This window comes from Pagrus major, chromosome 12, assembly GCF_040436345.1.
Source record: "Pagrus major chromosome 12, Pma_NU_1.0".
In the NCBI taxonomy this organism is placed as follows: Eukaryota; Metazoa; Chordata; class Actinopteri; order Spariformes; family Sparidae; genus Pagrus; species Pagrus major.
In genome coordinates, this window is record NC_133226.1 from 11,542,081 (window position 1) to 11,663,976 (window position 121,896).

At 41.2% G+C, this 121,896-nt stretch overlaps 2 protein-coding genes across 2 annotated transcripts in view; both read right to left on the reverse strand.

Annotated features, from left to right (window-relative positions):
* LOC141006451 (putative cytochrome P450 120) overlaps positions 1 to 7,336 on the reverse strand; it is a 23,226-nt gene extending 15,890 nt beyond the window's left edge. Inside the window, exons 1-8 of the mRNA XM_073478661.1 lie at positions 6,874 to 7,336; positions 5,338 to 5,415; positions 5,122 to 5,206; positions 4,591 to 4,626; positions 3,740 to 3,879; positions 3,346 to 3,469; positions 1,907 to 2,051; positions 1,681 to 1,785 (exon numbers count right to left, since the gene is read on the reverse strand). Coding sequence (XP_073334762.1) covers positions 1,681 to 1,785; positions 1,907 to 2,051; positions 3,346 to 3,469; positions 3,740 to 3,879; positions 4,591 to 4,626; positions 5,122 to 5,206; positions 5,338 to 5,415; positions 6,874 to 7,063 — 903 coding nt within the window. The 5' untranslated portion in view covers positions 7,064 to 7,336. The remainder of the gene's footprint in view (positions 1 to 1,680; positions 1,786 to 1,906; positions 2,052 to 3,345; positions 3,470 to 3,739; positions 3,880 to 4,590; positions 4,627 to 5,121; positions 5,207 to 5,337; positions 5,416 to 6,873) is intronic.
* A 17,833-nt stretch (positions 7,337 to 25,169) lies between these two features.
* tnksa (tankyrase, TRF1-interacting ankyrin-related ADP-ribose polymerase a) lies at positions 25,170 to 121,424 on the reverse strand. The gene is made up of 29 exons (XM_073477891.1): positions 120,914 to 121,424; positions 119,528 to 119,643; positions 117,009 to 117,117; positions 108,677 to 108,772; positions 86,142 to 86,178; positions 81,644 to 81,719; positions 64,438 to 64,532; positions 63,592 to 63,658; positions 63,080 to 63,266; positions 58,452 to 58,573; positions 58,264 to 58,355; positions 57,324 to 57,402; positions 56,801 to 56,972; positions 54,967 to 55,046; positions 49,807 to 49,952; positions 49,531 to 49,696; positions 43,200 to 43,419; positions 40,164 to 40,273; positions 38,345 to 38,533; positions 37,458 to 37,538; positions 37,158 to 37,344; positions 36,994 to 37,073; positions 34,150 to 34,270; positions 33,118 to 33,215; positions 32,172 to 32,246; positions 31,284 to 31,389; positions 30,368 to 30,554; positions 29,915 to 30,071; positions 25,170 to 29,749 (listed from the first exon to the last, which is right to left on the reverse strand). Exons 1-29 carry the CDS (start codon positions 121,422 to 121,424, stop codon positions 29,663 to 29,665), a joined length of 3,849 nt encoding a protein of 1,282 aa, XP_073333992.1. The 3' UTR covers positions 25,170 to 29,662.
* Between the last annotated feature and the right edge of the window lie 472 nt (positions 121,425 to 121,896).

The window sequence follows — 121,896 nt, forward strand, 5'->3', positions numbered from 1 at the left end:
ACTTGAGTCAGCATCATTATTGTAGTACTCTTTCCACCCACGATAACAAATCCATCTTGCTTTCTTTTCGTTTTTATTGTTTTATATCCTGACCTTTGTGGACTACATGACTTCAAAAATGAAATGCACCTTTTCTTTGAGTTCTTTCGTCTGTAAAACTCTCTGAAACCACACACGTCATGAACCCGGTCCCACTGAGGCCGACAGGAATCAAAGTGTGCCAGTGCGTTTCCAAGAAGTGACAAATGACTTTCCGCTCGGCTTCACAGTGTCACCAGCACACATCGCTCCCACCACCACCAGCCCACCCCACATCCCTTCCTTCCGGGGAAGCGGAGCCGATCAATCACAGAGACGGATCAATGCCTCTGATTGGGCTGTTGCGTAAGGCTGTTTGATGAGGTCACAATGATCAAAGACAGCTGGTTGCGGGAGGAGGTGGAGATGCTGCGAGCAGCCCGTCCTAGGAGTAAGCAGCTGGCCAATCAAGAAGGACGAAAGGTGGGATTCTATTGGCTGACAGTGATGATGTCAAACCAGAAAGCAATCCTTACAATGAATGAAAATCGATGTTGTAACAAATACAGAAGAACTACAGGATGTAAGACAACAAAACAGGTTATAGGAAGGAATATAATAAACCTTCATGGATAATAATGCACCTGTAAACAGAGCGCATGGAAAAATTGGCTGCATTGAACAACTTGTAATAAACAAGAGGTGTACAAAATAACAGAAACACTGGTCCTACAGTACCAGCTCAGTGAGTTTCAGCTGAATGCCTCTGTGCAGTAATTGGTCCAATAACGTTTCATGTGTCATGTCGCGTTACAACACATACACTGCTGAAATACTGATACCTCTGTTAAAGCCGACAGGCAAAGCTTGTAGTAATGTAGCTATCTTTGTTTTACTGTAACTCCTGTCTCACCTGCAACACTGCAAATTATTTTAATTCTGCAAAAGAGAGAAAGTCTAAAAATGTAAGGGGTTGTTACAGGATGCCCACCAACAGAAGTCAAAAAACACTTCATACAAATAAACAAGCCTCAAACCGACCGATCAACAAAACTAAACATTATAAGACCAAAATGGTATTTAGAGCAGCGCTGATATATAGTAACTCTCAGTACTGTGCAGTACACACAGGAGAGAGGCCCCTTCAGTGTAAGACACTTTCAGCTACAGTTATATGTTGCCATCTAGAGGAGAAAAGTGCAATACAGAAAACAGCAAACAAAATCCTGGCTAGTTTTAAGGTATAATAATGACCATCACACATTCTGTACAGGAACGGGAGACATTTCATAAAACTTAATTATGAAAACAACAAAAAGAGCAAAAATAAGAGCAAATTAAAGTAAGTAAAACCCATCTTATAAAGTATGTTGGTTGTATCTTTTATGAAGCTGAGGATGCAAGTCTTTTTCTTTGGGTGTTTTATCAAAGCTTTTAAATAGACAAACTATAGCTAACATACACTACATCAGCACAAAGTCTGTTATCATGATAAAACTAAATGGTCTTGTATTTTAGATCATAATATGGCATAAGTGTGATATCTACATTACATTGTTTTAATATTTTGTGAAAGTAACATCTACAACAAAGTAGCCATCACTACAATATTGTTGGTATTTGGTCAAAAAAAAGAAGAAGTGATATTGCAAACAATCCTACCTGATCAGCTAGTCTGCGTCCACCAATGAAAGGAGGCCAAAGTCTCTGAACCTCCAGCAGTACCCCGCGCAGGTATTCAGGGTCTTCTATCGCTCGCCGACGCATCTTCTCATGAACACGGAGGAAGATTTTTGTTTGTTAATTTCGTGTCAAGCACAAAAAAAAGGAGAAGGAAGAAAAATAGAAAGAAAAAAGAAAAATAAGTTACAAAGCAAAATTTGCGTACCTGTTCATTTCCACTGAGTGCCAGTGTGAAGGAGGTGAGCAGCGATGCCAGAGCTTTCGGGATCAGAGCCGAGATGAACAGCAGCAGATGCTGGGAGGCAGAGCTGGAGTCGGGCAGTGGCAAAGAGCGAAGAGAGCCAACAAAACTAGAGAGAATTGTGGAGACAGAGAGGAGTCAAAATGTTCAAAAAATAATTAGCAAGCATGCATGGTTACAGTAAACAAATATGCACATGTTGTCACAACAGATCAACAGCCTTTACTAGCTTCTGATTTACAGCACAGAAGGAGAGAGATAGTCACTGTCTATGCAATGTTGCATTGAGCCATCACAATTTTCAGCAGGGTAATGTCGCTGTATTTCAAGGTATTTCAATAACCCTGAACTGACCAACCGGACAAAATGCATTTTCAATTTGGTACATAAAAGAGGCTGAAAAACACAAAATGCAGTGCTTGACTGAGGCTGAAATGTTAGCATATCGAGAAAGAGAAGAGGCATTTTTTCTTGATGTTGTGGTAACCACTTCTGCTTCTTCTGGTGGGTACAAAGGGTTTATGTCGTGCTGCCACTTACCATTACATGTCTCTTCTATATAATCATATATATTCACATAAAAACTTGTGCAACATGTTTGTGGAAACAAAACTACTGGCAATCTACAGGAAGCAGAAACAAAAATGAGAAGCCAAATATAATGTAAATGTATTTCTGTGCTGGCTGGCTAAAAACCCAGTTGTGCTCCTGCTTCTACTGTAATTCAATCAGCAGTGACTTTGAGAGCAATCTTTGTGTGTGTGTGTGTGTTTCTATATGCAAGAGAAAGACATAAAGACAGAGACAAGTTAGAAAGAAAGAAGGATGATGCAAGAGACTGAGAGGGGAAGAAGAGATGCAGTGGGGCGGTGTGTGTGTGTGTGTGTGTGTGTGCGTGCGCCTGTCTGTGTAATTTCACATGGTACAAATAATGGTTGTATCAAGTGTTTTAAAAAGTGTCCAAAAGTCATTACTTTGTTAAGTAAGTATCTGATATTTAATGTACTGAAGTATCAAAGTAATTTCCTGGCAATACATCTACTAAAGTATCAAAAGAACAATTATAAGTAAATCATACATATATTAACATGTATACATGTATGTATGTACTGTATATTATGGGTGTACTGATTATAGGGATCTGATATTTAGCAGTTTTTTGATTATTACCCTCTAAGTTGTACTTAAGTACAGTGCTTGGGTAAATGTACTTTCATCACTGGATGCATCTGTGTCATGAAGTGAGATGTCATTAATAATCTGTTGATTGGTATATATCCTGTCTCCCCAGTATGCTGTTCTACATGTGTCCCCAAAGTACTTCTCCTAAGTGTGTATGTGTGTGTCTGTGCTGGGCTGTTAGTGTTTATGAGACAGAGGTACAGAGACATATGAGGTCTCACCCCTGTGTGTCATTTTCCAGTTTGTCTTTGATGATGGCCATCAGTTTGTCTCTGGCGTCCAGAGCGGTGGAGAAACCCGACGACCACAGAGGAACCTTCACGTTCACCGGAGCAGAGATGAGACCTGCGGGGGCAAAGGAGGAGGTGTTCAGCAAACACACAGACACAGTCAAAACCACATGGGAAAAGTCATGTTTACTGAACTGAAATAAAAGGGGAAGAGGTGGATTTTGCAATAGTATATTGCAGAATGACAAGGTCCAAGGTTCGTCTATTTATCATTCAACAACACAGGCTTGTAAAACAAAATGTTTGGCTTACTGGATATGTCTGAAAGGGAATGAGCTGTGTTTTTTTATGTGTATGTGTATATAGTTTGTCTTTGTGTCCCTACCGTGCCAATGCTGGGTGCAGAGCTGCACGATTTCCTCGTAAAGTTCAGGCTGCTCCTCTGCTCGCACGTTCAGAAAGAGGCCCAACACCAACTCTGTCCCAAGACGCTTAAAGGCAGAGTACGCACACTCTGGATTGCCACTGCACACACACACACACACACACACACACACACACACACACACACACACACACACACACACACACACACACACACAGATCACACATTGATCTGATGAATATATTACCTTTACCATGCCAAAACAGTTCAATCTAAGTTGTAATATGAAGTGACTGGAATGAAATACGACTATGAATCCATACTGGACCGAAAATAAAAATATCCACACATCATGAAACTCTATGTACAGATAAGAAAACAGGGGAACTTAAAACAAAGACAAAGAAAAATAAGACCAAAAGCAAACAGAAACACAAGGAAATATGTTGATAGTAATTATTTCCATATAATTTTAAGCAACCTAACTGTTATGCGTTATGTTATGTCTGGTTGTTGTGTACTTTTACTGCATATAGAGCTTTGCAAGTGGGCAACGGAAACAGCTTATGTTGATAAGTCTCTGTACTTTTGTTTTTAGTTATTTAATCCTTTTTTTATGAGACCTGTGTGATGTTGTATTGCATGGATATAAATTAACAAAATGTTCAGTCTGGTTGTTTTCCACATTCAGAATCATTAACACTTCAGCAGTTAGCATTGTCGTTAGCAGGTAGCTCGCATCGTCAATGCCCCCTCAAAATCTATATTAAAATAACTAATAATCATAAATGTATCAAGAATAGATGAGCAATTGCTGTGAGTGCTTAGTGGAGGTGAAGGTTAAGTGTTACCTAAGAGAGAGGTCCTTCATACAGCGCTCACATACACTGTGGAGAGAAAGAGGTAGAAACATAAATAGACACACATACTTTAGTCTCAGGCAAGAGGTTTTTTTTAAAAACATGTCCTGGCAGTGCATTTTGCTAAATTCTGTTCATCATAACAATAACATAAGCTACATTTGCTTGTTTTTCCAGCTTTTTATCACCATATTACATTATTATTGTAGTTATTTTTGGCTGTGACAAGCATTCAGTTCTTGCTCAAGAAACCTTTGACAAGGGTGGACAAATTATCCGACCACTGTTGCAACAATAAAGGCATTGTGTAAATATTCTGGTTGTCATTTCTGGTGTCATCATGGACATTCATTGAGCAAGAGCCTGAAAATAGACAGTAAAAATTTTAACTAATGAAACCCAAGACAGTCCGAGTGGAACCACAGTCATAAAATACAAATCAACACAAACTTCAGTCCACAACAACAACATATGATATGAGTTCATGCTGAAACACTATTCCAGCAACATTAGTTCTCCCACCTGGTGATATAATCACTTGATGACGCCAAACACCCTCCTGTGAACAGGCTGGTGAGAGACAGGCGGAGAAGACACGCCTCCTCACCTACAACACACAAATACAAGTAAGTCATATTTATATTTGTAACAGCTGAATTTAAGCTAATTGTTACAGTAACAGCTTTGTATTACACAAGTGTAGGGAATATATTGATGTTTGTGTTGACATGTGTTTACCATTAGTGGTGACAACAGTGTCACCATACATGTTGGTCATCAAGTCAGTGGGATCCTTCAGAAACAAGTTGGACTTCTCTGAAACACACAACATGAACGTTATTACAATACACACATGTCCTGTAAACAGTGATCACACACCCAGTACATAGTCAAACACACAATGCCTGCTGTATGTGAGTGTGCTAACAGGAGGGAATGAGATGTTGATGATGATAGAAAGTGTAACAAAGTATTTATACTTTCTTTTTTATAGCACCTACACAGTGCTATAACACGGTGGGCAGAGCCTTTTCAGGCCTGTGAGAGCTGACCAATCAGAGCAGACTGGGCTTTTCGAGTGAGAGGGGCCTTAAAGAGACGGGCACTAAATGGAGCATTCAGGCAGTGGGTGAACAACAGTGTTGCAGTGATGGACACTATGAGATAAATAATGTGCTTTTGAACATGAAATCATGTCAAAATTTTCAAGTAGACACACAAAATAAAAGCATGAACCTGAAAATGAGCATAACATGGGACCTTTGAACATAAGTTTTATTCCCTTTAAAGTCTAATTAACATCTTCTATATGTTTGTTTTTTTAAAATCTAATTATATTGTTACACTATTTATTTTATTTGGGTATGACATTAAGTTATATGTGTGGATATTAAGATTTTGGGGTTCACAGATTTTATTAATTTAAAAAATAATGCATTGAGAGGTTTGACATATGTTATGTGAAGTGAAAAAAACTGTCTACAATCCTCACCATGGTACAAAAAGTATGGGCACTAGTATCTTAAGTTTTAATTTCAGGTAACATCCTTCTTTTAAACTGTATCTGAAAAGAAGTTTATAGCAAGTTTATTTCTGTGTATTATCACGTTTATTCTCTTACTCCTAGATTTTCTTCTATAGCTCTCCTATAGCCTCTTAAAATCTATGTCTTATGTTGACATTACAATTAGGATAATAATTGCTCTATCATATAGTTACTATATTTCATAAATGTTAACAGTGCAATTACATTAGCTGTGGTGGCAGTCTATAAAAACCTAATCTGAGTAATATCCTCCTTTCCCCCCCCTCCAGCATCATCACGAGTCTGTCCCATGACAGGTCACACTAATCCCGGGGTGAATTTGACTCCATACTGAGGAAGTTTTCCCCTTTGTTCCCCTACATGAGAGCACAATCTGACTAATTGGCCTGAGTCAAAGAGGTCACTATGAGCTCACTAGAAACTACAAATACACAATTTCCCTGTGATTATACAACCTATGATGCAGATAATTAAAACAATAAAGGTGAAACATCTTATAGAGTAGCCAATAATTCCCTTATTAATATAACATGTGTGAATCATCATTAAAAATGAATGACCATGTCTGTTCTCTCCTTGCTTACAAACACGTAGGTCTACTTTGAGCTGAACTCTGAGGTGCAGCTGCTCACCTGTCACACACAAACACACACACACACACAGAGGGAGAGAGAGAGAGAGAGAGAGAGATAGATAGAGAGAGGGGGAGACAAATAGAGATAACACACCACACAGCAGCTCTCTCATCCCCTGTACGGAGCAGATGAAGGCAGTAGGTCTGTTCAGCAGCCGGCACTGAAACACTCTGCTCCGGTGTTTCTCGATCCTCTGCCGGCAGAAGCTCACCGGATCCCGGTAAAACTCCAGCGACTTGTCACCGAGCACCGACACACCTGCATTTCCTGGTAGTTTAGACATCAAGGGCCGACGTCGGAGCCGGAATTTCGCGGAGTTTCGGAAAGGTGGATTCAGCCGGGATGTTGACCACGCTTTGTTCAAACAGCAGAGACTCTGAACTTTATTAAGACTCGGTCCATGTTCACAATAAATCCTGCTGTCATCGCCCGTAAATCCTTCCAATCAGCGTGGCTCTGCCGCAGCTACCTGTGTGCCAAATTACTGCTCTGTCATTGTTGCAATATCTCGTCTGAGGTACCCTGCTGCACCGGAGAGTGGCGCGTTCAGGCGCTATCCGGAATGTAGGATTACCTGTTACTGATGCGTTTGTGTTGGTCCGTTCTTTGTCCTTTCTACCACGCTACTGGCATACTTCTGCTGCTACCTCTGTTACTGGACTACAACTGCTGTATGCCACATAACTAACGTGGCTGGACTGCCTCCTCAACAGGGCCTCCAAGTGTTTAGGGCAATCTTAAAGGGCCCGGACAGTTTGGTTATTGGTGTGTAACCCCATTTGACCTTTTTTCTTTTACTTATTCTTAGTCAGCCTTGATACGCCAATCAACAGTTATGACTCATTTTATGCAGATATTTTGGGTTTTTTTTACATTTTGTTATGTGTACACATGAAAACGCAAGGTGTGTAATGCAAATAAAATAAAAATGTATTTACAGGATTGATTTTTTTAGTGTTAAAAAATACATTCTGAAATAAATGGGCATGAGAATACATCAAGACAAAACATAAAGCACATAATTCCTAAAATAATCCATATCTCTCACATTCTGATCATTATCATGAGATGTTATTTTATCCTGCTTCTTCTCACAAAACGATTTTATTTCATGTCGTTTTTTTATTTGATCTCAATATGACCTTTGAGAAATGTCCTTGAAAGGCTTGCCCCATTTAAACCCCATTTAGATATTGATTCATTTTCCATTTAGAATTGGAAACTGTTCTCTTTCTAGTTGAACTGCATGCTTGACAGTGGCCATATTTTACATCTCACATTTTCAGCTGAATAAAATACTGTTGTTTACATTTTAAAATAAGTCCCTGTTTACGTGTTTAGGAGGATGTTGCAAGGCAGTTTTGCTGAAACTGAATAAATTTTCATTTTTGGGTGAACTTGGGTCCCCAACACTTTCACCTCTTAGTTTCAGCTAGCCTACATACTAAACCGAGCAAGCCAGCTGCTAGCATGTTAACCACACAGGCATCAAAGTGGTATTGGATGGTTAGCCCACTTTAATGCTACAAGAGGCGCTCTACAGTGCTGTAGGGAAGATGCATTTTTGTAGGCCAACCTGGAAGTTTGCATCACACTGCCTGACTGACTTGCCTGGCTAGCTCCAGGTTCGGAGCTGCCAGGGCTGCTGACATTGGGGCTGGGGTCTGTCTGGACCTGATCTGTGCCTGATTTGTGCTTCTTAAAGAAAAAAAGCCTGAAATATCTCCCTTCCTCTTCATTGTTATCTGTCCCTATACAAAATAAGACACCTCAAGATTGTGTTAGGCAGAATCTTAAACTATTTGTCCCCATTCTCGTGCTGAAGCTTAGTTTTAAATCAACTACCAGCCTAGTCACTATACAATGAAATTGGATCATGTAGGCTAGTCAGCGCTAAGTAACTTGGCTATAATTTAGATCTTCACAATAGCAAACAAGCTACATGGACATTGAGATAATCTCTGAGCATTCATTACAGTTTATTTTGAGCTCTAGTATGAAATTCTTGCGAACTGAGTTGATTTAAAGTCCCTAAATACCCTTACTGAAAAACTAACTATGACGTGGTTTCCCCACATTATCCTAATCGAGTGCTACATAGCTTGAGGCTAACGTTACGTTAGCCGCTAACGTTAGGTTATAGCCTTTCATAACGTTAGCGCATATAGCGTATTTAGCGTCATAACCTCTACTGTACAGTTATTGGGGACAAAATGTCTTCTCTAAATGTGCAGTCAAAGTGTCAATAGTTTAAAACAATTACTCATCAGGAAACCACTTTATAACTTTCTTCAGAATGATGTATTTAAAGTAGGTCCTCTCCATCCATTTGTGTTTTGAAAGACGTTTCTGCCTCCCGCGTTTGCCTTTCCGTAATGCGCTTCTTCCAATGAGACGTGCAGTGACCTGTCAATCAACTGGGGTGGCACCTGAGGTGTCCAATCAGGTTCCAGAGCTTCCCCGGCCATCCCTGTAACTCCGCCCCTTTATTAATTCTCATGAAGTATTACTTCATGAGAATTCTTTTTAGGCCATCTCAGCCTCATAAAAATGATAATAATTTGAGAAATAAAGCAATTTCAAATGTGAAAACTGTGTGGTGAGTGAGTATTAGTTGTGGCTGTATATCAGGCATCATAATTGGCAAAAAAATTATTCAAGTTGTCACCATGAGTGATGCAGGACGACGCTAGAGGTCTTTAAATACGTCTGGAACTCCTAAGGCTTATTGTAGCGAGTGATTCCGATCAAACCGTCTCGTCGTACATACAGTCCCGGCCAAGAGCGCCCCGCTGAGGGGCAGCAGACCCATGCAGGCATGCGGAGGCATCAATAGGGACGCCTCAGCTGCAGGCAGTCAGCTGGAGCCGGTGGTTCAATATGGAGTAGACCAGGCGGGCGGGATCATTCACAGCTGAGTGGTCGGGAAGTCTGTAACCTTTCCTGTTCCTACAGAGAGTACCGACCAACCAGCTACCTACATCTGTCCGTGTCATTTCTTTTGAAGACACATCCATCTCAACATCTGAGACTGCCTCTGCAGCAATCAATTATCAGTATTTCATTTTTATTTTGATTGACTTCTGTTGCTCTCTCCCACATCCTGACCTTGAAATAATGCTAAACCATTCATTCCTTGAGGTGAAAAAGAGCACAAGTGTTGCTCTTTAAGACCTGTTGTCTTCACTTTATGTGTAAACGGTTCAGAGGGGCGAATAACTTTTGGGACATTAGAAAAAATGATGCATCTGGACTGGAGGGAGAAGGCGATGCTAGATCCTCCGCCCCTGAAATTAGAGCCTGCAGGTCGTAAGGGTCGCGTAAGTCTACCTTGATTTGTGGTAATTGTGGTGATTAACATGTTTCGTGCTTAGTCTTGTGCCATAATTGTAATTGCCATGATGGGTTCAAACTTATCAGGAGCCTATGGTAAGAACACGGATCATTAATACGGACTGGTATCATTATTAATTTTTACTCTATTTGTTTATTTTTTACCAAATGTAATAAATGGGGGAGACCGTCGGAGTTTGGAGGACGTGGCCATGGGATTGTTCGGTGAATCTCCACAGGAGAAATCCAACCGAAACCAAAAAAGGATTAAACTGCGTGCCCGCGATCCGGTTGCGAAACGGTTCGGGTGAGCTTTGCGTGTGTAATACTCTGATAAATATCAGTGGTATTTATTTTATTATTTTCATGGGAATAAGTTAAGGATAAAATGCCAGTTCATGGTGAAGTTAAAATTCACATAAATAATTATTTGATATAAATAAGATATTAAAATGTTTAAATAATTTGTTTAAAATGAGTGACCTTAAAAATAATATGTCATGGTGTGTGAATGCCTTTAAAAAAGTTAAAAGTAATTCTATTACGTTATATTACGTGCGTGAGTTCATGACCTTAGAAATGTTTTACACTTCCGGGTAGAGACCTGAGTAAGAAGAAGAAGAAGAAGGATCAGCGTGTTAATGGCGCAGAGCAGAGACTCCGGGACTGTGTGTGTGTATCGTCTCTGTATCGTGATTTAACCCTGAAGAACTGAACTTTTTTGTCGGAAATCACGCTGTGAGTGTGTAAGTAAAACTCCCCAGCGCAGTGGAGTGTTTTATTAGAGACGAAGAAAGTTCAGCCGAGTTAGCTAGTCAGAGCTAGTGCTAAGCTAACTACGCAGTCACCATCGTCGGGAGGAGACGGTGGAAAAGAGAACGCTCGCACGGACGGCACGAGGACCGCCGAGTCGTCACGGACGGGGATTGCCGGGTCGCGGAGCAGTGTCGCCGGGTCGTCATGGACGAGGATCGCCGAGCTGCCGCGGAGGAGTGTCGCCGAGGACGGACGGACGGACGGGCAGGCGGGCGGGAAAAGTGGTTCGGCACCTGCAGCTTGGTTCAGCTGATTTCTCAAACACAGTCACTACAGAAAACCATCATGAGCTCCAACTAAGCGCGCCAACGAAACAAAGTAAGAGTGCACTCAACAATTAAGACTAAACCAGAACATATTTACCCCGGGGTTTTCTCTTTTTTTTTCTTCCTATTCTCTCTTTTCAAAACCAGAGGTTTGAATGTGTTTTTTTTCCTGCATTCCTTTTATTATTTAAATTAATGAGTAAATATAACTTACAGGTCAGAGTTATTCCCCAGCCTCTACATAAGTATCATACAGTGAGTGAGATATACATACATTACCCTAGACATTTATTATTTTTGAGATGTTTCTTTTACCACAAGATATTGAATGAGGTTAAGGCTTCATCTTAAAGCATAAGGTGGGTTTTAATACACGAGCCAGTAGTAAAAGGGTTACACGTGGGTTCGCTTCGTTTTTGCAGTAAAGGTGTGTTCACACCGGACCTTTTTATTTTTGTTGCTGGTGACAAGTTTACATATTAAGTCAATGCAAACGAGCGACTGAGCGATTAATCGCTCAGGCGAAAAATCGCTGGGGCTCCGAGCGACAGCGACCGAGCAAAAAAGCGCTCAATCGCTCTGTCGCTCGAGATGAGAAATCCCAAGTCTCTGGCCGTCAGTTGCTTGTCGCTCAGCGCTGATAGGCTGCCGTAATCTATGTGTAACTATGACAACTACTAAAACCATGGAAACGTAATACAACTCCACCGGTCCGGAAGTGCAAAGCCGGCTTAACGTTGACACACACACACACACACACACACACACACACACACACACACACACAGCCACTCGCCGGAGACAAATGGCCAGGCGCTCCTCAGCTGGGATGGAGCGCCTGTAGTTGGTGTCCAACCGGGCAATCCTGCCTCCGATTCTCACCAACAGCTCGTCAAACTGGGCAGTTGTCAGCCGCGTATACCATTGAAAATGGTTGGCGTCCAGACACAGCTCCTGGAATAGCCGGTGGTATTCACCGAGATCAGTGCGCATCTTGAGTATGTTGTGGACCCAAAACCGACGACGCTTGGTTGTACGGCGCTTGTGGGACTTCCACAACAGATAAACGGCGGCAACAGGTACAATGTCAGCCATGCTGGACCAATACAATCGGGAAGAAATAAGCGCCTCCGAGCGACGTGAAATTCACTGGAATCGCTTGAATGACGTCATCAGAGCGATCTGTTGAATTGTGCCGACGAGCGACTGCAGCTGAGCGACAGAACGTTTTTTTTGGAGCGACACGAGCGACAGCGACAAAAATAAAAAGTCCAGTGTGAACGCACCTTAAGACTTACGGCGGCTCGCCACGTTTCCACCTGCCAAAGGTAGTTTTATATTGATACTTTTCTTTCAGGACTAATTCTGTCATGGACACTTTACGTTGGGATTTGGACGTTTGAACTGTGGGGTTTTTCAGTTCGGTAAAGTTGGAAAGATATTCACAGATTCGGACTTCCGGTGTAGTGCCGAGAAGAGACTGCTTGCCGAAAAACGACTGCCCCCGACGGGAACGCGCATCAGTTCAGAGGAAGTGGGCGTAGGTCTACTACGGGTCAGCTGGCAGACGCAGCACCGAGAGAAATGTTTTTTTTACTGTGCAGTCCTGTAGCCCAAGTGAAGAGGCTACGGAAAAAGAACGGCGCAGATAAAAAAAAGTAACCTGATGTTTCCATAATGTAGGCTAGTTGTCAACAATTGATGAGGGTAGATGCTTTACCTTGCCACTTTTGTTGTTATCGTTGTTGCAATGTGATTTTACACCGCTTTGATCTATAAATAAAGTCATAATTCAATATCCCTGTTTCAGTGATTTTATAACGAGGATTAGGAAATCAATGCAGAAAAGAATGCAGGAGTGTTTCCACGTCACATTAGATAGCAATCATATAACACATACTGAGAAATTAGTAAGTGCTATCAGAGGTGGGTAATAACGATTTACATTTACTTCATTACATTTACTTAAGTAACTTTTTGGATAACTTGTACTTTTAAGAGCATAATTATGAATACAATAATGCAACTGTAGGCTAACTGTAACGGATTGCCTTTACATTCTGCATAACATTCTCTGTGTTTGCCAGGTGCATGTACAGTGAATTTGGTCAATATCACTGTGTCACTGTGCAGTCACTTTTCGGCAGGGCAGGGCCTGCCGAAAAGTGACTGCACCCTGTAAGTCCTTATTGCAAGGAGTGCTATTGACCAAATTCTCTGTACACGCACCTGGTTTCCTCTACTATTAATGCTGAAAAGACAGAGAATGTAACCCCTCCCAATCCAGAGTTACAGGGTGCAGTCACTTTTCGGCAGGGCCTGCCGAAAAGTGACTGCACCCTGTAAGTCCTTATTGCAAGGAGTGATATTGACCAAATTCACTGTACATGCACCTGGTTTCCTCTACTATTAATGCTGAAAAGACAGAGAATGTAACCCCTCCCAATCAAGAGTTATAGGGTGCAGTCACTTTTCGGCAGGGCCTGCCGAAAAGTGACTGCACCCTGTAAGTCCTTATTGCAAGGAGTGATATTGACCAAATTCACTGTACATGCACCTGGTTTCCTTTACTATTAATGCTGAAAAGACAGAGAATGTAACCCCTCCCAATCAAGAGTTATAGGGTGCAGTCACTTTTCGGCAGGCCCTGCCGAAAAGTGACTGCACCCTGTAACTCTGGATTGCAAGGAGTGATATTGACCAAATTCACTGTACATGCACCTGGTTTCCTCTACTATTAATGCTGAAAAGACAGAGAATGTAACCCCTCCCAATCAAGAGTTATAGGGTGCAGTCACTTTTCGGCAGGGCCTGCCGAAAAGTGACTGCACCCTGTAAGTCCTTATTGCAAGGAGTGATATTGACCAAATTCACTGTACATGCACCTGGTTTCCTTTACTATTAATGCTGAAAAGACAGAGAATGTAACCCCTCCCAATCAAGAGTTATAGGGTGCAGTCACTTTTCGGCAGGCCCTGCCGAAAAGTGACTGCACCCTGTAACTCTGGATTGCAAGGAGTGATATTGACCAAATTCACTGTACATGCACCTGGTTTCCTCTACTATTAATGCTGAAAAGACAGAGAATGTAACCCCTCCCAATCAAGAGTTATAGGGTGCAGTCACTTTTCGGCAGGCCCTGCCGAAAAGTGACTGCACCCTGTAACTCTGGATTGCAAGGAGTGATATTGACCAAATTCACTGTACATGCACCTGGTTTCCTCTACTATTAATGCTGAAAAGACAGAGAATGTAACCCCTCCCAATCAAGAGTTACAGGGTGCAGTCACTTTTCGGCAGGGCCTGCCGAAAAGTGACTGCACCCTGTAAGTCCTTATTGCAAGGAGTGATATTGACCAAATTCACTGTACATGCACCTGGTTTCCTCTACTATTAATGCTGAAAAGACAGAGAATGTAACCCCTCCCAATCCAGAGTTACAGGGTGCAGTCACTTTTCGGCAGGGCCTGCCGAAAAGTGACTGCACCCTGTAACTCTGGATTGCGAGGAGTGATATTGACCAAATTCACTGTACATGCACCTGGTTTCCTCTACTATTAATGCTGAAAAGACAGAGAATGTAACCCCTCCCAATCCAGAGTTACAGGCTGCACTTTTCGGCAGGCCACATTTAGAACTGTAGAACAACAAAAACTATAGTTAAGCCTTTTGGCTAGCTTTTCGGCAGGCCCTGCCGAAAAGTGACTGCACCCTGTAACTCTGGATTGCAAGGAGTGATATTGACCAAATTCACTGTACATGCACCTGGTTTCCTCTACTATTAATGCTAAAAAGACAGAGAATGTAACCCCTCCCAATCCAGAGTTACAGGGTGCAGTCACTTTTCGGCAGGGCCTGCCGAAAAGTGACTGCACCCTGTAACTCTGGATTGCAAGGAGTGATATTGACCAAATTCACTGTACATGCACCTGGTTTCCTCTACTATTAATGCTGAAAAGACAGAGAATGTAACCCCTCCCAATCCAGAGTTACAGGGTGCAGTCACACTGCACCCTGTAAGTCCTTATTGCAAGGAGTGATATTGACCAAATTCACTGTACATGCACCTGGTTTCCTTGACTATTAATGCTGAAAAGACAGAGAATGTAACCCCTCCCAATCCAGAGTTACAGGCTGCACTTTTCGGCAGGCCACATTTAGAACTGTAGAACAACAAAAACTATAGTTAAGCCTTTTGGCTAGCTTTTCGGCAGGCCCTGCCGAAAAGTGACTGCACAGTGACAGTGATATTGACCAAATTCACTGTACATGCACCTGGCAAACACAGAGAATGTTATGCAGAATGTAAAGGCAATCCGTTACAGTTAGCCTACAGTTCTACATATACTGCATTATTGTATTCATAATTATGCTCTTAAAAGTACGTTATCCAAAAAGTTACTTAAGTAAATGTAATGAAGTAAATGTAAATCGTTATTACCCACCTCTGATAGCACTTACTAATTTCTCAGTATGTGTTATATGATTGCTATCTAATGTGACGTGGAAACACTCCTGCATTCTTTTCTGCATTGATTTCCTAATCCTCGTTATAAAATCACTGAAACAGGGATATTGAATTATGACTTTATTTATAGATCAAAGCGGTGTAAAATCACATTGCAACAACGATAACAACAAAAGTGGCAAGGTAAAGCATCTACCCTCATCAATTGTTGACAACTAGCCTACATTATGGAAACATCAGGTTACTTTTTTTATCTGCGCCGTTCTTTTTCCGTAGCCTCTTCACTTGGGCTACAGGACTGCACAGTAAAAAAAACATTTCTCTCGGTGCTGCGTCTGCCAGCTGACCCGTAGTAGACCTACGCCCACTTCCTCTGAACTGATGCGCGTTCCCGTCGGGGGCAGTCGTTTTTCGGCAAGCAGTCTCTTCTCGGCACTACACCGGGATCAATAAGTAAGAGGCGAAATGTTGTTCAAACACAAATGATGCCTCTTTCACATCGTAACAGCATGGACTACGAGCTACAAGAACCAAAAACCCGTTTTGTACAAACGCAAGCCGTCCTCCGACCCGGACGCATAGCATTGATCTCTACGTGCAGCCAGCGGCCTGAACAGTGCGCAGGGACCGTCTGCAAATTTCAATTCCAAGAGAGACGCTGCAAACAAAAATCAATAACTCCACTGTTATACAGTCTGGAGACTCCAAAATCAATCCACACATCAACAGTCTCGTCGTGGTCATACTACAACAGTTGTTTTGGAAAAATATTATTTTTTAACATTTTGGTGAATTTTTATTGCAAATAATAATCAATAACTCCACTGTTATACTGTATGGAGACTCCAAAATCACTCCACACATCAACAGTCTCCTTGTGGTCATACTACAACAGTTGTTTTGGACAACACAGACTGAAAAATAGGAACAAACCCAAAAGCACGACACCAGAGACGGGCAATTGGATGTTGCAGGAATGTATTTAATTTAACAGAAACAGAAAGACAACTCAGATTGATGTCAGACAATAAAGTTAAATCAAAGATCAAAAGAGCTTGGTCAGATCAAGCAACAAGCAAATCAATCATTAGAAGTAAAAATTTAGAACTGTAGAACAACAAAAACTATAGTTAAGCCTTTTGGCTAGCTCTAAGACTGAGATTTCTTCTTTTTTTCCCCTTGTTTCTATGTTTTTTAGCAATATGTTTACATGTTTATATCTCTGGTAAGCGCTAACCAGATGCACCTCCAATCTCTTTAATTTGAGGTGTTACATAGGTCACAATACCATGTGGTGTCTTCACTGGGTATTGCATCTGTGGTCATCCCCAGACAATCTGTATGGAACCATCTCTTGCATGTTCCACACTGAATCTACATAGAAATAAATATGTGAACAAAGTGTTAGCTGTAAAGAATTGCACATGTAATACTGAGTTTTTGTAATCATTAGAATTTCTTTCCTAATTGTCCACGATTGAGAGTATTAGTACTAATGTTTTATAACAATTAAACATCACTCTTACCCAAATAGGATTAGCAGCAGCGTTGGGCTGGTTGTCACTTCCACAGAAGAAGGCTCATACAAAAACAAATCATTACAGCTGTACTTACATTTTTCAATCCTTGCCTGGCCATCTGCTCTCTTGTTCCATGTAAAATTACACCAATGGTGTAATGGTTCAACAGGAACAGACGCCCAGCAGTATCCTCTGAGTTGAGGATGGCCCTGATGTAACACTCTATTGCCTATAGGGGAAATTGAAGGGATCACTCAGCAGAGTTTATGAACTTAAAATAGACTCGGACATCCTTTTAATGCAGCACAACTCATTACATTTTAACATCAAGTGTTTCATATTTATTATTATTTATTTTAATTGGGGACAACGCATATTAATTGACATTATAAAAATGTTACTATGCCAAATTATAACCATGCCTAGTTGTTAGGCAGGTTGTTGTAGTATTAAAAAAGACACATGAGAAAAACACATATACGAACCATAGAAGACCAATACAAGGATGGGACGGATGCATCAACAGATTGATGATTTTCAGATAATTCTGGAAAACAACATTTTGTGAAACTTGCCTCTCCTATGATGAGTTCATCAGGCCTCAAACTGAGGAACTCGCTGTGCCGGAGGTTCAAATGCAGCTTCTGTTGTGTATCTCTTAAGACAGCTACAACAACCTCAGTTGGTCGGCCTGTCAAAAGGGCGTCAACCTACAAGGACATGAACAATCAAACTGTTACCACTTCATACTGCTTTTGAAAACTCAGTCCATTCAATATTTTCAATAATCTGTCAATTTATCTCTCCTTGTGCAGAAAGCTAACATAGAATTGACTGACCTCATGTAACGGTTTATATTTTTCACATTAATTATTATTATTTATTATATTATTATCAATTAAAAATCCCACCTCTGTTGCAGGATCAGACCCTTTGGTTATGATGTCATCACTGCTGTTGTTTTCATCTTTCCTCTGAGCTGATTTTCCCCTCTTTGGCACTGGGACCTTTGTTGGAGCGGAGTAAAACTTCGAGCTTGCTCCTCTGGGCTTTGCTCCATCACTCTTCGCCCAACCTTCTTCAGACTGAGAGATATCTTTCATTTTCACTGGTTTCAGTAATATGTTTTCAATGAAGTGATGAGAGATTATGTGCTCTCTGTATCTCCCCTGCAGAGAGCTGTACATTTTCCTGACAAAGGTCCCTGGCCTAAGTCGCCTCTGTTTTCTTAGGATTGAATTTTTCACAATCCCAAACCACCTCTCCACATGGCAGTTGGTGTCACGCGATTTGTAGGGCCCCAAGATGAGATCTTCTTTGTCTACAGCATATCTCTGCAAGTTCCCCAAAAGCAGGCCGCTCCAGAGGGGGAAAATTCCCAGATAATTATCCAACAGCAGGTTAATGATACCTGGGCAGAGGCATGGATTTTCCTCTTCAGGTGTGTGTGAGGGTGAGGCATCTGCCTCACTTTTTGCAAGATCATCCTGAACCTGCTCCAGGACCTTCTTAAATGCACATGTGAAAGGTGATATCCCAACAATTGTGTGGGCATTTTTCCTTTCCTCCTCGTCTTCTTCATTAACTAAGGGGCAGTCCTCAAGTTTGACTGTTTGTTCGATGTCTGGCATTTTGCATTCCTTTATCAAGTCCTGTACAACTTTTAGATGACTCTGGACTCTTTCTGTATTGTGTTTTGCAATCAAAACTGTAAACAGAGAGTGGAAGATTGTAAGGGCTGCGGTCAGTGATGTGCTGTTTTGCAACCTTGCAAATGCAAATATTGTGAACTCCCTCAAACCTTTGTCATCTGTTGTTCATGCTACTGACTGTGCAACAGCCTTGATTACATGCGCAGCGCACGTGTGCAGCACAATGAACATTCGTATTTCTTTCCATGTTTTCCTTTTGGAGCAGATGGCAAAGGCCCTGTCCAGGTAGTTGGTGATGTTCTCCTTATTGAACGAAAGAAGAACACTTTGAATCAGTGCCCAGCTGTAGTCGGTTTCTACCTGATGGATTCTGAGTTTTGTGTACTGTGAAAGTTTCCTTAAGAACTGCATGAGCCAGAAGGTTATCGGCGGAACAGAGTGCTCGTTGGTCACCATTTCGCACACAGAGAGGGGAGGTACACTCTGACCACCTCCAGGAAGTGAAAGTGAATAATACAGCACTCTTTTGGTCTGGCCAGGTACTTTTGATACAACATTTCCTGTAGCATCCAGGTATACTGTCACAGGGGTCTTTTTCCTCAGATGTTGCACGAGTATGCTGACTCCTGTTTCGGTGTGCATATGCAAACCAAATGGATCAACTTGGAAATGCTGTATATAGCCAGGCATCTGATGAAACTTTGAATCGCATTCCTTTATTATGTTTTGGGTTAAGTAAATCTCCATATATATGTCTTCATGGATTCTTTTCCTTTTTTTAAACTCTGACCTGATGACTTTAAGAACATTTTTGTTAAGACTACGTGTCATGTTTCCTGATATTATTTCTGTGTGTGGTGTCTTCTTAAGTTTTCTGTAATAGACTTTGCTCACACCTTTACGGAGAGCTCTGGCGATTTTCCCCCGTTTTGTTTTTGTTGCTGGCCGGAATTTAGTTTCCCCAGTTTTGTGCGTTATTTTGCCTTTTTGTTTGACAAATATTTTCACCAGGTTGTCTCTCACTGGCTCCTTTTTCCTTGTAAATTGGTATTTTGCGCTGCAGGACGGGAATGTGCAGATCGCACTTACATTTAAATATGGACTTTTCCTTTTACGGCTGTTATATGCTTTCACATGTTGACTCTTAAAGGAAAGGGTACAGCATGGATGTTTTTTCCCGGAAACTGTTGTACAACACCGTTGTCCATGGTTGCCTTAATTTTGTTGAACCAGGCTTGGGGGCAATTCTTTTCCATTTTTTTGAGTTAACAGTGATCACAAACTTCTTCAATACCTCTGGCATCTTTCTCCATTGTTTGGTTTTCTTTTCTTCCTGTGTGTCTTCGTCATATGCATCCTGCTCACCCTCTTGTCCATCTTCTATTTGTTCCTTTTGGTTTTCTTCCTCTGTGTCTTGGTCATTTGCTTCTTGCTCATCTTCTTGCCCATCTTCTTCTTGTTTCAGATGCTTTTCTTCAGTCATGTTTGACTCACTTTCTTTGTCAAAAAATCCCTCAACCCTTTTCTATTTTTTGTCCATATGACCCACAACCAATGTCGGTTTTTACTGTCATCTTCTCCAAATAATTTTGGAGAAACTTCTGACCAAATGGCTGAAGAATAGCTGGTGTCTCTGTTTTCAATATTCACACTCCTCAAGGTTCCCACCAGACCTTGCAGTCCTCCTGAAATTCTCCACAAGTTTTTTCTCTGGGCTTTGCTTCCCTTTTTCACTCTTCCCATTTCTTCCCAAGACCTTTAGGATAAGAGGGACATATCAAGAGAACTTTTATTTATCTCCAGAGAAAAAAAAAACATGTCTAAGCTCATGAAACTGTAGTTGTCAATTTGAATATAATGACTGAGGAAACTCATCACCTAAATGTATAATCTCCGTCCATACTGTATCAGACAGTAATATTCAGCTATGTATAATGTTTGTAGGTGCTGTGAATTTGGTCTGCTCAACTCAAATATACATTTCTGGGTCAGAATATAAAACCATTATCTGAAAAAACAATGAAATGGCAATGAAGAAATATTAATAACTTACACATATCCTTGGAATGGTACTGGAGACGAATTTTCTGAATCAAATCAGCAATTGCAATCAGTAGTTTCTTCTCTTCTGCTCTTCCTCATAATACCGCAGTAAAATTATGGCAGTTGGTCTCTCCAGATAGAGCTTAATTGGAGCTTGCTCGTGATTGGCTAGGAACTGATCATGACTCATAGATAGTGTGCACTCATGAGGTGATCATGAGCAGAGCACCTGATAACCTGTGCAACTGCTTAGATCAATTAAAGACATTTTTGGCCCTGGTGGAGCCAGCTCACCCCGGTTAGAATTCTCAGACCCAAACCAGAACCAGATCCAGATCATACAAGGAAAAGGTAGGACGGTTCTGTAGAACAGCATCACAATAACAATTCCCCAAAATAATAAAAAAATATATTTTACCGAAACAACTGTTGTAGTATGACCACGAAGAGACTGTTGATGTGTGTAGTGATTTTGGAGTCATAATACTGTGTAACAGTGGAGTTATTGATTATTATTTTCGATGAAAATTCACCAAAATTATAAAAAAACTATATTTTTCCAAAACAACTGCTGTAGTATGACCACAAGGAGACTGTTGATGTGTGGAGTGATGTTGGAGTCATAATACTGTGTAACAGTGGAGTTATTGATTATTATTTTCAATATAAATTCACCAAAATTAAGTCAAACCTGTTTTCTCCAAAACAGCTGTTGTAGTATGACCATGAGGAGACTGTTGATGTGTGGAGTGATGCTGGAGTCATAATACAGTATAACAGTGGAGTTATTGATTATTATTCCCAATAAAAATTCACCAAAATTATAAAAAAGTATATTTTCCAAAACAACTGCTGTAGAATGACCATGATGAGACTGTTGATGTGTGTAGTGATTTTGGAGTCTCCAAACAGTATAACAGTGGAGTTATTGATTATTATTCCCAATATAACTTCACCAGAATTAAGCCAAACTTGTTTTCTCCAAAACAACTGTTGTAGTATGACCATGATGAGACTGTTGATGTGTGTAGTGATTTTGGAGTCATAATACTGTATAACAGTGAAGTTATTGATTAATATTTGCAATAAAAAATCACCAAAATTAAGCAAAACCTGTTTTCTCCAAAACAACTGTTGTAGTCTGACCACGAGAAGACTGTTGATGTGTGGAGTGACTTTGGAGTCTCCATAATGTATAACAGTGAAGTTATTGATTAGGCTATTATTCTCAATAAAAATTCACCAAAATTATAAAAAAGTGTATTTTTCCAAAACAACTGTTGTAGTATGACCACGAGGATACTGTTGATGTGTGGAGTGATGTTGGAGTCATAATACTGTATAACAGTGGAGTTATTGATTTTTGTTTGCAGCGTCTCTCTTGGAATTGAAATTTGCAGACGGTCCCTGCGCACTGTTCAGGCCGCCGGCTGCACGTAGAGATCAATGCTATGCGTCCGGGTCGGAGGACGGCTTGTTTTTGGACAAAACGGGTTTTTGGTTCTTGTAGCTCGTAGTCCATGCTATTACGATGTGAAAGAGGCATCATTTGTGTTTGAACAACATTTCGCCTCTTACTTATTGATCCCGGAAGTCCGAATCTGTGAATATCTTTCCAACTTTACCGAACTTAATAAAGTGTGAGGAATCAAACCTTCTGTGTGTTTTCGTTTCTTTATAATTTATTCCAACATCATCGTAGGCTAGGTGTAAGGGAGAGATTTGCTGTTTACTTTTGGGTGTTAAATTAGTTTCGGTCAGCCGGTTGTGGCCATTCGCGGCATTTATCAGGTCCGGCCGTTCCCTTAAAATTTGCGTTTGTACTTTTCCTTTGTTGAGTTAATAATTGAGGGAGATTGTTACAAGGTAAGTACCTTTATAAGTGTGGCAGGTGGACATAACGTCGTTACATTGTGTTCTTTAATGGTGGTGTCATTGAGTTTGGTTTTGTCATTTGCTAATTCCTCATGTACGTTAGGCACGTTTGAGACGCTGACACCAAGAGCGCACCCGATGACTCCCCTTTTTTCCACGGTGGCGGGGCCGTCATCGGCGATGGCCCAGCGGTTTAAATAGGTGTAACTTCGAATGTCCTCAGTGCGCATGCGCTCAGCCGTTGAGAAACGGAGGTTAGCGGTTCGCGTCCCGACTTAGACGAGTCCGTTTCTGACCACAAGCTGTGCAGTGCCTGTAGTGCGCAAGGCAAGGTGTCCGTGCTGTAACTATAGACAGACTCTGCTGATGGACTGTTTTTGAACAGTGTTGTATGAATTAGCTAGGTGGGAGAAAGGGGGGGACAAGAGCTAAGCTATTATCCCTGGTAGAGAGCGGTCCCCACCCTGTGTGAAATGGGTTAAACACTTTGGTCAATGTGCAATAGTGTCAGTATTTTAGTATAGAGTTTTTTGTTTTTTATTCATATTGTTTATATTGTTTTTACTGCTTTTTTACTTCTATCAATATGTATAATCTTTTTTGTAATTATTTATTACTACTGTTTTGTTTTGACAATTATCAGTTGTGATATTATGAGGCTACTTATCTTTATAGAAGTAATTGTGGTATTCCCCTTACTAATTAAAATGCTAATTTGCAACAGTTTCTCCATCTCAGACTTGACAATACATTATGTGGTTACTTCATAGTTGTGAAGTATAAAGGGTACAGAGTCATACATATATTGGCTGTGCGATATTAGATAAGAGTCAAGTTATAGTTTTTTTTTGTATTTTGTTTGAAATCTGATTGATGGTGTTGTGATGATTAGTGATTGATTGATTGATTGATGTGCATTTGTTGTAATCAGGTAGTCACAGCATCTACAGTGTCTTCTAGATGCTACCACCAGGGGGCACCAAAGTCCAACAAGTGTAAATCTAAAGGCCTTTACTCACTGCCTTCAGTTTGTTTGTATGTGTGCACGTTAAACAGACAGACACCTCGTGCTCTGGCTTGAATGACTGCTTTAGGCTATAGCCCACTTCACCAATCAGAACATGACTGACTAATAATAGTATTAATTTTTTTTTTTTTTTTTAAATCATCACAATAATATAAATAAATCATCAGCAACATGACATTTGGTGTTTTTGTGATAAAATGCTATGAATAAGATCCACAACTGCAACCAAACAGCAAAGCACTAACACAGCAGCATGTAGGGGTGGGACTCCCAATTAAAACAGTACAACAGCAGAGATTCATGAGTCCAAAGATGGGTCATAGCCCCTGTGACAATACACAGAATTTCCTTGTTGACCTCTTTAAAAAATGCAGAAAAATGCAGAGGTGTTAAACAAATGTAAGTTTGATTTTTGGTTGGTAAAGCAACAGCTTCAAACACCTTTTGTGTTTAGATAATCTGTCGAAATTGCTATTCTTGAATCACATCAATGCTAAAATGAGTATAATGAGGTGAAAAATACTGATGGCTCCTGTTGTTCAATTTACTCAGACTTCCAGTGGTTACATGGATTACCACAACGGTTGATTGGGCCTCTTTATCTGTGAGGTTATTGATGAATTTGCTTTTTCTCACTATCTAGATTTACCATCCAAAATGGGTGTTTCACTTGATTAATTGCAGTGTATTTCCCTGCTCTTGGATTGGCTGAGCTACCAAACGATTTTACCTTCGTGGCCATTCATCTCCTTGTAAAAACAGAAAATCAATGGAACGGCTTAGGAAACAGGATGAATTGGAGTTTCAAGACAGTTAAGTGGCTCACTAATCTCAGACAAGGAAATTAATGTCCTTAGATTTTTTTTTAATGTTGAGATAAACCCTCCTGTTGTGCCAGATCTCGCAATACTGAGAGCTGCTCACAGCTGTTGATTAACTTGTTCTGCCTCAAAGTACATTCATCAAAACTGGCTGTAATTTGGCATTAAAATAGCAGTGGAGGGTCAGAAAACAAAAAAGAATAATCAAAAGTGATACAACAGTTAGCTTCTTTTAGCCGGTTTATTTGGCACACTAAGCTAATTTTATATTTAAAAGATTTCAATCTGGCTGGCACGAGCATTTGTTTTGGAAGCGTGTGAAAGAAAGACATAGTATTTGATGATGCTGATTAAGTAATGTATCTATTTGTGGCTGAGACCAATGACTGTAAAATGACAATGGGGAAGCAAAGTAAACTTTATTTTAGTGCTGTACCGCCAGATCAGCTTCCTCAGCACTGAAAACTCAAATTTGTTTCATAATCTGTTTAAAGTTCCTTGTTGCATATTTAAATAACCACATGGTGCAAATAAATGGGACTAAGAATGAGATTACAACACAAAAACACACTTTGTTAAGTTCTTTTATTAAGATTTTCTTCTGTACAAGAGTTTCTCTGTTCCACATGTTAGCTGGTCAGCAGCTCTGTACAACCGTCTGTACAACAGGAGGTCAAACATCACTGATGAGGAAATGTGTTAATTAAACTGGTTGCTCTTGGTAGAAGGCAGGTCAGAAGGTGAGGCATGAATCGATTGCACACACACACACACACACACACACACACACACACACACACACACACACACACACACACACACACACACACACACACACACACACACACACACACACATCCCTCCAAACTATTTACAGCAAGATGGCTGCCTGGCCCTTGAGACAGATAAGTAGAGACAGAGCAGCTAAAACACAATTCAAATAGTTATTATCACATAAAAAAAAGTCTTTGAAAAGTTTTTCAAAGGACAAAAAGCAAGAAGAGTAAACTCAAAATTATCCATAAAGGAGCCGTTAAAAGGCCCATCTGGAGTTAGTTTATTTACAGTGTCATTTAAAACAAAGCCCGCGGCTCTCTGCTAGTAAATCTGCTGACCTTAACGAGGTCGACACCATAAACTCCACCTGTTCTGTATGTGGCGACGCTGTGACGCAGCCACTTCACCTGAAACCTTTGCTCCAGTGCTGACAAACAGGAAAATATATAATTCTGGCTTTAAACTTGCTTTTGTTTTTCATTAACCTGTTTTGAAAATCTAATTAGAGCTTTATAAATTGAGATCAGGGCATGTGAGAAATGTCAGATCTTAAACATGCAGTATGTCGTTTTGGGGACAAACTTTTAATCAGAAGAGAAAGATCTTTACTGACTGATGTTTGTTATGTCTCAACAAACTGAATAAACAAACTGACCTTAAAGGGCAACACAGTTTCATACTGTTTTACTTTGTTTATGTGTGGCGGACCCTACCACCTTTCTAGCTTCAAACAGTGTTCTGGAGACCTTATTTTCCTCTGAGAAACAGCTTGTTTATTCAGTTATGGAAACAAATGAATATTTCTAAGTTTGTATCATTAACTCATTAATATTGTAAATATGAAAATTATCAGTTTGAATTTCTTGTCCAAAAACTACATACTGCCCCTTTAAATTATTTACTTTGTGAGGAAAAACAATAATTTGATCTGATGACATTATGTGTGTAAAAGAAACATTTAAAATCATTATAACTTCAGTCATGTGTTAAAAACACATAAATAAAAGGGTCGTGTACTGTGTTAACTGTGTCCCAGTACTGCAGCGGATTTATTTTCCCTTGAGGACCTTTACCCGATAACAATTTCATTTCAAGCTTATTCGTTTTTTCCTCATTTTTACTTCAGTCATCAGTTGCTGTTGCTCTTGTCTACTTACTATTTCATTTTTCACTTTTAATTCATTTCCTTGTCATTTTCCCTGCAATTAATCACTTTGTAATTTGCTGAAATGTGCTGCTCCTCAAGTCATTTCTGTTATCACTCACTGTTACTGGGATGAAGTGTGTGGATGGCAAAAAAAACGCTGATGTGGAAACTTCACTGCTTGAAAATAGTCCAACAAAAAGGTTTCGTTTAAAAAAATTGGGGGCAGATATTTGTATTTATTGTCTGAAGATTTTAGTTCACTGTTAACACTTGTTTGCATGCGGCTCAGACCAACGTCATCTTCACCTTGAAATGCAAATCAGCTGAAATCTGAGTAGCAAAGTCAAGAGACAAAGAAATCAAATATAAGTATCAGAGCAGTTTGGTCCAAAACTGAATTTGATTTTCTAAACAAGCGAATCCAAGGCAATCTAAAAACTTCTAAGGCCATTTCTCTCAACATTGCACAGTTTCAAGGAATTTCATGGACCGTCAGCGCCGCTCGACTTGACCTGGCGTGATTTACATGTAACTTGAGTGTGGTCCCGTGTGGTGTACAGTGTCATTAATCAAACATAATCATAAATAAACTATTGACAGAAAAACATAGTCGTGGTCAGCTTACAGTACGTAGTGTGTGGAAATCGCCAGGCTGTTATGATGTTAGTGTGTCACTGAAAATTGTTCGTACAACCAGATATGTGATAGCTCATATTTATGTACAGCATACCCATCATCCTCTAACTCAACCTGCAGATTTCTGGTCATATAAATATCTTTTTAAGATATAAGTGACTTGGCTCACTTTTCACATTTGCTTGTAATATTTGAGGAGTTTAAACCCAATAGTGTGAAGAGAACAGATGATTAAAAAAAATGAAAGAAACACAATGGAATATGCCTAAAAAAACAAAAATAAATAGCACTGTGTAGAAATAAATCCCAACATAAACGGCTTCCTAATAAACAGGAGTCCTGTTTTTAATTCCTCCGTTGCACCACTAGGGGGCATCACATGTTAGAGGAAGCGAGGAAAGGGCCGAAAAGGCAGCAGGTTCATGTAAACAACAACATTTGGAAAGTGTGGGAGACATTAAAACACAAACTAAAAGATACATAAGTGAGGAGTGTCTGTTAAAGCTGCAGTTGACAACATCAGGGTTAATCACAATCAATCAAATCTCTGAAAAGTCAACCTGTTCACCTGATACCATTGATTTGTTATTAAAGTTCAAACGTTCCTTACTGTATTTGTCGTTGTCTGAGTCGCCAAGTGCAGCTCTGAGTGAAATGTAACACATGTAAAGAGGAAAGTGAGAGTAGAGTGTCAGTATGTGTGTGTGTGTTTAGTGAAAATACAGACGGGTGACGATTTAAAGGAAAAACCAACAAAAACCTTCTTATAGTCTCTGGAGCTCTTCCTGTTCTCCCTTGATGTTCAACTGAGCCACATCTTTTTTAATTCTCATCTACTCATTCAACGACCCCTCCTGTCCTGTATGAAAGCTTTTTTCTCCACTCATTCAGTTGGGTTTTTCCTTTGTCTCCCGTCTGTACATGTAACAGTGTCGCAGCCTGGTCCCTTGTGGTCTGTTGAACTGTTTTAATCTGAGCTGGTTTGAAACAAGCAGCAACCACTATGTTTGATATGATTGTCGGAGCCAATGTTGAAGTCAGATGTACTTCCTAAAATGGCCGCTAGATACTAGATACTCCAAAGCACAGGATTAAATCGAAGCAGAAAACCTCAAAATTACAAAATTAGTGTATAATTGTAGTTAAAGGTCCAATATTGTAGAAAGTTACATTTCAAGTCTTCTTTGTTTATAAAGCAGGACTAGGTGCTACATAAACACAGTATTCAGAAACTGCCATGAAACCAGTCGTCAGGTCTTCCATAAAGTTGTGATGTCACAACTATATAGTCACCGCCGCCAGAGGGTGAGTAGAGGTGCTGCAGTATGAGACAGTGTGCAAAAAATGTTTCTTGAACATTAAAAAATGTTAACATTTTCTAGTGCACATCCAAAATAAAAACATGAACCTGAAAATGAGCATAACATGCTACCTTTAAGCAGGTATGTTGGCTTGATTGACAGGTGTCTCAGCCTATCACACTCAGTTATTGTGGTTGCTGCTTGCTTGTTACCAAGTAAACCAAAAAAACATCTTCTAAAAACTCTATAAATGATGTCCGTGTTTGTCTTTACTGTATGGATTTGAAGGCTTGCTGTCCTCTCACATGAACCGGTTTGGTCTGCGGTGGTAAAGTCTGGTAGCAGCAGTGGATTGTGGTCTCCTGGTAGTTTTCTGCTTATTGACTTCTGGGTGTTTGTCCGCTGTAATCTGTTCTACTTCTCGCTGCTCACACTTGTTTCATCGCTTCATCTTTGCTTGTAGCAGAGAAGATGTGAGCAAACACACAGAGAGCTGTGTCTTGTTTACATGAGCCTCATCGGTGAAAAATATGACAAGCTGTAACATAAAATGCACCGGATTTTATGTTTCTCTCAGCACAACAACCCGCTGTTCCTGGAAGTGGCCCCTGGGTGTTGTTTTGTTGCAGTGGATGATGCACAAAGCTGATGGAGAACACGATATCAAAACAACACATTAATAAAAACTGGGGGTAGAATACACAAGCAGTGCAAAGGTGCAAAATCAGGGATGTTTGTTTTGCTTTGGACTGTGTCCTGTTGTAATTGCTTCCTTAATTGCTTTTAGGATCAAGCCAGAGGGCTGCAAATTTAAAAATTAGCTTACTGGTACATTTCCAGGAATGTTGATCAAACCATTTTCTCTTTCCCCTGCTAAATTAGTTCCAATTAATTAAAGAATCCGATGGATTTTTTGCTGTCTGCTGCTTTGCACTGAGCGTGTACCTTCCTGTGAAACTCAAAGACACTGCCTCCTCATCCTCCTTTTCTTCTTCTGCTAGATACATCCACGTCTTGTCCCCCGAGGGTCGTCCGAGGCCTGGTCGACACTTTACCCTGACCCACCTCAAGTTCGGCTCCGGAGACCTTCATTTTGGGTCCGAGGTTTTAAACAACCTCATAGTTCAGTTCTAGTCCTCTAAGCGAGGAGCTCTAGTCCACTGCAGTCTAGCTTTCGTAGGATCCAGCTGTGACTGTGTTTTAGGACTTCTGCTCAGGAGTGGCAGCAGGCACGGCCGGACTCTCAGGCTTCACAATCTGGTAGGTGATCAAGTATTCTGGGTAAGCCTGCGGACAAACAACACATCAGAGCAAAACTTAATATCAAACTTATTTCAGCTGCAGTCAGTTCTTTCTATTTTCTGACATGTCTGTAGTCAAACTGATAAATCAATAGATCGGGAAGAGAAAAAAACAATCGAGCCAACAGCTTGTGTGCGTGTGTGTACCTACCTGCTCCCCTCTGTAGATGACGTACTCTGCGTACGCCAGTCCGTTGACACTTGGTCGTCCTATAACAGAGTGGTGTCCAGGGGGGGCGTGGGCCATCTTCATGGCGCTGAACTGAAGGAAGGACTTCCCCAGTGTTACTCTGCAGAACAGCATCTGCCTGGAATGACAAACACACAGGATGCTGCTGTCAGCGGTGCGGCCACATATTTTGGACAAACACAGACTATTTCAGATGTCAGACACAATAGTTGAGTAATAACATGTTACATGAAGTGTCATATTGCTCCTCCATGTTGCTTCCTGCACTAACAAAACAGTGGTTCTAGTTGATAAGCCCTGTTCTCTCTAGCCCTTTTTCCAATTCACACTACTTAATAAAAGTATATATGGTTGTCAATTTGTAGTTCTTTTGGTTGAGAAGACAGTTTTATCTAAACTAGCGACACGTCTCACCTGTGACACACGTAGCAGGAGCGGTCTTTGTGGGTGGGACATCCCGTGCCTCCACCGATCCCGTACACGTACTGGTTGCTTTTAGAGGAGTTCTCAGCAAAATAGATCCCGGCGCCAAACATGCCGCCGATGTAGGCGTGTCGCTCGTCAAAGCCCTTGTGGATGATGGCGTTGATGAAGGGAGAACCTGGCAGGAGAAATAAACAAAACAAAAAAAACACGAGGGACGACATTCAATGACTTCTTTTACTGGTATCAGGAAAAACTTCCAACACATCTTTGTTTGTCTCAGCTTCAAACCATGAAGTATTACATCCTTTTCTGGAGCCTCCACTGAAAAAAATCCCCAAAGACAAGAAGCAAATAATAATAATTGAAAGAGTTGTCATAAAAACTAGTGTCTCTGATGTTAAGTCTACATTCATCATCCGCCGCAATTAGTACACCTTTCCTTTTATAGGCAGCCTTCTTCTCCCGACAGTGAAGCACAAACAAAGGAACAGAGGTAGAAAAACTACGGATACAAGGTAGAGAGATCCAGATACTGTTTGACTAAGTGTTATCCTGGGAAATGCATGATCTAAGAGACTTTGAACAGTGTATGATTTTTTTAGTGCCAGACACAGTTTCAGGCATCACAGAAGCCAGACGACTTCCTGGGATTTTCTGTTCTACAGTGTTTAAAGAAACTGAACTCGGCTGCAGTCCTTAGAGTTGTGTCCTGACTGTTTCACCATATTCCCCCGCAGTTCAACTGCTTTTGAAAATATGCAATATTCAAATGTTGGTAAAGAGGAAAAAGTATTGAACAAGTCACAGAAAGTGGGACTGAAACAACAAGAACTGTTGGAACACTTCATACATAATGTATGAGGAGGAAACCCAGCGTGCTGAATGATATCATGTGTAAAATTACCGTGAAACAGCATTCGTTCGTTGTGATGGTTGTGATTCTCATCTGCAATTTCCTTTTGTCTGTGTGCATATCTCTCCCGCAGCTTCTTATTCACCACCTTCTGAATCTGCAGAGTCACAGAGAGGAACAGAGGGAGGGATGAAGAATGAAATACAGAGAGAAGAGTGTGTGTGTGTAACGCCTGCTGTGAATTAAGAATCAAAATCTATTTGACAAAGTAAAGCGATCCAACAAACATAAAACTGAAAGCAAAAAGTTAAGTTCAAATTACATATCGATCATATAAAACAATTTCTTTTTGTAACTCGAGAAGAAGAAAAAAAATCCCCATTTTCCTGTTACAGAAGCAAGTCCTGAACCCCTGGCTGCGTCCTCACCTGTCTCAGAGCTCGTATCTGAAGTTATCATCCTACCAAGAACTGTTAACTTGATTCTTCAATCGGCACTCGTCCCGTCACGTCGGTATTTGAGTTTAGAATGTTCACAAGACTGCCTGTATCCATGACAACAACTGTCTCTCTTCAGCTGTTACGGGCTAGCTAGCTTTCTATGACGTACAAGACAGGCGTTTGAGGTGGAGAAGATATATGCATGGGATGTATATATATAAATGGTGTGGGAAATTTAAAGCTAACAGGCTAATGTCAGTGTTAGCTTCCCTAACAGGCTAACAACAATGTTAGCTTCTTCAATAGGCAAACATAAGTGTTAGCTTCTCCAACAGTTGCGGTTTGAGTATCCTTTCAATCATTATGTGTTCATGTCGGTGCTGCCATTTTGTTTGTTTTTTTATAATTCAAGCCAGCATGCCATCCTAACTTCTTAAAATTCTTCAAGTTTATGTAATGAGGTCCCTGGTGTGTGTGTGTGTGTGTGTTTCATGCACACCTTAATGATGTTATACCGGCTGAAGACTCCACCTGCATTGCCTCCATCGCGATGCTCTCTGATGGTGCTCTGCAGCTGAGGAGAAAATAAACAGAAACCAATCAAAATGACTCACATATGCAAAATCGCTAGAAGGTTAAAATGTGCTAATAAAACAAAATGCAGCTTCCATGTATCACCTGAATGTGATTTACATAAGATGTGATTCATATAGCTCTCTGGACAGCATTGCCCTGTTAGTCTTTTAACCTTGGCACCCTGGGAATGTCTTCATATTCAGAAAAAAAGTGCAAGTGACATCCAGTGTCCACCTCAATTAACAACTCAAACTTAGAAACAGTCCAGAGAGACGTCACATCAGTCATTCTAAGTTCTCCAGTAAAAATCACAGTTTAAATTACCTGTTTAAATGTCTGTTAGAGTCTGACAGATCCTCATTAATTTTAAACCCATTCAGACTGATATCTGCTGTCTCTTTGAATTACTACTTTCAAGAGAAATATAGTCAGTGGAGCAGTACCGCTGATAAGGAGTCTCTTGTATTGTGTCCTTTGCCAGATGGCTGAAATTACTAATGATGGACACGCTCAGATTTAATATTAAGAACCCGCCTACAGAAATCATTCAATAATTTGACCAAACGGCTATAAAGTCACGCAGATAATGAGGTGAAAAATGAGTGTGTGTCGTATCTGTACTAAAAAAAACAATCAGCGCTAGCCAATTTCTTCTTGATCCGTGCTCGACTGCAAGCTTAACCATTAAGTATTTGTTAGTACTTTTCTGCAGTAGTATTTTGTTTTTATTCTAGTATTTTTTAACCCTCATTGTTTTCTTTCAGCATTCGTATACGCCAACACCGGACTATGAGAGAAACGGCATTATGATGATCTTCATCTCCTGTATAAATGGCTGAATTGACAGTAAAGTTGACTTTGATACTTACTTCCTCCTCGACGGACTGGAACTCCTTGTCGTCTGGTGCCAGGTCGATCAGCACGGTGCCCTGGCTGGAGCAGTGGAACGTCAGGTACGGGTTGCCACCTGCAAATACACATTTCCAAAGTGGATCAGGGACGTGATGAATCAAACAAACAATGAATGCAATGCTGACCTTTCATAGTAACTCACCTCTGTGCGTCTGCTTTATTACATTAGCATGATTAAAGGTGCAATATGTAAGAATTTTAGTAGAGAACATTTTAAAATTACATGAAATTATTAACAAAATGTGAAGAAAAAGCTATTTTGACGTTGTGACATCTACGTACTGTGTTTCAGAGATATCTGCTGAAGTTAGCATGCTAACCACCTAGCCCCGCAGCTTTGAACTTAGCTAACTAGCTAACAGCAGCTACAGTTAGCGGTACTTAGTGGTTACTCCAGTGATTTACTGCCCCCTACTTGTTTGTAGCATGAATTTGACAGGAAGCGAATTCCTGTAAAGCAGCGCTAAGAGTTCATCAGCTCTTTGTTCAAGTGTGTGAGCATGAGCAACTACACCTACAGCTTGAAGGGACAAATTAACTCTGTTTGATTTGACCCTCGCAGGAAAAGTGCACCTCCACCCTGATGGCAGGAGTCAAAACTCTGCATGAAGAGGGCGTTGAGGGTCCGGCAGGATGACCTTTGCCCTCTGAGGGGCTCTAACTTGATAACCCAGATCATTCACGCTGGTGCCAGTCTATTTTTGTTATCCATGCTTTAGTTACCAAACCAACAAATAACTGCTAAAAGTTCAAACTTACTCAATAAAAGACTGATAAAACATTTTTAAGAGCAACCTGTCAACAATAAAACCCTCCAACTTTCTCAAGAAATATTCTGTGATTGACATTTTTGCAGATGGAATGGAGTCAGTGTTTGCATCAAAAGTCAGATTGCAGCTCATCAAGTAGATCTAAACACAAACATGTTGGCAAATATTACATCTAAACAACAGCTGTGCACCCTGTTATGTGTGTGTGTGTTTCCTGACCTTGCTGGCCTCCCAGCAGCCTCTCGATGCCCTTGATGAGTTTGTGTCTGTGACCGTAGGCGTTGATGCCGATCTCCTTCAGCTCCTCGTGACCCATGTCTGCCAGCACATCCAGAGATATCTGCCCAAAACCACAATGAAGTCATGTCAGTCTTGCTCACGGCGGTTGTCTGCTGCCAACAGGATGTTGGTAAAATAACACTTTAATAATCATTACGTGCAGCAACTTTTCCTGCAGAACTTCTAATTTTGCACTTTGCACAAACATTACAGTAAGGTCACAACAGAAGGTCAAGTGACAACAGAGCTTCAAAATCGCCATTGATCAATACTGAGTTCATTGATCTAAGACATACTGAGGAGACAAATATTAATGAGAGGAAGAAGCAGCACGAGGAAAAGGTCAATGACTGAATGATATGTCATCAAAGCCATTGATATGCAAATCGATGACGGTGTAGTTTGGTGAGTTTGTTCGGAGAGAGCGGAGATGAGATTCACGCTGCAGGCAGAGATAACTTGGCTTTTCAAATGCTAACCTTTACCTACTTTCCTGCGTGCTGCTGTGATCGCGGCTACAGGTTTAAATCATCATCGCCTAAATACTCTGCCGGGAGATTTAATGAGACAGGCGGCGGGCAGAAGGGAAGCACAACAAACTGGAAGTGTGTCTGGAACAAATACGTTTAAAAAGCCTGATTCATTTCAGAAATCACAGCAAAGAGATAAAAAAAAAACCGTCAGCTTGTTACTTCTGCTGTCTGTCTGTATGATCTGTCTACAGCAGACTATGTCACACCCAATTCTATGTAAGCATCCAAAACTAAACTATTCAAAGTGACACATCAGCCTTGTTCTCAGCATCAAGCAGCCATCTTACAATTTCATCACAGCAGCATCAGAACAATCGTCCACATGGAGCATCCAACTAAATAACGTCTAATCCCTTGAAATCTGACAAAACTGTTTAATTCTTTCTATAATAATAATAATAATAATAATAATAATAATACGTTAGACTTACGATACGATACTATCACGACATGTTCCCCAAAATAACAATAGTATCACTATGCAGTGACTCTGGATTACTTGATACATTGCACTACATTGTGGTGTCAATGAAACAATGTACAAAAAGTGTATAAAGCCTTCGCTTTGTGCGTCTTTAAAGGGTAACTCCACCAATTTGACATATCAAAGTGTGTGTGTGTGTGTTTGCAGGTCTTGAGGAGTATTATTGCATATGTGAAAAAAGTGGTGTCAAGCCTTTTGTGACTCCAGAGAAAGTTGCATGTCATTTGATAAACTGCCTCCAGTGATGTCAGACAGTGGCTAAGTTGCATTGTGGGTAATGTAGGCAATAAGCTTCGAAAAGGAAGAAGAATGTATTGAATAAAAAGGACGACATCTCTGGTTCTGCTGCATCGATTTGGACACTAATGAGTCCAACAGTGTTAAAGGAGTGCGATGCGGACCAGTGGACTGCTTTTCAAAACCTGCCGCTTACATTACCCACAATGCAACTCAGCAACTGAGTGACATCACTTGAGGAATTTTGTCAGATCACACGCAGCTTCCTCTGGAGCCACAGAATATTTAATAAACACACCTCAACTTGTCAGGGGAATCTGTGAAGACAGCCTGAATGTTTCAATAAAAATAATGTATCACAAGAGGAAGCGTTACAATGTGTTTATTGATGTTTTCTCCCATCCTCAGAAATAAGGACCAGTCCCTGTATTTTAAGCATAAACATATTTAATGGGCTGATGCTGAATCACTGTAAATACCTCTGAGTCCTTGTTTGTGTTATTCTGAGATAAAAACGGACTCTTCCACAAACACCCAGCTGACTCTCACCTCCATCTCACTCTTCATCTGAATATTAATGACAGCTTGTTTCCCTTTAGGGGTATCGAGAATAAACACACACACAAACACTCTGCTCTGCCATCCATGTTTAGCCTTTTGCCCGCTATCACCTTTCAATCGCACTTTCTATTTCTGTCCGTCTGTTTTCTCCTCTTTCTGTCACCCCATCTGTCTCATTGTCTCTGTCTGTCCTTCTATTTTCTCCGTCTTTCTCCCGACGCCTCTGTCTCTGTTTCTTTTTCTTCATTGTTCTCACACTCTGTCTGTCTGTATCTTTCTTCTGTCTCTCTCTATTGTTGTTTTTGCTTGTGCACTATTACAATAGAGCAAGTTTCTACAGCAATGCTTGTGGCTCTGTGAGGCTGCAATACAACACGCGTCAACCAGGTGGCATGTTTACCACGATCGCCGTCTTGGTTTAGCGTGCTTGCATCCTAACATTTGCTAAAAAAACCCAACCATTACAGCTCAGGCTCATGGGAGTGTGATTAGTTTTGCAGGTATTAAACGAAGCCATAATGAGTCATAAAGTGTTGGACAAAATTACATTTTTTATGGGTTAAGATAAAAAAGGGATCACTGAAGTTATTAGAGTTTATTCTGAGGGGAACATGGATGTCTGAACCAATTTTTATGACAATCTGTTGTGGATAAATATCAGTCCAGACCAAAGTGGTGGACCAACAGAATGACATTAACATCCCTGGAGTGACGCCGCTCGAAGGGCAAAAGAAACACGATGTAAAATGGAACAAAAACAAAGAGAAGGACAGCGACCCTGAGAGACCGCGAGACTAAAAAGATGATTTCAAAGTTGGATATTAATATAAGAAACTATGACCTAAAAAAATATTTCACTAGCACTTTGAAGCTTCTTCCAACTTTTCCCCTCTCTCTCCAGTTCTTCACATATTTCGCTCTAATCACTTTTCTCTTCTCCCAGACACATTGAAAACAGTGTGTGAGTACCTGTTCCCTCTGGAAGATGTCTCTGAGGTGTTCCAGCCCGAGACTTTTCAAGAACTGGTTGATGGTCATGTCGAGCAGAGCTGCAGAGACACGATGATGTCAGCTGTTATACACATTCACACAACGTCTGTGACACCTATGCAGGAGAAAGAATTCGTACGTACTTTCTCCTTCCTTTCTGTCAGATCCAGACGCTCCGTCTGCTGGTCCGGTGGCCCCGCCCACAGTGATGTCACCTAGGGGCGTGGACAGGTTGTCTATGCTGCTGGCTGCAGACAGGCAGGACGGGGAGGGAGAAGGGGAGATGACCACACCCCCTGTCGCACCTGTACTCACCACACTTGCGCTCACCTGAATGTGGAAGAGAGGAGATTTGGTTTAAAGGGCCAATAAATCAGATTATCATCTATATATATATGTGTGCTTATCTATACTTGTATGTATGTGTGTGTGTTTGCGCTCACCACAGTGGCCTGGGGTTTTAAGCAGCTTGGCAGGGCATCTGGCGGCATGGCATCAATCAGCAGCGCTCTGATGTCATCAGCCTGCCACAGAGAAAGAGACAGCCAGAACGAGAAGATGAATGCAGACGTGTTGTTTATGTATTTTTACACACATTACGTTGGTAAGTATTTTCTTCTTGAGTGGATAGCTCAGTGAAAGTCACTTATAACATTCGCTGGAAACTTATTGAGATACCAGCAATTGAGTTGGTTTCAAATAGTTATTTCCTTTAGTCCAACTTTATCCCTGCTAGCCACCTCACTCCCTGACCCTCAGCCAAACAACAAGGCATTGTCTTTCTCCCAGTGGTTTGAAAACCGCTGGGAGAAAGAGGTTTTCAGGCCCGGGCTAGCTGGTTAGCATGCTAACTTCAGTAGATATCTCTGCAACACAATACATGAACATCTTTGACATAAATTCAAAACTGTTATTTCTTCACATTCTGTTGATAATTTAAGTTTCTGAATGTTTAAGACTAAAATTCTTACAAATCGCACCTTTAACGAATGATGGGTTGAAAACTTATTCCAAAACTAACCTGTGGCTGTAAATAATACATACAACAGGATCAATATAGATTCAAACTACACTGTAGCAGAAGTGTGGGCTGACATCACAAGTTGCAGGGACATAAAGTACGTTGAGCAGCTTGATAGGAAGCCTCATTAGGGTGTAAGAAGTTTGGATTTACCTGTCCACCATCTCAATTTCTGTCTTCATGATGCTCAACTGTCTTTATAGTTAACCGTGACCATGACTGATACTGCAATTTGCTGACTCATACCACTTCTAAGGCTCCTGAAATAACTGTGCACACTGTGAAACGTTTCAAAGAAAGCCTTTGTACCGTCGCCAAGTCCAGCGGCGTCTGCCCCTCCTGGTTCTTCATGGTGGGATCGGCTCCATGGGCCAATAGCAGAGCGCAGAGCTGAGTCCGCCCCTTCTGCGCCGCTTCGTGGAGCGGTGTAAACGCCCACTTATCAGTGGCGTTGACGCATGTGTTGTATTTAATCAACAGGGCGGCTATGTCCACGTGCTAGACAGAGGAGAGGAGGTAGAGGTGAGGAAGAGGAAGGAGGTGGCGATGACAGATCGCACAGAGCGAACAAGACAGAAGATAAAAGAGGAGAGATGTAAAGAAGTGCAGAGGAGAGAGATTAGGAATGAAAGAGGAGGAGGAGGAAGGAAGTGGTGAGAGGAGGAAAAAGAGACATAAGCAATAAAAGCAATTCACAGGAGCGAATGTGTGAAGTCTGCTGATTGACTGATAGAAGAATCGTGATCAGAGAATATGTAATACGTGGGACTCTCTGGAACTGAAACAGTGTGAATTATTAACTCCATAATGGTGTTTGTTTCCCTTTCCCTCTTTTCCTGTTCTTCTCCCTCATTGTCTTGTCTCCACCTCTTGTCTTAGCGTCAAACACAGTGTAGCTTGGTTCTGGGTACCAGAGGGGGATGCTAAAAAGCATGTGTATGGTGAGTGTCTGTCTCCATAACACAGAGCTCATCAAATTTTCATTCGAACATGTGTTTCATGACTTTTTCAGTAGCAAAATATTGTCGAGCTATACGGAAAATGTGACTAAGAGAGAACCAAGGTGAAGGGAATACTACATGCACATACTTTATGATCATAACAATCATCTCAATGGGAGAAATACTGTCTCACATCACAAGCAGGGTGTAAAGTATCTGCAGGGATGTGAAAAGCAAGAAGCTGCATTTTATCAATCCCCATTGGCATTAAAGAGACAGTTCAACCCACGATCAAATATGAATATGTTTCCTCTTACCTGTAGTGCTGTTTATCCATCTAGATTGTTTTTGTGTGAGTTGTTGAGTTCGGGGGATATCGTAGAGACGTCTGCCTTCTCTCAAATATAATGGGACTAGATGGCACTCGGCTTGTGATGCTCCAAGAGTGAACAAACTACATTTTCAGAAACAGTGTCTCTTTCCACAAATCAACACCCGCTGACTTAAAATAATTATCATGTGTCTTTTTGAGCTTTGAGCACCAAAGGCCGAGTGCCATGATATTCCAGAGAAGGCCGATATCTCCACGACTCAGTGACTCACACCAAAACAATCTAGACGGATACATAGCACTACAGGTAAGAAGAAAAATACATCTTTTTGATTTGGGATGAACTGTCCCTTTAAGATGTTAACTGATAAGTTCACATACTGATGCATGAAACCCACACGTGTTATGGAAGAAAAATCAGGCACGATTAGCGGCTGAAGCTTGAAGGATAGTAGTTGAGAGTAGTGTAAAATGGCCACAATCACGTTTGATGTCATCAGATTGCTCGTTTTGTCTCATAAATAGTCCCAAACCGATACGGATTCAATTCAAAATTATACATTTCAATTTATAGTTCACAAAGAAACGCACCACATCTTCATTTCAAGCAGCTAGAACAAGTGAGTGTTTGCATTTGTGCTTTTGAAATCAATAAACAATTAATCAAATCTTCAAGACGTTGGATCATGTAATACCTTAACTGTCTCGGCACTAAGTTCAAGAGTTCATACTTAAATAATATTTCGAGTTTCATCCTAAAATCTTTATAAGGTGAACAGATATCAAAAAGAATAAGAGCGACATGTTTGAAATTAACTTGTGAACTGAACTCGAGTCTGCAGCTTGTGTGTCTTACCCCGTATGAAGCGGCATTGTGTAAAGGTATCAGCCCTCCTTTGTCCTGCGCGTTCACATCGGCTCCATGTTCCAACAGATACTCTGCTACCTCCAAGTTGTTGTAGCCAGCTGGCGAGCGATGCGGGGGTTCAGGTTGTATGGAAAACAAAGCAGGACGGAAAGAAAGACGATGGAGGAGAGATCGATAGAGAGGATGAAAGAGGGTGAACAAAAAGATAGTCAGGTAATAAGAGAGGAGGAAATAAAGAGAGAAAGACAGAAAGACATGTCAGCCTTCATCAGCTGCAGCGTGACAGCGTATAATCATCTTTTCCTTTCACGAGCGAACACATGAAGGCAGAGGGTGCGTGGGTGTGTGTCTAAGTGGTCAGATCTTTGAAGAATCACAGACCTTCACAATGTTTTTCAGCAGTTCCTTAATTTTAAAAGTTGCCTGTCATGCCTCAAAACATTTTCTAATTAAAATGTTCCTAATTCATTGTACGGAAGCTCGACTGCTCATGAAAATGTCTAAAAAATCATGTAAGAAGACAAAGGCTAATCAGCGTCCCCCACCGGAGGATGATTACACGGAGAAACACTGCAGGAACAACATGAAGCAGAGAGAAAGGCAAAGGCATTCAGCCACGACGACACCGGTTCAATACCTGACTCGTGACAACAGGTTTTCCGCTGTGAGGTGACTTGTTTAATAATGAGGACTTTACCCTCACCTAACCTAACAGGTAATCTTTACATTATTCATGTCAGAGTTTGAGCTCATCACTTTATGAGACTCTTGATAAGCATGAGGATGAAAAAAGCAGTAATCTAAATATTGACCCTGCGAGGTCTGAAGAGATTTTTGTACGGTGTTTACGCCTGCGAGCTGCTGTTTCTCTCTTCTTATCTCTGCAGCTGATGTTATCACGATTACAGACCTGAATAAATACACCAGTACGTGTCTGTGTTTGCAGCTACAGTATCTCTGCCATCTCTGCAACTTCGTGAAGTTTGTAAAAAGATCCAAGGTTGTTACATTACATTATAACGGCTAGTTTAATATATGTAATAAACTGTGATAAAAATGGTCTTTTCAGCTCTTGGTAATTCATGATAAATACTCATATTTGCAGTTATTATTGAACTTTTAACAGCCCAATACCCCCTGAACCTCTAGCCTTCAGTCAGGATGGCTGAACATGTACAACTAGAGAAAAAAAGGCTGAACTTTCCCTTTAAAAATGTTAAAATGATGGATGAGCTGGATGTGACAACATTTTTTACAACTTAATTACATTAACTCAGAGCACACCATCTTTCCCCACTCCCATCTACTCACAGCTGAGTCATCTCTCATTCACAAGAAATTACAATACGTGATGACTTATTTTTTGCCCCAGACAGAAATTAGCGGTCCATCTCGAGCTTATTCAAACGGCTGCTGCCCAGTTCTTAACAGCGAGTAGGAGACGAGAACATCTGGCTCCCTTTAGAATTGATTAGAACATCCTGCAGATAATTGTGAAGGCACTGTGGTGTCTGTTATATATATCCCGGTTATATTTGAGACGTGCCGTTCCACTCTGAGCCACAACTCAATCTGAGATGCTGAGATGAGTCTCCTGTCTCGGCATATCACCAGGGGACTTTTTTGGGCCTCTAAGCCTCCAGCCTAGACTGTTATACTGTTTTTATTATGATTTATTCAATTTAATTTTTGAATATATATTTAATGTTATTACTATTCTCTCCTACAGTGTTACCTCTAGTGTTTTTTTTCCATAAAAAACTTATTTATCATTATTATTAACCGCCTCCAAGTAAAAACTGTGTTGCTTGAACAAACTAATAACTTGTTAACGATTCATAGAGAAGCAATCAGCTACTTGTTTCATGAATCTTGTGCTCATCATAGAACCACAGGCTCTTCTGATATTTCCACTTTTACAGCAAAATTAGCGTGTATACTGAATGCTGTTATTATTATTTTTTAAAAAATAGTTTAAATAACTTTTCATTGCCAGGAGAAGAGTTTGCCTTTCTGTTTGTTTTTTCTTGTTTGTCTCATTCTTTATCCCCAAACGTGCCGGAAAAATAAGGAACAGTAGAAAAGATCATAAACCTCGTCAGATCCATAAGACGTTAAAACGTGTTTTAATCAAAAACAATATGAATCAGACACACAGTTTTTTCCAGAGCTGATGCTGGAAGCAGCTAAGGAGTGAGACATCTCACTTCTTTCTCATCTCTGTTGAGAGTTGCACATGTGCCATAGTGATTAGGCAGCTGACAAGTCGTAGTGACACAGAGTGTGTAAGTTTGTCTTTCAAACTCAGTGCCAACTGAACGATCTGCTTGAACAGAGTTGGATGGAAAAGTATGAACAAGCCAGCGTCCTTAACTCTAACGAACGTCATAGCATCGCACCAGACGAGGGGCCAAAATTAGCACGTCCACCCGGGTGTTGAGCACCCAGAGCTGATGGGAGCTGGAGATGATAAACACCTATGACGTGGGAGTGAATACCAACTTTATCCGTTCACATTAAAACAGAAGCCAGATGTTAGTGGGTGCTCGTGGGTTTTTTGTCCTGTGTGAAGGTGGTAACAGTCATCGATTACATAACCTTGTCTAGTGGTGACACTGAAGAGCTCATATTTCCTGACCTGTGAACTAAGTGTGGTTCAGACCAGCCAACTGAGTGATGTTAAGGCTTACGCTCAATGATAACCGTTATAAAAAATGTCCCAGCCTGCCTGTCTCTCACCAAAGTGTTTCTGTCCTCCAGACGTTAGCTGTCTGGCTGCGTTCATTGCCTTGTTCTTGGCACTGCACTGAGCCAATATCCCAGGAGGTCGGCTGTTTCTGGGAAACTGCAGCCAGAGTGATTGGCACCAGCAGATAGAACATGTCCAAAGTCGCTTAAATCCTGCAAACTTCAGCCAAACAGTAACTAAAAACCTCTGGCTTTATCCTTGGTTTTAATGTGTCTGCAAAGAATTTAGTTGGGTGTGTCCTAAAAATGACATGTGAATGTGTACATGCATGTTACCTGCGAGGTGCAGAGGTGTTGAGTTACGTCCCTGCGTATCCCGACAGTTAATGTTGTCGGGGCTACATAACTTCTGCACCCGGGCCAGGCAGCCTTTTTTGGCAGCGTCCAGCAGCGCGGCATCTCCTCTCAGCAGGTCCTGGATGTCGGTGTCCCCGTCCTTCACCAGGTCCAGAGGCGTGTTCCCGTCTCGGTTCTTCTTGGTGGGGTCCGCCCCGTGCTGGAGAAGAAAAATGTCAGAAAATGGTGAAAAATGTTGATTAGTGTTTCCCTAAACCCAAGGTGATGTCCTCAAATGTCTTGTTTGTCCACAACCCAAAGATATTCTTGTCACAGAGGAGTAGAAAACAGACAATATTCAAATCTGAGAAGCTTCAGGAGGATTTTGACTCATCCACAAACACCGAGATATGTTTATCCACCATGTACACAGAAATCCTTAAGGTAAATCGTGTTTTAAATCGAAATGCAGAGCTTAAACCATCTTAACAGAGACTCGATTTAATGACTCAATGTTGGCCCACAACTTGATTCTACAAAATATCAGCCCTCAAAATCCCTTATCACTTAAAACCCCGTAGGAAGCGTTCCACTCAGACGAACGAAGAAACGATGACAAGTGACGAGTGGGAAGTGGATGAAGGTAATTCACTGGAGAGAAGAAGAGAGGGAGAGACGAAAGAGGGGTGAGGACAGGACAGCCAGTGAAGTGGAAAACACCACATACCCTGGAGACGGGGGGGGGAAGCAGACATTTTCATCGCTCAACTGTCTCCTAGGTTACGGTTTAACTTGTCACTTCATTGTACGTTTTGAAATCCGCTCATTAAAATTTGATGTTGTGGGACCACTCCCCTGAGTATCCACTGCTGCTGGCCTGGAAATGTCCATAACACATCTCTCATGGCTGTATTGCCTTATTTAAAGTTTTTTTTTTTTTTTTTTTTAAACTATGCATATTATGATTTTCCTGCCCTACTTCTACATTTCTATTATCTCCTTGCTGCTGATGTAATCACATTCTCACTGTAATTTATTCTCTATCTAGGAAAATTAGAATAGAGACCCATATAAGTTATAATTGGGACATTTCCATATAAGTAAACGTCGGTTTTGTTCAGATTCAGTCTATATTTAGCTCATGAAAGATTTTTCATTCACTGTAGTGAAACACTTTGGAGCCTGTAAACTCTCTCTTGTGAACAGTCGTCTGGCTCGTAAGAGTCAATGCATTTTCCACTTTTGATCTGTGTATAAACACAGTAATGAGGCTACCGGTATGCTAGCAGCTCTGTGAAGCTGTACTTAGGCACAGTGGTGCTTAGCTCTGATTGAACGTCATTTCTAACATGCAGATTTTAAAAAATGTTTGCCAGGTTTGCTGTCTTATTTTAACATTTGTAAACTAGCATTAGAGTCACGCTGCTACAGCTACAACTAACAATTATTTTCATCGGCAATAAAACTGTTGATTTTTTTCTCAATTTATCAAATAGTTTAGTCTATAAAATGTCAGAAAATGGAGAAAAATGTCAATCAGTCTTTCCAAAAGCCCAAGATGACATTCTCAGATGGTTTGTTCTTTTCTATTTCACCTGAGCAGTGCTTAACACTGCCCTGGGGGCAGAGAATTTTAACTTCATGGACTGGACTTCTTGGATATCTGTACCAAATTTCACGGCAATCTATCCAATAGTTGTTGACATATATCAGTCTGAACCAAAGTGGAGCAATGACCAACCAACATAAATGGCTAGAACAACAAGCAGAGCTAGAAGAAAGATACTTGCATAAGCTGAGATCTCATCAACAGAAACGCTAAAGAAAAAGATTTCACACTGTTCGACTGAAAGTTGGTCTCCTGCAAGACGATAACACATCCAGCCGAAGATCATAAGAGTTCACACATTTCTAACAAGTGCTAACAAGATAGGTTGTTCTGTAATCCCAGAGAACTTTATTATGTTCTCGCACTCTCAAAAAGAATGCTAATAAGCGTTTTGTATGTCTCACAAGATCTCCTGCAGAATATAGGAGTACTGGAAGCGAACGCAGCAGTTTTACTCCGAGCACAAATCCAACACAGAAAAGGGACAATAGAAAGTTGACAACAAATAGAGGAGACAAAGGAAATCCTACTGCTGAACTCTGGAATAGTTTATTCAGAGAGGGAGAACAGTTAGATCCCGAGGCCATGGCAGATTAACACCAGAGTGCGGGAACACTTTGTTGTTTTGTGTGCATGTGTGTGTTAAAGGGGGAAATGAGGGCGCTGCCATGTGTATGCAGGAATCACAAACACAAGCTTCAAATCTGACTGAAATTTGCAAGGATTTTCCAACCAGAGTGGAAAAATGCCAAACCTTCCCACCACCTTGAACAATCGATCACTGCCTGCATTTCTAACCTCTGCCTCCAGACCTCTTAGGGCAACCATCAGATAAGTGAGAGAGCGGCCTGAGGGGAGCTGCTGTATCGCTGAACTCCAGGACTGTTTGGAGAGCACCGACTGGGATTTATCTGCACATGAGGCTACACATACTGACAGTGTGGAATATGTTTCATGTGCTGCTGCATATGTTATGATAAAGCTAACGACAGGGGGAACAGCCGCCAAGGTTTGCTGAATGAAACAACAAAAAAACAACGAAGCACAACCGCTTTGCGCTCAAAGGTAAGTCCATCATTGATGTTACACTAAACGAGGATGAACAATCGCTTGTGATAAACTCCCACTAAGATAAGAGAGCCTTTTGTTGGATGAACACAAACAAAGCTGCTGAGGCAGATGGTGTTCTTGGACACGTGCTGAAGTCCTGAGCTGACCGGTCTTCATGAGCATCGTTAACATTTCACTGAGTCAAGTTACCAACTGCAGACGCAAATTAAAGGCAAAAAGCAAAATAAAATTGTATTAAGGGAGACTACGTCACCATGTCACAAATTCACATAATTTATGCCTAGAAGCTAGTTTGGCATATAAGAACTGATTTAGCACAGCTGCTCTGTTGTTGTTAGCGCTGCTGGCTCAGGCGTCTGTGAGCTGACCAATCAGAGCAGATTGGGTACTCGGGAGGGGGGACCTTAAAGAGACAGGAGCTAAAACGGAGTGTTTCAGACAGAGGGGGATACAATGCTGCAGCACTGGGCAGTATGAGAAGACGGATGTGTTCATTTATTCATCTATAATCTAATGCCAAAATAATTGACTAATAGTCTGAACAACTATTGACCTTTGGCCCTCACCTTCATAATCACAAAGTGATTTAAGAGGACGACCCCTCTTTCCCCCGAGTTTGGATCAATATCAATTTGCCTTTGGGGCAATCAGGTCAACATACTGTGTAATAGAATTTTAAATAATAGATGATTACATGCAGCATAACAGTGTATAGTAGTGAAATGTGCCGACTGCAGACAATCAGTGTAGGGCTGCAGTTGGTGGTTTATTCATTAGATAAATCTAAATTAATTTTTGATGACTACTGGCTTTGCTCATCAAAATTCCCTAGAGTCAGAGGTGACACCTTCCAATTGCTTGTTATTTTTGGCACCAACAGTTCAAACCTCAAAGATATTTAAGTAATCATAGTCAGGTGTGAATCCGTATGCGGCGCAAAGTTTACTAGAATTTTCAGGAAATGCTAATTAATGTGTATTTCCATCCACTACTGTGCTTTATTAGGAGTTGGGCACAACAAGATAAAGAGTTTGTGGCACCAACTTTCCAGTCGCGTGCCATTAAACCACTGCAGAAGAAGAGGGTGTAACAAAAAGACGTGGTTCAACGAACATTAGACAAACCTCAAGTGGAAACAATGTGGAAAACATGATGGCATTTATGTTTACTTAACGTATTAGGTTACCATTTACTCATCTTTGTTGCATCCTGTTCTTACTGATACACCAACCTTTCCACTTCAGCCAAACTTTAAAACCGTTTTGTGATATTTTGACTTTATTTGTTTTTAACTTCTAGTGTTTCCACTTGGGTCTTATAATGCGTAAATGGTAAATGTGCATAATAAAAACAACCTTAATGATATGACAGAGAAATCCAGGGTATTCTCACTTTTGAGGAGCTGGACATTTGTTATTTTTACTTCACAAATGACTTTTTTTCAACAATTATCCATTAGTTTCCTTTTAAGTCACTGGATCTCATCTTCCTGAAGGCTGGCACCAGGAAATCACTTCTACAGACTCAACCCAAACAAAGACAGTGCATGTTTGTACAGTCAGACTGAGAAACTGCTTTTTCCTCAGAGCTGTCACTTTCCTTCACACTGCCCCTCCCCCCCGCAAACCCCACAACCACAACTGTCATCCCAGCAGCTCCACCGCACCACCACCACACCCGCACACACTCACTGCATCATCACGTTTTTACTTTGGTACCACTTAGCCTGACCTTGTCAATCTCACAATCTAACAGACCATGAGCAATATTCTTTTGCCTCTCACTATCCTTGAACAAGCTTCGTTTTGAAGCATTTTTAGTCTTTAATACATTCTGTGTTTGTAAGTATTTAAAATGTTGTTATTAGTTTCATTTTCTTCAGTGCATCTGGTAGAGGTTGCTCCAAACCTGATCTCACTGTGCAACAACAGTGAAGGAATTTTAATTTTAAGTCTGGAAGCAACACATTATCCCCGCAGCGGATGTGTACTTGCTTCGCCGCGTGCGTTCATGTGCATGAACTCAACAGCATTGATCTAATAATAATTTATGCCGCGCCATATGGCAACAACACAGCGGTGATGGAGCCTTGTCTGGAGGTGATTATGATAGGAACAACAAAATCATATTCAGCTGTGAAACTGCAACATTTCACAGGACTCATTTAGACTACAAGACGTGACAATCAGGTATCACACTGCAGATATTTTCAGCCTTGTAGTCTGATTGGTCAGTTTATCCCTGAGAGCATGACAAGTTATAGCTTTTATTGCGTCTGATGGGCCAATTACAGGACTCTGAACGACTTTTACTTCAGATCTGTACTGTTGATTTGTACACACTGAGTAACACACACAATATTCACTGGACACACAGAGCATTAAATGGCAGGACAGATTTCTAAGACTCATGTCTTGTAAATACTTTCCTCTGAAGCTGTATGTAGAGGAGGATAAGAGGGGTTAGGGTTAAAGCCACACCAAGAAAATGGCTGCCGAATTCAAATGTTTGAATCCGGCAGACTTCAACGTATCCTGGAGTCCTGCATGGTATCTGCATCAGCATGGTAATGTTGACAGGTGTGGCTGGTGTGATGTTTAATACCAAACAGTCAACAGAAGAAGCTGCTCCTTTAGATGGAGATATTATTAAACCTGCTGCTAACAATTAATATCTTCACCAAGCTTAAGCCTGGAGGCGATCATGCATATAGTCGTGTCTGTCCACAGCAAATTTTACATACTACTAGGTTTGGCCAATATCCAAAATCCTATATCACAATATTGTGACATGACATGACAGACGACATGTAGCCTCATTCAAATCCCTTGGCTCGCCATTTTCTTTTCAAAATAAAAGCCAGAAGAAGCCATAACATCTGTTTGATATTTGATATTGGGAAACATATTGCAAATGAATCTAATACTGGCCTTCATACTACAAGATCCATCAGCCTCATATTTTTTGTGAAAATGTATGACTTTATGCCCTCTTTTATTGACTGTTTTGTTTTATACCACCATTGACTCCTGACTCCTCACTCCTGTTGACCGGCTGGTGAGAGTCACAAGTGATCAACAACTGCTTCAGTTTGGAATCTCAGTACTACCAACTACCTCATGTCAGATCAATTCAAGCCGAATTTCGGCACCTTGAGAGCGAATCTTGTTGTGAATTCAATTAAACATTGATAAGATTCTATTTAGGCTAAAGCTCAGGTCTTTATATATGTTATATATGATATGTTATGATCCATTAAGGTCAGGCCGGGTGGAGATGTGATCTCTCATGAGAACACTCTTCTAGTTTTCATGATCGATTCATTGTTCAGTCAATAAAACATCAGAAAATAGTGAAAAACATGCCCAGAGAGTCCAAGGAGAAGTTCACCTGACAATCTAAAACCACGAGAGTGGACGTGATACCCTCCCTTTACTTCCACCTTCTTTGATTTAGACTGATAAGAAGGGTCTTTATTTATCTGAATAGTTGCCGTATGCAGCATTAGTCTGATTTCCATGGCAGTGACTACCACTGAGTTTTATCAAGACTTGATTGCTACTGAGGTGGCCCAAGTTTTAACGTGAATTCATATGCATTTGTGGTACTGAAAGTTCTTGAGGTGATAGGAGAGAAAAATGCAGGTCTAACCTTGAGCAGCAGTTTGCAGATCTCGTATTTGCCCTTGGCAGCAGCTTCATGGAGCGGCGTGAACTTCCATAAGTCGGCCACGTTGACTGAGGCACCATGTCTGACCAGCAGCTCGGCCACCTCGTAGTGACCATACGAACAGGCGTTATGGAGGGGAACCAGGCCACTGTAAAGGAAAAAACAAACAGTTATTTCTAGTTTATCATGTTAACAAAATGGACCAAAATCTGTCTGTAAATGTTTAATTTTATGTTAGCCACAACTTAAGTGTCGCACCCTTTGTCCTTGGCATGGACGTCGGCCCCGTGGTGCAGCAGGTACTCCACCACAGACACTCTGTTGTAGCCAGCAGCAAAGTGAAGGGGGGTGGAGTGTCGTCCCTCCAGGTCTCTACAATTCACATTCTGAGCCGTACACAACGACTGGAGAGAGACGGAGAAAGAGACGGGAGGGGGGTCAAAAGTGAATATCTGTCTTCAAATTAAAGAGCTGAAGAATTAAATCTATTCTCCATGGTAACCAATCATGTAGTGATTGCAATCAAGATTTATTTTCATTATCTTTCTTTATTATTTAAATTTAAAAAGTTTCTTTGGAGAAAGATCTAATTTAAAAGGTTTTTCATCCAGAACAATGAGGTTGTTTTTTTTAATGTTCAAAAGCAATAACAGCATTTTCCTATTGAAGATGGATGATGAATCGTTATAAATAATCAAAATCGCAACACTGAGAGAACAAAAAAAAAGGCAACTGTTAAGGAAACTGGACACATCATTTTTCTCTGATAATTGGATAAAAACACTGAATGTAATTTACATACAGATATGAACAGGGGACGTTTCTTTGTTCTGCCTCGAATATTTCAGGTACAGTCTTAGAAACAATTTATAGTTTAAGTAATTCAGTTTTTCAAAGCCACACTAGGAGTATCTTAACAACAACATCACGCTTAGAGTTGGAAGCTCGATTGCTGGGATAATGTTATGCTGCTGTTTCTTAGGTTGCAAGTCTTATAAACATCTCTGACAAATTATCATTTCACCACTTCCTGATTGAACAGCAACAGAAAAGATGGACAGTGAAAATCTGGAGGGATATCAGCCCATATTTCAAGGTAAAACAACATACTTGATAGCTGTTAGCATTAAACCACTTCCTGGCAAACATTACTGTTTGATTACATTTAGTTTGTTTCACTTTTAGGCTTAAATAAAAGTGTCCAAGATGTGCGTTAATGTGTGTTGATACTTCTTGCAGAAGCTAATAAAATATGTGGTTTTTACTTTAGAAATGAACCAATGTTTCTCCAGATCTGTCTTTCAATTGCTGACCAACCACAAAGCGGTGAAATGGCTGCTGCGTGAATACTGTCTTTTGTCCCGAAAGTTTGAACAGACATTTATGTTCGACTTAATTTTCCTCTGCCATGAGGTTTACATTTGTTGGGAAAACATTCCCATTGTATTCTGTCTCAAATGCTGGCAAAGTAGGATGTATATCCAGTAGAAACATCAGGCGAAGAGGTGATATACTGTATCACCCTTAAATGCCACCCAGACTCATAAGTTTACATCATCCTTTTGATTCCCTAGAAACACAGTTAACCAACTACGATTAGCATCAAACCAGACAAACAGTACTTCTGAGAGACAGCAAGACGAATAAACAAAAATAGAGAAAAGAGTAACATTGTTCCTTCTGCCCACCCATCATGATTTATGATGAAAAATATGTCTGTGAAATCAAATATGTGGGGCGGTTTTAGGGAGCAGCAGCAACAATACTGAAGTTATTAACTGAAGTTGAGAAAAATAATGCAGTTCTGCTGAACTGAGGCCGACACCCGCTGCCCTGCTGTTCACAGAAAATAACTGCGCTACTTTTCTCTTATTTCACACCCAATTACACCTCAGATCAGAAGTAAGAGGACACACAGTGGGGAATTTAGTTTAAAGTGTACTTCCACCACTCTCTAGGACGCTGTTTTTTAAAGGAAATGCAATCAAACATCCTGCTGGTAGACTTGTTCCTCAGTCTTAAGCCATTATCCTTCACTGCAACTGCAGAGCAGCTTCTGTGGATTAAAGCTGTGTTTCGAGGAATATAAATAAAATTAAGTGGTTAGTTTTGATTAAAGCTGGCGGGTATGATTAAAATTGCCGACATTAGGTTTCGCACAGAAGACTGTGGAGACTTTCTGGTGAGGTCAGGATGACATGGGGTCAGTTATGAATCAATTCCAGTTTGTTCTGGAGCTTCTGAGTGTTTGTTTCTAAGACATTTATATCAATATGAGCTGACATGACAAGTACACTCTGTCTGCTTGGGTAATTTCCCTTCAGAAAGAGCAAAGAGGACTTCGTATTGAGCAGTAATATCAGTAATAACCAATGTGGAGCTGCGGCATTTAGTCAATAACTCTTTTAGTTCATTGACAGAAAATTAATTGATTGATTGCTGGTTCAAGCTTCTCGAAGGTATGACACAATACACTATGATATACTTTGATATGCAAGGCTACGCTACACTACGCTACACTACGCTACGTTACGCTATGATCATTTTGGTCTCAGTCCGAAAAGGATATGTCTGGCTCCTTAGCTGCTAAATGCTCCACAGTGTTCTCCAGCTAGTCGCTGACTGTGTCTGTCTGCTGTTTTGAACAGGTAGCGCACAGTCGGCTTTAAGAGCTGCCTGCTGCAGCACAAAATGACAAAATGAGTAGGAATGGAAATGACATTAATGTAACTCATGATAAGATACTATCGTGATACTTCGCCAAAGACAATGAGAGTGTCAAGATAAAGTGATTCTGCAATGTCTTGAAACATCACAATGTCTGTGAAAAAAGGCAAAAAGCATGACTGCATTTCAGTGTCAGTTTCACAGAGTTTGACAACTGAGTCAAAGCTCAGCTGAGCTTAGTGCCTCTGTTTCTGATTTAATTGTCGTTTCCCATTTTTGGTGAGCATAAGACAAATTTTCACGCTGGTGGAGTCAAATTGTCTGGGGAATCTGTTTCGAGTGCCTGGATGTTTTAATAAAAAATCAGTGTTTGGCAAAAGTGTATTGATAGTGTATCGCAGGATTAAGCGATACAGTATATCGTCATATCGATATTCTGTCACGCCCCTAAATATGAGAGCGATGAGAGTGAAACAAAGCAATAAAGTTGTGGGTCTGACAGTTGAACAATGAGCTGAAACTCTGTAGAGCTCCATAAAGGTGAAAGAGGCTGATAATTCTCTGTAGGTTCATAGCTACGAGCGACCCCTCTCACATTATCACAGTGTCATTAAACACAACCTTATTATAAAATGATAGATTATAGCTGCTATGTCTCAAAGGATTTTTTTAGTGTTATCTGACAAAGTGAATGTGGCTATGGCTTCTGTACTGTAGGACAAGAAATACCTGAGCACATCGTTTAGTAATTTAATGCTTTGAATGATGTAGAAAATGTTCCTGAATGACACAATCTGTCTTTCTTTGACCCATCGTCTTGGGCGACTATCTCACGAACAGTTCAGCCTGAACCTCCTCCACATGTGAACAGATGACAGGAGTCATCCCAGAAACAGTGCAAAGGGTTTTTGTTCTTAAAACGTCAATCAGTAGCTCAGCCAGAGAAGTCCCTGTACGTGTGTGTGTGTGTGTCAGGTAACAAGAGACTGACAGAAAGCCAGACCAGAGCTCATCGTCTGTTCTGCCTCGATCCCCTGCCAACCTGCCAAGGCATCACACTTCACACACTGATAGACCCTCTTCATCTCGATAACCCCATTACTGTCTGTCTCAGCGGGTAAAGACACAGATTTTCACTTGACACCAAATACTACTGTCAAATACTTTAGCGAATCTTCCCGGTCCTGACATTTGGTGGGTGGATTTTATCCGAGGCATATTACAGTGCATCATGAGCGCCTACGTTTCTAACACGAGTGGGCCTGGTGCAAATCAAACTGCTAACAGTACCAGTGCAAAGAGCTTGTTTTTCTCGAATTTGGCCTTTAACAGGAAGAAATGTTTGCAGTGTAACTGCAATCAATGTGAACAACAATACGAAGGCATGAACAGAAAACATCTGATATCTGCCTGACATTTGACAAAAATGGCTTCTACCAGGACGCTGTAAGAGCAACAAGAACGGTAAAAAGGTCAGAACATTTTGTTCTGTTGTTGTTTAAAAATAAAGAGTCTGGACTTCCGGAGCCACAATTTCAATGAGACCCTGTCAAATTTACCAACACAATCACCAGAGTTAATGTTGGCAATTTACTTTTCTGCAAACTATGGATTTGTTGTAACTTTACATACCTTTATTTTGCAACTTTGCAAGGTTAAATTTTCAATTTGTGCTTATGCTCTGGTTAGGTTTAGGCACAAAACCCACTTTGTTAGGGGTGAGAGAAGATCATGTTTTGGCTTAAAATACCTGTTTTAGGTCACCGCAAACATGGCTGGAAATTGTCCTGGGTTCTCCTTAAAAATATCCAGTGGCTAACGAAATGCCGTGGTCCCTTGTCCAAAATATCCAGTGGTTTCACATTTACAAATGTTAAAACTCTACCACCATCCCCTCCACCTCTGTCATGTACAACATGTAATGTGAACTTGATATGAAATATTTTGTAGAAATGTCAATATGATACGTTGGCCTATGACATGTGCAAATGTGAAGGCATCAGTGGTTTACAAAAACGTTAACTGACAACATTTTATCCTGGTGACTGGGTTGAATTTACCTGATACAAAAAATAAGAATCTTAAGTTCATCATTACTCTTCATTTACCATCATTAATGACAAAGAAAAATAGAAAATAAATCCTTATTTTCTTTCAATGGACAAATCAATTAATTAATTAGCGGACTAATTGTTCAGCTCTAGTCTGTATAACTTGAAATGTTAGTTCTGGTATTTTCAGGGTTTATAAAACTCATGTTCAGTCATGCAGCTAGTCAAGTCCACACACACTCTGGACGGTATTCTGCAGTATTATTTCTAAACCATAATGAGGCAATTAAAAAGATTTCTGCTCCCGCAGAGGTGATTATTTCCCAGGACTGGTGTCATCACACACACCAAGGCTGCTGAGTTCATGGTGTTTTTTCAAATGGAGCCAATGCTGATTGTTTTTGAGGGAAATAAATTGTCTCTTTTCAATCCTTGAACCCGTTAATAACCAAAACGACTTCTAGTTATTTTCTGACTTACTGAAAGCCAATTGATTCTCTTTAATTGTTGGACTGTTGCAATGAATCTGGAAGTAAAGCTTTCAAGGACTTTATACAATGTTCAACTGAAGGTAGAGAGATACCACATACTATATGTTTCATATGTATACACAAGACACTGAATATCAATACATCTTACTTGTTCGCATTGATTTTACCAAAAACTCTCAACAACGGGTGACATATGACATTAGAAATACCTTGACAGTGTCCAGGTCTCCAGCTTTAGCAGCTTCCAGAAGTCTGTAGTCCACGTCTGAGTTCCTCACCGGGACGTTCTCTACACAGCAGAACAAACAGGAGAACATCAGACAAACACTAGCTAAGCTACAAATTATCATGAAAGTAAATCTCTCCTCTGCAAATGGGTGGAGGTGAAGAGAGAAGATGACGTTAGACAAAAATCACCCAGACTGTCACTAATGCAAGGGATGTGTCACAGGACTAGAGCACTGGTGCAGATAGGGTTGCAGCGACAAACCCAATTCAAGGTATCCTGTGGTCTAGGGTATTGAATTCTACCATATTGTAAAATTATAATAATACCATTTAAAATATTAATAATAAGTAGTAAAAAATTATATTTCAAATGAATAGCAAGTTTGTATAAATTATATGATATTATTATATAACAATGTCTGTTAGGATGTAATATTTTTTTGAAATTAGAATAAAGTGTTTGTTCAAACATAAAAAGCTGTTTTCATTCTGTTAACTGATGATAGCAGTTATAATAATTGTGTAATACTGCATATTGTGAAACTGTGACATGCAAGTGTGAGTTGCTGCACTACTTTAAGGGCAGGCATCTTGCATCGGAAAATATGACAAAACCACACGTTACAACATCTGTTAGAAATGTTGTTGAACAAACAAATTTACACAACTATCTTTGCTGATTTTCAACTTGACAATAACCGACAGCAGAGAGTGACTAATCAACTGCTACATCACGAAATGGAACTATTGACTTTTAACAACCGTTCTTTGGAGGTGAATTTTCCACTTGACAATCACTCTGCTGTGGTTAAAAGTAAGTGGAAATAAGATCAAAGAACAAAGATTTGCCAATATATACCAGGCCAGGCAGACACGCTCAGCTGCTCTCCTTCAACATTTAACAATATGCTTCTTTGCTTTCTTGCCAAGAGTTGGCCAAAAAGATCAATACCACTTTCATGTATGTTTGGTCAATGTGAAGCAACTTGTTCAGATCAACTGGTTGATATGATCTGAAGCAACTGGTAAGTTTAGCTTGGACCGGAGTGAGGGGGAAACAGCTAGCCAGCGATTCTACATCTCACAAGTTAACACGTTATATATCTTTTCTAATTTATACAAAAGCCGTAAAAGTTGTGGTGTAAAACCATGCTTAAGTTCAACACTTTTTGTTTTTTGTACAGATTTAAAAAACAAACATATACATATACATGGGGAGGCAAGTTTCATTACTTTAGGACAGAGTCAGGCTAGATGTTTTCTTGTTTTCCACTAATTATGCTAAGCTAAGCTAACCAGCTAGTGGCTGAGTTATTTAACAGACATGAAAGTGGCACTGGTCTTCTCATCTCACTCTTGCATCTAACTAATAAATCAATTTCCCAAAATGTCAAACTATTCATGCTAAAATCACATGCACATACATCTGCCATTTTGCAGATTTTTTGTTTTTTCATTTAATTGTTCACATGTGTGCTTCTACAAAAGATCAGCTTTGCCTCAATAGAAATAATTATAACTTTAATAATGTTGGTCAGAGGTTGAGACCAGTTAAAGCCACTGTGCTGTTTGTTCTTTGGTTGACTGAATGTGCACCTTCAGTCTGAAACTATTAATTTTGACCTTTCAAAACATTTTCAGACAATCCGGCTGTTGCTAGCTGGCACATAGCAACCAAAACACAGCACCTACACATCTGCACAGCTCACCCACCCACACACCCACACACACACACACACACACACACACACACACACACACACACACACACACACACACACACACACACACACACACACACAAAGGGTTGCCTACCGTTGAGTATTTGCTGAACAGCTTCATTTCCCATCTGAGCTGCAGTGAAGCCCTGCAGTGACACCAGCGAGGCATCTGCCCCGTATCCTAGCAGCAGCCTGCAGGTCTGAAGGTGGCCTGCCAGCGCTGCGCGGTGCAAAGCCGTCTGACCCAGCGTGTCCAGGGCGTTCACCTGCAAACACAAATGGCGCATGTTATGACACAGATGTACTGCAGTTACATTAACTGGACATCAGAACAGCAATGTTACATGCACTCTGATTCAGTGTTGCGTATCAAATGCTTTGGATAGCTCTGTACATGGGGATGAGAACGAGATACAAACAACCAAACAGACTAAATAAATCTGCCGCAGTGTTATTCTATATGCATGTACGGATAAGCAGACAGATGTTCAAACAGAGAGATTTATACAGGAATGTGAAAAGCATATTTGCATATATTTAAGAGGGATTACGGCGGAAGTACAGAGATACATAAATAGATTGCTGGATGAAGATGAAAACGAAGAAATATGACTAACCTTGGCACCGTGTTTCTGTAGCACCTCCATAATGTCATTATGAGCACGCTCCGCTGCCACATGGAGAGGAGTCATGAAACTACAGAGAGGGAGAGAAAAAGAGGTGATAAAGGTGAGTATAAAAGCATGTTCATCCAGTGTTCGATCTATTCACGTTATAATGAGAAAGATTATTTATTAAAGCAAAAAAGTTGCCTATTTACAGTTTGAATTAAAACTTTGAAATCGATACAATCAGAGTAGTTAAGGTAGTATACTGCTGCAGTAACTAAACCGGTAATAGGCAACTTCTTAAGTTGAATGGTTAAAAAATCATTCTGAAGTAATTACTGATTGCACAGTGTAATGGCCATCTGGGTATAGATTGGCTCCACAATCTCTCGCTTTCACTATGCTGGGCGTGATTTATTTCACAAAAAACTAAGACCGAATTAGAGCACAAAGGAAGCGCGTCAGCCATTGTGCAAACAAAACAGGAAGAGGCATTTTCCCCGGTCGCTGTACCCAGGTAATGGTGGAACGGTGGAAGAAAAAGCACCCTGCTGACGGAGGAGACAAAGAAGGAGAAGAGGGAGAGTGATAGAAACAGAGGTAAAACAAGAGGGAATGGATGAGCATTCACTCGATGGAAAATGTGCCGTTGTTGCGTCAAAGTTTGTCCCCCTGTTGATATGTGTCACCTCTTAAGAGATCACTAAGTAACAAAACATGTCTGCTTATTAATACCATCGGGCGTTTTACTCTTCACTTTCACAGCACTGAGATCGGGTTGTGTTTACCTGACGTCGAACTTTGTGTGAAGGTGCTGAGCATGTTACGTTCACCATCTCGTTGCTACTGTTTATATTTACTCAGAGGCTAATTTAAAAAATGCACTACAGAATTTTTTCCAACCTTGCGTTGCATAACGACAAATAAATCACATGTCAACGGTACTCACTCTTTATTCTTCTCATTCACGTTGGCGCCTTTCCTCAACAGCAGCTCCGTCACCTGTTTCCTCTTCGGGTGTGGGGATGCTACTGCACAGTGCTAAAACACACACACAGACACACACAGAAACATCATCTTAGCATCCGTGCACCAGTGTAGGAAACACAATCAAGTGTGTGTGTGTTCACATCTTACCAGCGCAGTCTCGTGTGTGTGTGGATGTTTGAAGTTGATGATCTCCAGGGCCAGGGTCTTCTTCGCTTTGGCCATGTCAGCTTCCCGAGCAGCTTGGAGCAGCGAGTGGCCCTTAAATTCATCTGAACACACACACACACACATACACACACACACACACACACACATCAACATGTCAGAAACGGAGAAAACAGCCAAAATTTTATCTTGACAGGGTTGAAAGTATTTCAACCCACAGAGGAGCATCTGACGCTTCAGCTGAATGAAAGACTTGATCAAAGCTAGAGTTACGAGCTTCTCAGGGGGTCACAACAATATATTCTTTCACTTGCAGCGACCCTGCAGCATACCAAATATTTCAGACAGATCACTTCAAAATTCTTACTAGCGAGCTAATAACTTATGATGCAACAGTCTGTGTGCTGGAGTTGGAGCGGAAACAAGCGATTATCCCCCCAGAGGACTGAAAAAATTACAAACAACAAATTATGCTGCTTCGGCAGCGTTTCAGGCTGAATAAAAGGAGTCCGTTCAAGTCCATCCACCAAGTGAGCAGCAGCATTCACGCATTTTTAATCAGACATTTGGACAAATGGCATGAGCGCCAGACAGACGTCACATCATCAAGGGAACGTGGTCCACAGAGAGAGAATCAACAACAGAAGCGGCCTCTGCAGTCTATTGTTTGAGAGAAACTTTAAATCATTACTCATCCTTGTTAGTCCGCCACAGCGCCTCTCAAACTATTGGGTTTGTGACTCCTTAAAATGAAGAATCTATGTGTCTATGTTTCATCACAGCTAACAGCCTTAGTGTGGACAACCAAAGCTATGTTCTTCTTCTCTGATTGTTTCATCTGAAGCATTTTTCAGAGGCCTGAAGAGGAGAAAGTTTCCAGTATTTCTTAAAAAGTCAGAGATTATGAACATGACGTCTTTGTTGCAGAAACAGAGTTCGGTTCCCATGCATGAAGAATTTAGATTTTAATTCAAATGCGCAATGGTTTGTTTTGAATATACTATATACTGTATATATTATATATTGAGCTTTCCAAGGATACTGAGACACTTTAGGTGGTTTAGCTTAGTTTGAATGTTCAACAAATTGCCCATATTCTACATCACTAAAAAGTATTTACAATTACTAAAAGGTGTAAGATCGATTTCTGTCCTCACGTACAGCTGCAGGAGATGCAGCTGCTGAACAGCAACCAATCAAATCTGCGATGTCAATGGTTATATTTGTTTAATTTCTGTATTCCTGCCAGAAAGGTGCCATCACCTCAATGTCAGACACCATCCATATGGACCTCTTAGAGGAATAATTTCACATTCTGGGAAATGTGTTCATTCACTTTCTTGTTGAGAATTGACAATCAATACCTTCTTTATATCTGTAGAGTAAATATGAAGCGTAGCACAGAGAATGGAATCAGGAAAACAGCTCGCCTGGCTCTCTCCGAGGCAAAACATCCACCTAGCACTGATTATTAACACGTCACATGTTGCTTCTTTAATTTGTACAGTGGGAGTCTCGGTTAGTTGCCAGAAAACGTCACAATGATGTTGTTAGGGCTCGGCAAGAAGGCGAATATGTCAAACTATTCCTTTAGATTACTATACCTGGCTTACTTACTTATTTAATTTAAAAACAATTGGCCTGAACTACTCTGACTATTTTTTAAAGTCATCTGGACGAACTAAACCCTTTTTAAAATGTGGTTTTACAATCAATTATTCATTTTTTATATTGATTTTCTATTGCGGACACATCTTGTATTCCACATCTGTATTCAAGACAGACGTTTTCCATTACTCTGTGAGAGAGTGTGAACTGATTTTTTTGCTGCACCCGGCATGAGTTCGAGGTGGTTGGTTACACCTCGCTGAGAAGTTGAAGGTGTGCAGCCTGTCTTCATCTAACAGCTCACTGCAGCTGCTCCGTCTTGTTCCATTACACCCTGCTGAAATTTCAAACTGATCTGCTGTCAGAAAATACAGAAGATTACTGTCCTAGTAGTGTACTGTTGTAGATGCATTTTTGATCAATGTCAGTGCCAAGCTTACTGACAAATCCATTGCTTTTACTGCAACTTCATTATTGTAAATCAAGTTCTGTTAAATGCTTTCAATGTGAAGCTGCATCTGTGGGACATCTTTGGTTGGCATTAGCAACTTAATGCAATGTCCCCACAGACACCCAGTTTGTGTAAATATTGCAGTATTTTAATCAGTGGGCAAGAGGCTCAATCATCATTGTGTTGCCTGATTTGGATAGTGACATTTATTTAAATTAAATTCTTTAGGATTTCCATTTTAAGTATTTTTCAAAGTCTGGACTGTCAGATAACGTTTTCCCCCGGGACAAGAAAAAGCCTGGCACTGAATTTTATCCCAACTCCTGCGATCTAAACCTCCACTGAACACAGAGACTTTCACACAAACACACACACATACCCTATAGGCAGAAATCTCCACTCTAGAGGTGTATGATACAACACAAGCTCTGTCAGAATACTACGGAGAAAAGTCTGATTTTGAAAACAACCATCTTCAGGTTTCGGTTTGTGTTTCTGTGAGGAGCAAAGACACAACCTCATCAAAGAACAAACAGCTCACAGGAGCAATTGTCCTGCAATTGCACACAAACATAAGATGGCTCATGGTTGATGTTGCATTTGATTTTTGTTCTGATCTGCGTCATTAAACAGACGAAGCAACAAGTGCAACGGCGAGAGAGCTGACTCACTAGTTAATTTTCAAAGGGCTGCAGAGAGCTGTCTGCCAAAGACAAAGACTGAGCTTGTCTGCTTTGACTCTGTGGTGTCTGTAGACGTAAAGGAACCGCTGCATGGATTCAATTGTGGTGCTCTTTAAGTTTAATTAATTCAATATCATGCATCTACTAAAATGTTCAAATAAGAAAACAGGACAGGTTTTATGGCAGCGTGGATAAAACGCACACAAAACACAGCCGGCATCTTTAAAAGAAGCAGTTGTGAAGAGTGTAACTACATCGTGAGAAGGTTAACGTAACACCGCCCTGAATCAGCTCGAAAACAGAATGGAACATGATGTGCAGTTGTTCAAGGATATTTGGAGTGAAAGGTTTATGAAACCGGTCTTGATCTTCACATCCAGAGGTGAAGGTGCACTTCTTCAGTGAATGAGCTTCTGTATAAAAGGAATTCAATGGCAGTGGTTGTGGATGTGACTCACCGTCGAGCGGGAAAATAATGAATGTGGGTTTTATGAGTAGCTCTACACGTTTGTGTTTTTATACTGGTGCATGTGGCTGCTCTGAATACATTAATACATACACGGCAAAGTGTTTTCTGGTATTCTTTGCACTTTATTGAGTTCTGCTTGCTTTCTTAAGGCTATTGAAACTGTGTACGTAGAGTTCATTTTCTAATGTGTTTATTAACTGAAGGTGCAAGGTGGTTTTCTTCTACCTGTAACCCTGGATCATGGTTATTGTGCTAAATATAAAATAATATTCTTCTAATACTGTTCTTGAAAGTGGAGATAGTTAAAACCACCACAAAGATGTTTTCAGCACTGGAGAAAAATCTTGGGAGGTGCTAAACCCGAGATGCAGCAGCAATGCTTTTCCAAAATAGTGTCAGAGGAAAGCTAAAAGCTGCTAGCTTGTTTAGATTCGTACTGTTAGCAACCAGCTTAGTGTGAGGGGTAACATGCCATTTTCTGCCTGTAGGTTGTTAGCTCTGAGGCTGTTGTTGTTTCCCGTAGAGGCTAAAATAGCCTCAAGCAGAGCTGCAGAGTGGACTGCAGTGGTCTGGCCTTCCACACCTCCAGATGTACTTCCTGTTCAAACTTGTAGTCTTCAGGCCCAACCGACGCTGACTCAAGGGACATCGCTTGAGGCAATTCACAAAGTTGTGTGCAGCTCTCTATGGAGTCCCAAAAGGTTGCACTCAACTTTATTCATATATGCAGAAACACTACCCAAGACTGTAAAAGGACTTGGACTGTGTATATCCTTAATGGTGTTCGGCTAGAGAGTTTCTTCAAGTTCATTTAAAGAGCATCTTTTAGAGTCGGTCAGCTCCTTAAGTGTTGGCAGAGTTTCACTTAAAAGAGTTTCTGACAGCTTGTGTAAATTTGCTGCCAAAGACGAAAATTAATTCCTGATATATGAAAATGAGTGGAGAGCCTCTACACACTTCTTTACTGCAGAAGTACACAGAAAGTCATGATGAAGAGCTGGAAAGAAAAACGCAACTGCAACTGCAACTGACCATTTTTGTTATTATTGATCAGTCTTGTGATTATTTTCTTGATTCATTTGTTACTGGTTTGGCCTATGAGATGTACAAAAACATAACAACTACCCAGAGCCCAAGTTAACATATTCAAATGTCTTGCTTTGTCTCTCTTTAAACCCATAATTTCTTGATTTCAGCTCCAGACAACAACATCTACCTTCTTGTGAGACTGAGATTCACCCTTTAAACTGCTCGATGCTCAAATAACTTCAAACAAACATGACTGTTGTAAATACACCCTTCCTCAAACAACCTATTAATTAATTCCGCACCATGACACATTTAGCAGCACTGTACATACTGCAGCTGCACTTTATGGAAATGAAGGCGCCACACTCACATGTGAGTCTCTCCTTCAGCTCGGGCGTGGGCGCCATGTCCACGGAGCTCTTGCTGTGGCAGTTGAGCAGCGTCGGGTCGGCCCCGTGGCTCAGCAGCAGAGAGCAGACCTCCACTCTGTTTTTAGACGCTGCTTCATGGAGAGGGGTGAACTGCCACAGATCCATGGCGTTCACACACGCGCCATGCTAGAGGAAAGACGGAGCAAAGTTTGCATTGTTGAGCATCATTTTCTTTGATTTGTTTTGGATTTTTGTAAGTTCTTACAAACACTGATTAATATTGGTACATAGATGGTACGGCTCTTTCTTGTTAATTAAATAACAAAATCAACAAAAGGCGAATCAACAGTGGAACTTGATTTTCTTTGAATTCGATTTCCATCTTAATTAATAGCAAAAATACAATCCTATTAATTAAGAGTCAGTGCCACTGCCTGAGTAACTATTGAGCCATCGTGTGTGTGTGTGTGTGTGTGTGTGTGTGTGTGTGTGTGTGTGTGTGTGTGTGTACCTTTAGAAGCAGCTCAGTAACTTCATAATGTCCGTAGGAACAGGCATTATGTAGAGGCACCAGACCACTGGAGGGGAAAAACACAAAACAGAATTTTAATTAACAATAAATATAATTTATGAACCGTTCAAAAACAGAACAAGCTTCTGATTCTTTACCTCTCCGTTATATTTTTATTCTTCAGTTTTAAAAAGGAGCAATATGTAAGAATTGGCCACCTGTCGAAAACTAGTTAGCTGGGTTAGCCATGCAGCTAGTGGTCTGGACTGGGAGCCAGGAGCAACTGGGGAAGTTTTGGTATTTATACAGATAGTACAGGAGTTTTGGACCAGGACAAGCCAGGGTTAGCATGTTAGCATGCTAACTTCAGTAGCTATCGCTGCAACACAATACATGCATGTCGTAATGTTAAAACTGTTAATTTTCTTCACATTGTGTTGATCATTTTAGTTAATTTTTTAATGTTTTCTGTGAAGATCTTATATGTTGCACCAGAAGAAACAGACTACCTAGAACTTTGACCTGAAGATGGGGCTATATTAAAAGTTAAGGGATCACCACAGTAATCATAATGTATCCTGAAGACAACCCTTTAATAGTTGTTGAGAAATTTTACTCAAAACCCCGAATGACAACCTCTTGGTGGTGCTGCAGGAAGAGTCACAGAATCACCAACTGTAATAATCTAATAGTTGTTGGGCCGACTCACAGTCAATGTTTGAACATTCAAAACCTTCAAACAGATTCTGACAGCTGATCAGAACAGAGACAAAATGATGTCCCGTTCAAAATTTGCTGTCATCTTTTAAATTCAGTTTTTATTCTAATTAGTTTAGCTGTACATACCCTTTGTCCTTGGCGTGAACATCTGCTCCGTGCTGTAGCAACAGCTGAACTATCCTCACCCTGTTGTATCCTGCTGCCAGGTGGAGTGGAGTGGACTGGAGAGACAGGTAGGAACAAAGGGGGATAAAAAAAAAAAAGCAAAAGGAAGGAGAAAATAAGGAGGCAGGGGAAGAAGGAGACACAGTGAGGGGGGGAGAGAGAAATATAAAACATTGTTAGTCCACATGTTCGTTCTACAGCAAGACAGCCTATCGTCAGGATTTCACAACATCAATCCTGTACATACAGAGTGGAATAAAGGAAGAAGACATTCTGTTCCCACTGAGCAGCAAGATGTAAGAACATTTCTTGAGAAAAGACTTTTCAGAGAGAAATGGGCTTTTCCACCACTGAATCAGTCGAGGGTGATAACTTCTGACTTTATTTCCTCAGTATAAGTGATGAAAAGCTGCAGTTCTGAATGCTTTCAGATGGGACTGAGATGAGATGGCTTCAGCTCTCAATGCAAAGGTTCCTCTTTATGCTCTCAGCGAAGGCCATTCTTCTTCCAAGGTAGATGAAAACCTGGTAGCTCACCTGGTAGAGCGCGTATCAAGGCTCAGTATCTCACCCCTGCCTTTCCTGTCTCTCTTGAGTTGTCACTAATATAATAAAGCATAAAAGCAAAAGCATTAAAAAGAAAAAGCTGGGAAGACATCGGACTGGTGGCAGTGAGAACGTTCCCATTATTCAGTCGAATGGAAGTTGTTACAGGGAAAAATGTAATGGAAAACCTGCCTCTAAGTCATGATATGAAAGTCATTTTTCAACTGGATGTACCAGAGATCACATTGTGAATAGGAGTGGGATTAAAGCTACAACATGAAGCAGGCACATAGAAAAGTTTTTAGATGGTACATGCTGAAGGAACCACAAATGTGATTGCAGTTTCAAATATGTATTTTTCCTATTACGTCTAGTGGTTTTTATGTCACCTACTCATCTGTTTCTTCAATAGCCAACAGTAACCATAAAAACTGTTTGCAGCGAGGTCTATGGATAATGGAAATGGGAATATGATGCTTGACTGAGGTGGAAAAGTGCAACTAAGCGCAATGGAGACGGACAATTCCAGTAAACAGCGACGTACGTGACGCATGTGACGTTAACATCACCGGTGCTTTCACTCCACATTAAATAGACCAAAAATAGCTACAGGCAAAAACCTCCCATCTACGTGGAGCGATGAGGAGACTGTAACGTTCCTCAAATGAAAACAGGAAACATACATTTATCTCATCAATTTTATGTTTTATAAGATAATGATTCAATTCACTTCCATTTTGCTGGATTGGCTGGAAAAATCTCAGAGACGGAGATCTCAAAAACACAGCACATGAAATATAAATGAGCTCCACAGCTGGATACCACTAGTGGCAACTGAGAGATGTGTGTTTTTTTTCTGTTTTTTTTGTTTTTTTTCCATGTATGGAAGCACTGATCCATTTTTCTGGATCAGTTTCTGCTGCTCCCTGAGTACTGATCTGACACTAGTGCTCTCTTTTTCCTAAATTTTAAATCTGCATACCTCACTGCATGAAACATACTGTAAACGTTTATACGTAAGGTAGGACAAGGCGAGGCACTGCTCGCTTAATACTGAGTCAGCAGCTTACCATGACTGTATTAATGCAACTGGTAATGGAAACTGTAATCAATGCGGATTAGTAAAGCTAATAACTTAACCACTTCACAATGTCAGTATCAATCCTGAGTCTGATGACTACATTTCAACTGCTTTTAGTGAGGCGAGGACGAGATCCCACATGGTGATGGCGTTAAGTTAAGATGAGCTGAATGAGAAGGGGTGCTTGTTTGATTTTCATATGAATTAAAATCTACAACCATCCTCCATGTTGTTTTAGATTATACTCTCCTTCCATGTGTGACCAGATCTGTCTCAACAGCTATGGCATCATCATGTGACCTGAGCGGGCTACCTCGATTAGCCAGCTGATTGTCAATGAGGTAGCAACTCTCGACTCTTCACGCTGCCATCACCCCCTGGGATCTGGTGTGAAAGTGCAAAGATTGGTCCGCGCCATGCATACAGTCATGTCACCGCAATGCAAGTGATTCTGCTGACAACCACATTATGTTCTGAAAGAAGAGCGCTGTCAAGTCGTGACTGTGGGGCGGCAGCAGGCTGATGGTGTCGGGGGAGTAAAGGGAAGGTGCTTAGAGGAGAAGACCAGGAGTTGTGACTCGTGACGGCAGGATTCAGATGTTGATGGTTTAACAGCTGCACAGTGGCACACTTCACCAAGATCTTACGACAAAACATCAACACGATATCCATCCAACAAGCTAATTAAAACCTCAAAACAGTGCATCAATCTGAGCTGAGGAAGCCAGCCGTGAACAGACGACTTACCAGCATTTTTTTGGGGATGTCAGCTGCTATCAATGTCGCCAAAAAAACATCAACAAAGCAAAAAGGACAATCAAACAGTTGCCGTGGTTAAATGGACAATATTTCTTCAATCCCACTGAAATCATTCTGATGAGAGATTCCAACTTTATTGTTTGCATGGATGCCAAATAAAATGATCAGATAAGACGTGCACTTATATGTGCTTATATTCAACAATCCTTAAATCTCTTAATATTTCCAACACGGATCAGTTCTGTTTTGCTAGTTCCATGCGGAAGCAACAACACCAATGTTACCCCCACTTGATCGAAAATTCATTCATATCAGTCCGGATCGGATCAGTCTCTTCCAAATGAGGTGCTTACGTGAAGCATTTCTACTTTGATTTGGCTGTTACTCTGATTATAAGTGGAATATGCGTCCATGTGAACACAGCTGATGATTGCTGCGTTCAGAAAACGCTACAGTACATTTAACAGACTACAACCTGAGGTTCGGCCACCAGCTGCATTTTTTAGAACATTGGTATTTCTTGGTGTCCTACATATTTTCCTATTATAAGCTCTTAACAAGGTTGTTCAAGGACCACTTAAAGAAAAACATTTCTCTTTAAAAATAGAGACTACGACATCATTTCATAAGCCATGATGCAAAACCTTTGCAACATCAAAAGTATAAAATTGTTCACAAAGCACTGGTTTTCAAAATGAAGAAAACGCTTATATTCTCACTGCTGGCTGTCTGATATTATTCAGCACACAGTACTGTACAGTAATTTGAAGAGGTTACACGGACACAAGACTGGAGCTCCTATCACAGAAGAAATAAGTTCAACTTTGATCAGAAAAGTGGCATTAGCTGTCGCGGCTAAGGTCCAGGTGTCATTTCACTTTGAACCGACTCCAGCTTGAGGAGATCTTGAAAAATAGATCATCTTTGGTGATCTCTGCTGCTCACTCAGGAGTTGAGCTGAGACGCGGCAGCAGCAGTGAGGCAGAGAGGCAGAGCTGGGAGGACAGATGGTACACTCGTATTTACAGGATGTGACAGCAGCATTTGCAAGGAGCAGGACATGGTACACAGTTAGTCATCCTCCTCATTTTAAATGCAGCGTCGTTCTGTGTGTGCGCGTGTGTGTGCACGCGTGTGTGTCTGTGTGCTCGTGCCTGTGTACGTGTTACTGCAAAATGTTGTGGATATACATAAACAGAAAAAACAACAAATCTGTAAAACATTAATCAGGTCCTCGGTACATTTTAAAGCTTTAGCTCCAGTGAGTTAGGCCTTAGACACACGCACACACGCACACACACACACACACTCTTGCATCACCATGATGTCGTTGCCAGGGTCAGACTGATTAAGCTCCACCTCCTCAATCTGTCAACCCTGTGAGAGGAGCGGGTACATGCGTGTGTGTGTGTGTGTGATCCCTCTGCCACACATAAACATCATCGCTGCCTCAGTACGTCTTGTATTGAATTCTTCACACAGAAGTTTATTTGGATTTAAGTCATTTAAAAGCAGCTCCAGCTGAAACTTTTATTATGATCCTTTCGGCCGCAGTAGCCACAAGCCAATAGTGCAAATAATCAAAAGCGTCGCCCATTTATTATTTATCTGAGGCATCCTACATCCAACATCCCTCAACTACCCACCAAGTCAGCCTCTTCTTTTTCTAGTTCCACTGAGTTTATGAAAAAAGACATATTTTTTCAGTGTTTTTTACTCTTCCATAACATCACAGCGACCTTTCATATGGGAGAGAATGAATGCTCTTTAAAGACAGCCAAAAGGGCATCAGCAGTTCAGTGAGTGGAAATAGATAGGATAAGATTGGTTATTTAGAAATACCATCAATAGACCATATTCACACAGCGGCCACTTCTCCCTGATGTCATGCTCAGGATGGGAAACTCAAATTAGACAACAACTGACGTTAGCTAGACCTATTACCCAATGTCCTTCTGGATACATGATATGATAGGAAAGGTGTAAATTAACTCTAAAATTAAACAATTTGTCAGATTCCCTTTTTTTAATTTTACGCAGCACATTTGAGCTTCCCACCCTTAGTGTGAGCACGTTACGATGCTAATGTTAGCATCTAGCTCAAGGAGCAGTACAGTAGAGGTACAGCCTCACTGAGCAGCCTTGTGTGTGAGTCTGTGTTGTAGAGTTGTAAGATACACATAGCTGTCTTAAAGACTTGGAACAGAAACAGCCGGGCTATGTCCAAAGCTAAAATGCAGGCTAGCTGTTTCTCCCTACTTCAGTTTTATGCTAAGCTAAGCTAACCCTCTCCTTGCTTTAGCTACACATTTAGCATACAGACATGAGTGGTATCAATCTTATTATTTATGCCTGGCCAAGGTAATTTCTTCTGTGTTTTTATTGCAAATAAGAGTTTTCCTTGCATGCAAAGGGTGTCCAAAGCTATATGTCTTTTTTGTGAATGAATGTTGAATGAAGAATTAAACCCATTCATTAGTTAGAAATAGTTCATTTTTGTTGCCCTTCAACTGTTGTTTTTTCCTCTGAGGATGGATTGAATATATTGCTCTGAAGTGAAAAACCTAGTGGACGATATTTCACACAGATGCAATCGGCACTCACAGTGGCAGACTGAAAGTGAACAATGGCAATAAAAAAAACCCACTCTGCTGTGTTTTAATCATCTAAAAGCCTTTTTGTGAGGTGGAGGGGAGTCGGGAGTGGAGGAAGGGAAGCGGATGAAGGAGGGAATTATGGGAAGAAAATGAAGGAAGCAGGAAGCGAGGAGCGATGCGGAGGACATGTTCAAGCCAAGATGGAAAATACTAATCTTTCATTCTGACTTCCCCTGGTGGCATTTGTCTTCTTTTTATTTATACCCCTTCCCACCAAAGAAACACTATGCATCTGAATGGTGGCTGCACAGTGATGCAGTCTGAAAGATATTGCTTTATTTGGTGATCCAACAGCAGAGACCATCTAAAAAACAGCGTAAAAAAATAAGACTATCAAAAATACCAACCACACATTCAGGTTTAACGCATCATTTAAAAACACACGGAGTGTGTAATCTGCTGCTGTGATAGTTCTTTGTTATGCGTTTCCATTTTTCTTTAACCTCTCTTACACCCTCTCCCTCTCTCTCTCTCTCTTCCCGTTCTCTTTACGAGCCTGTCAAGCTGTTCCCATGACAACGGTGACTGCTAGCTGTCAGCAGTTGCCATAGCAATGAGTAATGATCTATCCGGGAGGGCGAACAGCCACATCTGGAACATTTTGTTTGGTGTCGTTTGCATGAGTGCATGAGCCTCTGATGTTATTCCTTTAACCAACATTATCTATTTTTCTTTTACTTTAAAACCCTTTTGAGGTACGCTGACTTGTAATAAGATGAATCATGCCGCTGTCCTTCTCGCTTTGCACCCAAGGCCTGTTCTTCAGCTATGTCCCTTGGGTGGGCGTGTACAATCTCCTGCAAAAAGTTTGTAACACTTTATGGCAATATATTATATTTGTTGGTTAAACTGGATCATCTTTAATCGAGAAAATGTATTCTGGTCTTTTCTCTAATGTCCTCCAGCCTCTCTGCCTCAATTCTCTGTCATTTACAGAGTTTAACGGACAGATAGCTTTACCTGTCGCTTAAGTACATGCCAGCTGCTGCTGCTAACTATGGCTGCCGTTAGCTAGTTAGCTCAGTTAGCCCTGCAGGTAGCCGACTCTGCCCTGGGAGCTTGTGGTTGCACAGCTGGCAACAGGAGCTTTGGACCACCAGCAGGAGCAGCTCTTCAGGCCCAAAGAGGGAAATGCTGTTGGGGAGCAGCACCGGAGTGGGCACCAGAACCAGGTCAGGTGAGGGAGCAACGGAACCTGGGTCAGCAGCCTGTACAGACATTATGACAGAGTCGAAGAGGCCGAAGAGGACGGAGGAAGCTAAGAAGAGAAAGTGACCCAGAAGACACAAGAGACAAGAGTAAATCTTAGACTGGCCTGTACTTGTTGGTGAGAGCTTAACAAAGTAAAAGATTCCAAGACAGACACCGAGCCGGCCTTCTTGCTGTTGGACTAGTATGTAATATAAGCTGGCTTGCTATGTCTTGTTTTGTTGCACTTGCTTGATTTTGGCTGTTAGCAAAGTTTTCTACTTGCTATTTTTTAATCATAAGCAACGTAATCGTAACAAATGTAATGTATAGCTGTCGATATTTATGACAGTAGCGTCTATGCCAAAGATATACTTGCTTTTAATAACGTACACACGGGTACACACAAGGGCTGGCACATGAATGGAAGGAGCAGCCAATATGGGGATGTGACTGGTTCAGGAGTCAGGAAAAACGTCAGCAGCAGAATGGACGACGACGGGACATAAAACTAAAGCCTGTCCTCTAGTGGTATCCTCTGGTAACACACGTATACTACGCAGTAAGTAGGCAAGTATGTGAACAACCACGTTCACCACGCAGCCAGCGGTCTACGCAAACGTGCGGTTCAACAGCAAGTACATCTCCGGCCTAATTCTTGCATAATGTTGCTTTAATTTTTGCTGTTTATCCCATAAATGTATTATAAACAACAGTGACAAAGACCAAAGACAAGAAAATATTCAGCCAGATGGTTACATTTTTACAGTTTCACTCGAGTTAATTTAAACTGCTCATTATATCATAGCGCCACAAACTGCTTCACTTCTACAGATTCCAGAAAATAAATTATGTAACATATAAATTCAATTTAAACCAATGAAAAAAAGAAAACGATGGCAGAACGTGGGTGAAATAAATAGCTGAACTAAGAGGTGCAACGATGTGATCTGCAGCCTCGGTGTGAGCATCAATCAGCAAAGGAATCGCTCTGTTTCTTACAAGACAAGCCATCCTTTTCATAAAATGTACTTTTGGGGTTATAAACATTCTTCTGCTGCGGAGAAAACCAAATGTCACTGATGTGTAGATTCTTAACAATCGATCAGCAGAGTGGCAGAAACACAGAACACGCCCTGTTGACACACACATTCATCTAACTGTTATATTTCACTGTATGGCTTGAACAGATATAATAATTCTGCGCTGGATAATGGATCAACAGTTCCTGATGTTCCACGCTAAGTCATCGGTTTTATTCGTCTGGTGCTGAGTTCAGAGGGAGGACAGTGTCTTCATGCATCAGACTAACATGCATTAAAACATCTTTCTAATGTGTCTAAACCAAACTGTTGCCGTTTCTACTCAGATTTAGTGCCTGAATAAATCCTTAGTCATTCTGTCCTCCAGTGTACAAAGAAACCTGAAACTACACGCTTCCCCAAGGTCCCTCTGGAAAAGTTAACTTTAACCAAAAAGACTGATTAAATGAAGGATTCAGTCAATCTGTCAAACAAACGCCCCCATATGAGTGTGTGTAGTCATTGTGTTAATTAAAACAAGCTTTTTTAATTATACAAAGGCTTAGATGATGAGGTTAAAAAAAACTAAATCTTGTCAAATTAAATGAGAAATATTTGTGAGGTGCTGTCGGTTTCCAACAAAACCATTCTGAATACAGGAGTAAAACTTAAACGTCAAACTAAATAGCGTTAAATCTATTTCGTGCTCGACACTTAGCCGACTTAGTACTCAGGTCAGGGCTGCACATCGGCAAGTGGATGCACTAACAAGATGAGTAGTGTCAGATGACTGGATCGATAAATATATTAGCGAATCTGTGTGTTATTCTTCTGACTGACATGCACCCACACACACATTATAAGGTGCAGACAGCTCAGCCCAGCCAACAGCTCGGAAGACAGATAACCTACAGCTAGTCTTTTCATCTAATGCTCCCTGTGCACACTCGCACAGTCAGACACACAGAAACACACACGCTGATATCTCAGCCATCACCTGTCAATCTGCTCTGCCTCTAAGCTATAAACACAGACTTTTCCGAGGAGCTGAGGGCTGCATGCAAAGTTTAAAGCTCGGAAAGTTACTTCAGGGAAACATTCCTTGAGAGCAACAGAAAGTGTCCCTCTCACTTGCGATCTGGGACGGACATGTCAGGTTTATATCTGCTGTTAGCGGACTTGTATGTAATGACAAGTCCTCTAAACAACATGTGCAGACGTGCCAACACCACGGAGCGTTATATTGTTTCAGGAAGTGGGTTGGGATATCTGGTAAAGCAGGTTTTCATATTTAGGTTTTCTTATATTTACTTAATTTGTATCCATTCTTACGAGATGTCTGATTGTTCTCCTCTGTCCTATGGAGTTCCTCAAGGGTCAATTCTCAGTTTTACCATCATGTTTTACACAAAGAAAGAAATATCTTCAGATATAACATTTGCTGAATCAACACGTAGGCCCAAACAGTTAAGAATGTGTTAAATACAGTGTTTCACAAAGTTTAGACAGTTTCTACTAATGCAACACGTCTCAAAATTAAGTGTGTTTTTAATGGAGTCTGGTGACTTTTCCCACAAACGAAAATGGAGTAGCCTCTATTAGTTACAGCTAACTGTGTTTGTAAAAGACATGTTTACTGTCAATATGTAATAATCTTTAATACATTTGTGTAAATGGCGAAATCAATTGAAACTGTTTTTAAAAAAGCTGCAAGGAGGTACGACGCACTTCAGACACGGAAACAGACACTTCTTTCAAGGTAAGAAACATCTTAATGTATTGCACATAATGCCTAATTTACAAGAAGGTACCAATGATTTTTAATTTGCACCGTAGCTGTTTCGCAAAGTTTGTCATGTTTCTCCTCATCAACAACTCTTAAAATCACACAATTTGTAAAGGAGTCTGGGATAGAGTCAAATGCCTTTCATTTGCTTACTCTCACCAGGAAAGAAGGTTAATATTACATTATTTCGGATGCCAATTATTAAAAGTGACTTGTTTCTCAAATATGACAAGCAGCTACAGTTAGCGGTAATTAGCGGTTACTTGCTGTTTTGAGTATGAATTCAACAGGTGGCCTGATTTAACATTTTTAAGTTGGGGAAACAAACATTGTGACAGCGGATTTTTCCTGATAAACTACCTGGACACCTGAGAGCTGCAGCCGCTACACTGTTCTCAGACAACAACATGCCAAGGGCTTGGATAACAGCAAGCGATTAAATTTGTCACTGACAAAAGTTTATTAAAACTTTTCCTTTCCCTATTTGTCATCTGTCACCTGAACAGTTAACAAGGGCCTCTGGATATTTTTAATCTCTGTCTCGACGGAGCAGAAGTCTAATATCTTTTTCAGACAGGGCATCAGGTTACATTTAGATTCTCGCTGTGAAAAATCTCCTGTCGAGCAGAATTCAGACGTTCCTATGACCTTGTTCTCCTGTATTCGTAAGCAAGTGTGAACTTCCACCAAGACAAGAGCCACACAGGCTCGACTCTGATCTGTGGAGTCACCAGGACCCCAGAGGGGACCAACAAATGAGAGCTTAATATCGAAGGAGAGTTTCCAGGCAAGTTGGCGCATTTTTCTATACAGAGACGTCAGCACTGGGAATGAAAAGGGCCTCAGGAAACAGCGCACCTTACATGTCAGCATGGAGCGCTTGCAACTTTCCCTTGTAACAGTGCTGTCATGTAAACTCTGGAGGCCCAAAACTGACAAACTATGGTAAAAGGTTGTCAGACAAGTCAAAACATGGCTGACTCCTGAGGTGGCAAAAGTACACACATTCTTCAGTCAAGCTGAAGAACAGATACGTGTGTAAAATAAGACTCTGGTAAAAGTAAAAGCACTGATTCAACTTCTTTATTCAAGTAAAAGTAAGAAAGTAATAAATGATATGTGATATGCACTGATATGTTAAAATCAGTCTTGTGATGTTGGGAGGGTGGCGGGCAAAAACAATGGATAATTCCCCTCAAATGCCCAGAATGGACCCATTAACTTTTGGTGTGGATCCAGATAACGGGACGGATCCAGGAATCTTTTTCTCAATTTCTTGTACATTGCAATTTTCATAAGTTTCTCATAACGCATGGATCTTGATGAAAGAAATCTGGTGTATTTAGGTGGCCAGTATCTATGAGTAAATACAATTTGATGCAGATCTTGGATCTGGTGAATTTAAAATGATACAGGGATATCCAGTTTGATATTGGATTAGGCTTACTGTGTCTGATGAGAGGAATTTCTGTTTACAATACAACTTTAATTATCAAAATCACAAAACCTAATTATTTTGGACATAGTCATATTCTTGATTTGTCTGATTTAGTTTAGGTCTGGGTCTCCAAAGTAAATACTACACACTAATTTTCGTGATTGACATGGTAATCTTAAAAATAACTTTTTTTAAACTACCCTGAATTATGAAAGGTCCTCTTAAGTCTTTTCAGAAAGTTAAATATCCACTTTATTCCTGAAAGTTCACTTTTGAAGATACATGTTTTTCACCAGATAGGGATAAAAAAAAACACACAAAAAAATAACACTGTCAGTCAGCATGGTGCTCTCAGCAGGATAAGCTCCCATAATCAACATTTAAACAAGGCTTCAATGAAAGTCTTTTCTCTCCTCTTCCCTCTCTCTCTGAATCTGAATCCTGGTCTTGCTCTTCAGCTGTCTGTCTCTTTGATGTTCGTGCCAGCTAGGACACGAGTGGGTGCGATGATTCTCACTGGTAAGATATAGATCCAAAACTCACGATATTCACAAACACACATTCACACCAGACGGAGCTCAGTGGAGTCCAAAAACATGAAATGTATTCCCTGAAAAACAAACTGAAAACTAGATTTCCAGCACGACTACTGACAGTCAGTCTGACTGAAGCCTATAGGAAACGTTAGAAAAAAAGAGGGAAACAACAAATGAGCCTGTGTGGCCTGTATGTGTGTGTGTGTGCTCAGTAGGCAGTCCGAAAGCACAGGCTTTTTCCCTGAGGAAGCGATGTCTGCAGGAGCAAGTGTGAGTGTGTATATGTGTGTTTCTGTGTGTGTGTGTGTGTGGGAGTGAGCAGTAGGTTTCAATAGAGGCAGCTTGATAACGCTCTCCACTCAGCTGTGTTAATAATATCCCACTCCGATGGGCCCTCAATCATTGGAGTACACGCAAACACACACACACACACACACACACACACACACACACACACACACACACACACACACACACACACACACACACACACACACACACACACAGAGAGAGTGGCAGCTGTTATACTGCTGTTGCCTATACTATAGAGCAGTGTAATAAGAACTGAATAAGAACACTCTTACTAGAATTAGAGCTGTGGAGGGAAAAACTGTTTTATAAAGGATGAAGATAAAGGAGCAGGACACTACACGCTCAAACATACGTGGACAAACCATCACTACACCCATATGTGACTGTTGTACATTTTGTTCCAGCACGTACAGCTGTGACAGCCTCCTCTCGATTGAAAAACTCGAATTCTTCCACACCAAACATGGAAAAAGCCGTTCCAGACCAGAGCTACAGTATGTGGTCAGAGGTGTCCACATACTTTTGGCCCCACACTATACATCTCCCTCTCTCTCTTCTTGTGTGCGTATGCTTTGAACACGCAGAGCTTTTTTAATTCCCCAAGAGGCTTCTGCAATCAACATTTATGCTGCAGATCTGTGCGTTTGCATGTGTGGTTGGAGAGGGGAGACGGAGAGCGTGTGCCACTTCTAATTAAAATTAAACCGAGAAGAAGGGGAAGGGGGAGGAAGAGGAGGAAGAGGAGGAAGAGACGAGAGGACGAGAGAGAGAGAGAGAGAGAGAGAGAGAGAGAGAGAAAGAGAGAGAGAGGGAGGAAGTGGAAGTGGCTGTTGTCTAATTTAAAGGGACGCATCATTATTATCAATCATTAGGATTCTTCCACGCTCTGTTTTGTCCATGATTATCATTAGTGTCCTCATAACAATTTGTCTGTGTATGTGTCACTGTGTGTGGGTGTGTGTGTGTGTGTGAGATACTCGATGTGCCAACCATGTCGTCATTTTCTTGCACTTTTGCATGCGTTTTAATCTAACGTCACTCCATTATCCGTCTCACTTTAAATCACTTCAGCACTTAAATTTTAATCTAAACTTCTGTTACGTATACTCGCTTTTAAGTCCCACGTCTGTCTTCATATCACATCAGCGTTAAATGCTGGGGGTGGGTGGCCATACACATACATAGCAACGACAACAGATGTCATCAATTGTCTAAATTGCCTCTCACTCTGTCTTAAATTGTTATCTAATGCTCCTCATACAACAAAATATACCTAATTATGTCATATTTTAGCCACACACGACACAACTTAAAGCGACATTATGTCACTTTTTTACCTTAAAATAACAGCTTAAAAATAATTTTGATGGTACAGTGTCTTGTAACAGGGTGAATGGTGTCTCTGTCTCAGCTACTCCGCCCCTCTATCACTTGTTTCTGCACTCAGTGAGAGGGTAGGATCACAGCGTTACATACGTGTGTACTACAAGATACGAGTTTTCAACACATAACATTGTTATGACGTCACGAGTTCTGTTTGTAGTTGGCACCTACATTGCATCTGACAAATTATGACAGACCTGGGATTTGTATTTATGACTGGTGTTGCACTCAAAAACTGCAGGGGGTGGCAAGTCACACAAAATCTACATAACGTTGCTTTAATTATTATTATAAAACATTATTTGTATCTGAACCCCACCTTCAAAAAACGATTTAAATGTAAATCTAAACCAATTACAAACGACAGCTGTGTGACTGATTCAGGTGGAAATAAACAGTGAAAATAGAGCAGGAGGATTTAACAGTGGGGAATTACAATTAAAAAGGAACTAGGAAGCCAATCTTCAACCAGCTTTGTATCTCTACAATTTTGGAAGTATATGCAAATTAACAATTGTAAATTTCTCTCCATTTTTCCTGCATCCAGAGCCCCCCGCTCTTTTGCCTCTCTCTCTCTTAGACCGAGCGAGGTGCATCTAACCAAATTCTGATCAAACTGTCAAAACTAGACAGTTCTGTCTGTAAACCACTGCGACTACACCGCCTTTTCCCACCAAAAATGTTTTTAGAAACATATTTTAGCACATTGTTAAGCTGCAATAGAGAAAGTTCAAGAACTGGAAGTGACTTTTCTTGAAAAAGTTGTGTAAATACTGCAATAGAAAATGGCAAGATGACAAACTTTATGGAAAGTGTCTATGATTAAAAAAAGGAAAGAAAAATGTAAAAATGTATTTTGACTGAGTTATGACTGATCGGATTGATGTCTGTGTTTAACTAAATCAATCTGGATCTATTCAGTGTGTTATCTCCTCATGTTCAACTCATTTATTCATTTCATGTATTGACATGATGAGCATTTATCCATTCTCTGCCCTGGTTTCTTGATTTCCATGAGTTGATTTAGTCAAAGGACAGCAATGACAAGTCAGAAAGTTTTTGCTGTCCCTCAGTTTCACCTAATGTCTGCAGCTATTACGCAGATTTTACTCAACAATTTCCGTTAGCAGTGGGAATGTAAATCCCCATCACCCTATTCAATTACCCTTAAGACCATAACGAGGATGAAACTGCACCAGCGTGAAAATATATTCCATCTACTGTGCACGACTGCTTTCAGTCAGAGCAATTAAAGAGCATTACAAATACAGACTGTGCAGGAGAGGTCATTTCAGAATATGTCTGAGCGCAGTTTTTATATTCTGGACATGGTTGCGTTCATTCACTTATGAGCCATTAAATTTCAACGTCTCTCTCGACGATCTCTCATGTTTGTCCCCCGAGTCTCCGAAGAATTTCAAATTACACGGTTTTCCCTCGGGGTATCACATCCCCGGCAGGCCACCTGCACAGATAATAGCCAGAGGATGCTCTCTCACAATTATGGGTATGATGGCGATGTGATGGATACAAGCTGCAGCTGAGCATCATCAACAACACTGAAGTGCCCATGATTATAGGAACGAGCCTCCTCAAGGCAGTTATAGCATTTATGTGACAGTTACCGAGAGCACAGAAAAAAAAACGCTCCCTTTGGTTTCCTGGTTATCCTGGCAGTTGTCATAGCAACCAATAAAATACAGTGGGCTCCACTGTGGCGGCCGATAAATTACAGCAATCTCCGTTTTTTGAGAAATGGGTCTGACCAATTAGATCTCTTCAAGATAACTTGCTTTTACAAACACACTTTACACCAGCGCCTTTTGCAATCGAATAGGTGGCGCAAGGCGTCCAATAATACGCCACTATTTGGGGGTTTTAATGGGGAGTTTTAGTCTCACATGATAAGATAAATGTTGTAAATAGAGGTTAACATATTCAATTTGGCAGATTAATCGGCATCAGTAGGACATTTTATTGGCTGAACTTGGCTTCAATAGTGTCCAATGGCTGCTAGCTTCCACCAGTCACGTGGGGGCATACTACTTCAATGTTTTGCAACTTTCCTACGCTGACAAGAACGATGGTTAGAAAAGCCCTAAGAGAAAGAGAAGTCAAGAAGGACCCAAAATCTGTTTGTCCACTGCCAAGTTGAGATCCATCTTGCTCAGCTCTCAAGAAAAAACTAAGAGTCAGCAGCCCTCTTTATTTCTGCCAGGTTGTGATATGGTGGACTACTGGGAGCACTTCGACTAAAGCTGGAAAATACACAACTAGAAAGTGTTCTTCCAGTTATTCATCTGATGAACTAATCAGTCACAAGCTAAACTTGCTGCTGTGACGCCAGTGAGCTCAAACTGAGGCTCGGGTCTCCCTGAGGACGGAAAATAATCTCTATTAAGTGATATAATAAAGAGTTTTTATCTGTTGGATTTAGCACGTCCAGCATTTTTTCAACCCTCCACAATCTGCAGTCTAACAACACCAGAATGAACTCCCAAGTGCAGCGTTGACTGTTAAAACTCTGATCCAATTTTTGGTACTTGTCAAGCAAGCAAAACATGCAGCTAATTACAAAAAGGGCACACACTCTATCCAACACAGAGGTGACCAGCACAAGAGACTCAGAGAAACTGAGCTCATTCTAGTTCACTGAACCTCTTAAATATGGCCGGCTTTGTGCACAGCAGTACCTGAGATTAACCCACTCTTGGGTGGCTCTTAATTAACCAGGCTTTCCTCGGCTCAACCACGGCTGCATTCGGACAGCTGCAGAACAAAGTGGAGTCCCATTTGTTCCAGGATGATCTGTACCTCTTCTCACCGGGCATAAATTCCAAAAATGATGATCTGGCCTTCCACATAGTTACTTCCGCTCTCTATCCTGCAGAGCTCTGGAGTCTGATTATTGCACAGGCACTACATCATCTGTACACCAATGTGCATTCAGTCTTTTTTGTGTGTTGTATTCTCTATTTATGTTTACACACACACCTACACCAGACTCTCAGTGATTCACAATTCTACCCCAGTAAGACCTGCATACAGTAGTTGCACTTTTTTTTATTAGATTGTTTATTTCTTTACGATGCACATATGTATTTGCACAGCTTCCTTCACAATGCCCACGTCAAGTATATAATAGAGTGGTGTAGGAGTGAGTCACTTCACATTCATAATCTTTTTTCAATGGGTTTTTTCAAGTTTTGTTCACGTGAATTGAAGCTTTTATGGGTCTTTATAAAGGAGTTTGCGAACAAGTGGCGAGGAGACTTCAGATGTTTGTAGGGACATCAAACATCATCACGCCAAATACGGAAATTCATCTATTCACCGGTTTCACTTTTAGAGGTGAACTTGACTTGCAAACTATTCTAACTTTACAACTTGTAGGTTTTTATTAAATGTATAAATAAGTGTGTATAGTATAGTGTAGTAGGAAGGTAAGTGGAGGTGACATTTAAGTCACGTGACCCTGGTGTAGTTTGTTTATAGCCTAACCCCCAGATTCCACCAGACAGGAAGTCAGACAGTGGAACGGCATAGTGCATCTGGTCAGTTTTCAAAATGAAACACCCTGTACAGACTCAGGATAACAGTCAGAAATATTACAATATTATATTTTTTCTGCAATAATCTAAAATCCAATGGAAAAATCCTCTAGGCTTTTTGTCGAGGGGTCGGCCTGCAAAAATACATGATCCCTGCAAGACTCTGTTGTTGTGCTCATTGTGTGTGTGCGTTAGAGGCTCAGGTTCACACAAACTTTAATAAACTTTTAACAAAAAATATTCACTGAAGCTGTTATGGGAAATATGTAAACCATGTTTCTGTGTAAATCAACTTCAGTTAAAGCCTTCCTACGCAAAGTAAAGGCCACTGCACTGGGGGTGGTGAGTTCCTGTACTTCTTGCAAAGTATAAGCAGACTCAGTTATCTCTGCTGTAAAGTGTTTACTAGGAAGCAGCTGCAGGAATACTGCTGTCTGCTCCCCTAACTCTTCAAAACTAATTTATCTCAATACAGGTGAACTACAGTCACAGCCAAAAACTGAAAAAGAAACATCTCTACTTTTGTATGCTCCTCAATCAACTGAAAAAGCAGAAAAACCAACACTTAAAAAGCACAATTTGCTGTCATCATGTTTGTGGTAGTCTGACAGTGCTTTGTGTGTTACTGCTATTGTTCAGCACGAATGCTAATTCATTCACTGACGGGTTTGTATCTTCATCCATTTTAATGACTGACGGCCAAGAAAGGGCGCTAACTGATCATTTGATACGACCGAGGCCCACAGCCTCGTTTCACTTTCCCGATGGAAAAATAAATGATGAAACCTTTCAGCGCCAGTTTGATGGTTTTTGTAACCCTAATGACTTTCCCCAGGTGCAGAAAATGCCGGTGATGAGCTTGTTACCGCGTGACTGTGTGTGTGTGTGCTTTTGTGCTTTGCTCCTACCTTGCGCCCGTCGCTCGCATGGCAGTTGACGTTGAGCGGAGTAAGCAAGGCCATTAGCTTCTCCTCGTTTCCACTCCTGCGAAATGTACACACACAAACACACACACACACATATTATAGACAGAAAACATCACCAACACCACCGAGGATTAGCACTGTTCTTCAGCAGGGGACTGTAGGGGGGAGAAAATGAGGGCGAGTGAGATAAGAAGCTTGAGACTGAAGGGAGAGAGGAATTTCAGCCACGGAAACAGACAGACGTATAGAAATGTTTGGATCGGAGGTTGTGTGTGTGTGTGTGTGTGTGTGTGTTCTTGCTAACCTGGCTATTACACACTATAGGTCTGATCTGATAGAGAAGACAAATTAAGCCTAGCTAGAGAAGAGTTAACATTTGGTTTCTCTTGATGGCCTGTGCTTCCTGGTTCCTAGGCTCGCTGCCCTGGCATTGGGTGACCACAAGGAAAGTGTTGCCAGGGTAGCGGCCCGGTCCAGCACATCATCCCTCTGACAGCCGTAAAGGAAGAAGCTGTCAGATGGAAAGAAAAGGATTATTCTTCTATTCTCCCACGTTTCCCCTCCTCTCCCTCTCTGCTTTTGCTTTTTTTGTTTCACTCCTTCCTTCTCTTTGTTTCTGTATCTTTCGCATTCAAATCCTCTTACTCTCATCCCAGCTGTCCACCTTTACCCTCCCGCTCCACCCTCGGTTTTTTCTTCTGCACCTTTACCTTCACCGCTCAGCATCCTCCTTTCAGTTCTCTCATTTGTTTTCTTTCTTTCGCTCAGCTATCCACTTCCTACTGCCCGTGCCCGAACGCAAGAAAGCCTTCATTTCGATGCAAAAGACATCTTGAGGATTTAACAGGGACAAAGGACACGGCAGGTTGTATGTGTGTCTGTCCTTGTCTGTTTAACAGATGTAGGGGCAGCACAGCTTAGCATCTAGTCAATCAACAATGATATGAATCAAGTCAGCATGTTGGGAAATAGATTTGCTTTCTTGACAAAATAAATAGAAAGCCTGACCCAGCAGCAGTTAGCTGTTTCCACCTGATTCTAGTCTGCACACTAAGCTAAGCTAACCCAACCTAATATTTGGTGTGACAGTCGTATGAATTTTCTCATCAAACTCATGGGAAAGAATGCTAGAGTTGGATGTTTTCTGTCTGTAAAAATGTTCCTTTAAAGGGTATTGCCACCAATTTTACACATTCAAGTGTTTATATAAACATATGTAAAAAAAAAAGTGCAATTGCATTTACTGATGTCCCTAATTGGCATTGCATTTTGGGTAATGTGGGCGCTAGGTTCTGAAAAGAAAGAAGAATGCATGAAATAAAAAAGCCTATTTGTGCTGTCCACAATGAGTCCAACAGTGTTACAAGAGTGCAATGCTAAACCACTGAGCTACTTTTCAAAACCTGCCGCCTACATTACCCACAATGCAAATTAGCCACTGAGCATCACTGGAGGTAATTTATCAGACTATATGCAGCTTCCACTGGAGCCACAAAAGCCTCTAAACAACACATGCAGTAGCACTCTTAGTGTAAAATAGGTGGAGTTACCCTTTAAGTTGGTCCAATGCACCAACTCCAGGACTGTAATAACACCATGTTTGCAAATCCTGAGAGAAGAGTCGTATATCATATCTCGATTCTGTCTAACTCTGTCTCACTGAGGCGTTTCAGGGGTGCAATCAGAAAAAGATTTGTCATCTTCTTCGTGGTGAATGTTCTAAAGGCAGGTCTGATCTCACACAAACGATCTACAGTGGCCCACAAGGGACAGTGCTCATAACCATGCCTGAATATCTATTGTTTTTCACACCTGAAGGAAAATGAAAAATGCATTTCTGAGAATCTCTGAGAGCGTGACTGGATCATTTCACTTACATTTTTAATTTAAGAGGCGTTATTGGCATTGCATCTATATGTGTTGCCAAGGCAAATTAGATTATTATCTCCACAGCTCCTTACATCTTATCAAAGACTTTCAAATCTCTTAAGGTGCATGTTAACGGCATGAAGTTAACATAGTTAGACAATAGATAAATTAGATTTGGGGTAAAGCTACTCTATTTAAAACTTTTTTATTACATAAGAATCAAATAACAACGTGTAATATGACAGGTGCTTGTAGTACAAACCCACTCTGTGCTTCTCCTCAGCTCAAGGGAGCATTTCAACACGTCTCAGCTCATTTTGTTTTTATTGCTCGCAACTTTATTGTTTTGCTTCTATTTCCAAACCCAGCAGGCAGATGTTTTTCAGCAAAAGAGCTCCGAGGAAACTCTGTGTGCCACCCAGTGATGGAAAGTAACCAAGTACACTTAATCAGGTTCTGTACAACTTACTCAGTTACTTGTACTTTTCAGTAAAAATATGTGTATTTTATGCTTGTTTTGGTTCAATATTACAAAATAAGAAATTACATAACAAACAATCATTATAATTAATGATGTCGTATTTAAGGTTAAAGGTCCAGGTCCAGAGACAAGCTGGTGAATATAGTGGAGCATTTAGCAGCTATGGAGTTGATAGGAGAGCATCAGTATCACCACTGATGTTCTGACTCGATTTGGTTCTGATTCACTTGGTCCCAATTCATTTCAATTCAATTCAAATTCAGTTAGGGATATCTTTCAGTTACTTTAAATCAGATATTTTAGACTCAGTGTGGTTTTTAATCACATGGCTGTTTGATGATAATATTTCAATGTGGCCTACAATGCAAATAATGCAGATCTGACATTGATTGTGAGGCAAATTTAGCCTTACATCTGTTCATCTATAGGAACTCTATTCAACTTAACATGTAAAATATATTTTAATCACTAAGCTTTACAATTGCAACAAGCCATTTTCCAATATTTACTGCTAATGAATCATAAAAGAGGACCAAGATCAAGACAAAGGGACAGATTTGGTTGGCTGGACAGAGCTTTAGTGAACTTTTGTTTTTCCAATCAATGTATCGAGTCACTGCGTTACACTCAGACTATGAAGAAGCATTTTTCCAGCTCAAGTTATTATTATCTTTACCACTGTGATGGCTGCTATCTGGGCCAAGAAACTAAAGCAGAAAAACAACAATATCCCATAAGCCATGTGTGGGAGTTGTTTGACCAAACAAAACACTCAAAAAGAAAGAAAATATTGTAAAAAATGAAAGGAAATTCTTCTGAAAAATGACATTGTTGATGAGCCAGTCAGTGGCTCAGCTGTGATAGAGGCACACTGGGTTCACAGTTCACACTTAAACAGCCTGCTGACCCCATAATACACTGGGGTACTGCTCCGCTAGGCCAGCTGCTTCCTTGTGTATGTGTATGTCTGTGTGTGTCTGTGTGTGTGTGTGTGTGTGTGTGAGAGAGAGTGTGTGTGTGAGTGTGTTTGTGTGTGAGTATGCCTCGGAGAGAGACAGGGAGCGAGAGGAAGGCTGTTGAGGCATCGAGCGCTCAGCCACCCACACACAATCTCAAACGAAAGCTATGCCATTTCCACATGCATGAGACAAACACACGCGCACACACACACGCACACACACACAAACTCATTGCCCACATGCACTGCCTGCAACCATAACATGCCTCCAAAAGGCAGAAGTGTCCCTGGCCCACATGTAGTTAGCTCTCTGGCTATGAAGCACCTGTCTAGTGTAGGAGCTGAGTGTCTGTGTGTTTGTGTGTGTGTGTGTGTGTGTGTGTGTGTGTGTGTGTGTTGTGATGAAGGGAAAGAAAGAACGAGTGATAAACAGTCTGACAGACAAGGAGATGACTGAATGTGAGCTGGAAGGAAAACTGAAGGCGGCGGCAAATGATGGAATTAAAAAAACAAGTGGAGGAGAGGAGAGGAGAGGAGAGGAGAGGAGAGGAGAGGAGAGGAGAGGAGAGGAGAGGAGAGGAGAGGAGAGGAGAGGAGAGGAGAGGAGAGGAGAAGTGAAACAAAACTGAAGGGAAAAGACAGGAAATTAGAGAAAAGGGTAGAAGTCAAGAGGAGGTAACATGGGAGAGGAAAAGACAGGAAACAAGGGACAAGAGAGGAGCTGAGAGGAAAGAGAGGAAGAAAGAAAACAACAAACAAGGACCGGAAACAGAAAACACAAGTGGATCAGAGAAGAGGAAGGGGAGGTGGCAAAGACAAGAGAAGAGGGAAGAGAGGCAAACAAGAAAACTGGAAAAACTGGACAAAAGGAAAGAAATAGGAAGAGGAAATGAGAAGAAACAGTGAGAAAGGAGGAGAGTATAGAGGGGACAAGGAGATAGGAGAAGAAGAGAAAGGACAGATGATCAGGGGAGGAGCAGGGAAGAAAGTAAGCATGGAAACAAGAAGAGAAGGCACAGACCTGAACAGGTGAACAAGGAGGAGGCAAAAAACAAGCAGGAGAGAGAAAAAAACATGAAAGGGTGTCACAGAGTAGGAAAAAAAAGCACAAGGAGGCGAGAAAACGGGAGGAAGAAAATGACAACAAAGAGCATGCAGAGTCTGGTACTCACCTCGCCGCCTCCAGCAGCTCATCCTTCTTGTATTCACCTAGATGGTTACAGAAGATCATGGTGTCAGACAACTGGCCGCGAACACACACCGACCACACGCACACACACATGATCAAACAGAGAGAGCACAACCACACACACATGTAAAGACACACAGAGGAAGGATATATCTATTGAAGGGGGGGAGACACCATCTCTCCTTCTATCTCTCCTCCTCCCCCCCTCCTTCTCTCTTTTCTTTGCCATTCACGCTCAGTGTGCGCACCCCTCTGGCTCCGGTTGCAGTGACGATGCGTTGCCGGCAGCGACCACAGCACGTTCATTGTTTGGGCGACGGGCGGCGGACTGACACGCGCTCTGCCTCTATCCATCCGTGTGTCCGTCCATCCCTCCCTCCTTTGCCGCGTTTGTCTCCCCTCTCTCGGCCGCCACTCATATTGCTAACTGCGTTCCCTCGTTCTCCATCATCTCTGTCTCTCTCTCTCTCTCTCTCTCTCTCTCCCTGCTTTTCCTTCCCCCCAGTGGGCTCAGGAGGCGCAGTTACCATAAAAAAAAAAAAACACAACAGAAATAAACAAACCCCTCCCCCTACCTCCCTCTCCCTCTCTCTCTCTTAGCCCTGCCCCCCCGCTACTACAGTCACAACACACACACCTTCCCATATGTGCCTGGGAAACAGACAAGGGTGGGGGAGACGGGAGGCTCCTGTCAGACATGGCATGTGTAACACCGCCGGATTCATCCGTCTGTTTAAGTAAAGCCTTCCTGGTCTTCCTTTAGTGGTGTGACATTTGATTTAAAGGTATTATAAAAATCCTGATCAGTCTGCTGTGATAATCCACCAGTTATCTCTTAATAATTAAAGCCCCCCTTCAGTCAAACATGTTTTTTATCTCGTTCCTTCAGTTGAATGTTTGAGCTTCACTGTGTAGAATGACGTACGTACAGAGTTCGACTCTAGAAGACTGGTTTCACATTAATGGCTCAAAACTCACTTTCTCTGTGCTCATTAGAAATCCAATTTCTAAGAGGTGGGCCTACGAGCATGATTTGTGACATCACAAATACACTGAAAGTCAATCCAGGTCCAATTTTCAGCACACATAAGTGTAATGTGGAAAATTGAAGTGCACAAACATGGAGAATGGACTTTACAGTGACACAGAAGATATCTTGTGTCCAGCAGTCAAAAACAATTTGCATATTCATATATTCAGGAATTTTTAATGAGGGAGAAAGGGTGGGAGCCATTTCAAGATTTTTTCAAGATGTTGGAATCTTATGTGAGACATACATTTGAGATTTTTTGCCATTTTATGCTGTTTTCCACTCCAGTTTTATAATCACAATTACCGAAAAACATGGAGACAAACGTTTTTTTTCTGTGGTTTATCACATTTTAAAACAAGTCCCCATCTACTTCAGTTGTTTAGGAGAATGCTGCAACACTGTTTTGCTGTGAAGCTCCAGAAATGTTTTTTGGACTGCAAAATTTCACCTGACTTTCCATCCCCACAGGAATGAGAAGATCATGACTGAATTTTTATTTTTGGGTGAACTTGTCCTATAACACATGTGTGGAAGAGATCTTTAAAAACAGCCTGAGATCTGAAAGTTGTAGGAATCACATGAGGCAGATAGGAATAAAAAGAAGAGTCAAAATTGAGACAGCAGAGGTGGAAATGACTCCTGAGCATGGGTCAAGTTCCATAAATACTTGCTGCACTTCCCATAATGCAACTCAGTATACTCTTCCATCAGACCCTCTCTGCCTCCTAAATGTCCACTTCTTTCAAACTCCACATCCTTGGTTTGTAACACAGGATTTTCTTCTTATAATTCTTAAATCTTACACCCAGTCTGATATGACTGCTGACTGCAAAATTGCTTTTAAACTAAAGCTAGGAGATGGATAGCTTAGTTGAGGTTAGCTTAGCATCTAAATATCAACACTTAGCATGGTTATTTCTTGTTTTTGGGGGAGTAACATGTTGGAACGATTTTACTCTGAGCTCAGTGACTTGGTCTGTGCCTTTATCTAATTGAAAATAATGGAAATATTCAAATTCTGATCATAAAATATTAAACAACCACTGTAAATTAAGGCACTGGACAAAGCCTTCTGAGGCTGGAGGTCCAAGCTGGAAGTTCATTTAATGACCTTTTCTCCATGGTGCAGAGACGTATTGTGAAAGTAGCATCTGGCAAAACTTTGTAAGCAGTGCTGTTCTCCAGTAAAGAAAGTGGGCCGTACAACAAAATATGAATATATTAGCTGCCTTATGGTCATTAGATCGGACTTATCTATTGCAGTAGAAGAAGAACAAAGAATCCACAGTGAGGTGTTAGATGTAGAGCTGCAGGTGATAGGCTCCAGCATGTCATCAAGGTAAATGCACTTTGCAGGAAGCCAAATAAAAAGGTCTGACCTAGTAAGATTACCTTTGCAACTTCTACTGAAGAATGACTTCAGGGCTTATTCACACATAAAAACCAATATGCAAAATATGTCGGGACAAAGTTGATCTCTGAAAGTGGCTGGAGAAAAAAAGGAGAGAGAGGTATAAAATTGAAATGGGAAATAAAAAAAAAAATCAAAGAGAGATGGAGAGGTAAATGTGATACAGATAAATGGAAAGAGGATGAGGAGGACGGGCAGTGTGTGCACGGCGCAGACGGAGGGGCGGGGTAGGGTGAGGAGCGCAGAAGAAAGGTTACAGAGAAGGAAAAAGGGGGAGGAGGGAGGAACAAAGGATTTGCAGATGAAAGAGAGAAGGGATGATTAGGGATCTGGAAACTGACATGCATGGATTTGACACAGTATAATTGGTGTTAGGGAGGCTAAGGCGGAACAGGCAGGGGAAGAAGAAAAGGGGGGGAGACGGAGGAGAGGGGCCGAGATAGAAAAAATATGAATACAAAGAGAGGAGAGCGAGACGAACAGAGAGAGATCAAGACTCTAAATTAGATGCTGTAGTTTTGAACCAATTTATGTGCCGAGACAGAATCGTTTTTCATTACACACCTGACAGTCACAATCCTTACAGCTGTCTGGATTACATTATCATTACGAGTATCATAATTATTAACATCCTCACTATTAAAGGGGCACTATGTAGTTTTGGAAAAGAAATGTAAACTCAGAGTGAGGAAATAATACAAACTCATAAATATTTATTTTTTTCATAACTGAACAAAGTTTGAAAAGCTATTTTTCATACGTAAAATTATATTTATTAAGTGTATTTTCATCTTTTGATAGTAAACATTTGAAGGAAAATAGAGAGAAAGCAACAGAGTTGGGAGGACAGCTCAAACCCACTCCTATTTGAAGTCTTAGAAATTGGTCACACTTCAGTCTTGCAAACTCTAAACCAGTCAACACTTTGAACTTTACCAGTTTAAAATCCAGCTTTTTCACATCTTTTAAAGCTAGAGTGGGTAAAGTCATCAACCTCGCTGCGCCGCAAAACAACAACACCAACAAACATTTTAAGTGATTGCCCTCTCACAGTTTTCACCCTTCTGACATGCATTTTACTTCAAAATGTTCGGCGACGCCTCCGTTGATTTAAAGTCTACGAATCTAAAGAGGAAAGTTATGACTAATGACGGGAAGGGAGTGACTCAGCCTACCAATTCAATTAAGTGTAACTTACACCTAAACGAAAACAGTTTCTGTGTCATTATGTTTTGCTGAGTCTGCTGCCACGCTCAGTGTGCAAATGAAGGCGTTCAGAATGAATTGCAGGCAACAGGAGATATATTTTTTTTTGCTCGGCGAGAGTTTGCTTCCAATATTATTTAAGCTTTGAGAGCTAAAGTGATTGTGACTCAGCTGTATTAATTACTTTCTCTCCCTCTCTCACACATACAGACACACAAAGCAAGGACAAGGACAGGTTAGCTTTGTACGGCTGTTAATCTGCTGCCACTTTACCACATCATACCTCACACACTTAAGGCACCACGTCAAAACATAATTGCGGTATCTTTAAGGGTGCTTGATATAATATATCATTAATTATCAACCCAATCGTGGGAAAATTATTTATTAGGCCATTAATGATAAAATTATGAAAATATAACCAGTAAAAGTCAAATTGCTTTGACCGACTTGACAAGTGGAGCATCTGCACACTCTGATACAGAGGTGGTGGTATACACTCAAAGCTGGTCTGCAATTAAGGATGTGACTCACAAGGTGATCACAGTGAAATGAATTATCTGTGTCACTATGAAACTAAGATAACATTTAAACCTGACTTAAGTCAGGTTTGTTTTTTGATCCCACCACCAGGAGTCTCCGAAGACACAAATTCTGCAGTATGTTTTCTCTGTTCCTGGCGCAAAAGCATTTTATTGTGCCCTTGTGTTTGTACTTTAGGACCGTATCAAATTACTGGACCTGCTGGCGGCAGAATGAAATTATGTGTTAACACATCCCCTACCCTGGCTGCAGCTAGCGCGTTAAAGTGTCAGCGATGACAAGGGGCGAAGAAAACAGCACAAAAAGATGTGAAATGGAGGAACTGGCTGTATCTCCATTACATCTTTTAAGTGAGAAAGAGTAAAAACATGACTGATCGCTCATGGTAATAAGTGATACTGAGTCATAAAGTCAGCCAAACACTCCAAATGTCATTTATTAATAGAATTAATGAAATATCAGCTTCAATACTGGCAGCATATACCTCTGCTTGGCTGCATTTATACATTCAAAGAGGCAGATTTCATATAGGATGGAGGAGGATGTATGTATTTTAGTATGTACGAGTGCATCTGAGTCTGACTGTGTGTGTGTGTGTGTGTGTGTGTGTGTGTGTGTGTGTGTGTGGGTGTGTGTGTGTGGTGTCAACAATCCTGCTGACTCCAAACAGAAGAGACAAGGACAGGTTAAAGCTTGGGACAGGCTAGCTGCCTCCTGAATGATGATATTATGTGTATGTGAGTGAGTATGTGTGTGTGTGTGTGTGTGTGTGTGTGCGTGTGAGTGTGTGTGTAGGGGTGTGTCTCTGTGTCACTCCCTTGGCAGAGTGCAGTAGACATTAGTGATCACTGTTTGAATTCCAATTGTTTTATGCATGAAATGATGTATTCCTTTTCGTGTGTGTGTGTGTCTGTGCGTGTGCCTGTGTGTGTGTGTGCACCTGTATGTGTGTGTAAATGTGCATGTGTGATTCCAGGGTCATGCACAGGTGAGTACAAGTCAATGTCAAACAGTCGCAATCCTATATATATCTTGACCGTGCAGACAGGACCGCGTGTACTGTGCGTGTGTGTGTGTGTGTACCAAGTGGCTGTACAAGCACAGATGATGCTGACTGATGCTGACTGGACCATGAGTCGCCTCAGTGCCCAGCTGTCCGCCTGTGTGTGTGTTTGTGCAAGTTAGTGTGTGTTTAAATCAAATATCATTTATTGTAGAAGCGGTTTATCTGCTGTTATACAACAACTGGCTTTGAGTCAGGGAGTTGAGCGATCCACTTATAACCTTAGCAAGGTCGCAACTGCTGAGGTTGTAAGTGGATCTCTGCGCGCGCTGAGACCAATCAAAAGAGGGGGAATAAATAAATAAATAAGAGGGAGGTGAAGGGAAATTATAAAAGATGGTGTTTTGGGCCCTTTGCTGGCTGGCTCAGCTCACTTCACACTCTCACCACTTACACTGTGTGATTAATTGCTTCACACAGCACACCAAAGAGAACCGCTCAGGATTAACTGTGTTTTTTTTAAAATGGCCACCCACTCCACCCTCTTTCACTTTGCAGAGTTTAGAAGAACATGGATGTTTTTTGTCAGCGCATACCTCTGAACCAGGGGATGGGGATGGTTTATAATTTACGATGATGTAACGGGGCCCGGCCAAATGACTTATTATTAACTGTAATAAACTATAACTATTTCCTGTGGGTGAAGCCAGAGGCGAGCAGGGGTGCATTTAAGTGAGCTTTCGTCATTCTTCTGGATGGATGTCTCTTTCGTTTTCAGTATGTTTGTTCCTGTTCCGCAACTTTGTCACCCACCAAAATGTTTGTGTGGTATTACATAGGCAGTGATATTGTTAAAGGAACTTGGGGCAGGATTTGTGAAAAAATAAACATGCATTTTAAGTTTTTTAATGCTAATGGTTGATGAAGCGTTTAAAACCAAAAAGAATGAGCCCACCCACATATCTCTCCATTGCCTTGAACAGGCTGTGTGCTGCATAATGCACTGCAATTCGGTGTCCGAATTTACTGCGCAGTCCTGCAGACGTGACGTCAGATGACGCTGAATGCGCATCCTCGATAACTCCAAACTGCATGTACAGAATCACTCGTCTAATGTGATTAAAATAAACGCTTAAAAGGGTTCCTGACTTTGCCGACAAATTAGGTGTAATACGCTTTTCCCCCACACAGCTGATATGCACGCAGTTTCACGACACCAACGTTTTTTACGGCTTAACTCAGACTGTCATTTGAACAAAGTTTAATCACCACCACACCAAATGAGTTGGAACTGTCATCAATCTCAACTGTCACTCTCGTCAGTGCAAAAACATTATGGGCCGGATACATTTGACAGTTCGGCTGTTATTGCGACGGGTCTCAAGATGATTTTTTAATGGCCTCAATCTTGTCTGGGACTCGACTGCATGTTTTCTCGATCTTGTCTCGGTCTCAGACAAAGAGGACTGGGTTTTATTTCAAATCCACAACTGCAGGGATTATCACTGTATAGATTGTTTTCTTCCATTCATTGTGTACTTGTTGATGGCTTGTATCGTCCCAGCCCTGGTTTTTGTTTTACACGGTGCATGCTCATGTTGTGATCGTCACCGTATAGCCCTTTGGTTTCCAAGTTGAAAAACACAGCAAAAATGAATTTGAGGAAAAAGACAGTCGTCATCTATAGAGTGAAATAGCACAGTTGTCACTCCAGCAGAGAGGATTCAACTGCTTTGCTGAAAAATGGTTTCTTTAAAGACAAAATCCTTCTGTAACTCCAACTTTTCTCCTACTTATAAACATTGTGTGTTCAGCGCCTTGCTCAGGGCCCCTGCTATGATTTAAAACCAGATTTAAAACTTATTTTCTCAGCAACAATGCCCCCGAGGGCTGCGAGAAGCTTTCCTGTATATGGATCACAAAAAAACTAACGAACCAAATGTTAATTTGTGATGTTATCAGGAAAGTAGTTAGCATGCCGATAACAAAACTAAATTAAAAAAAGCCACAACAACACATCAGCACGGATTCCCCTTCACTGCTCGTTAAACAGACACAAAAGGACAGGAGAGAGGTCGGAGCGTCCACTCCTCCGCCTCTCATGAGCAATGGTATAAACAACAAACAACAAAAACAAGTTAACTGTGGACAAATTAATATGGATAAGATGAGATCATATCGCAGCCGTCCCGAGTGTGGCACACAAACAGGAGTCACGCAACGACCGAGGAGATACACAACAGACCGCAGACAGCTCAGTCCTCCACATCTGATCCTCAGTCGTCCAGGCTGCTCCACAGAGTGACTCATAGTAGATAATGAAAAGAGATTATTCTAACGTTCGGGATATGTTATAACTCAATCAGTAAACCTTTTATCTATATTCTATCACAACATCTCTTCCTTATAAATAGATAAGTGATTGAATGGAGAACACTCCTCAAATGTCTTCAATGTAAAATGTGTTGTTTCCTGAGGATAGAGAGCTCAATTTAATCACTTTGTATTCCTCAACCATAAATAAAAGTATCACTTGTGAAGGTGTAAAGCATTTTACAATATCTGTGAGGCAAACCAGGCTACAATCTGTTTGATTACATAGAATTCAGTCAACCCTCAAACTTTTTTCTAGCGTTTTTGGACAACCTACCGTACAAATGTTTAATCCGCAAACAGTTCAACCCAGGTGTCGGCCTTGTCTTTAGGCAAGTATTAAACTCATCCAAACCTTCGACGTTTTCTGAAGATTTCCACATCCAGGAGATACGGATTAGTATGTGCTTCTCTTTTCTTTACTTTTGCTGAGTTCATTAACCGAATTCTGTCAGTCTACTCTCGCGGAGTGGCCGACTGCCCTCGCCAACTCATTCACTCACTCACTCACTCACTCGCTCACAAGAGTTGTGGAGCTGTGCGGCCGTGTGGAAAACTAGGCAATTTCAGCTGCAGGAAAGCGGCCCAACTGGGGTGAGGGAACCTTGGAAGTGCATCAGACACACACACATACACACACAGAGACACATTGGAAAATAAAAAAATAAAAAAAGTCACTTTGTTTTGCTTCCCTTGCTAGGTCATTTTGGAAATGGGGCTGGGGCTCATTCATCACTGGGGACCAATGAAACAGCAGTCATCGTGGTAATCAATGAGCATGTCACTGATAAGAGGAAGAGAGCTACACACTTGGCCTTGCAGCCACAGGAACTCACACTTATTCCCTCTCCTTCACGCACACACATACGCAGGCGCTGTAAGGTGCACACAGGTGCGAGATTGTGTTTGCTCCCGCTGCGTTAGCAGGACGAAGCCTTCGAAGCAGCTACAGCAGTTCTTTGTCTTCATGATTAGGCTCCTAACATACACACCGATCAGAGCTGCCCACTCTTCCAGTTTCTTTGCATTCACTCGACGTCGCATCAGTTCATCTCTTTGTTCGTTTGTCACCCAAGACACTGAGCATCGTCATCTTTCCTCACTTTCTTTTCTCTTTCTCTCTTTCCCTTCCCGCTCCCCTCGTCCATCGACTTTCTCTCCATCTCCCAGCCCCCTCCCCATCCCTCGCTCTCTTAAATCTCTCATCATTTTCCGCCAGCCCTTGTGAGAAAGCACGCTGGCTAATTTTCTGCTATGTTACAGCTGCCTGCCCACCGCAGACCACTCCTCAAAGAAACAATTTCCCTTTTCTCTTTATTTACAATAGAGCGGAAGCATTTCCCGACAGCACTTCTTCAAAATAGCATTGCAGGAATATGAGAAAGACACACTCAATTTATGTTAAAGTACACCGTGCTTCAATCTGGTTTTTTTTTTGGTACTAGTCACACAGCAACAGCAGGAGGAGGGACAAACGCTTCCCAAAGCTTCTGTTCAGTGCTGCTAGCTCGAGAAGCTGAGCGGGGTGGACACAAGCCGCTAATTGATTCCAAGAGATGAAAACCTGTCTGCCAGTGAAAGAATCTGATTAGTACCAGTTCCAGTTATCACAAGGCGTATTTGAAGAGCACATTTCATATTCAAAGTGCTTCACATTATGCCTTAAAAACAAAGAAAGGAAAGAAAAACAGCACTTCCATTTTGTCAGCGAGTCCCATAAGGGGTGAGGCAGGGGTGAGGGGAGACTGTGCGGGAGGAGGAAGACTGATCCATGCGCTGGTTGTCAACATGCTGACATTGAGGCTGTGGTGTTGAGGGCCGCCGCGTGTCAGAGCGCAACATCTTGGGGCTCTTCTCATTTCTCTATTTTGTGCCTTCTCGTCTCCCCTCTCCTCTGTCCTCCTGCATGTGACTCGGAAATCGATAGCGCACCATCTTGAAGGATGTCTCAATTCCTAAAATGCATGTCGAGGATGGGGAGTGAGGATTGAGGAGGAAGGAGGCTTGCCAGAGGAGCAGATAGCAAGGATGCCAGCCCAGTCGCCAGAATAAAATGCTGACAAATCACAGGTACTTTCACATTTCTACGCCCCATGGGCCTAGGCACCATATAGACATTTATACAATACATGCTACATCGCATTCACATTACATGTTTATGACCCTGACTATCATATCTGGAGGTGGAAGAGATGGTGGTGGAGGTACAGGCAAGAAGGCTGCCAAGCCAATGAGCACAGTTCGAGACTGTTTCAACGTTTTTTGGAGCATCTCACTCATATTGTCATAGAGTTGTGTTTATTTCATAATTTTTTGGTGATTTTTGTGCTTCTAACTTGGTTGAGTAGGCTACATAGTTATTTGTTTTGTTATTTGTCTGTTTTAGGTGTGTTTATTGTTAATATTTCCATCTTTCTTGCGCTGTAGATGCAGAGTCTGCACAGGTCGTTTTATTTTGAAAATTGACCAGATGCACTATGCCATTCCGCTGTCTGACTTCCTGTCTGATTCAATCTGCCCGGCACAGAATGACGCAGCCGCAGTCAAAAAATTTAAAAAATAGTCAAAAATAGCAGAGCCGAGAGCCGCTTCTGGGACGCTACTGAAGCGTGCCGTGGCGCAGCCAATAGCTACATGAGCATTGTCTAGAATGGCTGCAATCAGTAACATGGAGACAGGCCTGGTGGAAGTGTTTGGCATGGCAACATATCCGTGGTTTGCAGAAACTTACATCGCAAAATTTTGTTCTGGCGATTGGGTTGAGGATGCACAAGTGTATAATTTGCGGAAGTCCTTGGAGGGGTGACACACAGCTAGAATATACAAACTATGGCAGGGCTCTACAAATATATTTCTTTTATCATAGGTTAGTTACTAGTGATTTAAGATGAGCAAAGGCACGATCAAACGCTATGCCCTCGCAGTTTGTGTAGAACCTTGCTGTTCTAACAACAATATGTCACATTATGCCATGTTGTGAATTGAAGTAGAAGTAAAAAATAAAAGCTGTCATGAACACTGCACTAGACTCTAACAAACCATGTCATGTTTAATTGACATTCAAAATGACAGCTCCAAAGCATGGATGTCTCATTTTGTTAAATGCCTGTTACCTCAATGCCTCTCTTCTTGTGTCTCTTCTTAACCTACTCATCTCGGATCTTAGGTGGGTGAGGAAAAGACGTGAAGAGAGGAGGCGAGGAAAGGAATCAAGGATGTGCAAACTGAAAAAAGGGAAGAGGGGTTAGACCTAGCCGATGGGTGTTGGAGTCCAAAAATGGTCCAGCAGTTCTGCAAATCTGCTTGGGTAAAGACCTTCTGCTATGAAGAGTTGAATACATGCCCGAAAAGGGATTTAAGTCATCAATTAAGTTGATCCCTTACTGACCACAGGCTTTGCTGGGCCATGTGCTCAATGCTAGAAGTCTGCTGAACCTGTTAATCCCTCAGGTGGTAATAAACAATTGGGCATTAAACAGTTCAATGAAATCCTGCTTTAGCTTCGGATTGCTCTTTGGAAATATCATTGGCACCCACATGTAGAATCATGTGATTAATTTTGGGGTGCTGAGACATCAGCTGAGGGATGAATTCTTGATGTCACAGATCATAGCATGTGTAAAGCAGTATGTTTTAATTGTCTTACCACTTATTGTCTGACATCTCTGACAGAACTCTCCCTTTAGATGTTTCACCTTCGCTCTGTTCCCCTTCATGTTCTTCATAATTCCCCCTTGTCCATTCTTATCAGCGGCCTTCTCCACTTGTCTCATGAAACTGTATTAATGGTTCAAACCTGCCTTCTAGCTCTAATGTTGGTAGTGGCTGTGGTCTGGGTTGATGTACGACTTTGGCCGTTCGCTAAATGTCCGGGGTCTGCTGAAGCCATAAATGTTGAGTAAAGCCTCGCACTTATCTTTAGGTCTTGTGTCCAGATTCCACCAAGAGGAAATCCCAGTCACAGCACATGACTTCACTGATTTTGCTTAAGTGAGTCTGTAAAAAGTTATGGCGTCATTTGCGAGTTGAATTCTGCTGAACTATCTCCCCGGTGGGAGACATCGGGAGCATTTCAAGGAGTTCACAAGTCTTCTCCAGTTCAAATATTCTTGCTTAAAGTATGGCAGTCTTCTGTGGTAATTAAGAGGAATGTTGTTGTACAAGGCACTGCAGTCAATAGTCCAGTAAGTTGCTGTTTGGGAACTGAAGGCAGTTGCAAGTCGATGATTGTGAGCCACAGTTTCTGTTGGAAATTATCCTCCCAATGAATGTTCACACTAAAAAAAATACCCCCAAATGATTTACTAGAGACAGAAACTTGTTCATCTTCTAACTTCGCCCTGTAGTTAAAAAACAGTGGCAGAAATAATGACTAAATGAAGACAAAGCAGAGGGATAGAGAAAAGTGTATCTGCGCTGTAGCAAAGCAGGATGATTGGAAGCCATTTTATTCTCTGGAGATTCTTTTTCCCCCCATCCCTCTCATATCAGCACATCCTCGCAGCTGCAGTTTCTTTGCCGCTGACAGCCTATTACTGCCGTCCGTAACTCATTCCCCAGGATGAAAAGCTAACTATGACAAGACGATGGGGGGGATTCTTGACAAAAAAAAAAAACTTGTTCAAAGTTGTTTAATTCTGCATTTGTTCACTCAGCCTCTTCAAGTTCTCCACATTCTGCCTTCATGACAGACTGGAGACAAAACAAGATCCAAGTTACAGCTGGGCTGAAAACCTGCACTGTAAGGGGGGAAGATGAACTTTATCTGTCATGTCTGAACCGAGCCTGGGTGACAGTGTTTTTTTTACTGAAATAGCAAATAGTGAAGGATGACAACAAAAATCCAGTCTTAAGGCTCAATCCCATTTCCAATTTTTACCCCTAAGTCACATTGTGTCCCCTTGCCCCTCAGAACAGAGTCACAAGGGGTAGTGGATGAAATGTCCCTCTATGAAATGGGACAAGCCTTCAAGAACCTCATATGTCATCAGTAGTCGCTGATGTTGTTAATGTAAATAAACACAACCGGACATTTCCAATATGCTGTCTTCAGCTGTGGTGAGTTCTCTTGCATTATTGTGGCAATCTTGGTATTATCAAAAGGCCATTTGCCATTTATCTGACTGAGAAAAAAAAAGTATGGACACTCGCAATCTGTTTCCAAACCAAGTGCAGTGCAGTGCAGTTTTTGATCCTGCTGAATTGTGCCATGAATCACACATATGATGTTTGTCAATTTAAAAGATAATCTTCACCTTGAGAAAGTCAGTTTGTCATAAAATTGATGAAATATAAGACTGTTAAAATACATTATTATAAAGACTACAGAGCCAACAGTTGCATTAGCGACATTGTCTTGTTGAACGGTCACCAAAAACCATAACTGAAACATTGAAGAGCCAGTCCCATATATTATCAGCTCACAGAACTAGCAAACTCTCCTTTCACATAACTGCAGTTGTCAATAAGCCCAGATTTGTTGTGATTTTCATCTTGACGACAAACAGTGACTTTATTAACTTGAAAATGTATCTATTTAATTGACAAAAATCTTGAAATCCTTGAAATGACGGTTCTCATAACCATCAGTTTGAAGTGTGCCTCTGAAAAAACTTCTGTTTGGAGGGCAATGAGGTCCTAACACTTTGCCCTACCCCTCTATTCCAACAAGAAATTGGGACACCCTTCCCCCTAGGTGTGATTACAAAAAATGAACGGGTAGGGCAAGAGGTGTATTGGGATTGGCCCGAAGAGTCTCTGGAGCCAAGTTTTGTTCAAGTTTTAAATCGAAGTGTGAGGCCAACTTTGACCACTCAGGTTGTTTAAGTGAGACTAATGCTTTGTTTATCCAATTCAAGAAATTCATTAGCCTATAAAGCTGAAAATGTTCGAACGTGCTTTACAGAATTAATAAGACGAAACGCAAAGACTCAATTGATTTTCATGGGGCAACTGGGTCATTGCTGTACTAAAAGTAATAGGAGTCATCAAAGAAAGCTAATGGACAAATACTCACATTTATCATTTATTCATATGAGTCACTTAGAAATGCTCCTCCTTCTGTTCTCTGCTGTTTTCACAGACAGAGTCAAACACACTTTTAATAAGGAAACAACTGCTGCAAATTCAGTCCAATAATCCAAGGACTGTATCGTACACCCTATATGTCCTGTGATCCACTGCTTTGGCCATGAGGGAAATCCTAGACCTTTACTCACCTGTCTATCCGCAGCAGTCTGACAAAAGGTCACACAGATATTGCCTTGCACTTTCCAACCAATACTGAGCAACACTGACTGTGTGTGTGTGTGCTGACTCGTTTGCATCAAAAAGAATAAAAATAGAAAAGAAGGATCAAAGGCTGTCTTAACAGTGGCACTGGAGGCCTCGAACTTTAAGTATATTCACTCAGATTGAATCAATTTAAACAGCAATGAATTTTAGACACAATTTAGAACAAATTCCCACCTGCTGTTCGACTCACAACGGGATATACCTGCACTGACGCAAAAAGACAAGTACGTCTTCATGTTTTTTTTAAGCTTGAGTGAGCAGCCTTAGCACGAAGAGAGAACGAGACATGGCATCAGAAACTCTGGCCAACACTAGTCATCAGTGTGTCAGATTAACTGCATTAAATCCCTTCAAGTGATAAATTATCATTATTCCGCGAGAGAGCACCTGCTGTGAAATTATAAAACATGTTTGACACTGCTGGGAACATACCAGACAAGTGTCACATCTGTCATTTCGAGTCCACGCTGGTGTCAAACACGACGCAGTGTACATGCCGGAACCAATGTTACATCTCAATATAGAAAGACGACTTTTTAGTATGCCTGTAGAGTAAATTAAATCAAAGAGGGAATTTGTGTGCAAAAGTGTGAGTAAGAGTTAAAACAAGAGAGGCCAACGGAATAAGCAAGCCAGTGTGTGTGTGTGTGTGTGTGTGTGTGTGTGTGTGTGTGTGTGTGTGTGTGTGTGTGTGTGTGTGCGCATGTGTTGACTGAGGTCCAGAGTGGAGAATTGATCTCTCAGAGGCTCAGAAGCAGCTAGTCTGTGAATACCAATCAGTGGTAATTAATAGCAGCTAATGGACTCTGTTTCTCACTCTCTCTCTGTTCTCGTCTCTTTTCCGTCTCTATTTATCCCCTCCAGTGTTTTTCCTCTCCTTTTTATTATGCAGCAATAATAATTACAGGCATGAATAATCAAGTTTTTTTCTGTCCTTCTTTATTTACTGTCCAAATCTATAGGCTTTCAGAATGACATTTCAAACATTTTTTATATCTAAAGCAACAGTATTGATTTGACCTTGTCCTATCTGTTGTTCTTCACACCGTGTTGTACAAAACCCAAGTGGCACGGTGCCGTTTAAAACCAACATGCACAGAACGACATCAAAACAACCAGGTGCACTTACGAGTCTGTACAAAATAACAGCATAAGTAGGCCTACATTAAAAAGGAGAGGTCGCATCACAGTCAGTGTGTTTACAGGAGAGATGTAATACCAGGAGAGAGTCTCTGTCTCTCTCTCTGTACAGCATGTGTGATTGACAGTAGACGGGAGGGGAAGAGCCAGGGCAGATTGCCCAAGAGTTAATCGGTTGCGGACGTTGTTCTCTTGGATGGATTAAAAAAATTAAAAGCAGGCCTTTAAAAGGCTAAAATGGGTCGCCAAATATACTTGGGCAAGCCAATATAAAGTGTATGTGTGGGAAACACTGTCATACATTGAATTGGTTTCATGTATTAGGAAATAGTCTTGGTTTGAAGCGAGCTGCAGGTGACTAAACTCACTGTGGGCAAACTACCTCCCTTATCTAAACATCTGAAGCGAGCCACATGCCATACAGTCAAATAAAACATGTTATCACTCTAAATGCTGGTTGTAAACATGGCAAACACTGTACCTAACATCATCATGTTGGCATTTATATTATGAGAATATTAGCATTCTGCTGTTAGCGTTTAGCTCAAAGCACTACTAAACCTAAATACATCCTCACAGAGACACTATGGATGTAGACTTTTAGTCTTAATGCTTAAAATACCAGAATATTCCTGTTGACTGCTTCAATTTCTCATGTGATAGTTTGTTTCTTATCATAAACGTGTCAATACTTTGTACAGCACTTTCAGTCCCAGCGCAACATGTAACTTTACACCTTTGTGTGGTACATGTTCTGTTAGTCAAGCCCTCCTCCCCCTCGGTGGCTCAAAGTTCAGCCCACACACGCCTGTCACTCATGCTGTCATCTAGCCTGAAGGCTGAAGTTAGTAAAGTCTCTTCTTCTTCTACAGGTGTTTATCTCCGAAAAAGAATCAATATTTTTTTATAGAGCTAAACCTTAACACAGTTTGTTTCCTATTTGAGACAAAAACCAACAAAGCTACGAGAGCTTAATACTAAAGATGCGGACAAAATTGACAATGAGAGCATCATGCCAGAGAAATTAAAGAGACATTAAAATGTAAATTACCTCTACCAGTTAAAGTATGTCTCAAGTGTCTGTTAATTAGAAGGATCTTAAACGTATTTGCTGGAAAATGCAGTAGACAAAGCCTTAGCCTCCTTTTCAGGGTTAGCCGAGGTCTCTGAAGTACCAACAGCTTATCTATGTGTACTTCATAGACTGATAAAACACTGGAATCATGTTACCGTCGGAGATTTGAAGAGGATGAGGCAGAGTGAGACTTTCCAAGCAGAAAGAGCAGAAGGAGAGCAGAGAGAGAATAAATGACAAATGTCACAGGGGCAAGATGGAAAGACTGATTGGCACAGAGCTTAAGACGGGTGAGAGACGGCAGGGGGCAAGTGGACAAAGAGTATAGATGACGTGTCAGACGGAAAGAGAGCGACACCGAGGCTGATGTAGAGGGTGAGGGGTGGATGGAGTTCATGCTGTACTTGCAAGCTCATTAAACAATGTTGTAATTGATGAGTGGGGAAAGAAAGCCACGGAGAGATGAGGGGAGAAGAGAAAGAATCGTCAAGGGCAGAAACAACTTGATGAAAAGTGTCCTAATCACTGCTTGCCGGCCAGAGGAAGATCAATCACCAACGTCAGCAAAGACGGATGTAAAGTAGAATCCTCCTGGTGATCCTTTTGTTTCCTAGGTTAGCTCCTCTGTAGGGCTTTTCACATCATTACTCAACCCAGTCTGCAGGATAAAATGTTGGCAGTTTCTGCAAACCACTGATATGTCACATTTGTCATACGTGCCATATGGACATTTCTACAATAAGCATCATATCACGTTTGTTAGTGAGAAACCACGAGAAACCACCGCAGCCTTCCAGCGTGACATCACTGGATATTTTTGACAAGGGACAACAGGCTTTCAAAATTTTGTACGCGTGACATAACTGGATATGTTTTTTATGACAATTCCCAGGCGTGTTTGTGGCAACAAAACCAAAGCAGGTATTTTAAGCCTAATCGTGATCTTTTCCAAACCTGAACCAAGCGGCCTTTGTTTCAACATATCCGTGGATTGCAAACAGGTACATTGCCAGATTTCATTCCTAGCAATTGGGATGTTATTACTGTTTGTGTCTCTCAGTTGCTTATCAGTACATATTTGGGAATTCAAGAATATTTCGGTTTAGTCTGTTATGTTTGTGCAGGAACCTTGGAAAAACCAGACTCTTAAACTAGGGTTGTGTCTAGATGGTAAACCCCAGACCCACGAAAGATCTTGATCTTGTGATCATTTAACCTAAAACCTGAGTGGCCGACCTGATGATTTTGGATTGTGATCGACACAAGGGCTTCCTATGGTTCAAGCAAATTGTAGCGACTCCAACATTAAATGTGTTCTTACTTCTGTTTCCATTCTTCACATAACCTGATTGACTAGCAGATCAGCACTATGTGAATAAACCAATATGCTGTAACCAACAGGATGGCTATGCTGATTGGACGAACTAGTTAATGTGGCTCTTCTTGGGTATTGTTGACAGTGCAACCTGAGTTACAGCTAGCAGCATGGCGGACGAGGAGCTAGTGCCAAGACAGAAGCATCTTTAATGCAAAATTTGAATTTTAATGGTGCAAATGGAAAAATTCAGTGGCTATTTCAAGTCAGATACAGTCTACAGTCACTTCAAAACTGGAAATAAGATTGCAATTTAGATCATGGATCGTGATTGCGATTGAATAGATAGTGATATTTTCGGCCAGCCCAGGCAGCGGCCACAATTTGGTCTTGATCTACGCCTACTGTATGCTGTTTTTAAAGAAATTCTATGAAAGACCAGTCCATCAAAACAATAAATGAGCATGTTGTGCATAATTCATTATACATGCGACCCAAAATGTACTTCCTTTCATTCACTTTGTGATTAAAGAGCCGTGGCTGTATGAAAATGACTTGGCTTGATCACAAAATGCGCCTTTGTCTTGCATTTCTCAGCGACGCAGGGCTATAAATCAGGTCAGAACAGACCAGCTTCGCTACAACATCTGATAAACGCTGTGTACCGCGGGACGTCCGAATTTAGCTCGAGGAGCCAGTGACCATTTAGTGATAAGCTAATCTCATAGCAAATCTGTGCATGCCCTCTTTTGTAACCTGATAAGGAACAATATAATTAACTTGAAACTCTCCGAGCTTTTACAATATAAAAGCACAATAGAGTAATGAGGAGAGTTTAACCTCAAGGTTTTTTTTTTGTCGGCTTTGATGAATTCACATTTTCTATCCGACTTAATTGCTCATTTATTTTGCAACAGTAGATTACAACAGGTATTACAATACGTTTGGAGGAGCTTGTCCGTACTAGCTTCTTGTACTCTTGCGAAAAATGTTGATGCAGACAGACGAGGCCTTTGTCATCAAATCCTCTACATGGGAAAAACAGTTGTGTGTGCGAGTCTGGCCCCTGCTGTGGTGTGAACAGTGACGTCTTGTTCCGAACTGCAGAATTCCCTGTATGAGCGAGTAAAAAGGAAAATCTGAGGAGTGTGAATCAACACCGCCCTGCCCTGTTCTGACATGTTCACCCTGATCAGGAAAACAAACTGTATGGAAAAAAGACATAATTAAAATGCCGCGTGAGGGTTGTTTGAAGTTGCTTTGGAAAAAAAAGAAACTAATTTGCTCTGTTTTCCAGTTTTGCATCTCCAGCTATCAGGGAACAGGCCTAGAGTCTATCATTTCTGAGAGCAGTCGGTTGGATGTGGCAGGGCGGTAGAGCTAATTTATGGGTCAATATAAACTTCCATCACCACAGACTGAAGCTGAAAGCTGTGCTGGCCTGCGGCAGAGATGAGGAATTGAGCAGAAACCCATAGTGTAGACACAGAACATATAGGACAGGGAGGAGAAAGGCGCTGGCAGGGTGGCACTGTAGACGCCTATGCGGAGGCCACAAATATACACAAAACACAAACACAATCATATATGTTCACATTTACACTCTTGAGGGATTTTTCCTGGAAAGAAAATTTAAAGGCCTAAGCAATAATAAAACCATCTTTAAGGGCACTGTGTTAAATGCATCACTGCTGACAGTAATTACAACAGTGGAATCACTCTGTGGTGGTGTGGGCGAACAAACAACGTAACAGGACGCTAGTTTAGGTAATTAGTGATGGCCATTAGAAGCATAATTCACCTTTCTAACCAGATGCGGTGAATTTGTCTGATCTGAACCACAGAACAGAGAGAGCTGGTGTTAAGGATCAACTGGTTGCTCTGTAAGCTGCTGATTTTCACCTGAATGCATCACTGGAAACAGCAGATGTTGCAAACGGATGATAACATTTAGCCGTCTTTGTAAATGTCTCGTTGTTGTCTTTTTCATTAAAATTTCACAACGCACCCATCTGCTCCTTTTGGAGGCTTGTATACTTGAGCGAAGCTATGAGTATTCTGTCATATTTTTGTGAGTTGTAAGGACTATACTCCATCTGTAAATATCACTTGGCGACCTCCTGATAGGCTTTTTTTCACTGAAGACATTTTGACATGTCTCAGGACGGCACAGGTGTAATTTATAACCTCAATTAAGGCTGCAATGCAGTGAGGTGATACAGTGCCAGCAACCTGGTCTTTTACATGCTGCCTCTTTGGCATGGCTTAATGAATTAGTTTTATTAATTACTCCTGTGACTTCCCTACTATGACAAGTTAAAATGTGTTCAAGAAGCCCCTATTTTATGCAAATGAAAACATGTTTTAATACCAAATCTCTCTTTTCCTCCATCATAGGGGTTGAAGATTCCTAGAGTGAGCAAATGGGGAATCATACATCTGCTTAAAATCTATTTCCATTTTAAAAATACATCAGGGTTCAGTAGGTCACTGGTGAAGTCGACTTTTGCCTCACGGTCAGCCAGTCTCATGAATGAATATGTGTGAAGGCAGCTGCTGCACACTGAACCCAGTATCAAAGTGTTCAAACAGGTAAAAATGTAAATGTAGTCACACACTGGTCCTGGCGCCGTGGGGCCAGCCTTAGACAAAACGGAGACAACTGTGCTGCGGGTTTTTAGTCTGTATATGTTTACAATTTTGCAGATTGGCATCCTTTAAGTATGCCGAATTAGCAATTAGCAGTTCCTGTTTGCAATGTATTCATGGGTGTAAAGACAACCATTACTGGTGTCATGTGAGACTGAAGACCTTTTTAATGTGATTTTTCTAAGGCAAGTTCTGAGGCTACACGGAACATCTTTTTTCTATGATTTCTAAGCAGATTTATGGATGTTTCTCCATACATATACATTCTGATATCACAGATAATATCCCTCTAAAGCATAGGTCACACTGAATCTAAAAATATGTGTATCAGATTTGACTCCAAGAAGAAGCAGCACCTTGCGTACCTCCATGAGTTGTGTGTCAAACCCACTGCTGCTGCGAGCGCTGACTGTTGGGAAGCACGCCAGATCAGCAGGTAAAAATACAATAAATAAATCCTTGTTGTTATCAGGGCACCGACGTGCACCTGCCCCTTTCACCTCATGTGGCACCTCTGTCTCATGTCTCTCCCTGTGCGCCTCATAGTTTGAAGCCTAATCTGAAATAAAACAACGCTGGGACTGGGTATGTTGCTGTAATTGTTATTTGTTTCTCTTTTGATTTAAGATTCTGCTCACATCTTTGTTTCGGCACTTGATAAAGTGAGATAGACTCCGTGTTTAAATCCTCAGTTTGGAGACATCTTTGATGCTCCGTCATGACCTCTGCTAGTGCGGAGTGTCAGTAAACACAACAAAGCTGCGCTGAGTGCACTCCAATTTGTAAGCACCACTGTGTTTGAGTCTGTCAGTTTGTTGTTTGCACTATGAGTCGCCTTGAGTCATTATATAGTATATACAGTACACTCACACATACAGTGTGTGCAATGTTTGGTAAACACTTTCTATCATATAGAAGATCGGTTGAATTACTGCTCTGCTAGATCTTCCACTTCTACTGCTCATAAATCGCATTTCCGTGACAGCTCCATTGTTAAACTTACTGAGATATTGAGATAGGGTGAAGGGGCTAACTGCGACATATGCAGCAACATTCAATAATTCTGGCACCGAACTACCTCGTTTCAATTCAAGCTGGCGAGGACAATAATTTTTCACAGTGTGGCTGCGGTGAAATCCTCCCCTCGTGTTCTGACATCGCACAGCTCCTCACTGTGGTATCTCGAGGTTTATCTCATTTACCACAGAGCCTAACGAGGATAAACTGATGGTGCAAACACAGAAGTGGTGCTGCGAAAACTGATGTAGAGCCTACGTCAATAACCACAGAGAGAGACAGTGAGCCCAGGAAGAGATTTTTCATTTTAAATTCTCTTTACTCATCCACTACTGCAAACAAAAACCATGTCTTCAACCTTTCCCAACTGAAGAAAAAGTAATCATAACTCATCAGCCGTCACTCACAACAGCAACACGTCTACATGCCACATTGTAGGCGAGAAAAATTCACAAAAATCAGGCCTGAAAACCCACCAAAAACTTTCTCACGTCTGTATTTGCAGCTGTCCAACTGAGGGGAAATTGAAAAAGAAATACTAAAAATAATTTATTTAAAAGACATATATTTTTAATTAGTTCCTCGTTTAAAAGCTTTAACTGCGTCCCAGTGGTTCCTCTAACACAGAGCAAGTGTAATGAGTCCTGCAGCCTTTAAGGGCTTGTAACAATGAAAGAACCAGTAATTAGTCTGAGTTGCACTGCAAAGTTCTCGTGTCCCATGTCGGCCACTAAAGCTCTCCGATGAGTTTATCGATGCTTTTAAGGGCGTAAAAGCCTCTTTTTTCAGTTCTTTGGACGGAAAACATTGAATATTTTTATCTAAACCCAAGTGGGACAATGATGATGATGAAGCGAAGGTTTTCCCTGACCTTCAATGAGGCCACGGTAGTGTGTAATCGATGGGGTGCAAGGTGTGTCTTTGGTTATTCCCCTATTTTTCATGACATGACAGGAAGGAAGCAGGAATGGAAGGAAGGAAAGAAAGAAGGAAGGAAAACAATGGCAACCCAACCAAAATCCAGCACGAGAGAGCAAGGTTATTGAGTAGCTGATTGATGAGTGCAGCCTCAGCCAGAAGAGGAGTCAAAGAAGAAAGAAATAAGATCAGGATAAAGGGTAGACACCGACACACTTCTGACCCTTGGATAGAGACAGAGAGCGAAATAAAGAAAATGTGATGTAGCGTGTACAGCCTCGGACACGAACACTGAATAACAAGTAAAGTGTGAGCGCATGAGTGCCACGGCCTTGCAAAATAAGAGGAGTGACAGATTGATAGGAGGAAAAATAGGCGATACTGCCTGGAGCGCTGGACAAAGTGAGGAGATGAATACTCGTTAAAAGTTGTGATATAAACAAGCAATCTGTAACAAAGAGTGAGACAGGCAGAGTACAGAGGTGTACAGACTTGTGTGTGCGTGCGTGACAGACAATACACGGACGGACAGGAAACTGACCTGTGAGCACGGCCTTGGCGGAGGGTTCAGCCAGATCCAGGGCGGACTTGCCGTCGGTGTTGCGGATGTTGGGGTCAGCTCCATGCTGCAGTAACACTGTACAACAACAGGGCAGACACAGACAGTAGCTGAGCTCCTGGACTGACATGCAAACTCCCCGGCACACACCTCCTCCTAGTCCTCCTCCTCCCCCCACTGCTCCTCCTCCTCCTCCTCCTCCTCCTCCTGCTGAACCACATCCTGCTACATAAACTGATCTTCCTGGACCTCCTCCACTCTCTGCCCCTTGCTCCTCTGCTATCCCTCCTCCTCTGGTCATATCTCCTGGCTCTCCTGGCAGCCCCTCTGCACGTCCTCCTTCACATTTCTCTCCTCCTCCTCTGGCTGCTCCTCCTCTGTTGCTAGCGCTGCTCCCTCGGCTGCCCCTGGCTGCCCCTGCCCTGCGAGCCATGCTGCTGATGTAAACAGACATGCCACAACAAGAGCAGCGAGAGCTACGCTACAGCAGCACCGTCGGAGAAACAGCGGACCTTACAAAGCGTCTACGTGACTGGCTACAAAACACATCACACTTCCACGGTGGAGCTGGGGGAGGTTACAGTTAAGCTGAGAAAATAGTAAAAAAAAAATGAGTGAGGGAGGAGAGATGAGAGGCTACAGCTAAACGAGTCAGCGGCGGCGGCAGCAGCAGCAGCAGCGACGAGGCGGCCAGGCAGTGCGAGTGGAGAGACTCTCGCCTCTCCGACTGACTGAGCGATGCAGCGGAGAGCAAGATGAGAGGAGAGAGGGGAGAGGAGAGGAGGGGAGGGGAGGGGGGAGAGGATGGGGTGGGGGCTGAGAGTCAGAGAGGATGGGAGAGGTAGAGGACGAAAAGAGGGGAGGCAGAGCAAAAACAAAACAAGAGTGTTTGTGTGACAGAGTGGGGGAGAGGGAGAGAGAGAGACAGAGAGAAAGCAGGGAGTAGTAAAAACAGGGGGAGATGAGAGGAGAATAAGAAAGGAAAGGAAAGAAGAGTAGAAACAAAGGATGGGAAGGGAAAGGAAAGGAAAGGAAGGAAAGAATAAAAGAGAAGAGGAGAGAAGGGAGGAGAGGGCAAAGGAGAGGAGATGAGGATTTCAAGAGAGGAGAGAAGACACAGGAGGAAAGGAAAGGAAAGGAAAGGAAAGGAAAGGAAAGGAAAGGAAAGGAAAGGAAAGGAAAGGAATGGAAAGGAAAGGACAGGACAAGAGAGGAGAGGAGAGGAGAGGAGAGGAGAGGAGAGGAGAGGAGAGGAGAGGAGAGGAGAGGAGAGGAGAGGAGAGGAGAGGAGAGGAGAGGAGAGGAGAGGAGAGGAGAGGAGAGGAGAGGAGAGGAGAGGAGAGGAGAGGAGAGGAGAGTCATGCGTCTAGAGAACAGGTCTGAGCTGAATAACAAACTCTGCCTGCGCTCACTTCTTTTTTGGTAAATAATCTCTTTTGAGGGGGCTAATGTCAATACTCTAACTGGCTTCCTCTCTACCTCACTTCCCTCTATTGTGATTGCTGAGCGGTCCCGGGTGCACATGCCCTTTGACTTGTGTACACTTCAAACCACCCTGCTCAGCCCCGGCGAGAGAGGAGGGGAGAAGAGGAGAGAACTTGTGTGTGTGTGTATGCGCATGCACGTGTATGTGTGTGCGTGCATGTGTGTGTGTGCATGTGTGTGCATGTGTGTGCCTCTGCCCCGGCACTGACGCAGACTTTAGTCACCCACTCACCCCTCAACAAAAATATGATTTAGCTCTGCACCAATCCCACACACACACACGAGTGAGCAAACACACTTATACTGATACCCGATGGTGAGAGAATAAAGATAAGCACATAGTGAGGCAGACAGAGAAATCCAGTCTGAACCACTGCCTCTGATTCATCTACAATTGTCTACTTATAACGCTTTGTTTGCAGTTCTGTCTCTAATGGGCACGGCTCTCCTATAATACCTGCAAAAGCCCTCTCTGAACAGCCTAAATCCTCTTTTCGGACAGGATTAGTTTTCAGGACAATGTCATAATGCAACAGTTATCCTATAACTGTCTGCAGTGTCCATGTCCCACAAGAAACTTTAGGAAAAAAATGTAAGCTTGAGATATCCAGATATACAGCTGAGGTGTGGTGTTCAAATACGAAAATGGCAAACGGGGAAAAACTGCTCCCAACACAGGGACAAAGTGCTGCCGAAGAATAAAAGCAGCAGATAACAACAGTCAAACAGCAGGCGGGTGAAATGTGTTATGCAGTCTCAATTCCACGGGAGCTTTTAGTCGGTCTAAATCTACATTTGCGGCCTTTTGCCAGTTTTACACAAGTGAACATTTAGGCAAAGAGCTGCAGGCACTTATCTGGGCAAAAGTCAAACCTCCAGCCTACATAATAAAGATAAGGGAACTGCGCTGCGCTGTCGCTGTCAGTAAAAATGAGCCGCAAGAAATGAGAAAGGAGAGCTGAAGAGAAACAAATAAATCTGAAACAAACAGAGTGTTTGTATCAAATGTAGTTGATTAGTAATGATTTTGATAATAGATGCCTTTTTGAGTCATTTATCCAGGAAAATGACAAACATTTACTGCTTTTAGCTTCTCAAATGTGACAAATTTGCTCCTTTTCACTGTTTGACATGATTGAAAATTCAATATCTTTGGGTTCTGGACTGCTAATTGTACAAAACAAGCGATTTAAAGACCTCACCTGAAGCACTGAGAAATTCTAATGAGCGATTTCCACTATTTTCTGTAATTTTATATGTAAATGTTTAACCAGAAGAGTGGAGAGAATAATCAATAATTCAAATTTTCATTCATATTTTATCACAATTTAACTGATGCAATCAACTTAACATGTGTCTGAGAAAGTTCCCTTGAGATGTGGGCAAGGCATCTCGAACCTTAACATGCATACAAATGGAGGAGACAGATATTCTACAAGCCTATAGCACATGTCAAAATCAGTGCTTTACAAAAACCAAATAACGTCCAGCCATCTCATCAACCAAACTGACATCCAGAGGAATTCAAACACATATGATCATATATTAAAACCACAACCAGTGAAACGACACAGAGCGGAACTGAGGACACTGTGTACCAAACAGTCATTCATGGAGGCAATCATTTTTTAAACTCAGAGCCAATCGTACGGCTCCTTCAGGATTTCCAAGATCTTCTAATCCAAAGTTTGTTGACGAGATTTTCCCCCAAGACCTTGAGCTTCAAGAGATGCAGGTCTGGTAATGAGAGATTAATTTCTTCTTACTCGACTTGTCTGAACACCAGAGAAGAGGATCGAGCGCCCGTCGTGCTGAGCTGAAGTTACAGTCGAATCAGAGTTGATTTGACTCCGCTGCCAAATCTCTAACCTGGCATGGTGACCAAAGCTCTGCCCAGTGAACAAGCTGCTGGAGGTCATGTGAATTCTGTTGACATGCCTTGTTTTGCTTGTAACCGTGCAGCTAGGATGACAAATCATGCATAAAAATGCAACAAGGTCAGCTTTCAGAACAAATGTTTAACCTTAAATGCAATTAGGACAAATAAAACACATGATTTTGTGACTGCAGAGGTCCATCTGAGTGTTTCAACCTCACCAAAAATGCTCAGGCACTGGACTCGTCAGGCAACTGTTTAAAAGCTTTATGGGCTGCAAATGCACACAACTGTTGACTAGCTGAGTAGTGATTTTCAGCACTCAAAGGCAAAGATTATGTCATTCCATGTTGGAAATATAAACTGCCTGTGCTACATTATTTGATTTGTGAAGACCTGGTTCAAAGCTTTAGGTTACTTCAATAACCCTGGTTCTCTGAGTAGCACGAGTGATTCATTGGCGTATCCCAAAGGGAGGCATCAAAAAACGAATGCTATGAAAGAGAACATGTATTTATAGAAGAAAACAATGTGTTAAGACCTCAGTGTACCTCAACTGTATTTTCCTATTTAAACAGTTATATTTCTTTGCATTGAGACTCATCAACATTATTGCAAACCATTTCCCAGAGCACACTTTTAAGTAAAGTCTTATCTTAACTTCTCAGACTTTTCTGTCATCAATTGGTTTCAGTAAATTATGAGAGCTAACTTTCAGACACAAAATGAAATATTCAGCATATGAATGGAAATACTGAGTCATCTTTACATTTTGTCAGTTTTCTCACTGTTGTCTGGTAATGCATAAAAAGCGTTCCTGCAGTCAAGGACTCTCACATCCAGGAGCTGAGAATAACCATCCTTTGTGCAAAGGGGCAGCCAACTCTGTTATTTGAGTGAATGAGCCAGAATTTTAAAGCATCTTGAAAATGGGTAATGTGACCTGAAAATATTTAAAAGGTGGGAGTGCTCCGACAACAACAGCACTGGGATCTACTGGGAGCAGTGTATGACAACAGGTTAACTTGACTGTGTCACAAAGCAGGGCCTAGTGTTGGGCCTGTGAATGATTGTTGATGGCTGATAGGCATCGACTACTGAGCCCTCTTCCATTGTAACATTGTGATGAAGCCGCTGCCCACACTGACACCAGGGTACATCCTGCCTCACACACACTACCACACACAGACAGGGTCCAAAATTAACACCTGCCAAGCACCAAATGTGGGCAGATTTATCCTTTGGTAAGTAAACTCTCTACTGAAAATAGCAGTTACTTGATGTAACTCCGGTTCAATGAGTACATGTGTACCCCTCTAACGGCCTTCACAGGTTAACTACGTAGGAATTACAGTAACTTTATAGTGGTAGCCCATAAGACGACACCCAACAGTATTATCATCCATCGCCGTGTTTGGCTGTAAACGGCATCATGCATCAAATTGGTAGACATACCCTACTGTGGCCTCAGTACAACAGCCCCCCCTGCTTGACCTGCTCCCTCTATACCCTGATGATTGTATCTCCAAGAAGACGGTTCTCAGGGAAGAACATTTGAGTATTTTTTATCTAAATTCGTTCATACTTTTTTTTCTGTACAGTACACTTGTTTCAAGTCGGATTCGCCAAATATAAAACCACACAAACTTGCTCAATTCGACCTGATGAACGCCACATATTCATGAAGAATAACGCATTTCTGTCAACACCAATCAACACCACTGAATCTCTACATAAGGGCCGCTTTTATTTATAAAAACAAGTAAGAAGAAGAGCTTTGCACAGCAATGCTTAACATCGTGCTGCAGACAAAAACACAACACATTTAGCAGTGTTAGCAGTTGTATCAGAAACAATTAGAACACTTTCATACAGCTGCTAACGACATGTCATTACAGAAGTGGCACTGAAACACATCTTGCTTCAGCAAAGGGTTTCATGGGCGGCTGTTGAGGTGACGAGACAGGAATGATCAAAATTATACACTAGTGATGTTACACTGTCAGCTGTAATAACAGAGAGCCATTATGGACAGCGACCCAGAGGCAGCTGAGATGATCTGCCAACTGAACTTTGTAAGATGTCATGCCAATATGACAGTAAATCATAGAATCCAACAACACAAAAAAGAAAAGAAACCCGAATAGCACTTAGTAGAGAGCATTTCTCCACCATGCTCCAATAGACCCTATTTCTACACACTCATAGATACCAGATATCTTAGTGGGCCTCATTTTTAGTCCCTGAGAAATTACAAAAATGTCAAAAATCCTGCTGAAAACCAACCAAATTCCTGGATGATAATGAGGTGAGCTTGACATTCACTTTGAATTATGTTTAATTTTGTTCATTGTACTTTGTACTGTGCTCTCGGTATCATATTTAATCTCTTTGTTCAGACCTGAGAGAAAATTCTTTCTCAAATCTCTTTGTAAGAGTCATTCTTGTCCATTGAGAGGTCACAAAAAGCCGGAACAAAACTAAAAACAAACACGAATTTATGAACCTAAAAGTGGAGCTGGTCATTAATAACATAGCATGACATCATATATACTGAATTAAATTCTCTCTTTGTGTTCTGTAGTTTTGTATTCTGGTGTATTTTAAAGTTAAGTTTAAGTTATGTCTGATTTTCCTGTCTAATTAAGTGTTCTTGTTGACTGATGTTAATGTTAAGCACTGCACAGATTAAAAATCAACACCAAGCATGGTTGAATGAAGTCCGACAGCAAAGTTGAATTATTTAACCTCAATATCAGTGCCATTCATAATTATTGATTAATCAATAACTGCTCTCTGGCCTGACAACAGGGTGAGGTTTGTGCATGTTGATCATCAGAGCTCCACACAGCTCTCTGCTGCTATGCAGTCCTTCAGAGCGCAGACGCTCTGCAGCAGCTTCTGGAGAAATACGGATGACTGGAGCAACTTTTCCCTCCTTGTTGCTCTAAGCAATCCAGACTGATCCTGGCAGCAAGGTGACGCCGACCATCTTCGCAGATTTTTGTTATTACTTCTCACACTGAGCGATGCTTTTCCATTAAGATCATAAAGATTATCCTACAAACATACAGCTCAGATGCTTTTCCTGCTATGGCGTTTCTCGCCTACTTTCTGTATTGCTATTCCTTAGGGAATAGCAATACAGCCTCTCTATTATTCAATCCACCTTTAAAGATCAGCTGCTGCTACTGATGTCCTTTCTAAACCGAGCCTGTGGTGCTGTATCACTTTTTAAATGAGAACTACGTTGGTGGGAGCTCATATATTGTAAGACAGAAAGAAATCGATGCTCTTTGATCCCCTGTGTGGGCTTAAGAATAAGCAGTGACACAGTAATTGCACTTTACAGGTTATTTGTTGCTTTGTGCCTAATGGAAAATAATAGCATACAGTCTGTGGGTGGTTTATTACAGTTTCTAAAATTACTGCGTGATTATACAGAACTCCAGGTTATGACTTTAGAGGGGCACAAACACTATACTTCAAAATCAACAGAGGATTTAATATCTCAAACTTTGCCACAGCACCACTGGAAATAATGAAACATATGTGTCATAGAAGAGTTAGGGCTGTGTATCGGCAAGAATCCGGCAATAAGATAGGCATCATAATACAGGGGTTATGATTCAACATATTGTGTATTTTTTCCAATTATTTTAGACATACTGTTGTGGTACACAACCATATATCTCCATATAGCACTTCATAAATGCTAGGACTGGGCAACAAAATCAAATATCATAATCTTTAACAAATATGACATTTTGACAATATTTCGACAATACTGTAGGGATGACCTTTGGTACTTTGGTACGAAATATTCACACACTGAAACTATGATAAAAAAAATCAACAGTATGTGGATATAATGACTAAGTGGGTAAAGGCAATTATTAGAACAAGTAGAACAGTCTGGTAAGGTAATGTAGCCTTTAAAACGAGGAAAAGACAACACTTATACAGTACAGTCTCTGTAACACTTAATAATAACCATGATTAATGAATGGTAAATTTATAGTTAAAGGGGCTCTGTGTAGTTTTGGAGAAGTAACACAAACTCAGAATTTCGATATTTACAATATCAAAAAATTAGGTAAAAAATAAAAAGTATTTATTTTTGCCTTAACTGAATAAACAAAAGAGGAAAATAAAGTCCCAAAACACTGTTTGAAACTTGAAACGTGGCAGGGTCCGCCAAATATAAACAAAGTAAAACAGTACGAAATTGTGTTGTTCTTTGAGGTCAGTTTGTTTATTCAGTCATGAAAACAAAGAGTTTGTTTTAGTTTGTTTCAGCATAAAAAAAAAATCAGTCAATGAAGATCTTTTCTGATTAAAATGTCTTCCCCAAAACTACATAGTGCACCTTCAATTAAACTTTAGTTCATAATTATTTCACTGTCAACAAACAATGGAATGTTTTATAAACAATTTATTAAACAATTGTTAACAATACTTTATAAATGGTTAATGAATACTGTGTAGTCCATCTATAAAAAACATTATTTGGATGGTCATTAAAAACATTTCATTGTTTGTTGACAGTGAAATAACCATTAACTTAAGTTTAATTAACTTTAAACTTACCTTTTATTAAAGATGGTTATTACAAAGGGTTACCACTGTCTCACCTCACAACACGATGTAATATCATTATATTGCCATGCCTCAAGAAACACTGACTTTTTGTACCCTCAGGAATGATGCAACTCTTGGAACAATTGTTGCAACCAGTGTGAATGTTTTCTGTGTCTGTTCTGTTCACATAACTAATTCAGTCTTACTCTGTTAACAGATACGAAGAAAAAACTCCAAGTGCAACCGGATAATGTATCATTAACATACTGACTCACTATGCAATCAGACATCCTGTATATCAGCTAATACATACTGTACACACTCATGGTCATTTACACTACAATATTTTGAGCATGTGTTTATTGTGCTTACCTATACAGACGTCTATCTTGCCTTTAATGGCAGCTTCGTGGAGTGGCGTGTAGTTCCAGTTGTCTCGAGCGTTAGGGTCGGCCCCCTGACACAGCAACAGGGACACAACCTGAACACAACACACAGAACATCTGGATTTAATCGTTACGTGGCAAAAAAACATTAAATCCCAGGTGCCCCTCTGTTTTCACGGGGAAACCGTAATAAAGCTGTGATGTTGTAAAGCCTTTTGGGTTAGCCAAAATAAAAATTGTCACTTATTGGTGGGCTCAGTAAGTATTGTGGTTAAATTCCCTGCCCTAACAACAATAGTCTGATCGATACCACGTCAATTAGCTTGTCAATCTCACACTCCATCTTACGTGAAAAGATACTCCTACACCTCCCCCCTACACTGCCACCCACTACACTTTTTGTTCAAGTGTGCAAACCACCAAAAAATAAAAAAACATAAAAACAAAGCTAACGACTACTTTCACAGCTTCAGCGGTGTAGTGACTGAGTAATTGGTTTCAGTTTGGACAGTGTTTACTCTCATCACAATGCTAATCATCACTGCGATCATGCAGTTGCATTAGCACGGCACTTTTCTGACAAGGTCGCAAAGTGCTCTCCTGGAAAGCTCTAAAAGCCTCTAAAGCATCCGAAACTGTAAACATTAGATTGATCACTGTGGTTAATGGCCGCGAGGACAAAAGCATGAGCACATCTGTCACAGATATTCCAACACATCACGATGCACAGGCATGACCAGAATTTGGAAGCAGCAATGAGAGTGAATGTTTCGGTTTCCTCAATGTGATCTTTAAGGTTGACTGTGCACATCATAGTTTAGAGGCAAACAGAATTGATTTGCATGTTTAGACAGAGTCAACTTTTGCTCTCATAACAACACCGGCTGCAATTTACTCCTACATCCAGTCTGGATTTTACTGCCACACCAATTCTTGTGCACAAAATTGCCTCCCAAACTTTTTTATCACCAGCCATCATTTAAATTCTACTCGAGTTTTAACTGTTTGGGACCATTTTGTTCCAAGCAGGGTGTTGAAAGAGTGGCACACATTTTTCACCTTTGTGTCTAATGGGTACTCACACTCACCTCTACTGTTCTCTGTTGATTTATGTTACTTCAGCACGAATCCTTGCCCACGAAGTGTCTCATATAACTACACTACAGTTATGGTGTTGGAAAGTTCAAACACAAATGAGATATAAAATGCATTCTGAGTTAACAGGGGTGGAAGAAGTAGTCAGATCCTTTACTGAAGTAAAAGTACTCACTACTACTAATCCAATATCTGTAAAAGTCCCGCATTCAAAGCCTCTCGTTAGTCAAGTTAGTATTAAGTATAAGTATTAATTGAGCAATAAAATGGTCCCTGTCGGTGTTTTCCATTATGTTTTTGGATTAATTTTACTGCTGTGTTAATGTTAATGTTGCATTTTACTGCTAAAGATGTTTATGGTCGAGTTCATTTTAACTACTTTATATAATTGGATAGTTTAATCTACAGCAATGCATTAAATTCTGTAAGATCATCATACGTCATTAGACTCAACTGTCCTGTGAGAGCCATGTATCTCTAAAATGTCAACTTTTTCTAAAAGTGTTTTTTGGCCTTTTGTGGCTTTATTTTGATAGGACAGCTGAGAAATTTAAGGAAATGGGATGAGAGAAAGGGGGGATGACACGCAGCAAAGGGCCGCGTGTTGGACTCAAACCCTGGGCCGCTGCAGCAAGGAAAAAGCCTGTGTACATGGAACATGCGCTCTACCGCTACCGCGCTACCGGGACAGCCCAAAGAAAAAGATGAAAAATTGTCATCTGGAAAGTTATAGTAACTAAAGCTATCGGACACATGTAGTGTGGGGCTGCAGCAGTATGTCATCGTAACAAAGTCGACAGACAGAATACAGTGTACGTTTGCTTATTTATGGTATAAACTTTATACGACTGTATTAGTGACAGAGTTGTCATGTTGTTGTGTTAGAGTTTCATGTCTGTCAGGACGAAATTATGATAAAGCATCTGTTCAACCAAGAAAACCTTCTGATTTCATTTCACTGTGACTAATAATAATGATAATAGCTATGTAATACCATATATACAGTGATATATTCTGAGACTGTTATCATACTGTTGCAGCCCTAATGTAGCGTACTAAAATGATCAACAGAATGTGAAAAAACAGCTGACAGAGATCTACTGAAGTTAGCCCCAGCTGGTCCCTGAGCTCCTAGTCCAGACCGCTAGCTGCACATCTAACTCAGGTAACTAGCTAATGGCAGCTGCAATTACAGCATTTCGCGGCTACTCTGGTGATATGCTGGCCACTGTCTGTTTTGAATATGAATTCAACAGGTGGCTGATTCTTACATATTGCACCTTTAATTACAGTACATGAGTAAATCCACTGACTTACATTCAGCCACTGTGCGATACACGATACCACAGATGTAAAACAACGGCAAGAATGGGATGAAATCAATCAAAATGTTGCTGTGTGAAGTCTCACCTCGGAGTGACCAAACGAGCAGGCGTTGTGAAGCGGGATCAGACCGCCGTCATCCCGGGCGTGCACATTAGCGCCTGTCTGAAGCAGGTGGTCCACCACATCTTTCCGCCCGAAACCTGAGATAAGAACAGAGAGAGTAGAAAGTGGAGAGAGAAGAGGGAGAAGTGGGGACACAGAGATTGATGTTAAAACAATTAACTCTTGCACAGGGACTCTGACTCAGTAACTTTAAAGCTGTTCATTTTATGTCCTGTCTCACATCTTCCGTAAGTTTGATGCCCTACTCTGAACTGTTTTTTTTTTTCTGTTCATACATTTTGTTCATTAAGTTTCATCAGGCACTCGTAGCAGCTGTTGGGAAGTGAAGCCTGTTCAGCTTCACTACAAACCTGCAGTGAGCCTCGAGAGAATCTGTTCTTGTTCAGGCTGCAGAGGATTAGGGAGGAAGGCCTAAGAAGGAAAACAGCTGTGCATGTTTTTGTTTTTTTGTTTGTCTGCACTGGCGAAGTAATTAAAAAGAGGCAAGTCTGGAGCTGAAGGGAAGATGAGCCTGTTTTATATCTGCGGGCTTCCTTGATTCAAGTACAGTGAGGATTCGAATAAAAAATGATATCTGTTGTTGATATTATTGAGTCTATGTTTAGCTTGTGCTGTGAGTTTAAATATGACGTTTGTTATGTCTAAATAATACCATAGACTTTAATATTGTGTTTACAGAAGACCACTTTTTTTACTCTGATGATGTTCTTGTATAAACAGGGATTTCTCGGCGCTGTATTGTGTCTTTCTGTTGGCCTTGCATCAATCTCTTAATACACAAAACAACTGTCCAATGTGTGTGTAGACTCACAAACAAACCTAAATAGCAGGTCGTCCCGTCAAGATTATTTTTAGGTACGTCACAATCTATAATTTTAACACAACGTCCAACCTTTAAACAAATGAAAATGCAAGTCATCTTTTCACCTACAGATGCGAAGTGAATACAAGTTAGAGAGTAAGAGCAGCTCAAGTAACTCAAATAGTTAAGCTGATGTGCCAACTGAAGCAGCAGGTCTGAACAAATGACAACACACACACTGCGTTGTCATCATTACAATGACTTCATCATCCTGGAGAAAGACACATGGGGGAACTGACAGCAGAAGTAAACATTAGGTGTTAGGTGAGTCCAGCAGGGTAAATATTCAACATTAAATGTTTTGGAAAACTATCTGAAAATTGTGTTTTTCATTGCTGATGAACATGTTGTCTTCTAAAGTCTCCCTATTGTGGTCAAACATGCAGCTAACAGTTCAGCTTGTAGCTAATGTTTGTTAGCTCCTCTGGCTCTCCATACAGAGCTCTCTCTGTCTGCACACACTTTGTTTAAAAACGTGATTTTACCTGCAGCGAAATGCAGGGGTGTCGATTTCCGTCCTGCCATATCTTTAGCATTCACGTTGACCGCATCCACCAGCTTCTTCACCCTCGACACATCCCCGTTCCGACAGGCTTCAAACAGCTCCCTGAACGCCCCGTTAGCTCCACCGCCGCTGCCGCCGCCGCTGCTGCTGCCGCTGCTCGCGTTACCGCTGCCCGAGTCGGGCGTAGAGCCGGGGCTGCTCCCGCTACCCTCGGTGGTGGTCGGGGAGCTAGCGCTGCTGCTAGTGCTGCTGCCGCTGCTGCTGCTGCTGGCGGTGAGGGCCAGAGCTGGGGAGGTGGTGGTGGGAGAGGCAGGGGTTACCTCACCGTCAGCCGCGTTCTCCATCGCGCCTCGGTGGGGAAGCGGGGTGGCATCTTCGGTGGGTGTCGGCGGAGAGCCAGGCGGGGTGCCGGGGAGAGAGGAGCCGCGGGGCGGGGAGGACAGCAGGGAGTTTGGCTGCTGCTGCTGAGAGGTGCGACGAGGCGTCGCCATTTTCACAACACAACAGTCCCCACTAGCAACAAAAACACTGCTGACAGTTTCCTGCCCAGGAAAGTCAAACTTCCGCTCGGGTTTACTGGTTCACATCCATCTGTACACACACAATCTGCATGAAGACACACGACACAGGATTACATTCACTGGACCGTGTGTCCACAGTGTTTTAATAAAGCTTTACTGGGATGTCAGGACAATAAAAATAAAATATTATTATTTATTTGATGAAAATATCTTTATGTTTTGCAGACTAACTACCTTCCTAAGTGTGGTTTATTCTCTCCAGTTCACACAAATATATACTGAGTTTATAATGAGAAAATTGAATATGACAGTTTTTAGTTAGTTTTGTTTTTTGTTATTTTTTAAAAATTATTATTATTATTATTTTATTATTATTATTTATCATTTTCGGGATTGAAAAAAATGGGGAACAGGTGAGTTAATCCTTTGTCTGTTGATTGTG

Coding starts and splice junctions, on each gene's coding strand:
- tnksa (XM_073477891.1), bottom strand. CDS start 121,424: ATGGCGACGCCTCGTCGCACCTCTCAGCAGCAGCAGCCAAACTCCCTG. Junction 108,773..117,008: donor CAAGATAGACGTCTGTATAG/GTAAGCACAATA, acceptor GTTGTTGTACAG/TGTTACTGCAGCATGGAGCT. Junction 33,216..34,149: donor GCTGCTGGGAGGCCAGCAAG/GTCAGGAAACAC, acceptor GTGTATTTGCAG/GTGGCAACCCGTACCTGACG.